The sequence below is a fragment of the Rana temporaria genome, chromosome 10 (assembly GCF_905171775.1).
Source record: "Rana temporaria chromosome 10, aRanTem1.1, whole genome shotgun sequence".
NCBI classification, from domain to species: domain Eukaryota; kingdom Metazoa; phylum Chordata; class Amphibia; order Anura; family Ranidae; genus Rana; species Rana temporaria.
Window position 1 is genome coordinate 109,328,371 of NC_053498.1, and position 144,179 is coordinate 109,472,549.

At 43.6% G+C, this 144,179-nt stretch overlaps 2 protein-coding genes across 4 annotated transcripts; one reads left to right on the forward strand and one right to left on the reverse strand.

Annotated features, from left to right (window-relative positions):
- The first annotated feature begins 8,374 nt into the window (after positions 1–8,374).
- Positions 8,375–82,512, forward strand: PLEKHN1 (pleckstrin homology domain containing N1). Of its 2 annotated transcripts, none has more exons than XM_040325964.1 (16): positions 8,375–8,768; positions 17,904–18,003; positions 43,565–43,708; positions 47,665–47,745; positions 52,073–52,166; positions 52,838–52,962; positions 63,421–63,570; positions 67,886–67,966; positions 69,790–69,865; positions 72,325–72,479; positions 74,093–74,287; positions 75,493–75,753; positions 77,348–77,482; positions 79,716–79,952; positions 80,565–80,613; positions 81,974–82,512. In XM_040325964.1, exons 1-16 carry the CDS (start codon positions 8,686–8,688, stop codon positions 82,201–82,203), a joined length of 2,196 nt encoding a protein of 731 aa, XP_040181898.1. In that variant the 5' UTR covers positions 8,375–8,685; the 3' UTR covers positions 82,204–82,512. The 2 variants fall into 2 exon arrangements, with proteins under 2 accessions (XP_040181898.1, XP_040181899.1); XM_040325965.1 differs by having other exon boundaries at positions 8,377–8,768; positions 63,424–63,570.
- A 13,541-nt stretch (positions 82,513–96,053) lies between these two features.
- PERM1 (PPARGC1 and ESRR induced regulator, muscle 1) lies at positions 96,054–108,984 on the reverse strand. 2 transcript variants are annotated; one of them, XM_040325966.1, is made up of 4 exons: positions 108,812–108,984; positions 99,772–101,515; positions 99,534–99,650; positions 96,054–96,423 (listed from the first exon to the last, which is right to left on the reverse strand). In XM_040325966.1, the coding sequence occupies exon 2, from the start codon at positions 101,511–101,513 to the stop codon at positions 100,059–100,061; it is 1,455 nt and encodes a 484-aa protein (XP_040181900.1). In that variant the 5' UTR covers positions 101,514–101,515; positions 108,812–108,984; the 3' UTR covers positions 96,054–96,423; positions 99,534–99,650; positions 99,772–100,058. The 2 variants fall into 2 exon arrangements, with proteins under 2 accessions (XP_040181900.1, XP_040181901.1); XM_040325967.1 differs by lacking the exon at positions 99,534–99,650.
- Positions 108,985–144,179: the final 35,195 nt, after the last annotated feature.

A 144,179-nucleotide genomic window follows, 5' to 3' on the forward strand; every position in this document is an offset into this window, starting at 1 on the left:
ATTCTAGAAAAAAAATCCATTCTGCTCCTTCAAATTTTCTTATCACTGAGAACTGAAAAAACAACAAAAACCCCCCCCCCCCCAAAAAACATTGGATTACACACCACTGCCGATTAGAAAATTGAATGAATGTTCTTAACCACTTGTCAACCGCCCGCCGTCAAAAAAAATCGCCGCCATTACTAGTAAAAAACAAATAATAATGAAAATGCTATAAATCTATCCCCTATTTTGTAGACCTTATAACTTTTACGCAAACCAATCAATATACGCTTATTGCGTTTTTTTTTTTTTTACCAAAAATATGAAGAAGAATATGTATCGGCCTAAACTGAGGAAAAATTTTCTTTTTAAAAAAAAATTGATATTTATTATAGCAAAAAGTTAAAAATATTGTGTTTTTTTTTCAAACTTGTCTTTTGTTTATAGCGCAAGAAATAAAAACCGCAGAGGTGATCAAATACCACCAAAAGAAGACTCTATTTGTGGGGAAAATTTGGGTACAGTGTTGCATGACTGTGCAATTGCCATTCAAAGTGGGACAGCGCTGAAAGCTGAAAAAATAGTGTGGGCAGGAAGGGGGCGAAAGTGCCCAGTAGGCAAGTGGTTAAAATGAAAAATGTCAAATACAATTCTACTGGTGTATATTCACTCTTGTATGTTTGCCTTCATTATTGTGACTGCATGTAAATGCATTACAAGCCAAATTCCCATTCATTACCACAAATGCCGCGTACAGACGGTCGTTTTTTGTGATGAAAAAAAAAACGACGTTTTGAATCATGAAATAAAACGACGTTTTTGAAACTTCATTTTCAAAAACGACGTTGCCTACACACCATCATTTTTTAAAATGCTCTAGCAAAGCGTGGTTACGTTCAGCACGTACGACGGCACTCTTTTCCATTGAAGCTAGCTTCATAACTTGCTTCTGAGCATGCGCGGGTTTAAAAACGTCGTTTTGAAACGTCGTTTTGCCCACACACTATCATTTTCATTGACACAAAAAACGACGTTTTGAAAAACGACACAAAAAATTCGAGCATGTTCGAATTTTTTTTTTGTCGTTTTTCAGAAGACATAAAACGACGTTTTCCCCACACACGGTCATTTTAAATGACGTTTTCAAAAATGTTGTTTTTTTTCATCACAAAAAACGACCGTCTGTACGTGGCATAAGGCTTCTTCAAAGTTATGAACCACGGGCTTAAGGTTTTTTTTTTTTTTTTAATAGCGTGTGTTTTTTTGCACATTACCTCATACACATAGACATGACAGGGGTCCAACACTGGAAGTCTGAGTAAGCCTCATTTCAAGGAAACCTGTTGTAAGGCAGCCATCCTCAGATCTCTACTGCTGAAAATACCAATTCAATGGCCGTCAACTCACCAGCTTCAGTACTTTCTAAGCCAGGCCAGGAACTAAAGCCTTCTCTCAGTACCAGTTTCCTTTCACTTCTGCTGTATCATCAGGCTTTGAAGTGGGCAAAGCAAATCCTATGGCTACAACAGGAGAGAGGGGTAGACACACACCACAGCATCAAATAGATGATTTTATTTGTATTAAAACAGAAGTTACATGCTCTAAACATTTATTTTATTAAAAGGTGCAAAACTCGTGAAATATTCCACTCAAATGGAAACAGCAAACATAGGCCCGGATTCACAAAGCACTTGCGCCGACGTATCTCCAGATACGCCGCGTAAGGGCAAATATGCGCCTTCGTATCTGTGCGCTGGACCCACGCCTAAAAATAGGCTTCATCCCACCGACGTAACTTGCCTATGCCGGAGTAGAGTGGGCGCATGTTTACGCTGGGCGCATGGTGGGGCTCTCATTGATTAGCTATTCAAATATGCAAATGAGGAAAATACGGCGATTCATTAATGTACGTGCGGCCGACGCAGGCTACGAGTGGTGCGCGTAAGTTGTATGTCCGGCGTAAAGTTAAGCCCCATAAAGGAGGTGTAACCTGGCAGCAGACATGCAAAGGGCTGCACCAAGGAATACAAGCCGGCTTATATTTTACGTTGGACGTGAATATGACTAGGTGTAGGTTACGTTCACGCCGTAGGCAGTGATCCGGCGTATCTTAGGCAGTTGTTCCGACGTGTTTGTGAACATACGCACTGGGATGCATTTACGAGACGACGCATGCGCCGTTCGTTATACGTATCTGTCTGGCGCTCGGCCCATCAATTGCATGGGGTCACGCCTCATTTGCATGGCTCACGCCCACTTCCACCTACGCCGGCTTACGCCTAGGAAACCCAGCACCGTTTTTGGGAGCAAGTGCTCTGTGAATTCAATGCTTGCCTCTCTGCGCTGCATCGGCGTAGCGTATATTATTTACGCTACGGCGGCGTATTGTGCGCTCGCTCTCTGTGAATCCGGGCCATAGTCTTTTCAGAAAGCCAGGTTCAGTGTCGCAATTGTTACCAAACAGATCAATATCAAACACTGTCTTAGGCCTGCCCAGCATGATGATGATGTCAGTGAATCACATCCAACTGACGCATTGGACTTTTTCAAAGACTACATTTGAAAAAAAATCCTTAGGGACGCAACGCGTCAGTGGGCGTGGTTCGCTGACATCTCAGGCCTAAGACGATACTGTGACCAGTCAGTCTGGTAAAAATTGCGCCACTGGGGCTGGCTTTCTGAAATGATACTGATGTGGTTAGTGCTGCCGATTTTTAAGCCTAGTACACACGGGCTGAATGTCCGGCGGCATCGGCCGGTTCAATATAAACTGGCTGACATCACATGCACGCTCGTGTGTACAGCAGCCTGTCCGACAGAAGCTCATGGCTGAAAAAGGTCTCCTGAGCAATGGATGAGAGTACTGACTTGAGTGTTCTGGCGGGGGTCCATTTTGTTGCCCTGTCAGGACACAATAGCTCAGCAGGGGAGGTCGCTGTACTAACATTGGATTGTTAGTAAAGCAGCTCTGACCTGAACTGTCCATTTTTTTTTTCGTTCAACCCGCTGGAAATGAATGAAAAAAATAAAGAATAGTGTGCATGAGTTTTTAGGGACAAGCTCAGGCATGTTCAGACGCAAGTCTATTCTGAACCCACCTGAGCTATCCCACCTGGGAGCTTAAAACGGACATCATAAATAAACAGGGGAGGTACTCTCTGACCTGGCTGTAGCCGCATGTACAGTTAGAGCTTAACCACACGTATGCAAGGGGCACATATACTGTACATAGGCTTGCCACCTCGTCCCTTTAAAACCGAACACATATTAATTACACGGGTTCTGTGTCTGATTACGTTGGTAATTAAACTCACTTGGTGCCTTATCTGCAATAAATTAGCCTCAGAACCTGTGTAATTCATGTGTTTGGGTTTAAAGGGAGGAGGTGGCAACCCTATGTACATTATATGTGCCCCTTGCATACGTGTGGTTACCGGGTGCGGAAACTCTGCCAATTATGATTGGCTGTCCATTTTGCCAGCTTCCCAGCGGGATAGCTCAGGCGGGTTCAGACTTATGTCCGAACATGCCTGAACTCATCTCTGAGTTAGTTCGCCCTAGCAGTGTGCAATACAGCGCAGCCACTGGTGTGCAATATGGAGGGAGCGGTGGCAAGTCTTTGTTATTAGAACTTTACTGGCATCTCTCAAAGTGGTATGGCATTGCATTGTGTTTTCCGTTGTGGCACATTTTTCGAAGCATACCACCACAGTGCTATGGTGTAAACTGCCTTGCCGATGCCTTAAGTAAACCTAAAGGCAAAACTTTTTTGTTTTAGTTTTGGATGGAGTGGAGAGGGATTAGAACCCCTGTCAGTTTTCCTGGCTTTCAGTGCCCTTTAAGGGGATTCACCCTCTCTATTTGTCCTGTTTACCATTATCATTGAAAGTAAAAGTAAAAAAAAAAATATATATATATATATATATATATATATATATATATATATATATCTCAGGCTGCATTCACACTATAGCGTACTGAATCGCAGCGTTTTGTCCCGCAAATTGCGGCGGCAAATAGCGGCGTTTTGTACCGCGATTCGCAGCGACAAAACGCCGCGATTGTGAATGCAGCCTGTGACCCCCTCTATGGAGATGGTTCACATCTCCTAGCCGAACGCCGAAAGACGCCTGAAAAAAAGGTCCGGGACCTTTTTTCAGGCGGCAGGCGTCCGGCGTGGAGATGTGAACCATCTCCATAGAGGGCAATGCTAAAGCATCCCTCTGGCGTGTCGGGGCGGCAGCGGCGTTCACACTACAGGCGTATATACGCCTAGGTGTGAACGGGGCCTCACACAGGGGTTATCCCTCCCTTTATTCTATCCAAAATAAAAACAAACAAAAAGTTTTTCCTATAGTTCTGATTTAAATCGGGATTCCACCCGCGATTTTTTTTTTAAAGTCAGCAGCTACAAATATTGTAGCTGCTGACTTTTAATAAAGACATTTACCTGTCCTAGGCGCCCGCGATGATGGCTCGATCATTGCAGGTCCTCCGCCTCCATCCTCACTAAGGGAAACAGGCAGTGAAGCCTCACTGCCCGTTTCCTACTGCGCATGCGCGAGTCTCGCGCCGATTTGTGAATGGGCGGCTGCTCTCTGGGATTACACACAGTTCCCAGAAGGCAGCGCGCCCCATTCACCAGAAGACAACGCGAGGAGGATCCAGAAAAAGCCCCACTGCGGATAAGGAAGAGGCAGATTAGGGACTTCCGCATAGCAACCGCTATTTCGGGTGAGTAAAAACATTTTTTTTTTTCAATTTTTTCTTTCAATTTTTCTGCAGCATTTTCGTGTAATTTTTTTTTTTTTCAGGGCGGAACTCCGCTTTAAGCAAGGCTGAATATTGTGATAAAATGCATCTACTGTGAAGGGACCCCAAGTAAAACTGTTGCTTTGCCGTTAATGGAAAGCACAGGTTTCCATCAGCATATCTTTAATTTACTTATCCAACATTCTCACCTGTTGATAGATTTCTTTGGCCCAATTACCTTGATGATTAAAGGAGACTTAGAAGATCATTACCTTTTAAAATTAAATTATTAGAACCATTACCAAAAGGGAAGACATGGATTGTTTATACAAGTAGCTAACCAGTTTAAGGCCGGGTTCACACTATCCGCGGAGTGGCTCGCAGCAGGGGGTCCGATGCGTCCCCATTCACCATTTCAGGTCCGAATTAGGTCTGAAGTTTTGCCTGAATTCGGACCGGAAATGGGACACTTCTGCAGTGCGCTCTGCAGCCGCCCCGGAGATGTGGGAACTGGGTCCATTGACTCTCCTGTCATGCGAATTGGATGCAAGGAAACCCGCATTCAAATTGCATAAGTGTGAACCCAGCCGCCTTAGTGTTTGCTTGCTTAGAATAATTGTTAAAGGAGTTGTAAAGCTTTGTGTTTTTTCACCTCAATGCATCAAGGTAAAAAAAACACCTTGCACTCTCCGGCCCCCAGAGCCCCCGTTTTACTTACCTGAGCCCTGAATCTCCGCGGGCGCGATCCTGCATTGCTTTTCCCCTGCTCTTCATTGGATGAGTGATAGCAGAGCAGCCATTGGCTCCCGCTGCTGTCAATCAAATCAATTACGCGCCGCACCGGAGGGCAGGGCCGAGTGATACACTTGGCGGCTATGGTCCCTCACCCAGCTTCTCCTGACCCTCTGGGCTTTCCTGGCTCACTCATCCTGTAGCTCCCTGCTGTATGGGCCCACACCTGGCCTCTCAGTAGGGGTTCTCCTAGCACCCCAGGCTCTTTCGCTCCTCTGAGATGTACAGATTCCCTGGACTCATCTAGTTGTCCCGGCTCTAGCTGCCTTCACTCTCTCAGTCCTATGGACATCAAATCTCTCCTCCAGTATGGAGTGCTGTCTCTTGCATTAAAGCAGAGGTTCACCCAAATAACATGTATATAAGACCAAATTCTTTATACTACCAGCATGTACAGTTGGCACTTTTTTTTTTAGGCTGTACATAATAATCTATATTTGCGATCCCGCTTCCGGGTACTTCTCCCGCGGGAGTAGGCGTTTCCAAGCTGAGCCGCAATGTAATCTGGGAGTTCGCCCAGATGATTGATGTCTATCAGAAAATGTTCCCCCAGGCGGATAAGGCCCCGCCCCCCGTATTGCGTAGGCGCGTCACGGAGTTTCCGAAAGGAGCCGAAAATGTAAAGGGGCGAGTCGGCTCTACACGGCGCCTGCGCAACGACTAGGAGCCGTGTAGAGCTGACTGCGCAGGCGCCGTATATAGAGCCGACTTGCAGCTTTACCTGTTCGGCTCCTTTTGGAAACTCTGTGACGCGCCTACGCAATACGGGGGGTGGGGCCTTATCCGCCGGGGTGAACATTTTCTGATAGACATCAATCATCTGGGCGAACTCCCAGATTACATTGAGGTTCAGCTTGGAAACGCCTACTCCCGCGGGAGAAGTACCCGGAAGCCGGATTGCAAATATAGATTATAAGGTATGTAAAGCCTAAAAAAAATAAAAAAGTGCCGACTGTACATGCTGGTAGTATAAAGAATTTGGTTTTATATAAATGTTATTTGGGTGAACCTCTGCTTTAAGCACCTGTGTCTCCTGACATGAACACACGGGAGCTCTGATCTATGGTCAGGTCCTTCATTATATGGGCTCTGCCCACCTTCAATCACAGCCCTTTGCAAGACCTGGACACTGGGCCGTATCTAAGTACGCGGGGATCCGGGGTAAAGCGATCCACGTAGACCGTCCTCCTCACCGCCGGCTCTCACCACTGTCAGTCTGCAATCGTGACCGGGAAGACTACCCTGCAGTAGAGCGATCTGAAAGCGAGGCTTGAACAATTTTATTATACAGGAATTTGCATTGACAGGTGAATGCAGCCTCAGAGTTACAGAAGGTATGTTATATGAGGACAAGATGGTCAAAAGATGAACTAACCCCTCGATGAATAAATAATTGATGTAACTTTTATTTACAGTATAATTCAGTAAGTAGCATATAGTCAAAGCACGCACACACAATGACGTCACTGCCCTGCCTCTGCTCCGCCCCAGAGCGTTTCACACAATAACGTCCTCAGGGACGCCAGGGCGGAGCCAAGGCAATGACAAGTGCAGGTGTATAATTTTTCAATTATCTTCACTATGGGCCAGATTCTCAAAAGAGATACAACGGCGTATCTCCAGATACGCCGTCGTATCTCTGAGTCTGGCCGGTCGGATCTATGCGCCTGATTCTTAGAATCAGTTACGCATAGATTTCCCTTAGATCCGACTGGCGTAAGTCTCTTACGCCGTCGGATCGTAACTGCATATTTACGCTGGCTGCTAGGGGCGTGTACACTGATTTACGCATCGAAATATGTAAATCAGCTAGATACGCGAATTCACGAACGTACGCCCGGCCGACGCAGTACAGATACGCTGTTTACGTTAGGCTTTTCCCGGCGTAAAGTTACCCCTGCTATATGGTGGCGTAAGTGCGGCATACCAATGTTAAGTATGGCCGTCGTTCCCGCGTCGAATTTTGAATTTTTCACGTCGTTTGCGTAACTCGTCCGTGAATGGGGGTGGACGTAATTTACGTTCACGTCAAAACCAATACGTTCTTGCGGCGTATTAGGAGCAATGCACACTGGGAGATTTCCACGGACGGCGCATGCGCCGTTCGTGAAAAACGTTAATCACGTCGAGTCACAAGTTATTAACATAAAACGCGCCCCCCTGTTCCAAATTTGAATTAGGCGGGCTTACGCCGGCCTTTTTACGCTACGCCGCCGCACCTTGCGGAGCAAGTGCTTTGAGAATACAGCACTTGCCCTTCTAAGTTGCGGAGGCGTAACGTAAATCGGATACGTTACGCCCGCGCAAAGATACGCCGATCTACGAGAATCTGGCCCTAAGGCTTTATTCACACTTATAGGACTCAATTTTGGATGGATGCGACTTGGAGGCAACTTTGGCTTTGACCAATGATAATGCACAACTGTTGCATGTAGAACGTTCAGGTGCGACTTTCATGCAACTTTTGAGGGTTTATTTAGCAGTCTATGGCACTCAAGTCACCCCAAAGTAGCGCAGGAACCTTTTTAAAGTAGCTGCCATGTTAGTCGCACATATTTGAACGATTGTCATTGAAAAACATGGTGTGCCACGTGTCATGCGACTTTAGCGTCCAACGTCGCTTAAGTGTGAATGCAGCTTAAGTGCAGAGGTTTTTGTATATATGGTTGTTTACGCAATCTAGACAATTAGTATTAAATTGGGCGAGAATTATTGAGCAGTCTGTCATTGCTCAATGTTAGTCCAAATTATTCCGATCTGCTTGAAAAATCCGATCATATAAGAGTAGTTTGTTTAATATGATCGTTAAGTGTATGGAGCAAAGAATGATCTTTCCAATCTCAGATCGGACAGCAGATCTATGGAATAATAAGACACCGAAATGAAATCAGTGTCAGTCCTTCTCCTCCTTTACCGATCTATCCCCCGATCCGATCACTGGAGGTGATGGTGGAAATAATCGGACAGGTCAGTGGAAATGTGACCCAGCGGGGCTTCCCTGGAATTTGTCACATCCGTGTCACCCGGCCCGGGGCGGGGGGTGGTGCGGCCCCGGGCCATGCGGTGTGATCTGGGTGACACCCACATGTGTGCCCGGAAGTGAGGATGAGCGGAGAGAGGAGAGTCTGATCAGATCACATCGGGAGAGCCGGGAGCAGGATGGGGAACCTGAGCTGTGTGCCGCAATCCCACCGACACCTCCGATACTCCTTCTCCAGGAAGAACTCCCTGCCGGGGAAAGAGTAAGTCCGACCACCCCATCCACACACACCGATCACCCCATCCACACACACCGATCACCCCATCCACACACACCGATCACCCCATCCACACACACCGATCACCCCATCCACACACACACACCGATCACCCCATCCACACACACCGATCACCCCATCCACACACACCGATCACCCCGGGACCCCCGATCACCGCTCTGATCGCTCTGCCCGGTGCGGTGTCACTGTCCCTGGGGCTGCTAGCACTGCACTTCACCCTCCTATAGTATTCATTCTGATTCTTTCCTGAGGATCCCCTGAGATCGCTGCGCCCGGTGTAGAAGTTTGCAGTGTGATCCATGGAGTACTCCGGGTAGTATATTCATTGTGATCCATGGAGTACTCCGTGTAGTATTATATTCATTGTGATCCATGGAGTACTCCGTGTAGTATTATATTCATTGTGATCCATGGAGTACTCCGTGTAGTATTATATTCATTGTGATCCATGGAGTACTCCGTGTAGTATTATATTCATTGTGATCCATGGAGTACTCCGTGTAGTATTATATTCATTGTGATCCATGGAGTACTCCGTGTAGTATTATATTCATTGTGATCCATGGAGTACTCCGTGTAGTATTATATTCATTGTGATCCATGGAGTACTCCGTGTAGTATTATATTCATTGTGATCCATGGAGTACTCCGTGTAGTATTATATTCATTGTGATCCATGGAGTACTCCGTGTAGTATTATATTCATTGTGATCCATGGAGTACTCCGGGCTCTGGACAAACTGCCAGCCCTGGACCCCGGGTACTATTCTGATCACTCGTTTGCCCTACGTAGAGATTTTAGTGTGATCATTGTGCCCTCCCTATGTACTATTATTCTCATTTGTGCCCCTGTAGTATTATTGATTTCGATCGTTGTGCCCCGCGTAGTATTATTGATTTCGATCGTTGTGCCCCGCGTAGTATTATTGATTTCGATCGTTGTGCCCCGCGTAGTATTATTGATTTCGATCGTTGTGCCCCGCGTAGTATTATTGATTTCGATCGTTGTGCCCCGCGTAGTATTATTGATTGCGATCGTTGTGCCCCGCGTAGTATTATTGATTGCGATCATTGTGCCCCGCGTAGTATTATTGATTGCGATCATTGTGCCCCGCGTAGTATTATTGATTGCGACCATTTGTGCCCCGCGTAGTATTATTGATTGCGACCATTTGTGCCCCGCGTAGTATTATTGATTGCGACCATTTGTGCCCTGCGTAGTATTATTGATTGCGACCATTTGTGCCCCGCGTAGTATTATTGATTGCGACCATTTGTGCCCCGCGTAGTATTACTGATTGCGACCATTTGTGCCCCGCGTAGTATTACTGATTGCGACCATTTGTGCCCCGCGTAGTATTACTGATTGCGACCATTTGTGCCCCGCGTAGTATTATTGATTGCGACCATTTGTGCCCCGTGTAGTACTCTGGATTGCAATCATTGTGTCCCACGTAGTATGATTACGGTCATTGCGCCCTGTGTAGTATTATTGATTGAGATCATTGTGCCCTACGTAGTATTTGATTAGGATGATTTGTGCCCTGCATAGTATTTGTTTGCCATCATTTGTGCCCTGTGTAGTACTCAGGATTGCAATCATTGCGCCCTGTGTAGTATTATTGATTGTGATCATTGTGCCCAGCGTAGTATTTATTGATTGCGATCATTGCGCCTGTGTACTCTGGATTGCGCCCATGTACTCTGGATTGCGATCATTGCGCCCGTGTACTCTGGATTGCGATCATTGCGCCCGTGTACTCTGGATTGCGATCATTGCGCCCGTGTACTCTGGATTGCGATCATTGCGCCCGTGTACTCTGGATTGCGATCATTGCGTCCCGTGAAGTACTCTGGATTGCGATCATGGCGCCCCACGTAGTATGATTGCGATCATTTGTGCCTCATGTAGTATTGGTTGCGATCATTTGTGCCTCACGTAGTATTGGTTGCGATCATTTGTGCCTCACGTAGTATTGGTTGCGATCATTTGTGCCTCACGTAGTATTGGTTGCGATCATTGCGCCCCGTGTACTCTGGATTGCGATCATTGCATCCCGTGTAGTACTCTGGATTGCGATCATTGCGCCCCACATAGTATGATTGCGATCGTTGTGCTCTGTGTAGTATTATTGATTGCAGTCGTTGTGCCCAGTCGTTTGTAGGGTAAGAGGACCTATTTGGATGGCGCTGCCCCAGGGATATTTGGGTGTAGATGCTGCTTTTTGTGCTTTTACGTGTGAATTGTATGATTTGGGAGCGTTGGAACGGACGGCGAGGCTTCAGACGGGAACACTTGTTGGAGGATGAAGCTCAGCTGCTGCGGGATGTCTTAGCAGGCAGAGCTGTCAGTATAGTAATGACTTCTCAATGGAGCATTAATAGGGCACTTGGGACTAAGTCGAGCCTTCAGCACTGCCTGCTCTGTAGTATCGGCCCTTTGTAGGTCTTACTTTCCAAATTGTTTTCTATGTGGATGTATGAGAATCTACATGTGTGTATGGGTATCAAGTATTTTACAACATGTTTTATTTAGATACGGTGTGATTATTTTCTGTACAGTGTATCTCCTATGGAACAAAATGACTGTTTTGGTCTGTAATCCTTTCCTGGGATTTGTATGTTTTTAGCGATGTCCATACGGATCCGTACTGATCGTCTTGTTTTTTTTTGGCGCCCTTTACAAGGAGTAAAGTCGCCCAGGTTTGCCCTCTATGTATGTAGGGAAATATTCTGGTACAAGAAGAATGGCCATACCTGGGACTTCCAGGAGGACGATTCTCGGGGCAAAGTATCCGGGATTGTGAAGGCGCTCAGTCTATTCTGAGGACACCGCAAGCACAACATAAAATGTAACAATTTGCGAGGAGCGCTATAACGTGAAGGCAGGCGTGGAGTAAACTGAAAACCGAACCAAACATTTCTGTTAATGCATTTACCACACCGACAGTTTGTAATTAGGTTTCAAGCAGTTTGAATACAGAGACAATTAAACCCCAGGGGGCAATCCCATCCCCCGCCCAAATGTTACTGTACACAAAAAACTGGTCTGAATAGTTTTCCGGTGGTAAACCACTGCAACGTAACATGCAAATCCCTTAGAGACCCTAAAGGTGGAGTAGTGTGTGCTTCCAGTGATTGCATTGGGTTCATAGAGCCGCGTTCAACGGTAATATTTTTGATGGGACGTCCTTCCATAACTTCTCACATATTGTACTCTTGTCGCTAGAGAGTGTTCTGCGTTTTATTGCAATCACAGCGATCAATTCGGGTTCTCGATCAGCCAACTTTTTTTTTGCTGCAGACTAAAATATTTAAATTTTTTTTATTTTTTTTATGGATTTTAAAAAGTGAACGGTTTTTTTAAACAAAATTGACCTGCTGGTGTACGCTTCCTAGATCTTCATTGAGGAATTCCATTTTTGTTCTGCTTTTTTTTTTACATTTACTGGAAGGATATCAGTTTGAAGGCTCTCTCCACCTGAAGATAACAGGGATGTGGAGGTTCTTTTTTTATTTTCTAAATAGTATCATTTAACCACTTCAATACCCGGCATTTTCACCCCCTTCCTACCCAGACCAATTTTTAGTTTTTAGCACTGTCGCACTTTGAATGACAATTGCGCGGTCTTGCGACGTGGCTCCCAAACAAAATTGATGCCCTTTTTCCCCCCACAAATTGAGCTTTCGTTTGGTGGGATTTGATCACCTCTGTGGTTTTTATTTACGATAGAAGAGCGACAATTTTGAAAAAAACACAATATCTTTTACTTTTTGATTTAATAAAAATCATAATTTAAAAAAAAAATTAAATTCCTCAGTTTAGGCCGATGCGTATTCTTCTACATATTTTTCGGTAAAAAAAAAAATCGCAATAAGCGTATTTGATCGGGTTGCGCAAAAGTTCTAGCATCTACAAAATAGGGAATAGAATTTATGGCATTTTTATTTTTTTACTAGTAATGGCGGCGATCTGCCTTTTTTACTTTCAAAAGTTTTTATTTTCAAAGGAGAAAAAAATAAAAAAACAAGAATCAGGGTGTAAAGAGTACAGAACAATCATTCGTACAATCACAGAGACAAAAAACAAATGAAAAACAGAACACAAATATTGGGGGAGATATGATGTCATGGAAGAGTATAGGGCCTGCCCCATTTAACAACCAAAATGAAGCAATCGCTATAAAAAAGACAGGGATACTTAGACATATAGCATGAAAATTAGGAGAAACCCCAAAATTAACCCTGTAAAAACCCAAATAATGTATACAATCTTCCTCCACTTTGAGACAAAAAAAACCTGTAAGTGGCCCCAACCCAGACCCAAGAGACCCAAATCATAAGGGCATCTGAAAAAACACTCCACCGCGATCTGCCTTTTTTATTGTGACCGTGACATTGCGGCGGGCCTATCGGACACTTTTGACACATTTTTGGGACCATTCACATTTACACAGCGATTAGTGCTATAAAACTGCACTGATTACTGTGTAAATGTGACTGGCAGGGAAGGGGTTAACACTAGGGGGCGCTGAAGGTGTATTCTAACTGTAGGTGGAGGGGACTCACAAGGGGAGGAGATCGATGTGTGTTCCTCTGTACTGGGAACACACATCGGTCTCCTCACCGCTGACAGGACATGGATCTGTGTGTTTGCACACACAGATTCATGGTCCTGTCATAATCGCGGGTGCACGGCGGACATCGCAGCCGCCGGGCACGTGCACCGGGTCCCGAGCAATGTGACGGCTCCCTTGCTGCCCGGGAGGCAAGGACGTCATATGACGTCCACCCGGAGGGAGGGAGGGTTCCCTCCGACGTCATTTTACAATGACTCTGTAGGGAAAGGGTTAAGCTAGTGCCTTGTTGGTTCACTTACCTTTTCCTTCAATTTCCCTTCTAAATGTTTTTTTTCTTTGTCTGAAGTTCTCACTTCCTGTTCCTGCTCAGTAAGCTTGCCCCCATCATCCGAGCCGTTCTGGCTGGGGGTAAGTCATCCAGAACAGCTTACTGAGGAGGAACAGGAAGTGAGAAATTCAGACAAAGAAAAAAAACGTTTAGAAGCCTTAAAGTGAGAGATGCGTTTCAATCAACATTGACTATTTGGAATCCTTATGCTGCTAGCATTAGGAAATAGATAGTAAATATGATATATTTTTTCCTTTTTTTTTATTTATTTTTTATTCAGTTACTTTCTTGTTTCCCAGCCCTAGGCAAATGTCTTGGGGGGGGGGGTTTCTTAGCTAAGCACACCCTCCTGTGTGCATGCCTGAGATAAAGGCAGATGGAGTCTCCAGAAGTAAATGCTACATGAATCATCTGCCCTCACTCAAGATGACCATGGTCAGAAATGCTGGGGGTGCGTTTCAAACAGCCCACGTTTAGGAGATATTTACAGTACCTTTTAGGTAAGCCTTATTTTAGACTTACCTAGAAATAAAACTTCTACACGGGAGTTCACTCCCACTTTAACTTTTGCTGTGCAGGTACCTCTCTGCAACATGGAGTCTCCCAGAGTTGGGCTTTACCTGTGTGTCTAGATTCGTTGGGAAGCATGAATCTCTTGCCTTTCATTTATCAATAAATGCCCATTTTATGCCCGTGCCCTGTGGTGAATTCTTATGGAGCTGCCTTGCTCGGTGCTTAGGAGTCTCAGCGTCAGGCCTGTAGTAGCAGTTGCAGAGCTTCTGAGGTTTCCCACATGAAACCAAACACCTAGAGGTGACATCAAGTATGGGTATGAAATTCTGTTGAACTTGCAGTGCTTGGCCTGCCTTGGCAAGCAGAGCGCCTCTGAGACGTTGGCGTGTCTGCTGTAGATGTCTGGTAGGTAGCTGCCTTCCAAGTGTTAAACGATTTCCCATTCAAGGACTGTCAGATCTTTGTATTGCAGGGTAGGGCTAAAGTTCACAATCTTATCTACACTTACTCAGTCTGACCTGTCTGTTTACTGCTTATTACTAATCGGCCTCTGTGACAGATTGTGCGATTAAATGAATACTGCTTTGGATTGACAATTTAAACTCCGGTATGCATGTGTTAGCATAGACACCTTCTCTGTCTGTGATAGGATAACTGCACTCCTGCAAATGCGAGGTAGTGACATCATCCTGTGTTGGCCAATCAAGGCGGCCAAAGACTGGCGCCTGGAAGAAGATGCTGGCGAGGGCCTTCGTGGACATTGGGACTACTAAGTACAGGCAGTCCTCGGTTTACAAACCAGATTAGGCTTTGCCAGAACTTCCACTTTGAGGCTCCATTCACACCTAGGCGTATTAACGCCTGAAGCCCGACGCTATTGCAGCCTGCAATACGCTGGAGGGGTGATTTAATATTGTCAGCTATGGAGATGGTTCACATCTCCATGCCGAACGCCGAAAAGCCGTACGCCTGAAGCTCAAAACAAGTCCTGGACCCTTTTTTTCAGGCGGCTTTCGGGGGTTCGGCATAGCCGACAATGTTTCAATCACCCCTCCGGCGTATTGTAGGCTAAAAACAACACGTTTTGTAGCGGCAAATCACGGGACAAAACGCCGCGTTCAGGTGTGAATGCAGCCTAAAATAACCGCAAAACCTGCTCTCTGCCACATTCAAAACCAAATCTAACCCTGTAAAGCAAAAAATGCTATACTTGCCTATTCTGCAGCCAATCCGGTCCAGCAGTCCCAGCATCAGCTGACAGCGGAGGCTTCAGCGTGGAGGCGTGTGCAGGAGAGGCAGCTGACAACAGAAGCCCCATAGTAAGTCTATGGGTGACGTCACTTCCCAGGCATTTCACAGCCGTGGTCAGTCCTCTCCTGCACACAGCTTCCGCCACTAGAGACCCGGCTGCAGAATAGTCAGGTACAGCAATTTTTACTTTGCAGGGTTAAATGGATCAGATTTATAATGTGGCAGAGCGCAGGTTTGGTTAGTTTTTGCCTGGATTTACACTTTAAATCCTATGCTTTAAGGTAAAAAACACCTTGCACTCTCCGGCCCCCTCTGAGCCCCAAACTTCCGTGGGCGCGATCCTGTGTCATTTTCCCCACGGCTTCTCGGCTCTTCATTGGATAGATTGATAGCAGCGCAGTCATTGGCTCCCGCTGCTGTCAATCAAATCCAATGACGCGGCTAGTGGCCGAGTCATACAATCGCTGGCTATGGTTGACGATTGTATGCCACAGGAGCACACCCCGCACAGTAACCCCCTCGGGAGAAAGCTTCCCAGAGGCGGTTAGCTATTGCAGGGAGGAGCCGCTGTGGTACCACAGAAGAGGAGAATCGGGGCTACTCTGTGCAAAACGAACTGCACAGTGGAGGTAAGTATGACATGTTTTTTAAATGTGAACCTTTACAATCACTTTAAGTTTCACTTGTATGTAATTTAGAACAGGTACATTTTTTTTTTTTTTTTTAAGTTTTTCGGATAGCATAGGGAAGGGTTAACACCCCCGTAACATTTGTTTTGCGGTCCGTGCCCCTGTTTAAAAGATTTCACCTTGCTGTCCCTATGACAATTGGATTTTGAACAATTTGAGATTTTGTGTAAACAAAAATAGGTGATAAAGCTTGAGGCTGCATTCACACTACAGCGTTTTTTAAATCGTGGGTAGGTCTGCCACGGATCTGCGATTTGACAGCACCGAGGTGTAAATGATAAAACGCGGAACTAGCATTTGAATTGCAGTTCTTTTAAAATGAGCCTTCAAATCGCCGTGCAGGTCTGCCGCAATTGGCGTGCAATTAAAATGTGCTGCAATCGCGGGATGAATGTGGCCCAAAAATAGTTCAGGAGCTACTTTGGGGCGACATGAGGCGGGTTGCCGCACGTTTTATCGCACAGCAGACCCGCACCACGATTTGAGGGGTCATTCAAATGATTAACCTCTCAAATGCGTTTTGTCATTTACACCTCGGCCCTGTCAAATCACAGGCAGATCCGCCCGCGTTTCCAAACGCTGTAGTGTGAACGCAGCCTCAGTGCGGAACATCTTTTCTCCATGATAACTCTTACACAAGTGAATTTCCCTTCCTAGGGGTAGACTTCCTCTCACTTCCTGTTGTCGCCCTCCGAGTCGTATCTAATTTTGGTACCCTTCCACTTGAAACACTTTGTAAAATAAATTTTTCAGCCGAACAGTGCCTGCATCCAATCAGATGTGAGTGCTGTTGGGATGTTTTGATAGCCAGCGGTGCCAGCCGTCAGAATGCAATAGCGGGAGATTCATCCATCGGCATTGATTAGCGTGGATGAAGAAATCGATTTGATTCTTTTCGTTCAGCCACGTGTGTATGGCCAGTGTTGGGCTCAGAAGTTTCCCGTAGCACTGTCATAAACAAATCCTCATCACTGCAGCATTGTGAGAGGTCTGATCACAATGGTGTACCAGTAGGGCCAATTCACATCAGTGCGATGATCTGCATTTCAGCACAGCTGTAAAACGCCGTTCAACAGAAGGACATCCAGTGTCCATTTCACATCTTAAAGTGCATGTAAACCCAAAAAAAATATTTTTTTTTTTATGTCACAATGTACAGTATAAGATTTCCTATCATCTGTGCCCAGTCTTGCCACACAGAGTTAATCCAGCTCTGAGCAATCCTCTTTTATTCAGTGAAAATTAACAGACTTCCAGATAAAAACCTGTCTAAATAAAAAGTCCTTTTCGTCCCCTTGCTTCGAGTGACAGGGTTTTTACATATCTCATGCACTAGCTTGGACACATGCACATTCCTGGATGTTTATCATAATATGGGGGGTGATCCACAGTTCATTGTGACAGGTAATGTATGTCACTCGAAGCAAGGGGACGGAAAGGACTTTTTATTTAGACAGGTTTTTATCTGGAAGTCTGTTAATTTTCACTGAACAATAAAAGAGGATTGCTCAGAGCTGGATTTACTCTGTGTGGCAAGACTGGGCACAGATGATGATAGGAAATCTTATTCTCTACATTGTGACATAAAAAAAAAAATTTTTTTTACATTTTAGCGCTAGTCAGTGTGAATTGGATCTTGGCTTGTAAAGTGTTAATATTTTGGTTGCGTCCGGTGTCGGGCTAACATTTCATAACACAGTTGTAAATGCTCCTGTTTCATCACCCGCTCTCTTCACAGGCAAGACGGCAGAACTAAGTGGACCTATTTGTTTGGGAATGAAAGTGCGGCTGGAAGAGGAACTCACTCGGACAACATTCTCCACTACATCCCCGGGAAGGTAGGCACTTGTGTCTGCTCATCAATCTGCCATGGCAAAACGCAAAGTGATGACTGATGTTCTGGTTCCTAGAAATGTCACACAGCGAAGGGTTAAGCCTGTTACTGGATATCAGGCTTATCAAACGAGTCTGCTGTGTATATACATCTGCATGCCTGGAATTTGGGATAGGCTGCCAGGATATTCCTCTCTCTCTCTTCTGTATTCCCATGGGAGAGGCTGTGCATGTAAGGATTTGCTAAACACACACACGAAACTCCGCCCAAAAGGCTTAATTTCGTTCTTTAGGTGGAGGGTGCGTAAAAACGGACTTGCATCCAGATTCATTAAAGGAACTTTAATTATAGTCTTAAGCCAAGTTTAAAATGTTTTAATTGGGACTGTAGTTTTCCCAAGCTAAAAAAAAAACCCACAGGTCCTAAAAATATTGGTCTTTAAAGTAAAATTGAACCCACCGATGTTTCCCGAAACATTTGCATTCAAGGCATGCCGTTAATGATAACTGTCAGTTGGTACTCTAAATGGAACTGTCAAGCCTTTGAACAGCTGATGTCTTAACTGATTACATATGTAGTCCCATGGCAACTGAACATCAAACAAAGGCCAAGATGGCAGCTTCCTTGGATGTAAAGATTAGGTCGGTTTAGTTCTACTTTAAGTGGGGGTCCCTTAAGGGCCAGTTCACACCAGACGCAGTTCCGTACAGTTTTGTGTGCATTTTTTCTGCTAAAAATGCATTCACAGTGTTTTCCATGTATTTCAATAGCTCTAATTCACACCATGCAGTCAGTTTCCGGTGCAGAAACTGACTGGAAACTGACTGGAAACTGACTGGAAACTGACTGGAAACTGACTGGAAACTGACTGGAAACATGTTCTATTGCAGATTACCAACTCTTAAGGCCCATACCCACGATCGGACTTTTTGACAACGGTCCAACGGACGCGTTTGATCGGAAAATCTGACCTTTGGTTGCCCAAAGGGTGGCGGTAAAGCTGAGAAAACACGTGATTTGGTGAAAGTTGTCTGAAAATGTTCTGCCGTGTGTATGCAGAACAAGTTCACGGCCAATGCCCCTTCGGACCAAAATCCACGGAAAAGTCAGATGGAAGTCCGATCCTGTGTATGAGGCTTAAGCTGTGATGCCTGTATTAGGCTTTCTTTCTTAGATTTTGACCTGGTAATCAAGCCAGTAAGTCTGTTTTTCAACAAAGCAAGCTCTGCTGCATATGTAGCAGTTAGTGTTGAGACCAGGGCAGATCCACCCTATAGGCTCACTATGCAAGCCGCTTAGGGCCCCGCAAAGCTGCAGGGGGCCCCCCAAATTACTAAAGGCCCCGCCTGGTGAGAAGTCATTTTTGGCACCCCGCTTCTCAACTTGCTGGCTGCATGGGAGAAGAGGTAAGAAGTCAGCACCCCCGCCTTCTCACTTTAATGTAAGATGTCAGTTTCGAACACCCCCTCCCCCTGCTTCTCAACTTTAATATTTAATGTGACATGTCGCTTTCGGCAGTGCCCCCCCCCCCCCCCCCCCCACTTCTCAACTTTAATGTGACATGTCATTTTGCTTAGGGCTCCAAGGAGGTCAGGATCGGCACTGGTTGAGACAAACCGTTTACCACAGACAGGGGTGCTTACAAAAATCAGTTTATTCACGTAGAACCTTTATCCCAAAAGAAAGGGAAAAAAATAGCTGTGACTGCAGTATGAGCCAGCGTTTGGCTTCAGTTTGTTAGAGATATGTACATTTAGATACACTATCATCTCTATCTCACTCCCCTTTCCCAGATTAACAATGCTGCTCAAAAATGCAATCAATTTTTAACTTTTTTGAAATGCGTTTTTCTAGATATTTGTGCCGTTCTGTCTCTCACTGTTATAATAAACCTACCATTTAAATTATAGACTGATCATTTGTTTGTCGGTGGGCAAATGTACAAAATTGGCAGGGGATTAAATACTTTTTCTCTTATCGTCCATGGACGGACACAGCTCCTTAAATCTTGACAAGTGGGTTATGTTCCCGGTTTACAGGAGAGGACTCTCCTGTAAACAGGGAACATAACCCACTTGTCAAGATTTAAGGAGCTGTGTCCGTCCATGGACGATAAGAGAAAAGGATTTTACGGTGAGTACAAAAAAATCCTCTTTTTTTTTTTTCCTCATGGGTGTCCATATTGTGCTGTAGCATCCATATTATTGTAGGGAAAACCAACATAAAGCCCGATGTCATCACACCGCCCCGGAAAGCTTTGAGAAATTGCATGCTATTGTGGGTTTCTGCTGAATCGGTTATTTCATAGTCAGTGCGTGTTAAGATTCACGCTTCATTACCTTTGCGTTTCGTAAATATATAAAGAAGTAAACATTGTGAAATGGGGGGGAAAAAAAATCAATAATCATGATGGAGTTTCTACACTTGTGGAAAATAAACTATACAGAGAAAGTTACAGGTCACGGGAGGATACAAGGTGCTTTGAATTCCGAGTGGTGCGACGTAAGCTGTTGCATTGACTGGTGAAGTTTCAGCATACGCAAGTTAAATTTAACAGAATAGAAACATAAAGTTTGTGGTTTCCAAACAAAAATGAATGATGTATTTTACCCTATTGTAATATAAACATACATATGAGATAATGGGAACACTAAATCCATCACGTGTGTGCTAGCCCTCCACTCGAATGAAAGGAAACCTGTCATGACAGGAATAAAAGGGCTGCTATTGGTGACACAATTCTTAAAATTCTTTCTGTCATGACTTCCTTTATGTCATTGTTATCCTTTGATTTTAGTAATATGTGAGATATTGCTTTCTGACAGCCACTAGCTACGGCTGTCCGAATACCTGATCACTGCATGCATCTGATTGGTTTCAGGTGCTGTTTTTGACCTGGCATCTTCAATCAAAGTTGATCTAGTAGTTAACTTTTGTCAACCCAGGAGGGCCACCCACTGTGAAGAAAAATCAACTGGAATTTTAACGGTGTATGGCCAGCTTGAAAGCCTCGTACACACGATCAGTCCATCTGATGAAAACGGTCTGATGAAAAAAACGAAGTTCAATGCTTCCAAGCATGCGTCGACTTGATTCTGAGCATGCGTGGATTTTTAACCGATGGTTGAATAACCTATGGGGCCCACACACGATCCATTTTGACCGATGGAAACGGTCCATCAGACCGTTGTCCTCTGGTTAACCTATCGTGTGTACGAGGCCTTGGGCTACATACCGGTCTTAAAGCGGGGGTTCACCATGCCATCCAGCATACTAGCGTCAGCTACAGTATATAAAACAACATATAGAAACAATATATGTATACAGCAGCGCTCCTTTATGGAATTTGAATGCTATTTTGTGACAGTCCAAAAATTCATTTGAATAGCCTATGGTGAAAAGAATAGTCCCAAACAAGATGTTCCGTGAGAAGACTAAGAAATCCCCACTAGAGACAGTCCAGCGATATCCTTTAAAACCACCACCACTCGTGCAATGAGCAAGTAAAACTCTTACCAGACAACGCTGGGTAATAAGCGTTGTATTATAACTTAAATCACAGCAGGGGTTAAATCCAATCCAATCCTCATTAGATATCCTCTCCCATGTGTGAAAAGAAACAAACAATGGCCCATAGCATAATTCCGTTTGGTTTAATATTAAAAGACAAAAATATATAAAATGTGCACTTACATTTGAATAAAGTAAGTCAGGCAATGTACATAACAGCTTGCGTCATTCGATCTAGGAGACGAGCATCCAGAGCGGCGTCCACCGCTCGGTTCGAAATTGTTTCTCCCGCTGCGCTGTGTAATCACACGCCAGTAACGTCACTATGGACAGCCGTTGGTACGGCTGTCCATCATAGTGACGTCATCACGTCGATCGTTACTGGCGTGTGATTACACAGCGCAGCGGGAGAAACAATTTCGAACCGAGCGGTGGACGCCGCTCTGGATGCTCGTCTCCTAGATCGAATGACGCAAGCTGTGGGCCATTGTTTGTTTCTTTTCACACATGGGAGAGGATATCTAATGAGTATTGGATTGGATTTAACCCCTGCTGTGATTTAAGTTATAATACAACGCTTATTACCCAGCGTTGTCTGGTAAGAGTTTTACTTGCTCATTGCACGAGTGGTGGTGGTTTTAAAGGATATCGCTGGACTGTCTCTAGTGGGGATTTCTTAGTCTTCTCACGGAACATCTTGTTTGGGACTATTCTTTTCACCATAGGCTATTCAAATGAATTTTTGGACTGTCACAAAATAGCATTCAAATTCCATAAAGGAGCGCTGCTGTATACATATATTGTTTCTATATGTTGTTTTCTATTCCATGTTTTTCTGTTTCCATAACAGAGATTAAGTAGCAGCTCTAGCTATCATTAGCCTGAGTGCGAGGGAGGTGCACTATAGATCTGCATATAGTCTCTCGCGCAGTTTTGGTTATATTTGTGTATTTGTTTAAATTGTTTATCTGTCTCTATAAGCGCCGAGAGCTGAGGGAAGGGCTGAGAGCTTTGGTTTGTCAGCTACAGTATGCCTTTATTTTTATTTTTTTGCGCTGTATTTAGAGTTGAATCTTTTAGTTTAGTTTCAGACTCCCGCGGGGAGTAGGCGTTCCTATGAAGAGGGGAACATGATTGACGGCCGGCTATGGCGCGTCACGCGTTCCGAAAATAGCCGAAATAGGACTCGGCTCTATACGGCGCCTGCGCAGTCAGCTCCTAGTCTGTGCGCAGGTGCCGTTTATCGTGCCGTGAAGAGCCCAGTCCTACTCCGGCTATTTTCGGAACACGTGACGCGCCATAGCCGGCCGTCAATCATGTTCCCCTCTTCATAGGAACGCCTTTCCCCGCGGGAGTCTGAAACAAAACTAATGGATTAAACTGTGAGTACAGCGCAAAAAAATAAAATAAAGACATACTGTAGCTGACGCTAGTATGCTGGATGGCATGGTAGAAAGTTGTTTTTTAGGGTGAACCTCTGCTTTAAGACCAGTGGTCGCCTAACTAGGGGCCACATTATTCCACCCACTGTTGCAGACATGGTTTCTCCCATTGCCACTGACGAATGGGGCACTATTGCTCCCCATTGCCACTGACGATGGGGCCCTATTGCTCCCCATTGCCACTGACGATGGGGCCCTATTGCTCCCCATTGCCACTGACGATGGGGCACTATTCCTCCCCATTGCCACTGACGATGGGGCACTATTCCTCCCCATTGCCACTGACGATGGGGCACTATTCCTCCCACTAATAGCAGGACTTTTTCTTCTGTTGCTGGCCACAGTGCGGACCCCTTAAAGTTTGAAGGACCCTAAACTGGCCCTTTGTTTAGAAAATTTGGAGACCCCTGTCTTAAACAAATGATAGAATTTTTTCTTTAGTAAGAAATCCTACGCCCTAGTTGTCTCATGGCAACTTTAAGTAAACCTGGACCCATTACTGCCAGTAATTAGCCTGAGATGAGGCTAATGCAAACATCTGGATGTTCATACTGAGGCATCTGATTGACAGTCAATCAGAGCTGTGGTGGGTGCCTGGAGGTAATTGTTTGAGGATCTCGTACAGAGGAGGGTGCTGAATGTTGGCTCTTGGCATTATTATGCTCTCTGTAGGAATTTTTTTAGGGTGATGATGCTGCTGCTGCATGTATGGTATAGAAAGGAATTGTCACAATTGTGGGCAGGACGTACAAGGGAAACATCAAATCGTCTGGATAAGATTCACTTTAAAGGGGTTGTAAAATGTTTGTTTTTTTATTTTCTAAATGGGTTCCTTAAAGCTAGTGCATTGTTGGTTCACTTACCTTTTCCTTCGATTTCCCTTCTAAGGCTCCATTCACACCTAGGCAGACAAATTTGCGGCGTTTTGGTGCCGCAAATCGCGGTACAAATAGCGGCGTTTTGTACCGCGATTTGCGGCGACAAAACGCCGGTATTGTCCGCCTAGATGTACCCCAGATTGACCCCCTCTATGGAGATGGTTCCCATCTCCTAGCCGAACGCCGAAAGCCGCCTGAAAAAAAGGTCCGGGACCTTTTTTCAGGCGGCAGGCGTCCGGCGTTCGGCGTGGAGATGTGAACCATCTCCATAGAGGGACATGTGTTTTCATCCCTCTGGCGGCAGCGGCATAGCACTACAGGCGTTAAAACGCCTAGATGTGAATGGGGGCTCAATGTTTCTTTTCTTTGTCTGAATTTCTCACTTCCTGTTCCTCCTCAGTAAGCCGTTCTGGCTGACTAACCCCCATGAATGATGGGGGCAAGTTTACTGAGGAGAAACAGGAAGTGAGAAATTCAGACAAAGAAAAAAAAAAAATAGAGGGGCAATCAAAGGAAAGGGTAGGTGAACCAACAATGCCCTAGCTTAAAGGAACCTATATAGAAAATAAAAAACGAACATTTACAACCCCTTTATTAATGGTTTATTTTGCTGACGTGTGTGTGTGTGTGTGTGTGTGTGTTTTGTTTTTTTTTGTTTTTTTTATATTACCAACATTGGCTAGCTATGTGGGATTTGTACTTCTCTGTCTATGATCTATTCGTGACCCAGCTTTACAAAAAGCATAGAACTTTGATTTATGTGGTTCTGTTCTCCCAAAACTGCTGCTTCTGGAACCCAACCGCTGCTTTCTAATCTCCTTTCTATAGTGCGTCTATCTATTCACCTTTTGAGATCCCAAACTCATTTTGAACAGGCTTTTATTTCTATTGCTTATTGTATTTGTGCTATTGTTATTTGCCACTGCTTTGTACTTCTCTTTGTATGATATGAGTGCCATATACTGTATATACCAATAAAATAATCCTACTGCCAGAGCATGCCTGAGCAGCATATGGCCATTTTAATATAGTTGTGAAAAATCCTTTGCCTTTCCTTTTGAAATACATTTGTGTTTTCTGTGGCTTTACATTGTGGGACTGTAGCAATTGTTTGTGTCTGCACAAATCGGCTAGCTGGCTCTAACTGGGTCCATTTAAGCATGACATTAGATCAGCATGTTTTTGCAGAGGTTGAATTGATCCTTTGTTGTTGTGATGGGCGCTTTGTACAAATCGGCATTTGTTTGCAAGGTAAACAGCGGTCAGCCATACAACATCTGTATTACAGCTTGTAGGTCCCCCCCCCCCCCAAAGTTGCCAGTGCAGCTTCCTACACTGCAGTCATTCAGCCCGAGGGCCAGGCTATGGGGTCGTCGCCCAATTTGCCCAGTGCAGCAAAGGTCTCCATATGCAGGCGTCAATTGTTATTTGATCCAAGCCATTCTGATACATAAGGCATAGCAAAGGCTGAACAAATATGGGCCAAAATAATCATTGCAGATCAACACCAATAAGCAGGCCGGGAATTTAGCGATCCGTTATCTGTTTATAGTTGTAACATAAAAAAAAAAATCAGCCATGACAGTTTTTGTAGATGTTGTATTTCTGTTTATCTAATTGTCTGTTTGTGCGCAAGCCTGCACAGCGTGCTTGGCAGCATGCATTTATTCAATCGCCTGTCGACAAGTAGAAAACATAAGTGGCAATTGAAATAATTGGAATCTAGCACCTGGCTGGTTTCATTGTATGACTCACCCTGTCTGTACTGCGGTTTCATTGTAATATATCCCACATAGCTGTGCTGACCTGGCTGTCTGGGAGGCAGACTTCCCTGATGGGCTCAGTGCCGGTAGGCACATCACCTTCTGTCTCAGGAGAGTAAGGAAGTTGGTTGCATTAAAGTGGAACTTCCCTCTCCATCCTGCATGTTTTTTCCTTTTTTAACCGCCACCCCACCTTGCATGTCTTGCCTTGGATTCACATACTCGCTTGCACAGCAGATCCAGCGTTCTGCTGTTCAGATATTACAGCCCAGTTTCCATGCTGCCATTTTGGTCCTCCTAGTGATTGAGAGCATCTGCCCTTCTGGGTAGAGGCAGCAGGAACATGATGCTGACCGGCGATCCTGCTCACAGCCACTGTTTCCTTACTCCCTGCAGCCTCCTGCAATATGTGATGGTGATATCCCAAGAGGCTGCGGGAGATGCGACATGTCATTCTTGCCCTGGTGAGAATAGCAGGGGACTGGATGGGGTTGGAGCAAAAAAAAAATAACTGAGTTATATGGAGGCGAGGGAAGGGGGAATGCAGGTCACTCAGGGGAGTTCTGGTCTGTTTTTAAGCTGACCATACTAGGCTGAAATTTGAGCTGTGGGTGTCCTTGTTGGCACCACCCGGCTTGACAAATTATGACTGAACAACAATTTTCCACTTGAAATTTTTCAAACCGTTAATGCACCCAGTTTTGCCCCAGAATACAACAGCTGGCAGTGTAGGTTCCTCCATCCATGCTTACCACTCTGTTTGGCGTGGATGGAGGGATCAAGTAAAATCGAAATGTGTATGACTAGCCTAAAGCCTAGAACACACAATGAGATTATCGAACGAATGATTGTCTGTTTTTCTTTTAAATGTTCATCGCCATATCGAAAATTAATAGATTACTAAAGTATAAAAATTCTCGTACAGTAGAAAAAAAATCAGAAGTGATGTATATGTATTGTATTTTTGGATGAAAACTGTACTGGTTAAACAAATTGTATGATCTTGTATCGCATGAGAAAAATGTTTGTCCCTTCGAAAAATTTCGGATGACAGCTGTACCAACAATCAAATTATCGTAAGATTGCTTGGAAAGTGTTACTTTTTGCTAGATATTCTGATTCTGTGTACAGGGCTTTAGCCTCTGCACCCAGTGACTTTTTTTCCCTGACCATATTCAGCTGTCATGGCCATGTGTAGATAATGTCAGCCAGCATCCCACCCCTTAAAGCGGAGGTTCACCCTACAAAACATCTATATACCATTACATCCAGCATACTTCCGACATCTACAGTATGCGGTTTGTTGTTTTTTTTTTTTGCCATACATACCGTTTTATTAATTTCCCCCCGGCTTCTGGGGTTTTGGCTCCCGCGGGAGTGGGCATTCCTATTCAGAGGTTAGATGATTGACGTCTGGTGAAAAACTTCCCCTGGCGCATAAGGAGTGTCACAAGTTTTCCGTAAGTAGCCGAACTGCGAGTCGGCTCTATATGGCGCCTGCGCAGTCAGCTCTACATGGCGGGCGCAGGCGCCGTATAGAGCCGACTCGCAGGTCGACTACTCACGGAAAACTGGTGATGCGCCAGGGGAAGTTTTTCACCAGACGTCAATCATCTAACCTCTGAATAGGAACGCCCACGGAAGCCGGGGGGAAAACAACAATAAAACTGTATGTACGGCAAAAAAAAAAAAAAACGGCATACTGTAGATGTCGGAAGTATGCTGGATGTAATGGTATATAATTGTTTTAGGGTGAACCTCCGCTTTAAGCCCGGTACACACGTTCTTTTTTTTTTTTTAATAGTTGCAGCAATAGTGGTAAAATCTATTGGTGGCGGTACCCAAATGTGGTGCACATGATGGTACTGGTACGGAGCTTTTATGAATTAGTCGCAGGCCTTATAAGGGTAGCAGTACCACCACCATTAAAGTGATATTGAATATCTCCCTATATGTTGTTATCCTGGTGTCTGCTTCCAGGATTTTATATGTGATGTTGCAGAGTCTTATGTTATCGGAGCTCTTAAGCCATGTTTGCAATGCCATGCTTCTTGGCAGCAGATGTCATAATTCTGGATGCATTACTGAATGCATTCAGTGATCACTAAAGTAGAACAGAGAGGCCAGTTTTTGGGTCATGTACCAGTCTGGCAAAAGTTTCGCCCAATTTCTTCCCAGGCCCTCTGCCACAGTTTTTGTAATGGGCATCTCTGGGGTCATAGAGGTTTGTGAGGACCCTTACCAGGCAGATGAAAGTCTCCAAATCCAACATGGACACGTAGTTAATTGACACAAAAACATGTGAAAAATACTCTAAAGAGCTTGAAGTGTCTGCGGACAGAAATGTTTGATTCTGCCTGGTAAAAAAGCCATGTACTTTTTTCACACACAAGTGTTGAGCGTTGTTGCGCTTTGAAAAACATGAAACCTATCGCTCGTATGTGATTGAGGGCTTTAAGTCTACATTTTTACATGCCATCATACATTGGCACATTACATAAAGGTGATCGTAGACTGCATGGAGCTTTCAGATTTTACTGATCAGTCTGGCTGCCAACCCATCACCCCCTCCTTACTCCAAAACATAAATATGCATGCTTGTATTGCAAGACTTTACATGTTTATAAGTAGTACAGGCACCCATGTGCTGCTTGTTTTGTATCGGGACAGTAAGTAACCAATGTAGAAATTCCTAGCTGTTTGATAGCCTTTTCTACCCATAGGATCTTTGCTTAGAAATTGTGGGGTTGCCTGAAACGAATTGGGGTGTAGGGTAAAGGTACAGTTTCCTTTTAAGCCCTTTCCCAAAACTCCTAGGTGTGTGAATTTTACCACCGCTCTGAAAACCAGATGGGCGAGTTTACCTTTAATAGAAGGCACTCCTATTCTTGTACGAATTAAAACCAATTAACCAAATGCTTTCATGGGCAGCCAAAGAAGGCAGATTTGACTTATAATGAATGTGTTATGCAATCCACAGCTGGGAGGATGGGGTGTCATATTGCTGGCTGTGACATCATCAAGGATATATATTTTTTTTCAACTGGAGCATTAGATCTGTTTAGTCATCTGCCTGTCATACAAAGGAGTGACATGAGAACTTACCTGTGTGTCTGTAGGGGTCACTAACCTCAGCTGTACGGAACTGATTCATTGCTTTGGAAAGATCCTATTTCCATTATGACTTTAGGTGATCGAGTGTTCCCTGTATTCCATGAAATTTAATCATAGGGGCCTTCGGAATAAAGGGTGTGAAACACAAGCATGTTACAACGCCCTTTTCCAATAACTCTCTGGAAAGGCAAAAAAATTAAGGCACATATCCGAACGTGAAAGCAAGTTGTGGAGTGCACAAGGGATACAAGTGAGAAAAATGATTTCATAAAGGGCTGAACCCTGTTTTGGAAGGATGATTGTTCTTACTGTAGTCAAACCCATCTTTGATTGATGGGGCTAATTCAAAAATCGGTATGATTTTCAAGCATTGTAAAAGGCTTTCTCGGCCTCTAAGCAATTGTTCGGTTTTCATTTCCCTCTTCTGTTTATCGGAGGAGGAGGATTGTGACCTGGTCCCAACAAAAAAAAAGAATCGGCCTTTGCAGATATATCATTGCCCACCTATAGAATGATTATAACCAACGTACCTATAGATAAAGGATAGTCGTTGGGAGCTCTGACCATAACGGGGTCATTTTGTAGAACACATGTTCAATAGACAAGTTTTCCAATCTGACTATTATCGGCTAACAATCCTCTTCTTTCATGTTCTATCTGGAGTTTAGGAGGAAACCCACCCAAGCACAAAGACATGCTTGGAGGTAAGGACCTTAGATTGTATGTGGATGTTCAGTATGTCAAGGTCTATGTATTTGGTCAACGCTATATAAATAAATATACCGTATATACTTGAGTATAAGCCGACCCGAATATAAGCCGAGGCACCTAAAATTTTACCACAAAAAACTGGGAAAACTTTTTGACTTGAGTATAAGCCTAGAGTGTCCATCTGCATGCCTCACTGTGTCCATGCCTCACTTTGGCCATGACTAGACTGACGTTTAACATGAGAGTCTATGGAAGGGGTGCCTGGCTTTGAAAAATCGGTGCTCCCCAGCCGTAGGTCCCCCAGACAAAAAAAGTTGGAGTAATGGGGCTACATGTGTGCCAAGTTCAGGGGACCTAGTACCGGGACCCGGTACCGGGTTCCCAAAGTCACCTGAGAAATGTCTGTTTAACATGGGAGTGGGGCTACATGTTTGGGGCCCAGGGGACCTACGACCAGGTCCCCCAAATCCGGGAGATCAGGTGCAAAAAGGTGACTCAAGTATAAGCTGAGGGGGGCACATACTCGATTCAGCAATGGAAAGTCTACCCATGAATCATTTTAATTCCTGAAATGCTTGGGCCTGCTGATTTGATCTCTAATGTCTAAGGTTTGTCTGGATTACTGAAAGACATTTTTCCTTTTTTTTTCTTCCCCTTTTTGTGTACAAAAAAAATCCAGATCGGTCACAGAGATCTTCAGAAATGTTGGGAAGCTCGTGTGATAGAGAACTTCTGTCACTCCATCATTGCTGAATATGATCAGAGAAATCGCGCTCTCTCTCAAAAATGGAAAATATGAAAAATGCACGCAAAACGTGCATTTAGCGCACCTAGTTTTAAATTTTTTTTTATTTTTTTTTTAAGAAATGGATACAGGTTTTGATGTGAGCTGGAGCTTTGAAAAACATTCCAAAAGCAAAAAAGCCATTGGTGTACTCTCATTGGGAAGGCCAGACTGTTCTGCATATACACTTTTTTTTTTTTTTTTATCAAATCAAAATTTCACATAAATGATTTAGTGAAACACAGACTATATCAAACGTGACTTTACCTGACTCAAACGTCACTATAAAAAAAAAAACAGAACCCCCCCCCCCCCCCCCCCCCCCCCCCCAAATACTGAATTTTCTCTTTTGAGTACAACTTTTATTCATCCGGTCAGCCTGACAAAGATGTATCTTTCAGCATACATGCAGTGAGACTAATATGCCTTGACAGATGCATGCTAATGCCATGTGGCGCCCAGTGATCAAACTTGTGTTGGCAGGTGTTTAGAAGCTTTGTTTTGTGGTAAACATGGGATGTAATGTATATGCAGTGTGGGTCATTCCTGCGCAAAGGCTATACACTCTGCACACACTGAGAGAGGCTGCAACACCAATGTGCCAGAGATGTCAGCCTGGGAGAACAGCTTCTAGGGGGATAAGGAAGAGGCATGCTCTGCGGCCAAGGCTGGGTATGGCTCAATGTAAGGAGCATGGCTTAAAAAGTGGTACTAGTTGCAAAACTCACATTTATTGTATGTTACACATGAGTACAAATCAGGACTGTGTTGCAAAATATGGTTGACCTCGTAACTACCTATAATTTTAACTATAGGAGGGGATAGGTTAAAGCGGAGGTTCACCCAAAAACACAACTATGTACCATCCAAACGAGCATACTAGCGTCAGCTACAGTATGCCTTTTTTTTTGCACTGTATTTTACGGTTTAATCCGTAACTTTCGTTCCAGACTCCCGCAGGGAAAGGCGTTCATATGAAGAGGGGAACATGATTGACGGCCGGCTGTGGCGCGTCACACGTTCCGAAAATAGCCTGAGTAGGACTCTTCACGGCGCCAGCGCACAGACTAGAAGCTGACTGGGCAGGCGCCGTATATGACCGCGTCCTATTTCGGAACGTGTGACACGCCATAGCCGGCCGTCAATCATGTTCCCCTCTTCATAGGAACGCCCATTTCCCCGCCGGAGTCTGAAACAAAAGTTACGGATTAAACCATAAGTACAGCGCAAGAAAAAAAAAGCATACTGTAGCTGACGCTAGTATGCTCGTTTGGATGGTAGATAAAGAATTTTTTTTTTTTAGGGTGAACCCCTGCTTTAAGGTTTCAGGTGAATCAGAGGACATGAGGGAGATTTACACAGCATGCAGGGTGACTGGGGAAATATGGGGATTTTAGGGTGAGTTGACATTCCGGCTTGTCATTACAAGGCCATTGGGTGGTGCATGAGATCTCAGCGTATCGGTGCGGGCTGAAGACACAGGTGCACCGTCCAGCCCCGCGATGCTGGCTGCCTGTAAAACGCTGATTAGCTGAAAGCTATGCGGCTGAACAGTGCACCAAGTTTTACTAAAGTTTTGGGGCAGTATGCACCCAGAGATAAATGTCTGGAAAGCAGGCAGTCTGCCTTTTGCCTTCCTGGTCCTGCATTATACATGATGACATCGGGGACTGATGGACAGAGCTAAGAAGAAAACTGGCTCTTGGCGACCAGTTGCATAGAGATGTGGAAGCCTGTGGGTGCAAGAGAAAGGGTAATGGTGCCCTTGGCATAAAGGAGCATGTAGACACTTCTTCCAGTGCTCACCACTGCAAGGGTAGTTTTTACATTTCCCGTGAGTTCGGCTTTAGCACGCATCTGACCCCCTTGTGTTAAGATTAATAAATTTGCCCTGTATGTCCTAATACTTCTCTGAGATTGGCTTATGCTGTGAGAAGATAATTTCTTGCCATGGAGTCATCTGGTTTTGGTCAAAAGCCCTTCAAAAGTTTCAGCCAGGCCTGTTATTTTATTGGAATCCCAGATGTATAAAACGGGGTTCTTAACAATATAAATGATTTTTCCAAAAGAAAATAACAATTGGAATTGGTTTGAGAAAATATTTTAAATAGTCATCGCTAAGGTCGAAAAGTGAAGTCAACTTTTACCCCTCTAACCGTTGGACAATAGAACAAACTTACCCAAGTTGGAAATTTTCTAATGCAATTCTACTGGCGTAGGGCCAGGTTTACCAGGAACCAGCCGAAGTGCTGACTGCCTCTTAGTCCTGTTACTTTGCCTAGTTTGTACAGCGCTTCCACAAGTCACACGCTTCAGCTGTGTCCGGCCAAACAGCGGTGTCTCCAGCACCTGATCAGGGGAGGTGTTAGACTAATCTGTTTTATTTGAAGTCAGGCTTGAGCAGGGTTTAGAGCGGAGGTAGGGCACCTTTTTGTTTTCCCACCGCCTGTGTAACTTTCCTGCTGGCTCCAATTCGGCTGCTTTATGTGTCGGAAGGCCAGTTTCCTTCCACTTGTCACTTCTTCTTTATCTTTTAGTTTAGGAAAAAAAAAAAAAAGTGTTACACAGGATCTGATGTTTTTCACTGAGCGTTTGCATAATTGGCACTTAGGAAAAAAATAGCACTGTAGTGATTAAGTATCTAAAGATACATGTAAGATCGCTAATTATAAAAAGGGGACTATTTTTCCTTATAACCTTCTTCCTTTCCATCTACAAAAACGGTTATGCATTTTGAAGGCCTACCTGATTGAGTATACAGTATACACATTAGCGGGCTGAATAAAAATCAACAAATGAATTCCTTCATCCACACAATTGAGGTGGATAGAGGAAGCCTCTGTGTCTTTGTATTCTGACAGCGGGGACGCTCTGCTGTCAGACTACACTGGTCATTTGCTGCAGCTGCTGATGGAGAAAGCTTTTGCAGCAAGAGCGTTTAACAGAAGTCGCTCATTAGATTGACTTCTGTCAAGTGGGAGGGGCCACACATGGATCAAAATTTGGCAGCTCCCTGCTGAACCAGCTGAATTTTGATCCATCTTGAATGAATGAATGACTTGTATAGCGCAACGCATGCGAACTGAATCGCCTCTGGGCGCTTTTTCCAGCCAGTGTCTGCATGGCTGGTGCGGTCATTTTTACCCCGTAGGATCTTGACACGCTATGGACACAGTCATACACACATATATACTGGGCCAATTTGGACGAGATCCAATTTACCTACCAGCATGTCTTTGGCGTGTGGGAGGAAACCGGAGTACCCGGAGGAAACCCACGCAAGACACAGGGAGAACATGCAAACTCCAGGCAGATGGTGTTGTGGTCGGGATCCGAACCAGCGACCCTTTTGCTGCTAGGCGAAAGTGCTATTCATTGTGCTGCCCATGTTTTGACCATTCACACAGCTGTTCATCTATCTCTATCCTATCTATTTTTTTTTAAACAATGCTCTCTTTTAGGGGTGGGGGAGGGGGGAGTGAACAGTGTCGGTGGTGTGTTTTTTTTTTTTTTTTTTTTTTTTTTTTTCCAATTTAACCTTTTTTATTCTCGCTTCTTTTTTTTTTTTTTCATAAACCCTGTTGGGGGCTTTGAGATATCGGAGGTCTAAACAGACCCCTGACAGGGAAATGGACGGAGGACACAGATTCCCGTATAGCCTTTCAATAAAGCATCTTACAGCCGTAGGAGGGAGAAGGATCGTGCTTGCAACCCCCCTCCCCCCCACCATCGCACCGATCACCTGTGATGCTGCCCCGCCCCCCTACTAAACTGAGGATGCCTGGTCCGACACAACAGGCCTTTGGAGCATTTGCACGATTACTGATACTCATGCAAATGCTTGGTATCGACACCGATACTAGTATCGATGCACCCCTACTCATCAGTACATTTTATGGTGGTTAAGGCCAGGTGTTTGCAATCGGCTCTGGCTGCTCAGTCTGTACAAATCAATGACAGATCCTGAAGCTGTCTGCCTGTAGTTGCATAAGGAGCGATTACCTGCATTTAGAGATAGATGAGCAGCCATGAACACAAACTACAGTGTTCTGTGGTGCTTACACTGCTCTTTGTGCGGTAACATGTAGACTGTGTTGGCCTGATCATTGATCAGACATCTTGCCATACCCACCGCAGAAATACACTAATCTGGGGGGTGTAATGCCCTGGGCAGCCATGTGAATGAGCCCTAAAGGAGATTGAACAGTCTGTGTGGCCGCCTTTTTTATATATATATATTTTTTTTAATCAAAAAGTAAATAAACAACAATTTCCCGCCTTTTTTTATATTCAGGTACTAGTGCAAATACACAAAAATACATGTATATCCAGAAAAAAAATCCTTAGCTTTGGATATAGTATATACTATATAGTGTACTTGGCAGGGGCTTTACTCTTCCCCCCAATGTATGCAAAACCTAGAAAAAACGTTTTTTGGCTTGACTTCACCTGAATGATTTTAAATACATGGCTGGATTAAATTGTGCTTTTCTTAAGTATCTGACTAGAGATCAGTGCTGCTAGATGTGTACTAATCCATGTAAAATAATTGAATATCTCCATGATTATTTCATGCCGTCAGCTTATTCTCTGTCCTTGGATTGCCCTTTAGGACAAGTCAGCTGTAACACTTCAGTGTTTTAATTGGCTTGGGACAATTGTCTACTTTATTTATCTTGGGCACTCTTCTAACATGTGTAATAAGCGTTAGGAGGAGCCCCCTGCTGTGCACGCTCAATGTTCTGGACATAACTGCCATTTCTGGGCAGGTGGGATCCATTAACTCGGGACACTTTATTCATACATTGTGGATGGTATTTGTAATGTGTCAATTAAATTAACTTTTCAAATAAACTAAAGTTTATTGTGAATTATTAGGTAGAACACCCATGCATATTTATTCACAACAGTAGATATATACTACAGGATAGCAGCAGCCATATAGTCAAGTTTGAGGTAAGCTTTTAGTGTGGCCTAGTAGACCGTAAAGGCCGAGCTGAGATTTCTTGCTGTTGGCAACCACGGGCCTCATGAAAAGCTGGTCTGAAAGAAAAGTGTCTGCTATTTCTATACCAACTAGTTGGATTCTTCCTTTTTCTAATCTAGTCTACACAGTTATGCAAACAAAAGTACTTTATATGGTTATGGACCCAAAGGCTGATACTTCAAACCACAGGAATACAGAACGGAGCACCAGACCAATACATGGATGACAGTCCAAATTATTTTCTTTTTTTTCTTTACAAGGGTAGTTGACCATCCCCTGGGCTACCTGCAGACAGCCTTAGCTGACCCTTCTCTGATGATACAGTTGATCAGATTTGAAAAACTTGTCTGACCACTAGTGTTTACCTGCATGTATGTGAGTACTGGAATGTTTTGCCTATTCCTCCTGTCTTTTTCCCTTTCCAGTAGCATCGCTGTCGTTGGCTATGCAAAACATTCACTTTTATGGAAGTCTTTAGGCTGTTTTGGCTCAAGATTGTCACGTTGTAACTACATTCGTGTCCTTGTATGTGTATGGGTGCCCTTAGGGCTTCACTATGCCAGGTTGTTGATTTGCACTGCTGCAACCCAAAATTGTCCCCCAGATGGCCTTGTGATAAACAGATTACTTGTATGGGTCTCTGGGAGCACACATAAATCTCATTGGTCACGATCACAGAGGTGAACAGTGGAAGCTCTTGGTTGTGCAAAAGCCATATCGGGGTTAGCTTGTGTAGCAAAGGGCTGCCCAGAGACTTGAGAGGATGACTGTTTATACATGCATGATCTGACCACTCTTGGAGCAAGCTGCATGAAGAGGAATCTGTAACTGCTATTGTTTGAGGTTTAGAATTATGATGAGGGGGTGTGTGGGGAGCAGGTCTTCAACACTGGCTTATTGTGGCGCTAACCACGTTGATGGTGTCAGGTTTTCTTACCTGTCTAGTGTGCTCATTCAACCTGACAGTATTTTGTTGGTGAACTGGGTGGCCTCCAATAGCCATGAAATGGTATTCCAATAGGATTGGTTAATTTCATTAAATGCCCAGAGTGTTAATGTCAGCCAGAGTCGGAGATATCCATTTTATTGGGTTAGTTTGATTCCTAGTGTCAGGTACCAGATTTTTCTGATTGTAATGCTGGCCATACACTATGCGAAAATTTGCTGAAATTCGGTCGTTCAGAAAGATCTTTAATTTTTCGAAAATTAATGGGCACAAAATCGTTGTCCTTAGTTTTTTCTGCTCAAAAACGTCCCAAGTTTGGAAATTTTCTGCCGAACGAACGATAAATCGGAAGGTTAATGTGTTTCCCGTCCGAACTTTCTGCACTAGGTATATGTAAAAAAAAAGAACCAATTTTTTTTAATTTATGTTCACTGAACGATTTATCGGTCATTACATGATGGCACTATCGTTTGCGCTCACGACCGAACGTTCGTTTTTCGAAAGTTCGTTCGGACGATTTTTCGTGGAGTGTATGGCCAGCATTAGTTTAGCCTGCGGAATGGCCAGTACGCCATCCTCTTCCTGCCTGTGGATCATACTAAAGGAGCAAAGATTCAGGCCAAAAATTGTACCCCAGGTTTTTATAAAACTGCAGCCCTGAGTAGCTGATAGGTATGCCTTTTTATTTACTTTCTTCCCTGATAGAGTATGGTTGACTGCACTTAGATTTTTTTTTTCCCCCCCTCTTTGTGTGTATCATTCCATTTTATTGTGTGTGTATCCAGGATCATTTGGTTTAGTCATCCTTGTAGTTCCTTATTTGTAATGACATACTGTACAATGGAGAGTCGGGCATTCCTTGGTGGGGTGGGCTGTTCCTTTCTCCAGTTCCACATTCCGCTGTGCAGCTGATCAACTGAGATCTTAGCCAGAGCTTTAGGAACCTGAATGTTGTAGGCGCGGACGTTTCCAGATCTGTGACCTGTGATCTATGTAATTGTGTGGGTGTGAAATAATCACCCAATTATACGTTCCTCCGATTTTCAGCTATTGACCATTTTCTTTATCTGTAAAATATGTCCTCACTCTATCGGGCATGTCAATTCAGCAATTTTTTTTTTCTCAATTTCAAAATCATAGGTATTTTACAGGGTTTTGTAACCCACTTGCTCATCGAGTGTTTATTTATTTTTAGATTGTAGATTGATGAGATAGAGATGATAGATTGTATGTATGTATGTATGTATGTATGTCTGGTCTCAAAGCATCTTTATTTACACACTTAAACAAAGTTACATTGACGATGTCTTCAGGTATAAAGATCTGAAAGACCTACTAATTGATATAGAATGAATTAAATTGGCAAATGGCTTGATTCTGATGTTGCTCGGACAGCGGTCCGCCTTGAGGTGGGTAAAATTAAAGAAGGAAAAGGGAAAGAAAAGCAGTTGTTGCTCCCCTGGGCCCACAACAATCCAGCGAATAATAATAAATCCACATGCTTCTGCGCTTTGTATCTTGCACTGATTGTTGACTAAGGCTCAAGCACAATAGCCTGATTATTTGCATCATTTAAAACCCATCTATCGTTGTCCTACCACTTCCACCTAATTTGATTTGCAGCCTCAGTTGGCTATAGACTGCGGGCAGCTACTGGACTCTGCACTGGTGCCATTGCTTGATAATCTGTTATGATGACCTCTTTTATAGCACCGTACCTGGTGTTGGAGGCTAGTTAATCTTACGCACGTAAAAACTAGGAATAACATTTTTGCCCAGAAGAGCTTGCATTATGACATGGATTATAAAAAACAGTGCTTCGGTGCTGCTCTTTTTGTGTATAAAATGCCAGTGAACTGAGCAGTTCCCTTTCCGAAGAGACGACTAATAATATATCATCGTTCTGTTTGCTTTCAAACACACAAGATTTGTTTTTCTTGGTAATCTGTTAGCATTTTGACAACAATCTGTCTGTCATCTGGCATAGAGAGAGGATTAGCCAGAGTAATACATAGCAGACATGAGGTGTGGCGGGTGGATTTCTAACCTCTTTCTATTGTCTCATGCGTTAAGCGCACCAGTAGGTAAAGTCCTTGTCACATTCGTGTCAAGTTACAGCATCTTTCAACACATCCAGGGTCCAAAACTGCTAATAAAATAAAAAAAATAGATATAGAGGGAGATCTGTTTCTGTTGTGATAGCGGTCAGAGGGGTTCGAGGTGCTCTCTTTCTGCTGGCTAGATAACCGAATGCAATGCCTAGTACATATGAAAAAACAAGAAAAGAACACATTTATGACCCGTACACACGATCCGAAAATCAGACGACAGATCGTCCGACATTTTTCGCTTAATAGTCGCAAGTAGAAATTTGAATAGGTTACTAAAGTCAAGAAAATTCTCGTAAGACAAAAAAAACACAGAAGTGATGTCATGTGTTGTAATGTATTTGTATTGCATTTTCGGACGACCACTATACTGACTAAATGAAAATTGTACGATCTGGTATCGTACGAGGATTTTTTTTTCCGTGTGTATGGGCCATTAGAGTGATCATCCGATAATCTATTCATTAGTACGCAGTTTACAAGAGCCAATCGTGACAATTTATACGAAAAGAAGGGGCAAGCACAAAAAATTCTCATACGATAACAGAACAAATGATTTTTGTGTAATAAGTATAGTATTTTTGTAAGGGAAAAAAATGTGACCAAGACCACACATGCGCAGAAACGAAAGGAATACATGACATTACATCACTTACGAAGTTGTATTATGTCAGAATTTAGCAACCTAGCAGCATTAGGGTTGTCGGCTCAAATCTCAACCACAGCACTACCTGTCTGGAGTTTGCATGATCTCCTTGTGTCTGCGAGAGTTTCCTTTGGGTAGTCTGGTTTCCTCCTACACTCCAATGATAGGTTAATTGGTTCCTCTTTAAATTGACCCTAGTGTATGTATGAATGTGAGGGATCTTGCATTGTAAATTGCTTGAGGGCAGGTACTGATGTGAACTTACAATATATATGTGTAAAGTAAATTGGCGGCGCTATAGAAGAACATGTAATAAATTTAATGAATGAACAAATAAATAAACTATTCAATTTCAATGAGATTAGCATGCAAAAAAAGACGATCGTTCTTCTGATATTCTCATTGTGTGTGTGTGTGTGTGTGTGTGTGTACTAGGCTTTAGGCTTTCCAGTAGGCATTAGATGGAAGCCTGAACGAATGTACATGTTTTACTGAAGGTTTGTTTCTCTAAATAAGACCATTTGTATAAATGGTCTTCTTTGCTTTATAAATGGTGCCAAAAAGTTGTTCTGCAGAGCTGTAATGTTTTACCAATTTTCTTTTGGTTGAGTTTTTTTTTTTTGGTGTTTTTTGCAATGTCCACCTTGTACTTGATGACATCATTTTGATATCTGGCACCATTGTGTGCATATGTTTTCAATAAATGATATTGGAGAGAATTGTCTTTTCTTTAGAGAATATTGATACTGTTTTTTTTTTGAATGGTCTTTTGCCGTAAAGGGTCTTCCCTCGCTTGGAAACAATGGCTCTTGTCCAAGTATCCTAAAACTAGCCAAACACTAGGTCTGTTTTGAGGCCATTGCTTCCTTTTAACATGAATGGTCGCGTTGAGGGACTCTTCCTGTTTTAGTCTTGGTTAGGCTGACCATAGAGCGTTCAAATCTCGGCCGGTTCAGCAGGAAGCGTCCGAGATTCGAACTGTGTGTGTTCAGGCTGAATGTACTAAGTTGATTGATCAACTTGGGTGCAACCAGCCTACCGGATTCAGTTGCGATTATCGCTAGTGGCTGCTGTAGCCCCTAGCAAAAAATAATTGTCTTCTCCTGTCGGGGACATCTTCCCCCGCCCCCCCCCGCTAGGGAGCAGACAATTGCTCTGCAGTAGGGATTCCCCTGTCAGCACGGTCTGCAAATCGTGCAAATCTTTCTTGCAATCCGTGGTTGCAGGCAAGAAATTTGCACTGTCTATGGCCTGTAGTCCTTTAAAAAAACTGACCGCTATACTTCCAGATAAGCTGTAGCCTAGTGGTGTCTGCAGGTGCCCTGTAGCTCTTAACTTGTCCTGTGATCCAGAAATAAAGCTGACCACAACAACAAGATTCAAGCTTCCATTATTTTGGCACAAGACAACAACCGTTTGGTCTTTCCACTATAACATGCTTATTGCTGGACACCTTTTTTATTTTATTTCTTTTTTAAAGTTTTCTTAATATTTTTTTTCCTCTTATGACTGGTTCAATTATTGACCTGCTTGTACAGCTGGATTCGGCATTGACTTGACATCCATATCGCATTTCAGCCTACAGAGCTGCACGGTGTAGTTAAACCATGTTAAACTCATGTGTCCTTCGAAACCGATACACCAGATCACAGTCTTGGGGAAAATGAGTTTAGGAAATAGGAAAGCAGAATTCAATAAAGTGAGCCGGGTCCCAGTTCTCCCAGGACTTTTCTTTTTTCTTTTTACAATTTGACACACAACCAGAAACCTGATAACGCAGGATAGAACTGTGTAGTGTCATCCGCTCACACTACAAGACCACCCTTGAGCCATGGCAAAAAATGCCCTGGGATTAGCGGGTCAGCATAAGGGAAAGGCATGTAGACACGATCAGCACAGGGATCTGAAACTAAACACTGGGTCAGACCAGTTCAGCCTTTTGAACATTATCCTGCTGACCGTAAAAATATTATCAGGATGTGCTGCTAGATATAACCCTTTTATTGCTATGCTAGAAATGCAAACCAGAATGGAAATAGTTCTAGGTATCTTCATTTGTTTAGTTAAGAACTTTCATGAACTGCATAGCGTTAAACAAAACCCATCCTGACCGAAAAATAATGGCAGCCATTGTATTTTGTAAATGCCAGTTGCCTGCCATTCTAGAATGACTTGGGTGTATGCGTTATTGACCATTGGGTTAGAATGACAGTCTGGTAAGTAGCATTTTAGAAGGGTGGTTAATAGTGGCGGCATAAGTTCATTTAAAGAACAGGTATCAAACACAAGACCCTTGGGCTGAATCCAGTCCTCCAGGCCATTAAACGTGGCCCTCGCACCTCTCCTGCAGCTGCAGGAGAGCTCTGGTCCTCCTCCAGACCCTTACTTTCTGCTTTCAAGCAATGCATTCAGCTTCTTCCCAGCAGCCGTATAAGGAAAGGGGGGTGCACTGTGATGTAAGGGAGAGTGTGGGACTCAACTTCTGATGGTGGGGTGGCTGTTGGCATCTTATGTAAGGGGAGGGCATGCGCTGGACATCTAATCTTACAGATACAACCAGCCCCTTTGAGGTCAATCATTATGCTGATGCGGCCCGCGATGAAATTGAGTTTGACACCCCTGATTTAAAGGGTCAGAAAAACGTAAAGCCTAGATTAGTAAACGTAAGCAACCACAGATACATCGGAATGAGAGTGGGCCATCTTGTGCTGGTCCTGCATTAGTTGTGATGACATCAGAGAGCTCTGGCTGGTTGAGCAGCAAAGTGAAGTGGCTTTTGGGGTCCAGTTGCACAACAAAAATGCCTGCAGGGGGAGCTGCGGTGGCTCAACGCGATTGGCACTGCGCTGACAAGCCATTCACCTCTGCAGCTAGGGGTTCGGATCCCGGTCTCAGCTACATGTGAATTGAGTTTGGTGGTCTCAGCCCGGCTCCCGGTGGGTGTGCTATGCGAGGTAAGCCTGTGCTTAGTACGCCCACCCCCCCACAAAAACCACCACACTTACACACACTCAAAATTGGGTTAACATGCACGCACTTTGACCACACGGTTTCTAAAAAGAGAGGCAAAGGACTAACGGGGCTGGTTGAGTGGGCTGGATCCTCTCACTCCCTTTATAGGGAGTCCCTCTGCCCCGTTGGGCTTCAAAGCGGAGCAGGTAGGGTGGGCTGTGTGGGAGGACCCCCTCACACACCCACCATTGCCACCCGGGGCATGGAGAAAGGTGGCAGATTGCCTCTGGGGGAGGCCTGCCTACTCCCAACTCCTGCAGTCCGGCTCCTCTCTCGAGTACACGCACAAAATGCACTTAAAAAAATAAAAATAAAAAAAAGAATGCCTGCAGGGGCATCCTAGCCAGACAATGGGTTAGGTATTGAGAAGTTCTCGTATAAAACTCCATATCACTCAGGTCTTTGAAATGTTGGTAAGGAGCATCAAGTAGAGCCAACAGGGTCTCCTCAGGGCTAACGAGCAAGAGAACGTTAAGGAAATGTATCATAAATATCTCATATAAGTATTATAGTGATGGAACATCCATAAAATGGATATAACAGTCAAGTATATAAAAGCCATAAAATACCCTTTTCAATGAAATGGTGGGGAATTTGACAATCAAGGTAACTCCATAAAGTATATAACATTCATGAAATATCCTAGCCAAACAAGCGCTTAACCTATGCTGTGCAGGGCAGCCCACTGCATAGGTTAACTTTAAAAGCACCCCGGAGTGGGACTTTAGAGTACATGTAAACACAAACATCTCAGATAAGCTTTTATGTTAATCTAATTTAAAGCGGTGGTTCACCCTCCTTCGCATCATTAGACCATTGCTTTCGGCATCGTAGCGCGAGCTACGGTATGCCGGTCTTAAATTTTTAATCCCCGTACTCACTGTGCTATCGATGATTGAAGATTCTGACTCCCGCGGGGAATGGGCGTGCCTATGGAGAGGGAGGATGATTGACGGCCGGCTCTGGCACGTCACGCTCCCCGAAGACAGCCGGAGTAGGTCTCGGCTATTCACGGCGCCTGCGCACAGGCTATGCGCAGGCGCCGTGAATAGCCAAGCCTATTTCGGCTATTTCCGGAGAAGCGTGACGTGCCAGGGCCGGCCGTCAATCACCTTCTCTCACCATAGGAACGCCCATTCCCCGGATTCTTCAATCATCGATAGCACAGTGAGTACGGGGATAAAAAATGTAAGACCGGCATACCGTAGCTCGCGCTACGATGCCGAATGTAATGGTCTTATAAAAAAAAACATTTTTTTTTTTTTTTTAACAGGGTGAACCCCCGCTTTAAAGTTAGTTTTCAGTATATGTAAATCGGCAACTTTCTATAAAATAATACCTGGCGATCCTGCCATGAAGTTCCTTGCTCACTTTTTTGGAGGACGGCACTCTGTTCCTGTCTCCTGGTTGTGCTCCTGCATTGCCAACCTGACACACAGGCTTCTGATGGAGTCTACAAGTAGCTGTTTCAAAGCACAGCATGCTGGCATGGTCCACAGTTGTCACCATCAGGAAACTGGTCCTGAGAAGTACCATGCAGCATTTTTTGGGTGTGCAGTATTGGTAAATTTGGCATATTGCTTTATGGATGTATGAGGTGGGCTTCTTTTTTTAATTACTGTGCATTTGAAATCTTTTGTAATTAACTTTTTCTTTTATCATAGGACCTTAATTATGATGTACAAAAGGATAATGTGGACCAAAGATTCCTTAGCATCTTCCGTAAGGGCAAGAAGAAGACAATCGTTCGGAATATGGGGCAAATGATTCACTATTCCAAGGTCAAGTTCCGCTTCCAGCATATTCAGGTAAATAATATGTCCATTGTTCGCCTATATTAAATTATTAGGAAAGGTTAAAGTGTTTATAAAGGCAGAAGTTTTTTTTTTATCTTAATGCATTCTATGTGTGCAGCAGCCCACCTGAGAGCCCATTCACACAGGGGCGACTTGTCAGAGGCGACAGCCGCCTGACAAGTCGCGTCCCGCTCTGTTCAATAGAATCGTTCTAATAGGAGCGACACAAGTCGCTCCTACTTAGAAAAAGGTTCTTGTACGACTTTGGGCGGCGACTTGCATTGACTTCTGTACAGAAGTCATTTTGCAAGTCTCCTCTGAAGTCGTCTTCAGGTCACCTTGCCGAGTCGCCCCCCCAAAGTCGTGCCGCCCCAGTGTGAATGGGCTCTAAAACTTACCTGAGTTACCTCAGCCATCCAAAATTCTCCTAACTGATTGGCTGAGACACAGCATTGGCTGCCGCTGCTTTCAGTCTTTTAGCCAATCAGGAGCGAGAGGGGGCTGGGTGGGGGCTCCGTGTCTGAATGGACACAGGGAGCTTTGACTCGACTCAGGTGCCTCCATAGCAAGCTGCTTGCTGAGGGGCACTCGATAGGAGGGAGGGGCCAGGATCACAAAAGAGGGACCCCGAGAAGAGGAGTATCTGGGCTACTCTGTGACGATCCACTGCAACAGAACGGGTAAGTATAACATGGTTGTTATTTTTATAGGAAAAAAGACTTTACAATCACTTTATTAGCTCATTCGTGAACGCTGCTCTATAAGTAAAACTATATAAACGATTCACTGAATTGGAGGAGACTTTAACCTATATGAATGTATCTAGCGTTCTCTCAATCTAAAAGCAAGTTTCAAAGACCCCTTACTACTGAATATTCATGCACAAAGCAAGTATAACAATACGCCTACTAATTACCCCAAAAATATACCCCAGTTCAGACTTGTCGCATTTTGGGAATGACATAACGGCTTGGGCTACAGATTAGGAGATCGTCAATTTAAATCTAAACTCTAGGCAAGCATCTGAACTTGCATTTGAAATAAATATGTATGTAACAACTGTTTTACTATATTTCTGTGTAGCCAGTATTCTGACTTGGGCACTACAGCCAGACAGCATATTCAGGTGTGCAATTTTAAGTGCTGCAACAGTGCAGATTTGCTAAGAATTGGTGAATTTAAAATCAATGCGTCCCTATGAGGCTACGATGCCGAGCTCTGAGAGATGGCATGTGATTATGTATATATGACTTTATATTGCAGCCTGAGGTGTGTTATCATTGATCTTTTTAATGACAATCTAACGTAATAAAAGGCAATTGCAGATTTTTTTTTTGTTCTGAGGTCATAAACCTTAGAAATGTGTGGTATTTCCCTCAGGCAGATGTGAGGTGTATTGTTTACATTAATGGAAAAGATAATCCCTCAGGCAGTTGATTTACATATAATCTGCCTATGTGGACTAGTTTGCTGAATTCCCTCAGAAGATGAAGGGTTAATGGGATCAGCTGTTTGCAGAGGCCTTGTGTTATGCATCACTCATATCTTTATACAAGTTCTGCCGTACGTGTGCGTGCGTGTGCGTGCGCACCCTGCATTGTTACCTGTGACTCACTTCCGATCACTGACATCGCTGTCTTGAACCTTGATCTCACGTCTGGGTGATTCGGCTCTGTGCGTGTATGGATTAAATAAAGCCCATCCCTTTCCTGGTTATATTGATAATAGCCTTCCGTTTCATTATCGGGAAGTTTGGTAGACTTGCTGATAATGTATTGTAAGTTATTGGGCTTCTTTAAAGTGAATGTGTATAAATTTAATTTTATTTTTTTTAAGGTATAGATATATGCAGCATTTTCTGAAGCCATTGGGTTGGCATAAAGGCCAAGCAGAAACAAGGCAGCAAGGGCACCTGTCATACCACTCGGAGCAGGTTTTGGCTGGCCATGGATGGATTGAAATTTGGCCCGGATACGCAGAGGCGGGCCAAATTCCCATCCATCTATGGGCAGGCTGGTTGTACAGACGGTGATTACCAACCCGTTGGAAATTTGTGTCTTTTTATTAGTGCCGCTGACTTTGCTGATGAGTGTATTTTTATGACTTTTCCCCACTGTCAGAAAACGGTAGCTTCACAGAAGGGATTCCACCATTCTCCTTGAATGTGTGGATGGGGGAATATATTAAATTTTCTTTTGTTCAACCTGCTGGTTGAATGAAAGGAAAATAAATCGAGTATGGCTTGCTTACTTTTAGAACAGGCTCCTTGTTAACACATCAAAGCCTGTTGTGGTCCACTAAGGGCTTGTTCACACCAGCCCTGCATTGCCCAACACGGTCCTAAGACGTAGACAACACCATTTGCCCTGCGTCCTCTTGTTTCAATTTACACCAATGCATTGCGTTGATGTGCGCTGGGAAAAAAAAGTAGGATGTGCTGCATTTTTGCACAGCACATAGCGACGCCCTACACTGCATTAAACATCCCCTTCAAAATGTAAAAGCTATGTAGAGCAGTGGTCGCCAACCTTTCGGCCCTCACGGACCACAAAACTCACAATTCTGAATCTTGCGGACCACTAACACAAATTTTACATGCCTTGGACTAGAGTTTCTCAATTCCAGTCCTCAAGGCGCCCCAACAGGTCATGTTTTCAGGATATCCCTCAGATGAAACAGCTGTGGTAATTACTAAGGCAGTGAAACTGATCAAATCACCTGTGCAAAATAATGGAAAGCCTGAAAACATGACCTGTTGGGGTGCCTTGAATTCTGGAGTTAAGAAACGCTGCCTTAGACTCACAATGCTCCGGGCTCTCTGCCCCCTGGATCACACTGCTGCCTTACACAGACTCCTCGTTGGGCCCAGCTCCATGCTCCCTCCCAGTCTGATAAGCGCTGCCATTAGAAAGTTCCCTACTTCTTCAGCTCCTGCTCTCTGCACTACTACCGGCGTCTCACTCTGAGCTCACAGGAGCCGGAACTACAGAGGAAGCATTGGGTATCCATGCACGCTGAAAGTGTGGGCTGTCAGCGCTCATTGAGAACAACATTGGAAACAACATTGGGTGGTATACATCCGCCACGTTGTTGATTTGCAGCAGAACACCAGCATTTTTTGGTGGCGCTTGGACCACTGGCTGGCGACCGCTGATGTAGAGCATAATGCACTTCGACTAGTGTGAATGGGCCCTTCTGCAGCAGAGCGGTCCATTTCCAAACCGTGCTTCCATCTGACTTTTTCCCTCGGAAATTCCGATCGTGTGTACGGGCTTTAGAGATGGCTGCGGCAGAGGTAGAGAACACAGGAAGGTGTCAACTTGCAAGATTTCCAGCAGGATCGGCAGCAATTTTTTTTTTTTTTTTTTTTTACATTTATCTAACAGACTGCTTTTAAATGCTATGTTTCAGACCAAAGGGGAAAGAAATAAGATTATTGTTAGTCTGCATACACTTAAATAGCCGATTGCTGATATTTTCACCTCTTTTGATTTTGCCAGTAACACAATTCCTGTCCTGGGTGACAGTTTTTGCACCTTTTTTTGCACTTTCTAATTGAACAAGCCATATAGTGCTATTTTTATTCAGGGTTGTGTTATAAAAATCTAGCTGTGTTTTAAAGTGGTGACTAGTTCAATGCATACAGTACCATAGATTTGGGAAACCTTATAGATTAATTCCTTTCTGCTGTCAGGCTTACCAAGTGGATTATTGGTTATTTTTTAAATATTTATCAATATTAAAACAAGTTTTTAAGGATTTTAAGAAATCCAGTGATGGCCTAGTTATATTTTAACTTGGCGTTTACTTTAGGATAACCAGTGCCTCACTGAAACCACTTACCAGTTCAAATATTGGCCTAGGTGGTCTATTAGTATCGAGGTGTCTCCACATTTAATAACCAGTCTTTCTTGTTCCAGACGTTATTCAATGTGACAATGAACTCTTTTCTTTTCCAATTGTTCCAGGATATCAGTGACTGTTATTTGGAATTGTTTGAGTCCCAACTGTACTTCCAGTCTCGTGGTCCCACCGGTTTGACATATCAGGTATGTTGCTCCCTTCATAGTAATGAATAGCATTGTCTCATCGACAGGTTTTGGGAATATTTGAACACGGCAGAAACAAAAAGGGACTTCTTGTATTTCCAGACAGACAAATCCTGCTCAAATATCTCTTGACCTTTCACCCCCTCAGGGTCACATCCATTACATGAGTTTACACAACACTAATGCTCAGCCTTTATCTAAACCCTGAGAAACAGGCTGACTCTTTCCAGGACTTTGTGAAAACATAAACATATTTGGTGTCGTCTGTTTGTGGTGCCATACGAGTTTTAGATCTTGCATTGTGTGTTGTCAGTCCCGTTGTGAAGAATGTGGCTGTTTTTGTCACTTGTTTATCATCAAACCAGCATTGCACTACTTGGATATCAGTGAGATTTATGGGTCATGTTTTCATGCCACACACACAACAGACAAGATTAAAGCCTTTACCACATGGGAAATTTCTGACTTGTGGTGCTGTGTAACCAGACAGTGCTGCTGCTGTCCAATGACTTTGAATTTCAAGCTAATTTAGGCACTTCCAATATTATAAACCACTACAAAATTATGCAGTTAATGGTGATTACCCTGGGAACATACAAACCAAGTAGCAAATTACACTTTTCTAAAGACCACAATTGGGTGCTAAAGCTGGTCACTTCTGTTTTATTAAGATTTCAAGTAACAAAAAAACATTATAAAGTAGCAAAATAAAGTACAATAAGAAACTGTCATAGTCGGTTAGTATATAGGAAAATGGCGACATCAACCTAAAATGAAGGAAGGGAGGTTTAGCCAGTGTCCCATGGAAAGTCCATTAGTAGGTATGAAAAACTACTTCAACTATGAAGCGTCCCGAAGGCTTCATGTACACGTTACGACGCGTGATTCTTCCACATTCAGGAGAGGGAGGTTGAACCTCCACCTAACCGCAGCAGCTCTTAAACGATCCTAAAAGCCTATGTGTACATGAACACACAGGCTTTTATGGAGTTGAGGTTAGGAGCTTTGACAAAAAAATGGCAAAAGCTCCTAAATTCACATTTAGGAGCTGTAGTGTACAATGAAGCCTTATAGTAGTATATGTTCAGGCATGTTCTGAGATGAGGCCAAACAACAAATAGGCCCTGAATCAGACCAACATCGTAGGCCCAGTGGGGGGGGGGGGGGGGGGGGGGTCGAGCAAGATTGCATCTACCCCAAAGCTGGTAATTTCATCCAAAATTTCTTCCCCAATACTTCCTGCAAGTGGAAGTATCACATCTTTGAAAAATAAATAAATATCTCTAGTTTCATATTTTTCAGTGTGCTGGAAGTTCAGCATGGTCAGAATGCAGTTTGTGTTTGTGTTTGTGGTTTTTTTTTTTTTTTTTTTTTTACATGACTGCACTTTGCATTACTTAAATGGATAATGTATTGACTCCCTAAATGTCTAAAAAGTAGAGCTGGCCATACTCGGATCCAAATTGAGGTCAGTTCAGGAGGGACTAGCCAAACCTCACTCATTATGTGGCTGTCTCCGCTTGACAGAAGTCCATTGTTTGATCGACTTTTGTCGAAGGAAAATGTTGAAACATTTTTCTCTATCAGCCCACTTACTAAATGAAAAAATAAAGTAAGAGTGTATGGCCAGCTTTAGGGAGAATATCGCTAATGCCCACAGCAACCAGTCAACTACGTGTTTTATAACTGGATAAATTGCAGGTGAAATTTGCTATCCAGGTATCTGTGTAGATTGTAATTGGTTTAAGATTTATGGAACTAAACATACTTTACTAGAATACCTGCATGTTCTCTTAGCTTTTTGTCTCTGTACGTAAGACTGATTTGATATTCTCACAGCACCCCTAGTGTTATGGTTGGAGGGATAACCCCGGCCAACACACAATTTGGTGCCTCGAATGTTAAACCTGTTCTCGGATGTATTTAATCCACTGATTCCAAAAATGGCACCAATTTTTCACTATTCTAGTTCGTTTTTGAGAAACCACATAATTGCCATATGCCACTCTTCACTCTGGTCGCCCATCAAAAATCAGGATATTTTAATGTAGGGTTTAATCTCCTTGTAGCACGAAAAAAAACTAAGTAGCCATAACCTCTACAGTGCTCGATCTGAAATTATATACTGTAGGTGGCAATATATACACACCTTCTAAAATATCATAACTAATAATAAAGTTAATAACTTGCACTTTAGAATCAAATGTTTCAGCTGTAAAAGTACATTTGGAAGTCTATAAAAAAAACACTCAGATCTGCTAACTTGTATGCAAAAACACAAACTGGGTAACAGAAGAACAAGCTAATTGTTTCAAAGACTGATTAAACAATTGTATAAATTCAACAAGAAACTAGAGCTGATGCCGTCTGGCCAATGCAATTTTCTGAATCGGATCCTCAAATAACCATACGAACACTCTTCCTGTCCTAATATGATGATACATAATTGCCCTTCTACATTACAACAATAGGACTATAAAACCCTGCCCTGTTCTATTGTCCATAACATAGATGTGTTTGGTTCTGCATCGTAGCAGCAGGACAAGGCGCGGCTCCCTATAGGAGTTTTATTTTTTATTATTTTTATTTTATTTTTTTACCCGGGGGGGACACAAATGGCCACAGGGATGTCTATTTAAACCAGCACAATATTTTAAAGCTGCATACAATGGGGCCCTTGACTGCAATGCTAGATTTTATTAAACACTTAAACTAAACCTAATGGCTAGTTTATTTAAGTCTTATAGTTCAAGGTGAACTTCAGGAAGCTACAAAATTACTAGTTATTACAGATGTGTATTCATTAAAAAAACGCAAAAAAAAAAATTGATTAGTCTTTATCAGCATCCTTTGGAGCCGGTTCACACAGGGGCGACTGGTCAGGCGACTCAGCGGCCTGACAAGTCGCGGTCCGCTCTATTCAATGGAACCGTTCTAATAAAAGCGACGCAAGTCGCTCCGACTTAGAAAAAGGCTCCTGTACGACTTTGGGGGCGACTTGCATTACTTCAATACAGAAGTCATTTTGCAAGTTGCCTCTCAAGTCGTCTTAAGATCGCCTTTCCGAGTCGCCCCCAAAGTCGCGCCGTCTGTGCGTGAACCGGCTCCTAGAATCAAGCTATCCATAAATAGTTACATTCTTGGCCGGTTCAGCAGAGACCAGCGAGATTTGATCCATGTATGAGCAGGCTAATTGTACCCAAGTTGATCCATGTTCTCTTGGCAGGGATGCAATCCCCCTCCCTGTCTCCTGGCCGGGAGGACACCATGGCTACACAGGACTGTGTTGATGGGGGAATCGAGCGCTTTGGGTTGCAGGGAAAAAAATCGCATGGTCTATGGCCAACCTTATTGCTGTACAAAGAACATGCTGCCAAGAGTAGACAGCAGAGGGATGACTTGATGAGTTTCCTGCTTTTTAGGCCTAACTCGAACCTATGCATTTTTTAGTGCATTTTCAGTTTTGCAGAAACATACTACAGTCCATTTTACATGGTGTCCTATGGCTGTAGTTCACATCTGTGCATTTTATTGAAATGGCCAGGGATTTTTTTCAGTTTTTTGGTTCCGTAGACTTCAATGGTTCGAAAAATGTGTTTTGTAAAATGCATCTGCAATATGCAAACTGAACCTGTATAGGTGTGAATCAGGCCTTAATTCATTCTCCAATCAGCAGGTTGGCGGCCGTGTGTTCCTGTTGTGCTCTGGTGGAGGTTGAGGGTTTTTCGGCACTGTCTGTATCATAAACCTGTATGCACTGAACCATAAATCAATTGTTTTCATTGAGCTTATCAAGGACTTTTCCATATTTAAACTGCCCTTGCTTACAAACCTGTTACCATCAGGCCTCATTAATGCTTTGTTTGATAGCTGAATATGTGGAAGTGGTCTAAACCCTTCCACATATCTATGGGGCTTTGCTTGCATGCACATTTGGTGGCACATATCACTTGTCAGCGTCTCTGTTTTCAGCGTTCTGAACACATTCATGATCTCGGCTGTACACAAGTCACTGACTTAAATTCTATGCATTGTTCTTCACTCAGATTCTTGTTCTCCCATTTCACTTCCTCCGTATTGACACTCTTGAGTGCTTTAATAAGCAACCTGCACTTATGTGTGATTATTTGGGGCATCAGATTTCACCGTTCATTGGTTTAGTGTGGTTGGAACAAAGAAAAGTGATTGCTGTTCACTTGTTTTGGGCATTTCATGTGGCTCTTTTGTCTTAGTATATATAATACACCCTCTTGGCAGTTATATATCAAATACATTTTGAATCCTGTCCTGATGTGGTGATTCACTCTTGTCATTGGTTATTTTTCAGGGGCTGGTGCCACTGAAGGAGCTGAGTGTTTATAAATTAGAGCGATCTAAGGTTCCACCCAAGCCGGACGAAGAGCATGCTTTCCGAATCACAGGTAAAAATACAAAAGGCCAAGCCATTGTTTTATTTATTTTTTTCGGTCCATTGCTTTTATACAATATGACGTCCTACAAATGACTGTCTTTGCTGACTTGTACATCTACCTGCCAATACAATTAGTACATTTTCTAGAATTCGTTGTATTGCTTTATTTTTCCACTACATTGCATTTTCATGTTCCCTTTTTGTACTGTGTCCCTTTCACTGTGATAACCGTGGCTTAGTGGTTAGCTGGTTAGCATGCTTGGATTGCAACACTCTGTTTCTATGTTTAGTGCCATCCAGGGACAGCATCGGCATAGAATTAGTACGGTATGTTGGCTTTTATTGACATGAACACCGCTCCAGGGTTTTGCAAAAACAAGTTGGAAAGTAAAATGTGTCCCCACAACGCTTGACCTTCTCATTCAAGCCCTAAAAGTTAACATAATCCCAGAATACACCCTTAAAACTTTTTGTATCTGCAACAATAAACCCCTAAAGAGTGAAATAAAGGTACATACATAGTCCTGGTGGTGGTGGGGAAGGGAGGTTGGAGTATTCAAATGAAACCGTTGCATATGTATTACTTATAACATGCAGATTTGTAATAACATGCAGATTTGTAATATACTGTAGAACCTGCATGTATTTCCGTCCTATTTATTTCTGTTTTTGTTTGTTTAGGTCCCTTGCTCAATCCTCTAATTGTCTATTGTGCAAGCCAACAAGAGCTGCAGAAATGGCTCTACCACTTAGAAAAACAGATCCAACTCAATGGAGGAAACCTTGACTCGTTGCCTGTTACAGAGGTATGTCTGAGAACAAAAAGTAGCTTTTTATGTGCTCATCCATATTCGGGATAATGCAATTCTTGGCTTGAGCGTGGTACACAGGCCGAGGTATCGGATTCATAGCTTGACTACGTTTCTTGGAACTGCTTGATGATTATTTGGACATCTGTAGGCTATACTTACTGGATCGTTTTTGTTTTCATGCACAGATTTCTTTTTTTTCCGTGTTTTCTAATCTGACGCTAAGGGCTGTATAAATAGACTGTGCACTCTGCAAGTGCAGTGGCTCCAGAGCTTAGTAATTGGAGGGGGAAGCTCTATTGCCTTACATCGTCCAATCACGTGCAATCAAAAAAGCTTTTTTTTTTTTCTTCTTGCATTTGATTGGGTATTCTTTGCAAAGTGAAGCTTCCTCCTATTTACTGAGCTCTGGAGAAAATGCACTTGCAAAGTGCACAGTCCTTTAGTAAATCCACCCTTATAACTGTTATTGTATGACGTTTTCAACATGATTGAAGTCTTGATGTATCCTCATGATCTTATTTGTTGCTATGATTATATAGAGTTATGATCAGGTTTAGGGTTGAGTTTAAAGTGTTCAGCCAATGTTTTTGATGGAGGGGGGAAAGATTAGAACCCCTGTTATGGTTTTAAGGTTGGCAGTAGAAGAAAAGTGTGGAACTTTTTAGTTGGTGTTCTTTTTCAGGTCTCAAGTGATGTCCTTCGGCATCTAAGGGCTGATTTTTGAAAGCGCTTCTTTTCCGAAGTAGGAACTGGGTGTTCCAGAATGAAAGCGGCAAAAAGCAGAACATATACGTTCTAGATTCAGTTTTATTCACACTATTAGGTCATAAAGATCCAGCATCTTTCAAGGTTTCAACAGGTCCCCCTTTATCATTCAGCCTAGGCAACATCTTAAATGATCATCAGGATAATTACTCCATTAGTCAAGCCCTGATGAAGGAGACCCTTAGAACACCCGAAACATGCTGTCTTTTTATGACCTAAGAGCCCACAAAAAAATGAATTGGGACTTCATACGTTCTGTTTTTAACATTGTATGAGGTTTCATTGCATTAGATGTCCACTCACTTCTTGTCTCGGTGGAAAGCCCTATACACACGGCCGGGAATCCCGTCAGGAAAAAACGTTGGTTTCCTGACGGGATTCCTGGCAAGTTTGCCGTGCATATAGACGGCCATTCAAAAGAACCGCCGTTCTTTTGAATGGCAAGAACGCGGTGACATCATCATCAGCCGGCGCTCGTCGCATTCGATGCCGTTGCCGCCATTTTTCTACACCCCACACTAAACTTATATGCCAGCGTCCATGCGTCGAACTCTTATCCAGCATGCGTGGGTTTCCAATGGAACAGGTAAGCATACAGACGACCGGTTTTCTCGACGGGAAACATTCTGACGGGAATCCCGACAGGGAAAATCGAGAACAGGTTCTCTATTTTTTCCCGGGCAGTTTTCCCGACAGGAAAATCGAGAACAGGTTCTCTATTTTTCCCGGGCAGTTTTTCTGCCGGGAAAACCGGTCGTGTGTACGAGGCTGAAATGTTGTGAAGGGGACGAGAAGTGAAATAAAACTTCCAATGGGGACACAGAAGGCAATGAAAGCTTATGAATGTTTTAGTTCGACCTAACCTTGAGGCCGCGTACACACGGCCGAGAAACTCGACGGGCAAAACGCATCGTTTTCCCCGTCGAGTTCCTTGTTTGGCTGTCAAAAAACTTGTCGAGCCAAATGTTCCCATTGCCCAACAAGGAAATAGAGAACATGCTCTCTTTTTGGCTCGACGAGTTTCCCGACGGGTTTCTCGGCGAAAAGTGTACACACGACCGGTTTTCTCGGCAAAATACGTCTCCCATCGAGTTTCTTGCTGGATTCTGCCGAGAAAACCGGTCGTGTGTACGCGGCCTAAGAGTTGGGTGTTCTGTTGAACGCGTTGTGTTGAGGATAAGGGTTAGTGGCTATTTTTTTATTTATTTTTTTAGGCCGGATAAATTGATTGATATAATTGATATAATTGATATATATTGATAAATTGATCAACACGTGATGAGTTATTTGTATCAAAACTAGCATAGTGCCACCTAAAGCCTCTTAAAAACAATTACTTTAGCAGTCTTTGCTCTGTATTGCTGCGGTTGTTGTTGACCAAGGAAGACTAATGGCTTACGGCAGGAAAAGGGAGTCTTGTATGGAGGAAAGTCTATCCTGTAGCCAACACATATTTCACAGTTGAAGACAGCCGATTCCACCTGTTCACTGTAGCCGTGCAGCTGTGATCAGTACAGAGGGGGTCACACACTCTCCAGCTGTCACTGTGCACAGGGGCTGTTTAATAGTTATTTAATGAGCACACTTTTCAGTTCCTGTTATGGATTGGCTGCGGTTAGATGTTTACAATCTACTTACTTTTTTTCCTTTTTTTAAATGTCACCCTCTTGCATAGGATGTTGGTAGGCAAAAATATTGTGCAACAGAAAAAATTTGACGCATGTTCTGACACTTTTTTGAACTGGTACATAATGTGCATCCAATGTATCCATATGGAGGGGTGTTTATAACATGGCACATTGTCCTAGGGGCACTTGAATGATGCAACCTGTTATACAGGTTCCACCTTTTTTCTTTTCAAAATCAAAAGTATGCGATTTGCAGAAGTGTTTAAAATATATATTTCATAGTCTCTCCGGTGCTTCACCCTTCTTTACGAGGACAAGGCTGCAGTAAACCATTACTAAAAGAAATATGGGGGCCTCATTGTGCAAATGCTACATTCCTCACTGTCCTGCTAATCTGTCGGCTTCAATTCTGAGTCTCTGACCTGGAGCTAGTTTGCATAGGAAAGTTGACCAAATCTTTGCTTGCATATCGCATCTAGGTTAGCGACTCAATGGGCTCAATTCACAAAGCTAAAACACCAGGATAAGAAGCTTTATTTACAAAATCGTTACTATGTGAGACCTGAAAATAAGGCCGTCCACAGATGGAGCAAATTTCTTTCCTGCAAGACAGTGTTGACAGGGGAATCCCTCCTGTGGAACCATTCTGTTGCCTGGACGGGGGAGGCCGTCCCTGCCAGGAGAACACACGGGATCATTGCTAGAGCCTATGATAGCCGCTAACAATAATTGCATGTAAAATCCAACAGGCTGGTTGTACCCAAGTTGCTCAATCAATCAACTTGGGTACATTTAGAATGCCCATAAATGGTTTTCATCTCGGCTACTTCCTGCTGAACCGTCTGAGATTTGCTTTTGGCAGCCAGTGAGCCACTCAGGAGACAGATGGGGTGGGCCCGGGTAGCGGCTGCATTTGTAAATGGAGACACAGAGCTACGGTGCGTGCCTGTTTGGGTGCCCCCACAGCAAGCTGCATGCTGTGGGGGAACCTGGAAGGATAGAGGGGCATGGAGCACCGGCAGGGGACCTGAGAAGAGGAGGATCTGGGCTGCTCTGTGCAAAACGGCTGCTTGCTGTTTTAGGAAAAAAAACAAAACAAGATTTTCGTAATGCTTTAAGCAGTTGCGGTGTGGAAAACATATTGTAAACGAATAAGTCCTCCAAGTCGTCCCTGTGCCCTACTTCCTCAATTTTGCTGCAGTGCTCAAAAATTAATGCAAATGTATTTTGTTGCTGTCCCTGTGTACAATATTGTGCAGTATGGACAACTAAAAAACTAAGTGTACTTAAAGAGGAAGTAAACCCTCTTGTCAAACAAAAATGAAAACGACAACCTGCAAGACCAAGGCATAATGAGCTAGTATGCATAGCAGCATACTAGCTCATTCTGAATTACCTGAGATCGAAGCCCCCGCAGCGGCCCTCGTTCGCCTCCTCTGATGCCGCCATGATACCCGGAGTGACTTCTGGGTATCGCTGCTTCTGCACTGACTGGCCGGAGCAGCGATGATGTCACTCCCGCGCAATGCTTGCGGGAGCCAACACTAGCGACATGATGCCATTAGTAGCGGCACGCTCAGCGCGCCTGCATCCGATCCGTCTACGGTGCTGCAATTTTTTGCAAATCTCTTCTAGACCGTGCAGGTCTGGGAGATATTTCTTGCACCTACAGGTAAGCCCTAATCTAGGCTTACCTGTAGGTTAAAGTGGTTGTAAAGGGTTTGTGTATAATTTTATTAACTGATAATAAATAAAAATATATACACACTTTAAAAGTCCACCAAGTATTGATTTCAATTGAATCGCATAAAGAAGGATTTTTATTGACCAGAAAAGAACAGAAACAGAAAATCGGTGACCTAGCAAAAAATATTGATTTCAAGGACAAATGTTTTACAACTAGTATTTGTCCCTGGGAATCTGTAATTGGGGTGCTGTGTATGCATTTCTTTGGCTCAGCTCTATTTCATGCAGGTGCCTTGGCTAGCTGTCAGCCATGCTAGTGTTTTGGCTGGATAGGTGTTACTAGCTCAGCTGTTATAGAGGCCTCTGGAGTACATGTTCCCGGATCAGCACTTTTTCTGTGAGTGAGTTTAGCTAAAGTGGAACTAAACTCATCAATTTAACAGTTTCCCAAAACTGTCACAGTTTTTTGTGCTCAGGGGCGGACTGACTATTGAGTCACTCAGGCACTGCCCGAGGGCCCCATGCCACTAGGGGGCCCATCAGGGTTGCCAGGCTCAGTAAAACCAGGGACAGTATGTAAAAATCTATGTTTTTTTTTTTAGATCTGTCCCTGATCTGTCCGAAACCGACATGCTTTTGATGTCAAAATCCCGAGATTTTAGCTGCCCGGCCTCTGCACTGCCTCCTGGCGTGGTGGCCACCTGTAAGCCCAGGGGCCCCATAATCTTCTATTGCCCGGGGGCCCCATGAGTTGTCAGTCCGCCCCTGCTGGTGCTCTCAACTGAACAGTCAAGCCATTAAATGGCTGGTGTCCTAACCAATCACATGTGTAGCACCATGGTAATAGCACATCAAACAGAGGCTAAGATGGCAGCCTCCTTGGCTGTAAAGGATAGATGATGATGATAAAAGGAAGATCTACACACTAATTTTGAATAGATTGATATTATATTGTTATACAGGATTTATACAACATAAGGACAGACTGTACAATTTATTACAGTAGGAATCAGAGGGCCCCGCTGATATGAACTTGATGATCAAATCTTTTTATTTATTTTTTTATTTTTACCTTGCCAATCAGTCGGTTCAGAGTGTCATATTGGACAGATTTGGGCAATTGCTTCAAAACCTGAGCTGCCGGTCTGGTTGGAAATTTTGCTTTAATCAAACATATGGTGTAATTTACATGTGTGTGGCCGGTCAGCCAACAAGTCTTGTGTACTTAGCCTCTTAAATACTTTAGAGATTAGCATACAGGCTTATTAAAGCAAGCCATAAGATTATGCAATTTTGTTTTCTGCAACCACGGATTGCAGGAAAGGAAATCGTTTGATTCTTACTGTGTTGATGGGGAATCCCTCCTGCAGAGATTTCTGTTGGGAGAGCACAGTAATTACTGCATGCAATAATTGCATGCTAAAAATTGATATGGTGGTGCCCAAGTCGATTGATGGATCGATTTGGGTACAATCAGTCTGCCCATACATGGATCGAATCTTGGCTGGTCCCTGCTGAGATTGTATCCATCTATGGCTGGCTTTAATAAAACAAAATGAATGATAATAATTCTATGCAGCAGGTCATCCATAGTTGTTACAATTTCTGGAACTACCATATATACTCGAGTATAAGCCGATCCGAATATAAGCCCAGGCACCTAATTTTACCACAAAAAAATGGGAAAACTTATTGATGCAAGTATAAGCCTAGGGTGCCCATGTGCATGCCTCACTGTGCCCATGTGCATGCCTCACTGTGCCCATGTGCATGCCTCACTGTGCCCATGTGCATGCCTCAGTGTGCCCATGTGCATGCCTCAGTGTGCCCATGTGCATGCCTCAGTGTGCCCATGTGCATGCCTCAGTGTGCCAATGACTAGACTTACGTTTAACATGGGAGTATATAGAAAGGGTGCCCGGCTTTGAAAAATCGGTGCTCCCCCGCCGTAGGTCCCCCAGACAGAAAACGTTGCACTTGTAGGGGAGGACTGGGGCTACATGTGTGCCAAGTTTCGGGTCCAGGGGACCTACGGCCGGCCGGTTCCCGGGTCCCCAAAGTTACCGGAGAAATTACCGTTTAACATGGGAGTCTATGGAAGGGGTGCCCAACTTTGAAAAATCGGTGCTCCCCGGCCGTAGGTCCCCTGGACAACATACTTTTCACACTTGGGTGGGGCTATATGTGCGCCAAGTTTGGGGTCTAGGGGACCTATGGCCGGCCAGTACCAGGTCCCCAAAGTCCGGAAGATCAGGCGCAAAGAGTGACTCGAGTATAAGCACAAAAAAATGTGCTAAAAAACTCGGCTTATACTCGTGTGTATATACGGTATTTGATGTGACACTTCTCTGCTATAGGAAAAATTAAAATGCTACAACTGTGTGTGCATTGCCTCCTGGCTGTGATGTTCCATGGGACAGTTTGGATCCATCAGAACAATTGAACTTGGTTTGTAACTGACCGGTCGCTAGGGGTTAATGGAATTTGCACATTGCTCTTTTTGTTTTATAAAGCACGCTCATACAAGTGATAAGTAGTTCATGATTGATGGACACGAAGACCTTGTGCAGTGCCTTAATAACTACATTTCCAGATCATAAAACCCGGCTCTGATCCTGCGTCCTCTTTCACCTTCCACGCTCTTTTCTCTCTCTGCACCTGTGGCTCCTGAAACTCGAGATTTAGCTGCTATGGGAACAGACAGTCCTGGGCAGAAGCAACAGCTGTTGAGGGTGGTTTGGCTTGCTTGGCCTGCTAAGGGAATACCCTGGGTGTTAACACAGCTGCAAGTAGATTGGGTCACGCAGCGCCCCCCCCTCCCACCCCAGATCATTATTTCTGGCTGAAGTTATCCCTCCACCCAAAAAAACAAAGAAGTCTACTATGGTGCAGGACTTTAAAACACTATAACCGGACAATAGACGCAGACACCAGTGTGTTTATATACAGTATGTGTGTGTGTATGTATATATGTGTGTGTGTGTGTGTGTGTGTGTGTGTGTATATATATATATATATATATATATATATATATATATATATATATATATATATATATATATATATATATATATATATATATATAATTATAAATAAATACACACACTAAAGCATAAATGTGATCAGTGTTTTTACTTTTACACATTTCATTTATAGTACACCCCTTGTTGTCCACTCCTATGCAGAGAAAGAAAACACACAATTAGAAGTCTTAAGGCTTGTACACACTATAAGAAAATCAGGTGAACGTTTTTTCATCCTAAGAATTTTCCTATTGTGTGTACACAACTTTCGACAGCCAGTCCCGAATTTTCGTACAAAAATTCTCGAGAGGACTAACTCCAAAAACGTTCTCGTACAGAACGAACAATTTTTGTTTTTACTGTGTACCTTTTTCAAAGACTGCACATGATCAGAAACAACAAAAAAAACTTTCGTTCATCGGTTCCGATGTTGCTGGGAAACGTCGAGAAAAATCGGATGAACGTTGGCCTGATGATCTTAGGCTGCATTCACACCTAGGCGTACAAAATCGCGGCGTTTTGTCCTATGCCGAAAGCCGCCTGAAAAAAAGGTCCGGGACTTTTTTTCAGGCGGCAGGCATTCGGCGTGGAGATGTGAACCATCTCCATAGAGGGCAATGTGTTTTCATCCCTCCAGCGTCTCGGGGCTGCTGCGGTGTCACACTACAGGCGACAAAACTCCTAGGTGTGAATGGGGGCTTAGTGTGTACCCCACTTAACGCTGGCCAAATACTAGTAGATTTTCGAAATGAACATTTGTATAAAAAAATTCACATTTGTACATTTGATGACGTGACAAATATAGTTCAAAAATACTTAAAATAAAATTAAAAAAAATAAAAATAGAAGTTTTTGCTTTTAATATTCAGTTTTTGGGCAAACTTTTCTGAACCCACTCTGCTCCTTTGAATTGTCTTGTCACTGCGGAGAAAAAAAAAAATGTCACTAAAGATTAGAAAATCAAGTAAATGTTCTTGAAATGACAATTTTCAAACAAAATTCTACTAGTGTAGAAAATGGTTTGTCTTTTGTACACAGTTTGATTTAAAGCGTATGTCGCTCCCATCAATAAATGTTGCTGCTTTCTGGTCTGTTGAATATATAGTATTGAAAGTATTTTTGTTATGTTTGTTCAGCAAGTGAAAAATAAAAATACCTGCTGATCCTGCCAGAAATCTTGTAAACTTGTTATTGGTTAATAAAAGAACAGCCCCCCCATGCTATGGAGATGAGAAGAGAGGAAAGTGTTCTGTAGTCTTTGCAGACTTCCTGTTGTAGGGTGATGACTCTACTCCTTTATAGATTCAGTACTGTGAATGAATATCATCACCATAGGGAGGGAAGGAAGTATGTTGCTGGCAGGATCACAATAAGAAAATAAATGCAGCCACCATATTTAAAGCGGTGGTTCACCATCCTTCACATCAGTCTAGCATTACATTCGGCATCGTAGCGCGAGCTACGGTATGCCGGTCTTACATTTTTTATCCCCGTACTCACTGTGCTATGGATCATTGAAGATTCCGGGGAATGGGCGTGCCTATGGAGAGGGAGGATGATTGACGGCCGGCTCTGGCACGTCACGCTCCCCGAAGACAGCCGGAGTAGGTCTCGGCTCTTCACGGCGCCTGCGCACAGGCTATGCGCAGGCGCCGTGAATAGCCAAGCCTATTTCGGCTATTTCCGGCGAAGCGTGACGTGCCAGGGCCGGCCGTCAATCACCTTCTCTCACCATAGGAACGCCCATTCCCCGGAATCTTCAATGATCCATAGCACAGTGAGTACGGGGATAAAAAATGTAAGACCGGCATACCGTAGCTCGCGCTACGATGCCGAATGTAATGGTCTAATAAAAAAAAACATTTTTTTTTTTTTAACAGGGTGAACCCCCGCTTTAAGGAATGGTAAGCTGCAATATATGAAATTTTTTTTTTTTGGTTTAGATACTCAGTTTTGTGAACTTTCCGAGCAGCCTTGTGTCTAAGTTTTTACCATGGTTTGTTGTTTAGATCATTTTTATTTGTAGTTTGTCATAATGATAATGGGAGAGTCAAATTGTTTCCATTTTAATTATACATAAATGATTGTGATTAAATTATTAATGACCATCTGATACATGCCAGTGGCAGCGCCTCTTCTACTGCTTGTAGAAATTTGAATTCTTTTTTTAGTCTGTCATAAATCTCCATTAAGATGGCCATACGCCAGTAGAATTTTTGTTTTGAACATTCATGTGGAAATTATGAAAAAGTCGGTAAAGTTTTGTCAGGACCTAATACTTGAATGGATTCCCAAATGTATTGAAACAATTTCTTTTGTGCCTAGACCATTCGCATTCTGATATATGTATTTTGTTAATTCGAGGGGAGAAAAAAAAAACTCCATCCAGCTCCTTTTAAATTTACTTGTCATGGTTGAAAATATTTGACAATTTGACCCCACTAACCATTAGAAAATTTAACAAATGTTTCCTTTTTTTTTTTCTTACAAAACCTACAAGTGAATGGCCAGCTTTAGTGTAATGCCTCGTACACACGACCAGTTTTCCCGTCGGGAACACTGCCCTGACAGCTTTTGGCCGGGAAAACTGCCCGTGTGTATGCTCCATGGCAATTTTCCCGACAGGAAAACCGGTGGGAAAAATTAGAGAATTTTTCTCTTTTTTTTTCTGCCGGGATTCCCGACGGTCTTTTTCCCGGCAGTTTTTCTATGGGGAAAGCCAGTGGTGGAGCATGCACACGGCCGGGTTTCACGACCAAAGCTCTCATGGCAGTTTTCTTGCCAGGAAAACCGGCCGTGTGTAGGGGGAAAAAGCTACCGAGCAGGTTCTCGGTTTTCCCCGCGTTTTTCCTGGCTGTCTTTTTACCGCCGGGAAAACTGATCGTGTGTACAAGGCATAAGAGGGCCATTTTCACCCCTTAATCCCATTGAATATAATATGCCTACATTTTAAGGTTTCTTGGCATCTGCTTGCCTAGTACATCCTTTTGGCTACCTGCAAAGGTTTTAAAGTAAACACGTTCATATCAGTAGACCCTTGCGTAATCGGCTTTAGTCAAATGTTGATGACTTCCCTTGTGTCTCCTCCTCCTATTAAGCAATGCAGCTGGGTCACCTCCCACCCCCAAGTCTGTAATTGGACAGAGTAGGAGCAGCAGCAGATTGATGAGCTCACCACTCTTCTCTTTGTGTATTTCATGGCCTCACATTTCTAAAAATATCTGCCTGGTGTTCATCTTCAAGTGGCAATGTTGGGGTGGGATTTAATTCATGTTCTTGTCATCTCTTCTTGTTTATTGCCTTTCAAGTTTAGTCAGATAATGACGACGTGTGTTTTTTTTTTTTTTAACCAGGTAAACAATGGTAATGTGTGGGAGAAGTCTGAGCTCAGGAGGTCTGTACAGAACCAGCCAGTGCTTGACTGGGAAGGAACACGAAGGGAATCACTTGGTCCCATCACCTGTATCTCCAAAGTGAAGCTTCAGACGCTTCCGTTCAAGGTTTGTACTGCTGTGTTTTTAGCAGACCAGTTTTATTTTTTACACTTGTTCTGTAACTGCATAAGTAGTACCAATACAAAATGCACTTCTGCCTTGTGCTCGTTTACCCTAACCCGAAGGAACCCACCCTCCCTCTCCACCAATGCCCTGTATATGGGGGGAAATGTTCAACATGTACAAATATATAAGGGGTCCATATAGTGAACTTGGTGTTGAATTATTCACTTTACAGTCAACACAAAAGACCACGGGGCACTATTTACCTCTAGAGGAAAAAAGATTTTATCTCCAAATACGGAAAGGTTTATTCACAGTAAGAGCTGTGGAAATGTTGAATAGACTCCCTCCAGAGGTGGTTCTGGCCAGCTCAGTAGATTGCTTTAAGAAAGGTCTGGATTCTTTTCTAAATTGGTAAAGTTGATCCGGGGAAAATCCGATTGCTTCTCGGGGGATCAGGAAGGAATTTTTTCCCCTGCTGTAGCTAATTGGATCATGCTCTGCTGTTGTTTTTTTTTTTTTTTTGCCTTCCTCTGGATCAACTGTAGGTATAGAATTGGGTATATTGGATTGTACGATTTTTTTTATTTTTTTTTATTTATTTTTTTTATGGTTGAACCTGACTAACTATGTGACTTGCCTGGAATCAACGACCGCAGCCTCCAGTGTTTTCTTACATCCTGGCTGCGCCTGCACATTACACGCCACGGGCCCTCTCCTACAGTCACTCTCCATCTCTGGCCTCAGGACACAGTACTATAGAAGTCTATAAGGACAGTGAGACTTGTGACGTCGGTTGCAAACAAGCTAGTTAGGCTATATTAATAGTAAACCTTGGCGCCCACCCAAATATCAACAGCCATAAAAAATGAGTATGTGAGTATGCCCCTTGAAGTGAATTAACTACCTCTGAACAGGGGAAAAAAGTGAAAAGAGGGGCGCTAACACACACCTGTAATTTGCATATAAGCAATAAGTGAATAGCAATCCAATAATCGTGAGAATTCAAGAAAAAAAATAACAAAACAAAGTCAAACTACACAGACCATGGGCTCACGGTTTTGTTATTTTTGTATTTTGAATTCTCACGATTATTGGGTTGTTCACTTATTGCTTGTATGCAGATTGCAGATGTGTGTTAGAGCCCTAGTTTTCACTTTTTTTCCAAGCTAGTTGGACTGCATTTGGGGTTCTTAGATTGTCCCAGGCTGCTCCCCAATGTTCTGAAGCACAAGTTTGTTTTTTCTGAAATATAAAGGGATCGGAAGATTTGTCCCCAAATCAAAAGCTCAGAAGAACAGGGGGGAAGTGGGCAATTGGACTATCACGGTACACATTAAGTAAGTAAGGCACATATATAGAAAAATTCAGTTTTATTAATAAAAAAATATCAATAAAAGACAATGACATTCATGCATAATTAAAAACATTTAGTGGCAGACCACATGGATCACCACAAGAAGAGTCCCCACATGGGGGAGATATCCCAATGGGACATGGGTCGCGGAGGGCATCTCTACTAGTTTCGTGGTGTGAACTGATTCGTCAGGAGAACGTCTGCAAATAGTTAATAAATTGATAAGAAAATGAACAATTCAAAAATACAGTCTCATATATACAAACAAGAACCAAAAAATATATTAAAGGGGCAAGGGTTAAATCAAAGCTGCCTACCTAAAACCCTTGCCAGACCCGGGACATCAAAGTGCCACGAGAGGAGGTCCCACCGCAGCGGACTGAAATAAAGGTTCAGTAACATTCCACATGGTGTTGATTGCTGCCTAATGTAGAAATGTTCTTGCAGAGATGACGGTCCGTTTTACATTTCTGGCACTGCAGGGGTTAATTTCCTTAACTTTAACAATTCTGAACAGATAAAACCCTGATGTCCTCCAGCCCCTCTCTGTTCTCTTCACATTCATGAAAGTTCTGGTATTGTTTTCACAGAATGCAACACATTCTGTGAATGGAGGAGGGTATCCTGTCCTCCTTTCACCTTACACCCCTGTTAACAGAAGGCGTTACATTCTATGAAAGAAATACAATGATTTTTCTGACGCATTGTTTTGCAATTTCGCCCCCATCGTGGAAGTTGAGCGTTGTAAAGAGAACCTGTCATCACTGCAGGGAGCATTTCTTCACTACGGTGCAATCAACAGGACAGGGGGTACACTTCATTAAAGACAAGTAATGTTACTGGACCTATAGCCCAGATTTGTTTTGAACTAATATTCAGTTTTAGGATGTCCCTGTCCAAACTATTCATTTAACTGATGAGTCACAAGAGACGTTTAATCTATACTAAGGGAACTACGTAGACTGCCATTGTTGACCACCTTCTGAAAATGCGAATTCCCTTGCTGCCACTGGCCCAGAATAAGCAATCAGCCAGAAAAGCTATAACCCTTAAAGTGGTTCTAAAGGCTGAAGGTTTTTTAAGCTCCTGCAACCTCCCTCTAATACTTACAGCGGTCCTTCAATGTGCACAAGAGCAGCTGCTCTCCTGTGTGTCAGCCTGCCTCCTCATTGGCTGAGACACAGCAACAGGGGCCATTGACTCCCATTGCTGTCGAGCATAGCAGTGAGAAGGGGGCAGAGCGGAGCCCTGTTCTGTATCTTATGGACACAGAGCGTGGCTCGGGAGCAAGCAAGCACCAGTGCCTCCATAGCAAACAGCTTGTTGTGGGGGCATTCGGAGAGGAGGAGATGCCAGGAGTGCGGAGGACGAGGATCAGAGCTGATCTGTACAAAACCATTGCACAAAGCAGTTGGGTATGAAATGTATGTTTTGGTTAAAAAATAAAAGCAAAGATTTACCTATAATATCACTTTAATGCGTATTTGTTTTGGATCAGTGACTCTTTAGATGAATTTTTTAGATCAACTTGACCGCCAGACAAAAATCATTTTCCGAATAATGTCAGAAATTACATCTTACGTATTTCTTTGTGTAGGTTTCCTTTTAAGATTCCAGATAAGTCTTACATAAAAAACTTTTCAGAAAGTTTGTTTCCATAATGTCTGATGATAGCTTAGTCATACATTCTGGTCATATGTTGAAGGAAGTGTCCTTTGGACTGATCATTTTCTTCCATAATACATGGATGAAATGTGATAAAATGTGCTGCTTGCATGACACTCACCATGGACATACTGTAATTAGACAGTAAAACATTTCTTTGAATCGATTTTGTGATTAGAAAGGAATGTAATGACAAGGACGCTGCTCTGTTAATTTGCATATGTCACAATGATATTTAAGCCTCTTCTAATCTTGCTGTGCTCGTATCTTCACATTCATTTCTGTGTCCAACAATTTTAAAACTTGTCAAGAATGGGTATTTTAAATCATACTTGCCTAGGTAGAGGCAGCATCAGTTGCCGCGGCGCCTCTAACACTTAAAACGCTGCCGATCGCTCAGTTTCCACAGCTCTGTGAGCAGAGAGCTGCTGACCGTGCCCCATCAGTGCTCACTGGCGTGCTGGGCTGTAGAGTGGGCGGGAGCGGCCGGTTTAGGCTTTTAGTGGCACGCTGAGAGGCTGAGCCGGGTGCCAGTCCAGGCATGTGGGTGGATCCCGACTCCATTGTCTTGATCTTGCCTGAGCGTGGACCGGCTCTGTGACCTCAGACTCTAGCCCGCTGTCTGCTGAAAATGGGTCACAGGCGTGCAAAACAAACTGCACTCCTGTGATCCATAGAAGAAGTACAACCAAACAAGCTTTGGCTGTACTTCTCCTTTTAAGGCTGCTTTCACATTGGGGATAGAGCCGCGGTGACGGTATAGCCGCGCTATTTGTAGGGCGGCTATACCGTCGTATTTACCGCGATATTCGGGCTCTAGCGGTGAGGTTTTAACCTCCGCTAGCGGCCGAAAAAGGGTTAATACCGCGGTTTCCCATTGATTTCAATGGGAAGGCGCGGTATAGGAGCGGTGAACGCGCACCGCTCCTATACCGCAGTAAAGATGCGGCTAGCAGGACTTTTGGAGCGCTCCTGCTAGCGCACCGCTTCAGTGTGAAAGCCTTCGGGCTTTCACATTGAACACTACAGGGCAGGTTTTTTTTCATGCAGTATAGCAGCGCTATTTTTAGCGCTGTACCGCATGAAAAACGCCTCAATGTGAAAGGGGCCTAAGTTGTCATAAGTGCAACCTTACCTCCCAGGGATAGCTGTCTCCTGCCTTGGCTTGTCTCTTGGACATCTAGAGGAATCTCACTTGAATATATTTCTTACCAGCACCATTAATTCACAAATTTAATATGTGATTATTTTTTCAATTGCAACCTAATGAGTTGTCAACTATGTTTATTCTTGCAGGAGCTGAACGAGAGGCTGCTGGTCCTTTACCCTTCCACTCTTGTGATACTTTCAGAAGAGGGAAAAAACCTTTGCTTTAGGGTAAGCATGTTTGTGTTTATTACATTTTTTTATTTATTTTTTTATTTTCAGTTAAACTGCGGTATGTAGGGGGCCCCACGTTTCCTCGGATCTGCTTTTTTTTTAAATTTATGATCCTAAGAAGAATAAAGTCCTAATGTGTGTAATACCGTGGTTCATATACCCGTATTTATCGGGGTATTGCGCACTCCGGCGTATAGCGCGCACCCCTAAAGTGGACCCGCATTCCTATGGAAAAAAGATTTTTGTACTTACAGTTTTGGGCCCAGATTCACATATAATTGCGTTGCTCCTGGGCAGCGTAAACGTATGTGATTTACGTTACACCGCCGCAGGTTTACAGCGTTAGTGCCTGATTTTCAGAACACTTACCTGTAAACTTGCGGCGGTGTATCGTAAAAGCGCTCGGCGCAAGCCCGCCCAATTCAAATGAGGCGCGTACCCGACGTGCATTGCGCTAAATGACGTCGCACCGACGTCATTTGCTTAGACATTAACGTAAATGGCGTCCAGCGCCATTCACGGACGTCTTACGCAAACAACGTAGATTTTTTACATTTTGACGCGGGAACGACGGCCATACTTAACATTTGGCTGCGCCTCATAGACCCAGGGGCAACTTTACGCATCGCAAAGGCTACGGAAACGTCGTAAATTCTCTGCGTCAAGCGCGCGTACGTTCGGAAATTGTCGTAATTTGCAAATTTACATAAGCGACGGGGAAAACGACGTCGGCGACACCTAGCGGCGGGAAAAAAATTGCATTTAAGATCTGACAGCGTAAGAGCCTTACGCCTGTCAGATCTAATGGGTATCTATGCGTAACTGATTCTAAGAATCAGTCGCATTGATACCCGGGGCCAGATTAGGACTTACGACGGTGCAAATGGTGTTGCGCCGTCGTAACGCCTTTGAGAATCTGGGCCACGGTGTCTTGCGCGGCGGCCTCGTCAGGTCCGGTGTCCGTCTGCGTCTTCGGGTGTCCTCTTTGTCGGGTCCGGCGTCCTCCCTGCTCGATCCCCGCGCCGAGTTTGAATACTGCGCCGGCATATACCGAGCGCAGTACACTCGTGTATAGTCGGGCAGGCTCGGCTACTCTCGCGCTCACGTCCTGTACATCCAGGACGTGAGTGCGAGAGGAGCCGAGCCTGCCCGACTATACACGAGTGCACTGCGCTCGGTATATGCCGGCGCAGTATTCAAACTCGGTGCGGGTATCAGCGTATATCGCCCACGGTTTTGCCCTGATTTTTCAGGGCAAAAAAGTGCGCGGTATACGCCGATAAATACGGTAGATTACGTTGCAATACTATATTTCACCAGCAGATGGTGCTGTGGATGAAACATACAGCTGCAGCTCCTGGTCATGATACAACCCAGGAGGGGAGCTAACAACCCAGAGCACCTACTACTTTCTGGATTTGGTGTTAAAGACAAAAATCTATTGAGGCCCAGTCTCGGCTCTCTTAATGTACAGAACATCAAGCGCACAGTCTCTTAGGGGATGCATACTGTGCGTGTCCTATTTTTCTGTGAGCGCATACATCAGGCATGGAGCTGTGTCTACATGTCTCTGTATCTAGAGGAACAGGTTGTGACTCAGCATAGACTGACACTATAGAGAGAGGTGTGTGTGAGAACAGGATGCCAAGTGTAAATTACTAAATTGTCCTCATCAGGCAGAGATAACACCCTCCTTGTAATTGATGCTAATAATAATCCCTTTACCACCAGAGGAGCAGCTTTGGGTTGTGTCAGCTGCAAGTATGCTTAAAGGTTTCAGCAGAGATATGTGCAATTCATTGATCCTTTTGTTTTAACAGGGAGAACTGCCGCTTAAAGCAATACGGGTAATTGCAGACGAGAATGAAAAACGGAAGTCGTCTTTCTTATTAGAAGGTGAGAAGAAAAAGGTGTCCATACACCAAGTATAGAGAATTGCAGGACTCTGCCCTGGCTTTTGTGTAGGGCAGTGGTTCCAAACCTTGGTCTCTAAGTACTTCCAACTGGTCCGGTATTGCCAATTTCCCTTAAAATAAAATGGCGGTTATAAATACCAAGCAATTGACAAGGAGATCCAGAAAACATGATATGTAGGGGGTAGTTGAGGACTGAGTTTAGAAACCACTGGTTTATTGGTATAGACTGGAACAAATGTTTATAGTGATATTCCAACCTAAACTTTGTAGATTTGGATAGAGTGGTAAAGGTTTCAAATTCTTTGTGTGATTCTTATTACCCTGTGTATGCCCGTTGGAAGGATTTCCTGTGTGGTCTCAGCGGCAGGAAGGGAGGGTAAAAGCTCTGCCCACTCTATCCAGGACACTATAAGTCAGTTTTAGATAAAATTGGCTCTGCGCTTGGCCGGCTGCGATGTCACTCCCGCGCATGCGTGCTGGAGCCGCCGGTAACGGCATACAGACTGAAGCAATGGCACATAAGTTTGCCCCAGTGTGCATTGGCACATGCAGTGAACAGGGGGTATCTCCTAAACTGTGCAGGTTTAGGAGATATCTTGGGTAGCTACAGGTAAGCCTTAGTATAAGCTTACCTGTAGCATAAAGTGGTCTGTAAGGGTTTGCAACCACTTTAAAGGAACTACAAGTGGCAAAATCTGGTACAGCTCTGCAAAGAAACCGATAGTAATACCATTTTTTTTTTGTCAAAGCTTAAGGACCGCCTCCTGCACATATACGTCGGCAGAATGGCACGGCTGGGCACAAGCACGTGCAGGTACGTGCTCTTTAAGTGCCCAGCCGTGGGTCGCGGGCGCGCTCGCGGACCCGATCGCCGCTGGAGTCCCGCGATCGGTCCCCGGAGCTGAAGAACGGGGAGAGCTGTGCTTCCCCGTTCTTCACTGTGGCGCTGTTATTGATCGTGTGTTCCCTGATATAGGGAAGCACGATCAATGACGTCACACGTCCAGCCCCGCCTCCCTACAGTTAGAAACAAATATGAGGTCACACTTAACCCCTTCAGCGCCCCCTAGTGGTTAACTCCCAAACAGCAATTGTCATTTTCACAGTAAACAATGCATTTTTATAGCATTTTTATGCTGTGAAAATGACAATTGTCCCAAAAATGTGTCACAATTGTCCCGATGTGTCCGCCATAATGTCTCGGTCATGAAAAAAATCGCTGATCGCCGCCATTAGTAGTAAAAAAAAAAAATTATTAATAAAAATGCAATAAAACTATCCCCTATTTTGTAAACACTATTCATTTTTTCGCAAAACCAAACAATAAACGCTTATTGCGATTTATTTTTTATTTATTTTTTATTTATTTTTTTACACCAAACATAGGTAGAAGAATACGTATTGGCCTAAACTAAGGGAAAAAAAAATATTATTTTTATATATTTTTGGGGGATATTTATTATAGCAAAAAGGAAAAAAATCGCATTTTTTCAAAATTGTCGCTCTATTTTTGTTTATAGCGCAAAAAATAAAAACCGCAGAGGTGATCAAATACCACCAAAAGAAAGCTCTGTGGGGAAAAAAGGACGCCAATTTTGTTTGGGAGCCACGTTGCACGACCGCGCAATTGTCGGTTAAAGCGACGCAGTGCCGAATCGCAAAAACTGGCCAGGTCCTTTACCTGCATTTTGGTCCGGGTCTTAAGTGGTTAAAGCCGACCTTCGGTCATATTTTTCTTTCCTTCTATTAAAATCTTCTGCCCTTGTTTTTACTTGGATAGTGAAACTTTTACCTTTTATACCTTCCTGTTTCTTGTCTGGTAAAAAAGCCTAGGCTTATGACATCATGCACAGCGCTCTCTCTAACTCTTGTGAGAGTTTGCCAGGAAGGGAGGGGGGATTAGTCATAAGAGGGCCATTGAGAGCTGCAGAGCTGAAGGTGTGCCTCTGTGTGTCCAGGAAGTGCACAGGCAGCAGCTTCAGCTGCCCACAGTTAAAATGTTTGCAGCCAGACTCAGTGGAGGGAGATTTTTGGCAAGTACAGGATCACAGTATATATAAAATAATATGCAAAATGGTTGGCGGGAAGCTTCAGAACGGCAAAGATGTTTTTATTACAAATTATGTGCGCAGACTGCAGTCCCTCTTTAATTGAACAAGCTGAAGTTAGAAGCTGATTGAATTCTATGCAGAGCTGCACCAGATTCTGCACTCTCCAGTTTTAGTAAATCAAGCCCTGTATGTCTGTTCATGATAAGTGGTCCTGCATTAAATGTGCTCCAAAGTGAGATAGCGGGCATTTACTAGTGCCCACCTTAATAGTGCCCACCTCCCTGGCCGAACAGCAATTTAGTGTGTTTGTGTTCTAGAAATAACTGTTTTTTTGTGTCGAGAGACCCATTATCTAACATCAGGTTATGTCTGACCTCTGTCCTGACAGGAAGGTACATCAACACGATCCGGGTGATCTGCTTCAATCCGCAGGATTATGATGAATGGATAGAACATTTGAAACGCGCTCAGCAACAAAACCGAGACTCCTCGTTATCTGGCTCCAGCAGTTTCTGCGGCTCACACTCTGCACATCATGAACAGGTACTACTAGTCGGAGCAGAGACTACCCAGCTCGTTACTGGCGTGGATTGTCTGCAATTCTAAAGATAATTAGTAGGGATTCCTGAGAAAAAGGGGAAATCTCATTTGCATGGGACCCTTCCATGTAATAAAAGGGTGGGGGAGGGGACATTTTTCTCCTTCTATACAGCAGCAGGAGGCCCCTATTCAGTGTTTTGTGGAATGAAGTCTGACCGTAACAATACTGTGCTTCCTAAGGAATCTTTCCCACAAAAAAGAGACCTTTCTAAGGAGGTCACAAATCTACCCTTTAGGATAAATTGTTTTTTTAAGGTTTGTAACCGAAATTGCAAAAAAAAAGACCATCTTCAACATTATCATGCAATTAAGCCATGTTAAGTAGCATTAGGTAACTTGGAAGCTCCAATAACTTTAGGGTGCCCACCAGTATGGGCATTTGGGCATTCACAATCTGGTAAAAAAAAAAAGTTAATATTTTTTTTTTTTTAGGAGTCTGTAAAGCATTGCACCCACAGACAGCAGATTTTGGGTGCAATGCAGGGCTCCTGTCTGTGTAAGCTGTCTGCTCGTACCCGGTATGGGCAGGCACTTACACACTGACAGGAAGAATCAATGACCTACCAGAGCACTCAACGACACCGTGATAATTCAGCGAGAACTACAAGCCAACAGCCACAAAAGCTATGGGTACTTGTAGTTCTCTCATTCGCAGAACTCTGGCGAAGCTCCGCACAGCCTAGTATTTTTTTGTTTTGTTTTTTTCTATTGTGACAGTGAGATCAGGGAGAAGATCCTTGGCTCGCTGTAACTACAGGTAGCAGATCGGAGAAACGCTGTAGCAGTTGGTACATGTTGTACCCTAAAAAATAGGTGGAACATGTAACCTGTTCCCAAAGGTGTACTTGACATGTTCATGTTAATGAATACTAAATAATTTCATACGTCGATGTCAAAAGCATTTACCCAATGACGCAGGTCATGTGACTACTTGGGGAAGAAGCAGCTTTGCTCATGGCATGGTGCAGCTCGGCACCGGAAACCCATTATTTTGGCACTAACCTCGTCTTAGGAAGGCTTTAAAAAGCCATTGCTCTAAAGTTCAGGCTGTATTGCACTACAAACCCATTTGGCTGTCTGAGCCGTCGTAGCTTTGAAATTGTTCATCTGTGCTCTTAAAACGTAATTGGCTCAGATTCCAAGCCTCTGTGTGTGTTTAAAGCATATATCAAGGCAGAATTAAATAAAAAAAAATTAAAAATGTATGGAATATTATGCAGTACATCTATGTATAACATGAGTTTTATTCCGGCAAGAACAGAAAATACCTGTTGATCTGCCAGAAATGCACAGAAAAGTCCTGTTTACTGACAACACACAGCATATGTGTAGACTGAGTGGTGTCAGCCCTGCCCATTTTTTTCTGACCAAACTACTCAGACCCACCTGCTCAACTTAAAGGCTAACCATTCTGTAGTCCCAAGATAAGAACTTTGGGGGGGGGGGGGTGCTTGGGGCTCTTTCACATGGGCTCCATTTTTACAATGTCTTGGTACTTTTGACAATTTAATGAAAAAATAAATGAAAACAATAATGAATCCCTTTCCATATCACAGGTGACTGCAAGCTGCAGGAGCTCATTCACATCAGACGGTCGTACCAAATCCTGGGCGTCTTCAGTGAAGCTGCCCAACTCTAACCACCAATCAAACAACACTATTCAAGTCTCTGACCAGCCGTCATACACAATACTGGGCGAACAAACCTTGCAGGAGGATCCTCTGTCACCTGGATATTCACAACCCGTTCACGTGAGTCCCTTACTATTATGTTTTTTTTTTTTGTTTTTTTTTCTAATTAAATAAACTATAAGCTTAAGGTAAAATTATGATGATGCAATTTATAGATTTTTAAAGGCTCAAGGTTTTTTACCATAATGCATTTTCTGCATTAAGGTAAAAAATATTGTGAATGCAGCTTCCCCCTTAGCCCCCCTTTTACTTGCCTGAACCCCATCTCCTTCTAACGATGTCCTTGAGAGCAGCAGCTCTCTGGGGTCTCTCCCTCCTTATTGGCTCACACAGCAGCGGGGGCCATTAGCTCCTGCTGCTGTCAATCACAGCCAGTGAGGAGAGAGGGGGGGGGGGCAACTAAGACGCACTCTGGGTGAATGGATGCACAGCACGTGGCTCGGAAGCCTGTCCAGTTACCCCTATAGCAAGAGGCATGTTTATTAAAAAAAAAAGTTTCCCTTTTTTAGTATCCATTTCAAGTGTTTTTTTTTTATAAATATGTATGCAATCTTAGGCCCCTTTCACATGTGCGGGACCGTATGTCCGCATTTTCATCCATCCGTTTGCGGATGAAAACGGGACATACATTGGTCCCTATGTGATTGCGGGTGTCAGCGGATGAACATCCGCTGACACTCGTAATCGCCCGCCTCTGCAAAGCTCCGATTTTGCGGACGGAAGAAAATCCTATTTTTTTCTTGTGTCATCGGATCGGATGAACACAGACAGACGGTCCGTGTTCATCCGATCCCCCCATAGGGGAGAGCGGAGAAAAGACAGGGCGGTCCCTGCACAGTGTGCGGCGACCGCCCTGTCAGCCGACGGCTCAGCGGGGATTTTACGGAGCGATCCCCGCTGAGCTTACGGACACACGGACGCGCATCATTACTGATCCGCCCCGTGTGAAAGAGCCCTAAGTTTTAATATTAAACTATTTAATGCATAACAAAAGGTTACTTTCTTAACTATGTTTAGGTAGTTTCTTGCAGGATTTTTTATTTATTTTTTATTTACAAAGGAATTGTGTTCATTGCTGTAGCCTTGTTATGGAAAGAGATGCAATGCTGACACCTGCAGGCTATCAGGCAGTACTGCATTTTATCTAAAGCTGTCTATTAATAAAAATACTTGAACATCAGTAAAAAAAAAAAAAAATAATGTAAAATTAAACCTTTGAATTGGGAAGTGGCAGAGTACTGATATTTTGTTTTCTTTTTTTAAAGTGTTTGGCGAATTCTAATTGGCCATGTGGACAAAATGGATCGAGTGATCTTCAGAGAGGTGGCAGCATCCGCGAGTCTAAAGGAAAAAAGAACCTTTGCATTCAGATTCCGTCCGTAATGCCTCAGACTTATGATGTGGAAAACGCGCCCTTTATGAATATCCCAGAGACACCTAGTGAAGATATCCTGTCCCCCTTATATAAAGAGCCATATTCATATGAAAAATCCAAAGGGCACTCCTCTGTTACACCACAGCAGCTGGTAAGTTATGACTGAAGAGGCATTCATCTTTTTTTTCTTTTTTTTTTTTTTTTTAAAGAATGACTGGTCGTTGCTGCTTCCTCTCATTTTGCAGGGTTTGCTTGTCTGGCTTCCCCTCCTCCTCCTGTAATTTTCTGTGGTTAATGAGGAAAACATTTAATTGGAAGATTTTGGGTCTGGTCAGTAAATTGGAAGGTCCTCTTCCTGGGTCTGAGCCATGCACCCTGCTGCATATAGTTAGTTGAAAAATATACCTTTTAAGTAAAAAAGTTCGATTTTAGACTAGTCTTACGCTTATCTTCCACATGCAGCACTTGGGCAAGAGTAACCTCACACTCCTTCCTGAGAGACCATTTGAAGTAGAGGGATCCCCTGGCTTGTGAAGTGGGGGGGATGCCCTGGCTTGTGAAGTGTGGGGGGGGGGATGCCCTGGCTTGTGAAGTGTGGGGGGGGATGCCCTGGCTTGTGAAGTGGGGGGGGGTGCCCTGGCTTGTGAAGTGGGGGGGGGGGATGCCCTGGCTTGTGAAGGGGGGGGGGATGCCCTGGCTTGTGAAGTGGGGGGGTGCCCTGGCTTGTGAAGTGGGGGGGGCGATGCCCTGGCTTGTGGAGTGTATTTCTATGCGATTTGGGGTACTCGCCATAGTCCAGGAATCTTGAAAGGATAGGGACATCATGCCCTGCATATGCAGAAGTATAGAAAAATGTGTATATCCAGGGCGCTCCTGGCATTTGAATCCTGACAGTCTGTGTTGGAGAGGGTAGCAAATCTTCACACACTTTAGGCAGCACTCAGGGAGACCAGCAATCTCTAATGGAAACAATCTATCTAGAGGCGCCTTGTTTGTTTTTCTATATGCAGAAGCATATAACCTTCTTTCTTTTTTTTCTTATATTATTATCCAAGATGATTTTTTTTATCCACCTATATACAGTAATTTATATAAGTAGAGGTGGCCTGGATCTAATATGGGGGCTATGCATTTTACTGCAAGGTTACTATCAAATTTTCCAGGCTCACAAAATGATGCTCTGCAAATTGTATTTCGGTGGAGTGGGTACAGGGTGTGATCTCACACTGGCAAAGGTTTGAAAAAAAGTTTTTCATAACTAAAAGTCATTGAAACCTAAATACTCAAACCAAGAAAGCAAGCTAGCTAATGATGTTAATGATATACAGTATATGTGATGACGTAAAGATAAGTCTGTAAATGATAACTTAAAAGTGTAGCGCGTGCGGACTTCAATGGCTATAATGGCTTATTCCTGGTAATGTCATATTGCGGTGGCACCTGTACACCCTATCATTATAAGGATGTCCTCATTCTTAATGAGATGTGCACGTGACTTCATTATGTTATTAGTGCCAATGTGCTTCAATACCCAGGCCTGTTCTTTTAATAAGTGCTTAATGTAGAAATAAAGTCAATGATAACCTTTAGTATGCTATGAAGACAAACATGTTTTATACAAGATTACCTGGTGAATTTGCCCATTAGTCATTGATATAAATTCAGAAAAATAAAGCATGCATTACAAAGTGTGTCTGCATTTGATTCAATTATAAACTTGTAACCAATTCATTGTATGTCCACAGTTAAGCAGAATGACCTGTCTGACAGATAACCAGAAGACTACCTCACCACCTGATTCCCAGGATGTGTCAATGTCTCCATTGTATGCTGAACCATATACACCAACTGGAATACCAAGTAACAGGCTGGTGGATGAGGTTAGTGTCAGTTATCTTGGAGAATATCACCAACAGATTCATTGGGGTTGATTTGCTAAAGCCCCATTTTTTTTTTTTTTATATTGTGAAAGATGTTATGCCGAGTAAATTGATACCCAACATGTCAAACTTCAAAATTGCGTCCACTTGTGGAATGGCGTCAAACTTTTACCCTTAAAAATCTCCATAGGCGACGTTTAAAAACGACAGGTTGCATGGTTTTCAGTTACAGAGGAGGTCTAGGAATATAATTATTGCTCTTGTTCTGACGATTGCGGCGATACCTCACATGTGTGGTTTGAACACCATTTTCATATGCGGGCGCTGCTCACGTATGCGTTCACTTCTGCGCGTAAGCTCGTCGGGACGGGACGCTTTAAATATTTTTTTCTTATTTATTTTACTTTATTTTTAGGATTTTAACCCAGTTTTAAAAAATAAATAAAAATAGGGTCACTTTTATTCCTATTACAAGGAATGTAAACATCCCTTGTAATAAAAAACAGCACGACAGGTCCTCTTAAATATGAGATCTGGGGTCAAAAAGACCTCAGATCTCATATTTGGACTTAAACGCAATAATAATAATAAAAAAAAAAAACAATTTGAAAAAAAAAAAAAAAATCCCTTTTTTAAGACGTATGGGCCGAAGTGACGATTTGACGTCGCTTCCGCCCTGCAGTTATATGGAGACTGGTGGGGGCCATCTTCCACCTCACTCATCTCCATGCACAGCAAGGAAAAGGACCGGATTGCCGATGCCGGCAGCGGAGAGCAGCAGGAGGGAGGGGGCCCCTATCCCGCCGCCGATAAAAGTGATCTCGCTGCGTATCTGCCGCAGAGACCACTTTTATCTTGTAGAGGACTGCCCACTGAAGAAGAGTATACCGGGGTTATGGTAGCTAGCTGCTACCATAACAACGGTATTCCTCTTCAAACGCACCACGTATAATGACAGTGGGCGGTCTGGAAGTGGCTAAGGACAACCCCTAATCGGTGCGACACCGCACCAATTTTAAAACTTAGTTTCTGTAGTACTTTTTGATTTTTGGGGTGCGATTTCCATTCACATCTGTGCAGAAACCTGCACAGATGTCTCTGAAATCACAGCTGGAATCGGGACTGATGTGCGGAAGTGAAATTGTGTGAGTTCAGCTTAAGGACCCCTTCACGCCGATATAAGTCTGAATGGCACGGCTGGGCACATCCACGTACCTGTACGTGGCTCTTTAAGCCCAGCCGTGGGGTCAGCTTCCCTGTTCTTCATTGTGGCGCTGTCATTGATCGTGTGTTATAGGGAAACATGATCAATGATGTCACACATCCAGCCCCGCCCACCTACAGTTAGAAACACATGAGGTCACACTTAACCCCTTCAGCGCTCCCTAGTGGTTAACTCCCAAACTGCAATTGTCATTTTCACAATAAACAATGCATTTTTATAGCATTTTTTGCTGTGAAAATGACAATTGTCAAAATTGTCCGATGTGTCCGCCATAATGTTGCGGTCACGAAAAAAATCGCAGCCATTAGTAGTAAAAAATTGTTTTTATAAAAATGCAATAAAACTAGCCCCTATTTTGTAAACACTATAAATGTTGCGCAAACCAATCGATAAACGCTTATTGCAATTTTTTTTTTTTTTTACCAAAAATAGGTAGAAGAATATTTTTTTATATATTTTGTTTTTATATATTTTTGGGGGATATTTATTATAGCAAAAGGAAAAAAATATTGCATTTTTTTTCAAAATTGTCGCTCTATTTTTGTTTATAGCGCAAAAAATAAAAACCGCAGAGGTGATCAAATACCACCAAAAGAAAGCTCTATTTGTGGGGAAAAAAAGGACAATTTTGTTTGGGAGCCACTTCGCACGACCGCGCAATTGTCTGTTAAAGCGACGCAGTGCTGAATCGCAAAAACTGGCCGGGTCCTTTACCTGCCTAAAGGTCCGGGTCTTAAGTGGTTAAAGTAAATGGGTTGGGTACACAGAGAACAGTTAAATCTGACTAACGTTCTAACCTTTGCTCATTCTATCCAAAATATAATCATCATTTAATAAAACATAATTCTCCTAATCGTTTATTCTGTGTCTCGCTAATATAGCTAGGTTTTGCATGTGTATCTACTAATTGTAGACCACAGATGAATCTTTTAAAGCTTCACTAATAAATATAGTAATAATAACGTGTGGATAAAATATTAAGGTTAATATTTTTTATCTCTCAATAAGATTTTACAAAATCTGACTTCAAACCGCACTGAGAGCCAAGTCTCCGACCTGAAGATAAACAGATCATTCCATGGGAAAATCAGCCCACACCCAGCCCTGCAGAAGAAGTATTCCCATCCAGTGACCGGGAGCCAAAAGCTTGTGAGGCCCATGGTGCATCGAAACAGTGAGCCAGACACATCCATCGACTCAAGGCTCATACCCACAAAACAGAGCCAGACCCCCTTCTTCAAAAGTGTAAGTTCTCCCTTGCTGTGAAATGTCACTTTTTAGTATATTGTGTTCCCACGGGTACGTTGATGTCTGAAATAATGTGAATATTCCTGGCTACAGAGAGAGTAGCTTTAATTATCAGCTTCGGCTGAGCACTGAAACTGAGGAAAGCAGTTCAAATGGTTTGTGGGTTACAGGCCAAATAAAAGGTTTTTTGTTAGGGTTGTCCCGATACCGAGTACAAGTACCGATACTTTCAAGTACTCGCCGATACCGATTTCCGATATTTTTTTTTTTTTTATGTCATGTGACAGTATTTTTTTTTTTTTACAATTGTTTTTTTTTTTGTGTTTTTTTTTTTTTTTTAGGGGGGGTGGATTTTTTATATATTTATGTATTTTTATATATATATATATATATATATATAATATATATTGTGTGTGTGTGTGTATTTTTATATATATATATATATATATATATATATATATATATATATATATATATATATATAAAAAAAAAATTGGCAAGGCTTGCCTATTATTATACTAGCAGAAGGTCAAAAGCTAGTCTATGTAATACAGAAGCATGCATGTTCCTACTATATTGTAAACATATTTTTTTATCATTTCATTGTAGATATCCTCAGTCAAAGAAGAAATTTCTTTCTCTCACCACAACAAAGAAGGTAATGTCATAAAGCTGTCATGATGTTTATAGTACCAGACTGCCGCAAGGGTAATTAAGGGGAAAAAGTTCAGACATGCAAGTGATAAGTCCGCTCCAGTTATCAGGTTAACTGGTTTATAAATTTACTATAGCTTTTGTGAAAACTATAGTAAGTTTGTTTTCTAATCATGTCAGCCTTGTTGCAACAAACTTTGAGTTCTCCATGAACACTTACTGATGCACAAAATAATCCATTGTCAGCTTTTTTTTTTTTTTAAGAAATTCCTGTTTGTAGCGTTTCTGTGTAGCAGCATAGAGTGATCCAATTGGCCATTGTTGAGAGAACTGAAGGTCACTGTGCAGTCCCAGTTTTCACCAACAGGTGTCATTGCTGTTCTTTCATTAATTGCAGGGATCTGAGCCAGGAATGTCCAAAACCTGTGGGAAAAAAGGGGGGCCCCTCCGTGTTACCACAGAGACGAAAGGGCTTTCCAGTTTTCATTTTCACCTACTTTTAATCTGTGTGCAGTATGCATTAAATGATTTATGGCTCTCCAGACTGCAAGTTCAGTAGAAAACATTGATTTGGGCTTATCGGTTCATTCCCCCTACTCAATGCCTATGTCATTGTATGCATAATATGAATTCTTATACAGGAAGTATGTGTGCTTCTAAGGCAGTGGTTCTCAACCTCTCTAGTGTCGTGACCCCTTGATAACATTTCACAAATTTTGGGGACCCCTAACAGTAAAATTATTTTCGTAGTGTGGAACCCGTACTACAGTGGTGTCTCGCAGCAGTGACACCTATGCTGAAATCAGGAGATGGGGTCTCCTTCAGCCCCTCCCACTTCATTTTCCTCACCAGTCAGCTGACTTCTAGTCTCTGCCCCCCAGCCATGCCGTGAACTGAATGGGTAGCTGCAAAGAGGCTGAGTGGTCGGCCGCGGGCTCTAGGAACAGCCGAGAAAAGGCTGGGAGAGCGGTGTGGGCTTCTGAAACATGCCAGGATTTGGTGACCCCTGGCAAATCATCATTCGACCCCCAAGGGGGTCCCGACCCCCAGGTTGAGAACCACTGTTCTAAGGTAAACACCCATGTATGCAGTTGCAGTGCACACTTGCTGACAAAGCGCAGTGATGACTTCTCAGTGTGCCGCTGTTCCTTTGTGGTCCGTCAGGCTGGGGATTTATGCCAGGCTGCGTTGACGCTATAGTGCGGGTATCCAGTTTTTGTTGGTGTATAGTGGACAAAACTACGGTGTAAACTTCCTTGGGACAACACAATATACAGTTGTTATAGCCAGTAAATATATGATGCATTGCATTTATAATCAATTCTAAGTACCTACCTTGAAACACGTACTTTCTCTTCTTCCAGTTGAAGATATGTTTGACCTGCCCTCCTCTGAAAGTCTGAAGCCGGACAGTTTGGAGCACGACCACGACTATGCAGAGTTGCAAAGCTTTCAGAGTGACCTCAGCTATGACAACATTTGGGACTATGAAGCCAAGGACAAAGATCTTAATTGGTTTTCTCCACCTCCTTACCCAGGACATGCTTACCTCGGTTTCCAGCATGGAAAGGCTGTAGCTAGCCGTTGGTTGTAAAGAAGATATTTGGAGATACTGCCATGAACAAAGGGTTGATTTGTATCCCATACCATTGTGAAGGACCTGTTGCTGCTTTTTGTTACACTGGGGGGCATGGGTGCCCAGCAGGAATATCGCTGGTAGCTGCCAATTTTGGGTCTTTTATACCCATAAATGATCCTTTTTGTTGTCTCTGCTGATTGCAGAGATATTGTGTTAGATCAGGGACTGCTGGAAAAGCTGTCCCTCACGTTCCACTGTTAATTTTGCCTTTATAACTTGTTCTTGTTTAAACAAACACTATAGGGAGTTTTTGCACATAAAAAATACAAAGCACGTGTTTCTTCTAATTTACCTCCAGCTTGGCACAGCCCAGTCCCCAAACCCAACTTTTGTGACTAGCATCTGACTCACAAAACTCACAATGCCTTCATTCATAAATGGCCTAAACACTCCCTGCTTTGTAGAACCTCCCAAAATACAAACATGTCTTGGAGAAGCATCTAAACGCATGACCACTGCTGGGACCCAGATGATGTGATTACTGTGGGGATGCAGATGTTCACTATTCTTTACTAAAGCAAGCCATATGTGGATCGAAATTTGGCCAGTTCAGCAGGGACCGGACGAATTTTGATCCCTGTATGGGCTGGCTGGTTGTACACAAGTCCATCGATTGGGTTTTTCGTGAAGCTAAAGCTGGCAAAATTGATCACTGTATTCTGCTGGCAAAGGAGCCTTCCTTGCTGGTAGAACATAATAGCGCTGTGGGAGTGATTCCCCCACCAGCGCCGCGTCTGATGGGGAAATCTTGCACTTTTTTTTTCTATTCCAACCGCTAGTATGGCCTGCTTAAGGCTGAGCTTATGTATTCCGCCAGTGGGGAGCCAGCAGAATACAATGGTCAGTGTTGCCGACGGTACCCCAGGGCACTGATTGTTCAGGAAAAACCTGACAGGCCATCCTAAACACCCAATAGAAATAGAGAACATCCTAACATTTTTGCTGTGATTCCTGTACACCAAGGGAATTCCTTGGATTCAGGAGATATTCTCTTTGTAATGCTTCTTGCTCCTATCAATAGATAGAATGGTTTTGTAGTTTATATTGAAACTGTTATTATGTAAAAAATATTTAATTAATAATTGGTTTATTATTTCAGCCATAAGGACCTTTTTTTTGTTTTGTTTTTTTTATACTGGTTTTAAGGGTCATGTTCTTGTTCTTATTTAACGTAAAGCAATATTTATTAAGGACGGTTGTTGCACTGTTTCTAGACTGTACATAATTTGTAAGGAATGTATGTTTTTGAAGGGTGGGTTTTTTTTTTTTTTTTAGTTCTTTCGGAAATGTTATACTGTTAACTTTCAAAATAAAATCTCACCTCTTCCCTTTCTGTGTGTTCTTTGTTTCACCGTCAATAAATCCACGAGGTTTATAATTGGATATACATTTGTTTGCCAATAAAATCACTCGCGTATGATATTCTACCTACCAGGTCATGTTCAAGGTAGATATAATTGGGGAAATCAAATTAGTTGGTAAGGAAAAACAAGACCATGTTTATGCCTGAAATGTATATTTGCTACTCGGTAATATTTAATTTAATTAATCAGGCTGCAGTTTGGGTAACCATTTTTTTCTTACCAGAGATGAACAGAACAATAGACCAAACTTTCCAGCTTAAACAATGACTTGACCATAGTCTGCACAGTCTACTGTATGTATTGCAATTTATTACAGCTATGTATGCAGTGCTTTACATATTGCACATTCACATCAGTCCCTGCTCTTGAGAGCTTACAATCTTAAACCGCATGCACACGATCGGACTTCCATCTGACTGTTCCATGGATTTTGGTCCGAAGTGGCGTTGGCCGTGAACTTGGTATGCATACACACGGCAGAAATTATTTAGCCAACATTCACCAAATCACATTGTTTTTCAGGTCTACCGCCACTCTTTAGGCAACTTCTGCTATTCTTGTCTGATCTTTAGCATTGGTTCTGAGCATGCGTGTTTGGACTTGTGTACACACAATCGGACATTTGTTGCCGAAAAGTTTTTAAAAGCATTCGCAGCGAACATTTGTCCGATTTAAAAAGCAAAAACAATTGTCTGATGGGGCATACACATGGTCGGATTGTCCGATAAAGCACGTCCGTCGGACCGTTATTGTCAAAAAGTCTGATCCTGTGTATGGGCCTTTAAGGTTTCTACCTCACATTTATACTTAAACAATCACATACTAGGGACAATTTTAGATGGAAGCCAATTAACCTACCAGTATGTCTTTGGAGTGTGGGCAAAAACCATAGCAAGCACAGGGAGAACATGATCACTCCAGTATAGTTCCTGGTTGTTTGATCCCTGATATAACCAGGAAAACTAACCACAGTTATTTTTGATAAATAAAATGTATTTCAGCTGTCAGTATTTCCTACTATTACTAAAATTAGCCAAATTAAATAGACATTGTCCCTATACAACAAATATAACTGGTTGAATCTCTTTTGTAAAGCGGCAGGATCACTATCAACCATGCATTTTTTTGTGCCAATGTTGACATCAATACTCCTTTAACATGTGCCAAGGCTTTAACACAGATGTGAGCTAGCACCATTTAAAACAGTTTGCCAACCTTACACCCTGGAAAATAATTGGGTGATAAAGGGGGGCTTTTCAAGTTAACAGATACAGGAGTATGGTCTGGGCTTTAGAATCCTGTTATGCAGTACCCCTACTGAACTGTGCAGCAACTGCATACACGTGCCAAGACCCGGACTGGGTATTTGCTCGATTGGTCTGGGGCCACCCAGTCTGTGGCTTGATGACTGGGCCGCACAGCGAGAGGTTAACGGCGACTCTGGTCCAAACTGCGTTAGCCACTTACCTTCCTCTATGCGGCCATGCCTGTGTCTCCTCTCATGCCCTGCCAATGTCATCTCATGCCCTGCCAATGTCATCCTATCAGCAGAGAGGAACTGGACAGGGACACACCAGTGGCGGAACTACCAGCAGGGTTGCTGGCTGCAGGCTCTGAGCTGAGTCTCTCTCACACACAGCTCAGAGCCAGCACTGGCAGTTTCCTCCCCCTGCATGGACGAGAGAGGGCTCATTTGCTCTTCCTCCATCCACACCACCTCTCTCCTGCCTCACAGTCAGGGCTGTCTTAATGAGAGGGCACACCTGGGCACTGCCCAGGGGCCCCAGCTGCATGGGGGGGCCCCTGCACTTTCCCCAAAGCAGATGGTCCTTGAGCCCACAATGCCCCGAAATTTGGGGCACCATGATGGCACTGAGAGGGATAGATACACATGGGAGGCAGTCTGCCTCCTACCTACTTGATGTCTGTTTACCTGCACTGTCATCATTGTAGGGGCCCCAAAGCATTACTTTGCCCAGGGGCCCATGATGCTATTAAGACGGCCCTGCTCACAGTGTATACATTAATATAAGGGGTGCTCTGTAGACGCTGATGTAACTTGGGGCTTTGGTGAGCAAAGACCCCCTTACATCAGTTTTTCTTCTGATGGGCACATTTTGTTGTGCCCCTTAACATAAAATAAGGTTCACGTTGATGGGCACCTTTTTAAGGGTCACGTTTTGTTGTGCCCATCAGAGTGCCCCTTAACATAAAATGTGTCCATCAGTGTGACCCTTATTTTAATGTGCACGCTGATGGGCACATTTTATGTTAAGAAGGACTCTGATGGGGAAATCTGATGTACGGAGGCACTCTGACAGGAATGCCTGATGTAAAGAACAATGTGATGGGGACACCTGATGTAAAGGGGCGCTGTGATGGGGACATCTGATGTAAGGAGGCACTCTGACGGGAATGTCTGATGTAAAGGGGCGCTGTGATGGGGACATCTGATGTAAAGGGGCGCTGTAATGGGGACACCTGATGTAAAGGGGCGCTGTGATGGGGACACCGAGATTCGGACCTCGGTCCAAAGAAAATTTTGGACCTCCTTGAATTTTATTTCGGTACTCCTGCTCTTCAATAATGGCACCAGAGCTGCCTGACTTCTCCCAGTCATATAGGCCACAGAACGTAAAGTTCCCTCACTATTCTTCTATAAAAAATTCTGCAGCTTTAGTCAGATAGTAGTTGTCAGCAATGCTGGCTCTATGCAGGAAATCCATCTCAGCGTGACATGAGGAGGAGGAGGAGATGGCAAGGATAATGACATTGGCAATTGGCGAGGATAATGCCAGGGGAGTGGGAGGAATAATGACAAAACAAAACTCACATACTGACAGCGAGCTGAGCACTAACTCTCCCGAGACACCTGTCTGACTTTTTCACAGAGCTGCAAAATGTCAGCCTAGCTCTGGAAGAGGAAAATCTCCAAGGCTTCGGAGAGCGGGTATAGAGTGTCACCCACATGTTATTCCCAGGAAGCCATGCTGTCCTACACAGGGCCATGTGGGATATGACAGTTCTATCAAGGTCACTATCTTCAAAAAGGCAGAGGGTGATATCACACAGGCTTCCTGGGAGTTTAACCTTTACATAGCCAGACTAACACATACACGCACTTGCAAATACAAATGTCTTTTGATTTTAAATACAGTACATTGGGATGCAGACAGTACTTTTATTCCAGGTTCAACAAAACAAAGCTTTATTTTGTAAATGGTTTATTTTTCAATGATTTTTATTGTTTTTTTTTTTTTGGTTCTATATACATTATTTCTTATGCCTTGTACACACGATTGGAATTTCCGATGAAAAAAGTCAGACGGATTTTTTTCATCGGATATTACGACCGTGTGTGGGCCCCATCTGACTTTTAGTTTAGAAATTTCCGATGGAAAAAAATTCTATCGGAAATTCTGATTGTCTGTGTGGAACTCCGACGGAGAAAAAAAAAAAACATGCATGCTCAGAATCAAGCCGATGCATGCTCGGAAGCATTGAACTTAATTTTTCTCGGCTCATCGTAGTGTTTTACGTCACCGCATTTTGGACGGTCGGAATTTGGTCTGACTGTATGTAGGACAGCTTGAATGGAATTCCGGCGTAAAATTCCGTCGGATTTTTATCCCATCCAAAATTCTGATCGTGTGTACAGGGCATTAGTCTTATGCTGGTCATGAATATTGCAACTACATTGAATCAACGATGACAAACTTGTATTGTCAAACCTGGTATCTTGAACTACAAGAGTGATCCACACTGACGAGCAGTTTGCTATACCATCAATTGTTCCCTCTACATTCATGTTGCCCTGCCATCCTTTTTTCTTACCCATTTCCTCCCTACTCAAACCACATTTCGTTATAGAATATTTTAAATTTGTTCCCGAAAATTAAGGTCTACTTACCCCAGGACTGGGTTTTTTATTGTTACAATTAACAACAAAACCAGTCCATGATCTTATAACCTTTTTTTTTTTATTGTTGTGCCCCATTTTCAACAACTTTTATTCCTACAATGAGTCCCAGGGCTGGGACATGGGGTAGGTGGGAAGGGCAGTTGCTCTGGGCGCAATGGTTTACTGTATGGATGGGGGCACCTTCCTTCTGTTCCAAGGCTGACAGGAGTAGTGAGAGTGGCAGTGATTTTAACAAGTGAGTGACTGCTGGGTGTGGGATCCCCTAAACGTGCACATCATGAAAGGAGGAGGGGGGCACAGTTTGTTATCTTTGCCCTGGGTGTTGGATGACCTTGTCTTGGCACTGATGAGTCCAGTTTCTTAAGTATTGTTTTATAATTATTATTCCTGTGCATCCATTGGGCTCTTTAAAGGGTTTGTAAAGGATTTTTTTTTTATCTTAATAGCTTCCTTTACCTTAATGCAGTGCTGTTTTTATGTCCTCATTGTTCGTTTTTGCTCTCAAGTTGCTGTAATTCTTCTCTGATCGCCACACTTCCTGGTTGTCTGTTTCCTGATAACCACAGTACTGGGAGCTTTCTCTCTGTGGTCACTAATCAAGGAGATGTGATTACTGTGTGTCTGAAACCCCTCAGCACCAATCAGTTTCGTTTTACAAACCATCACTGCCCTGTATTGGCTCTGTAAATCACAGAAGCAGGAAACAACATGCAAAAACGAAACTAGAAACTGTAGGTACATTATATGATTGATTTTTATCTATTTGTAATCATTTTTAAAAGGAATCAGTTAACTATTATGTCTCTATACCCTGTAAACAGTCATTTCAGCAAAAAAAAAAAAAATCCTTTACAACTCCTTTAACTATACAGTACATTTTACCAGTTTGCATACTTTGAAATATTGTAAATGAATTCATGGCAGAAAGCTGATTCCTCAGTTGGTTATGATGATCATTTGAGAGCAAGACAAGTTGACTGGGTCAGGATGGAAAATGTATGTCCATTGTTAACTTTTTCTGTGTGTGCAATAAATACCTAATTCGGGCTGAATTTAAGCTTTTGTAATATTGGTGTGTTGTAAGGTATGTACAAAGATACTCAATGCCAAAGTATCTGTATACACAGGGCTTTTATTTATGTCCGAGAAGCTTTTCTCTCTGTATAAGTTAATGGGAATACAAATGCCGCTAGAAGCAGCTTGATGCAAATCGGGTTAGAAGCACCTGTAAAGAACTAAGACATGTTTCAAACAAACTGATTTCAAATAAAAGCTAAATGCACCAGAAGAAAATGCACTGTTTATTTTACAGACAACAACGATGGGGCATTAATCCTTTCACTGATACCAACAATGGGGCACTATTCCTCCCACTCTCCAATGCAATACTCCCAACGCACACGTTCCTACAGAAACGGCTGTACCTTAGATTGGGTGCTGAAATGACCAACAGCTGGAACCGACTGAAATCATGAGAAGGAAGTGTCACCAGCACCTCCAAAATCGGGTCCAAAACTTTACTCACATAGTATCAACAAAATAAAAGCGACGTTTCAGAGCCATGCAGGACCCCTTCATCAGGCATGTGACCTGATGAAGGGGTCCTGTGTGGCTCCGAAACGTAGCTTTTATCTTTTAATTAGGGCTGTTACTGATCAATTTTTTTGTGTTCGATTAATCGTTTTTTTTTTATCGATTAATCGACTAATTTCGATTAATTATAACGCACATACAGATCCAACCACTGGAAAAATGGATAGCAGGATACATAAAACACACAAAGGCAGCGCTGGATGGGAATAGCATTAAAACTTTTATAGTTTTCAAGTAGGTAACAAAATAAATATTGCACTGGAGATAAAATCGATGTAGCTACATAAACTGTAAAAATGGTGCGGGTAATACCAAATGGTCATAAAAACATGTAGCTAAGTATGATACTGGTATAAAAATGTGTACAACAATGCTACTGCTGAATCCAGATGAGGAGAGGTTAACATCATTCCGTTGTTGGCATGTAGATGTTTCCCGTGAAGGGAACTATCACAACTCCCAGTGGATGGTTATAGAATTCCAGGTTGATAGAGGGAAGTGTAACAGCCTGCGTGTGGCAGATAGTAAGGTCCCGCCGGCATGCAGATATGAAGGCACAGCAAAGGAGCGCTTCAGATGGACACGGCAAGCCCCGCCGGTGTCCGTGACGTCACCAGACCTCCGACGGAACTCCCTGAAGGCCCGGCAGAGAGGTGAGCACCAATCAAAATAATTTTGATCGATTAAAAAAATTAAAGATTAATCGATGAATTAATAGTTAATTTCAATACTATGTGGTTAAAGTTTTGGGCCCAATTTTGGAAATCTGGTGTGCTGGTGACACTTCCTTCTCTATTCCTCCCACTGACACCAACAATGGGCCACTTTTTCTCTTACTGACACCAATGATGGGACACTATTCCTCACACTGACACCAACAATGGGGCACTTTTTCTCTCACTGATACCAATGATGGGACACTATTCCTGTCACTGACACTAACAATTGGCACTATTCCTCCAATGGCTGCTATAGCCACTAGTGGTAATCAATGTCTTCTATTGTCTGCTCCCTGCCGGGAGAAGACAATTGCTGATTCCCCAGTCGGCACTGTCTGTGTTGATGGGGGAATCATACGAATTTCGTTCCTGCAATCCGTGGTTGCAGGAAAGAAATTCCCACCGTATAGCTGGCCTTAGGCATTGCTTAATTTTCTACTCCCTCTGGCCACAGTTCAGCCCTCCTAAGTCTAAGGCCTCGTACACACGACCGAACATGTTTGCTGAAACTGGTCCGCGGACCAGTTTCCGCGGACATGTTCGGTCGTCTGTACGGCCGACCGGACCGGATTCCCGGCCGAGCGGACAGGTTTCCAGCAGACAAATGTTTCTTAGCATGCTAAGAAACATGTCCGCTGGAAGCCTGTCCGCCGGACATGTTCGGTCGTCTGTATGACTCACCGGACATGTCCGCTCGGCCGAAAGCCCTCGCATGCGTCAAAGTGATTCGACGCATGCGTGGAAGCATTGACCTAGGGTCGCGCACGTCGCCGCGTCATCGTCGCGGCCACGTCACCGCGTATCCTGTCCACGGGAAATTTGGTCTGATGGTGTGTACAGCCATCAGACCAAATGATCCCATCGGACAGGTCCCGTTGTGTGTACGAGGCCTAAAGGACAGTAATCTTGCCTTTTATTTAGAAAATTTGGAGATGCCTGACTTGAGAAGTTGTTATTGCCACTGATGGTTGGTTTATGGGTAGAGTTAATTTGACTTTTGGGCACCATATGACCTGTCTAAATGCAAGTGAGACTTGTGTATAAGATAGGCACCAATCCCAGCAGCTGACACTTCACTTTCAGTTACAACCATTGTCTATAGTTCTGGAAGGGTAGAATGATAAGGAAACAAGATAATATGTCAATCCTGGTATGTCTGTCATTCCTGGATGTTATATTTGAGCCATTGCTGCCTGTTTTGTCTTACATATTTCACTAATGCAGGGGTAGGCAACCTGGGGCCCTCCAGCTGTTGCAGTACTCCAAGTCCAATCGTGCCTCTGGGAGTAATTGTAACTGCCAGCCTCGCAATGCCTCATGGGAAATGTAGTTCCACAACAGCTTGAGGACCCCAGGTTGCCTACCCCAGCACTAATGCGTATATACAAGAAATTACATAAATTTAAATTTATATACTAAACATGACAGCATACAGTAAACAGTTCAGAAACAGATGGAAATTCAAGCTGTGTGCACTCCTAACCCCTAAATAAATGAATATTCTTTGGTAGTCAGCTAGTATTTTATTACCCTCCCTGTCTCAGGAGTTCTCTAAGCCACAACCCATCAGGAAATAACCATGATATAAATGTCACAGTTCTGGTGATGCAAGGACACAATTTTGCTTTGTTCTGGATTCCTTACATCTGTTTCCCCACCACAAGGCAGAGATCTTGTCTGATTTATGACTCCAGGTACAAACACATTGTTATTCCGTAAGAATAAAGAATTATAGCATGGGAGCAGACACAACAACATAATGGCTAGTCACAAACTTAGGGAAGTAAACTAGACACAATTTATTGTGTATCATAGCAACACTGGTGGCATCACAATCAAAACACAAAACTTTCTTCTGTTCCCACCCGACTCTTACTAGGACTTCCAGGTGTCTCTTCATGAAAAATACATACTCATTCCATCCATAAGGGCTGCGAATACGTAATATTGTCCTGTAATAGTGCTAAACACTTATGAGGATATAGTAACACTGTCAGACTAGAGCTGAACACAATTGTGAACTAAAGTAGCCATACATACGACACAGAATGGTTAGCATGGCTATGAAGAGAGAAGTACACTTAAAGCGGAGTTCCGGCCACAATTTCACTTTTTAAATATAAATACCCCTGTAATACACAAGCTTAATGTATTCTAGTAAAGTTAGTCTGTAAACTAAGGTCCGTTTTGTTAGGTTGTTACAGCATTTAGACACTTTATAAAATATAAATTGACTGGGGCCATCTTAAGTGTGGGCATCATGAAGCCAGACAGTATGACTTCCTGGATTTCAGCCTTTTTTTTTTAACTACTGATGTAATGTTATATTTATGGATGGAACTCCACTTTAAATAGCCATCTAAAGTTCTCCAAACTGCTGCATGTACAGAAGCATATGGGCTGCTTTTATACATATTTTATTTTTTTATGTTAAACTTTGCTAATATTTCAATTTAGACAAGCCTAGGTTTACTATTGCTTGCTGATGTTTGATAATGAAGCTTAAAGTAAACTTTATACAATTAAAAATCTCTGAAAGTAAATATCCTGCTTTGAAGCAGTGATCACAATATGTACATTATTACCTTTTCTATGTGTGCACAGCCTTTTGCATTAGGGTGTGCACCCCAAAGCTCCAACACATATACGTTTGACATGTTTATCGGCCTCTTCCCCACTCTCCATCCTGAAACAATGGGCGGGAGCCAGGGAGCACACAGGGGGACCCGGGCAACAGAAAGAAGAGTAACAGGGAAAGAAGGGGTGGTGGGGGTGGCCTATATTGGTACTGATCCCCTGTATTTTCCTCCTGTGGCAGCTGAATGTCGACAAGAGGGAGAGGAGGAAAAGCCTACTTTCAGCTGCTACAGGAGGAAAATACAGATCGGTTCCATTAAATTCCACTCCCGCCGCTTTTCTTGTCCATGTTATGAGGGTTGGCAAGGAAGGATTGCGGTTTAGCTTTCACCTGCTCGACCATTGATGGGTTGCCAACCCAAGGATTAGGGAGTGCCCAGGAACACCCCTTTAGGGTTGCCACCTCATCCCTTTAAATCCGAACACATAGTAATTACACAGGTTCTGGGGCTAATTTAATGTCGATAAGGCACCAAGTGAGTTTAATTAGCAGCACCTTAATCAGCCAGAGAACCTGTGCAATTAATATGTTTTCGCTTTTAAAAGGGTGAGGTGGCAACCCTACACCCCTTGCGCATGCCTATGCTTTCTAGTTATAAAAGGCTTTCTGCGTCCTTCTTTGGCTTAGTTTTATTTTGTTATTGCGGCCTGACTTTCTCTGAATTGAGGGAGCTAAACTCCGCCTACCACCATCCCTCTGCGCATGGAAAGTGCCTAGATTGGTCACTTAGGCAGTTTCATTAGACACTGGTATAGGAGTTGATACAGCTTAGCCATGGTGTCAGAGGAAGTCATGCTTCAGTAACAATGCAAACTTGAATCTGTATGTCACAACAATAACCAGAGAGTTTCTATATCAACTTTTCTCAACTAGGATTCCTCCAGAGATTGCTAGGGGTTCCATGGTGGATTGACTTCCCAACTTGTAATGCCTGCATAGTTATAAACCAAACGTCACTAGGCAGAGCCAGTGGATCTTCTACTCTGCTAATAGACAAGTAACAAGTGAAACAAATTATCTTTTTTTAGCTGACCATAGATCTTCCAAAATTGAGCTGGTTCAGCAGGACCTGGCTGAATTTTGATCCATTAATGGGCATTTCAGCTTGAGAGAAGTTGATCTAATGATCAGCTTTTCTCAAACAGGAATGTTGGAAAGTTTTCATTCGATCAATACCTGTAGTCAATTGGCTGCAGGGCTGGCTGTTGGAAAAGAAAAGATCCATCTATGGCCAGCTTACGGGTTGGCATTTTCACAATGACCATCAATGTCAATCCTTCTGGCCACCAATGCAAGCATGCCCACAATGATCCAACTTGAAAGTCAAATACTCTAAGGCCTCGTACACACGATAGGTTAACCAGAGGACAACGGTCTGAAGGACCGTTGTCATAGGTTAACCTATGAAGCTGACTGATGGTCCATCGTGCCTACACACCATCAGTTAAAAAAACGATCGTGTCAGAACGTGGTGACGTAAAACACAACAACGTGCTGAAAAAAACGAAGTTCAATGCTTCCCAGCATGCGTCGACTTGATTCTGAGCATGCGTGGATTTTTAACCGATGGACGCGCCTACTAACGATAGTTTTTTTCCCATCGGTTAGGAATCCATAGGTTAATTTTAAAGCAAGTTGGCTTTTTTTATGATATAATTTGTAGCAGGGGTTTTCTGAGGTGCCAAAATTATTTCAAGGGTTCCTCAGGATAAAAACAGTTGAGAAAGTCTGGCTTATATGTTTAAACAAACTCTATGTTGATAACTAGTATTAGAGAAGGTAACCCCTTTACAGTATCTGCTTCACGTGAATTGAATGCAAACCTTTATGAGTTGGTATTGGATATTTTAGGGAAGGGTTTAAACCTCTGTTAGGTATATGTGCTGTCTACATACCAGTAAAAAATCCCCACAAAGCTGGCAAAGACATACATTTTAAAGGGGAAATAAAAAAAGCTAAAAAATGAATCCTTACGATTGCATTTAAATTGTAGGTTTTCCATTTACAGTTCTTTTGAAACTGTAATCTAGCAGGCAATCTACGTAGATTGGCTGCTACCGTACTATATAACATTATGCTACACTGTACCCAATCAAACTATATTTTACTAAATGATTGGTAGTTAATGTTAATAAAATCACTCAAACAAGTCCTCTTAATAGCGCCCAATATGCTGCTATCTAAACGTTACTTTATTTGTGCGCCTTTTCCTGCAATATGGGATATGATGTATGTATGTTCTGTTACCCATTAACAACATTTTTTGAAGAACACCAAATCCGATAGGGGCACAAACAAAGCTTTAGGGTAATATAGGCAATGGGACAGAAAATGGGGGTAAATCTCACCATTTACAGTTGTTACCAGAACAGTAGGTCTGGAGATAATAAAAGCTACCCCCGACTTGGTGAGATTTCAACTGTCTACAGGGAGAATGTCTGGTATCTAGTACAGGAAGAAGGGCAGACGGATCCAACCTTTTTGAGTTTCTATCCATTTATTACTCTAAAACAATAAGCAAGTCTAAAGCCCCATACACACTATGGGCCAGATTCTCAAAAGAGATACGACTGTGTATCTCAAGATACACCGTCGTATCTCTGTTTCTGAGCCCGGGTATCTATTTGAGTGATTCTTAGAATCATTTACGCATAGATACGGCGTAGATCCGACTGGCGTAAGTCACTTACACCGTCGGATCTTAGATGTAATTCCACGCTGGCCGCTAGATGGCGTTTACGACGATTTCTCATTTGTCTATGCAAATGAGCCTGATACGCCGATTCCCGAACGATTTTGCGCCGCCTCGTCGTCGTTTACGTTGTTTCCGTAAGCGTAAGGTTACCCCTGCTATATGAGGGGTAACCTTACGTCAGTCCGCCGTATGCCATGTTAAGTATGGCGTCGGGTCAGCGTCGTCTTTTTCCGTCGTTTTACTAAGTTGTTCGCGAATAGGACTTTACGTCAATGACGCTCACGTCGGCTTCATTGACGTTTTCCGTCGTAAGCTGGAGAATGCGCACTGGGCTATTTATTATGGGCAGCGCATGCGCAGTTTGATCGGCGCGGGGGAACGCTTAATTTAAATACAAGCCGCCCCCTTTGAATTAGGCGGCCATACGCCGGGCCATTTACACTACGCCGCCGCAAATTATGGAGCAAGTGCTTGGAGAACACGGCACTTGCTCCAGTAAGTTGTGGCGGCGTAGTGTAAATGGCTTACACTACGCTACGCCGGAATCTACGAGAATCTGGCCCTATCAGTTTTCCTGCAGGTTTTTCTCTTCAGGTTTACCAAAACCATGTAGTGCAAGGGCCTGCCTGATTCCATACGAATTGAAACTCTTAAGGTTCGACCTCATATTAGATGGTTTTGGTAAACCTGAAGAGAAAAACCTGCAGGAAAACTGATAGTGTGTATGGGGCTTTAGATGGAGGACCTGTGGATTTTCAGCCTCTGCTGTGAACTAGACCTAACATATCAGTACCCTACAATACAACATACCATTACTTGCCAATACACTTCACATGGTTTGAAGACCCCAGGAATGTGTTCATAACTAATAAGCTCATGCCAAGTTTCTCTGATATACTTGTTCAATCAGCATTGTCCACCAGGTGCTGTGAAATAAAATTGTCCAATTTGTGGAAACATTCAATACTGAAGCAGCGAGTTTACCTTATTGACCTAATATTGTTTTCAGTAATAAAAAGGAAAAATCTATGAGCTACAGAGAAATCTGCATGCAGATTAGAGGCCTTTGTATCCAAATTGCTGTAATTCCAGTGCAACCCTGTCAATTCCTTTTATCTACAGTCCACCTTGTTGGTTGGACATTTAAATCTCTTCCAAAGGCTCCAATGTCGGCCCCTGCCAGGTTCTCCTGCGCCTTCGTAAGTAGCGAATGGCAGAGACAGCGCCAATGTTTGCAACTAGAGCTAGAAAACAGAAACATTAAAGGAGGGATGTAAAACTATTACATGTTGAGTCATATAACACATTGTAAAAAGAAAGTATATGTTTTCAGTTGTTACATGTTAGATTGAGTGATCTAAACTACATATATATTTTTCATTTATTTGAGGTTTAGAAGTACAGTAGATATCAAATCTTTTACTCAACCAACAAACCTGATTTAAAACCTTTATTTAAAGCATGAGCTGTTAAATGTCTTCCAGTGGATCCTTAACATCAACCTGCAATGACCTTCAAACGTCATCCTTTGCAAACAACACCTCAGAACTAATTAAATTGGTAAATTTATTTGTGTCATGTTTATGTTGTATGTTGAAATTTGTGATAATAAAGAAAAAAAGTAATTACAAAAAAAATAAAAAATGGTAAATGTAATGCTTAATTGAACTTAGGTTAACTTTTTACATTACTTAGAAAAATCCCACTCAACCCTATTCAGTCTATGTGGTTTAAACCTCTGTTAGGTATATGTGCTGTCTGCATACCATTGGGGGAATTGCCTGGGACTTTGTGTCCTTCAGGGCGCAACAAGGGGTGAGAAGAAATCTTTCAAAGTAAGGGAAATTCCTCGCTTAGACAGTTGTCACATTAACAGGTATCCCCGTTGGAAGATTTCACATCACCTATTGTTCTGGTGACAACAAAATTTGGATTTCCCATCATTTTCTGCCTCGGTGACACCCAGTACAAATAGAGTAGTGAATCCCCAGAAAGCTGGCAAAGACATACATTTTAAAGGGGAAATAAAAAAAAATCAAAAATGAACCCTTACGGTTACAATCAAATTGTAGGTTTTACATTTACAGTTCTCTTGGGACTCGTGTTTGGAGGAAGAAAAATTCTGACTATGACCCTTAGGCCCTGTACACACGACCGAACATGTCTGCTGAAAATGGTCAGCAGACATGTTCGGTCGTGTGTATGGCCGACCGGACAGGTTTCCAGCGGACATTTGTCCAGCCGACCGTTTTGCAGCGGACAAATGTTTCTTAGCATGCTAAGAAACATGTCCGCTGGAAACCTGTCCTTCGGACATGTTCGGTCGTCTGTACAGACTCACCGGACATGTCCGATCGGCCGCCATCCCTCGCATGCGTTGAATCACCGCAGATGGTGTACGTGTGGATTTCTGTCTGATGGTGTGTACAACCATCAGACAGAAATCCGGGCAGATGACTGTCCGCTGAAAACGGTCCGGCGGACCGTTTTCAGCGGACTGTTCGGTCGTCTGTACGAGGCCTAAGAACACCACCCCTACAGTCAAGCATGGAGGTGAAAACATTATGCATTTGGGCTGTTTCTCTGCTAAAGGTACAGACAAACTCTGCCGCATTAAGGGGCCAATGGATGGGGCCATGTATTGTCCCCAGGGCCCCGGATGGCATCCCCCGTTTTTTTTTACATATTTGTTTTTTTTTGCCAGCACCCACTTGCGGCGGCAGCACCCCCCCCCCCCCCCGGCTCTCTGCTCCAGGGGGCCGATGCCTGAAGCTGTGTAAGGGGCCCCAAAAGTCCTGATGGTGGCCCTGCCCCTTGGCACCATGTTATATGTCAGAACCTCTCCAAAAATACAGAATGCTCCACATAGTGTAAAATCCTTTTAAAGATGTATTAAAATATAAAATATTGCACTTACTGCATCCGCTGGTTAAATGCGCCTTAAGTTTGGTGTGTTGGCTGGTCCACAAACAAACAAACAAACCTGTCCTTTTAGGACATGTGTGGGATTGGTGACGGCAGAGAGAAGAATTTGTCTGGGTTTAAGCCAGGAGTGCAAACAACACCTTGTGAAGAGGGGTCCACAGGAGCTGGTAAGCGAGTTTTTCAGCTGTTGCTGGAGGCACTGATGTATAAGATCACTAAAAGTTTGTGGATCGTGAAGATTGGTGCCAGGAGTTTTTAAGATATATCATCACAACGCCTGTGGACTGTTTTGTTACTTTTATTCTGAATTGATTTATTATAATTTGTTTGATTAGCGCAATTCTATATATTTTTATGAATTATTTATAACATCATGAATTGTGTTTGAAATGCAGATAATATAAGTACCTGAAATCTGTCTTTGTCTTAATATCTTATCATCCCTTACACACTATGACTCAGAATAAGAAAATACAGGACAGCGGTGTGAATTGGGCTCTACTGTACTGCACAGTGCTGAAAATAAAGCAGTAGAATCTTGATAACAGGAAGGAAAAGCGCAGAGATGATGTCATCAGTGTGCTGCTGCTCCTTTATTGTCGAATTAGCAAGCTTGGAGCAGGGAAGTAACTGAGAAAGTAGAAATTGTGTTAGGCCCCGTACACACGACCGAGTTTCTCGGCAGAATTCAGCCAGAAACTCGATCGGAGCTGTATTCTGCTGAGAAACCCGGCCGTGTGTACACTTTCGGCCGAGGAAACCGACGAGGATCTCATCGGGCCAAATAGAGAACATGTTCTCTATTTCCTCGTTAGTCAATGGGGAAACTTGGCTCGCCGAGATCCTCGGCGGCTTCACAAGGAACTCGACGAGCAAAACGATGTGTTTTGCTCGTCGAGTTTCTCGGCCGTGTACGGGGCCTTACACATGTTTCCTACAGTCACATCAGTACTGTTACAATATTTTATTTCTTTTTTTTTATAGGAGGAATATTGAACCATGTATATGATAGACTCCATAGACCATAATTTTTACCTGAAATTCTATTTTAAAAATAAAGTTGCAATAGTTGTATAAAGTATAGAAAAGCAACCTTCATAAATTAGTGTTTGCGTCCACTGTGATAAAGCAGTGGGTTGTGAACCATATGTTGGCTACTTGGGTTATTGCTGACAGCAGCCTTTCAGCGGCATTAGTACCTGTTTATCCAGCCACCTACTGCTTTATTGCCTTCTCACAAGAATGAAGCCAGGCAATTTGCCCTAATATATATCACTTCACAATAATTAACTTAATGTTACCAAGTTACTTTTTCATCGTTTGTGTGGCTTATTATTCGCCACCATTATATATGTATATGCAGCTGGTAAAGGTTCCTCTTGATGAGGAATCAATATAAATGAAATTAACAAATGTACTCTGAACACACCTGTTTTCCATCCATCTGAAGACTGCAAGTCTGAAGATTTTACAGCCCAAGATGCAAGAGCTAGAAGCATCAAGCATGCGTCCCTCCGGCTGGGGGATAAATATGGAACAAGAGAGCCTGCAAACAGACATGTGTGTAAGTAAAGCCTGACAGCATTAACAAAGCTGATTTTACTATAGAAGTGTTAATGTGTTAATATGATCATAGGATTAATTAGCAGTTACATCATTGCTCGTACCCGTTGTTGGTTCATTTGTCTCTTCAGACGTCCCATGGTTCAAATGAGGAATGAACGTCCCCCCTCTGCCATGATAAGCATGTCTTGCTGCATATTCTTGTAGTCTTTCAGGAACAATAGACTGGAAAAGGCTGGTGGCCCTTGGGGCAGGCGGTATACTGATTAAGATGCCTTCCCTGTCCTGATGCTGAGGTCCATCAGCAAAAAAAAACTCACAGGCTTCAGGCCAAGTGGCAACAACTGTAGGTGATGAAGGTTCATCTACATTAACATTTGATTCTTTTGGTTTATGGTCTTTCGTTTTTTTTTGTATGTTCATCCTCTTCCACAAAGAAATATTCATACATATCTGGTGTGTACACGACTGCTTCTTGTATTGCTTCTTGACTTGCCATATTTGTTCCAGTCTCAACAATTCCAGATTCTGAAACATCATCAAAGAAAAAGTCATACATTTCAGGAAGGGTAAGGGCTGTATTTCTATATGATGGTGACTGGCGTTGTGTTGTTGATAGGCTCCTACTTAACACAGTATGCCCACTTATTGTAGCAGGTACCAGGCTGCACACAGGATTGGTACCCTCAGCTCTGGGAAGTCTATACTGGTCAAAACCCAACTCATGTGAACTCATAATGACTTTGGTGTCTGGCTCTTGTATCTTTGACTGAGTTCTGGATAAATCCAAATTTTCAATCAGGGGAACTGGAATATTTTGCTGCACGGCTGAGGAATCTCCATGGGCTTTGGTTGTAAAGAGTGGGATGCAGTCCTGGGTATCATATTGTGTCACATTGGCTTTGATAAGGTTTTTAGTAGAAACATGGTTGTCCATACTATAAAGAGTTGAATTTGTGTTTTTAAAGCCATAACTTTCATTTTTAGAAGTCGGTTGGTCATAATTTTCATTGCTTGGTTGTAAAGTGGTAAGACTTGGCAAATAACACCTTTGAGGATCCTCTGTTGTATATGTTATACCCGGGATGTGTCCATTCGGTAGAAACTCTGATAAGGAAGGGTTGTTTACCATGATACAACTTTGATTATCTTTTGAAATATCAAGCAAATCTTTTGAAAAAAGTAACTGAGCACTGGTTCTAGATGGATTATTAGTAGCTACAGAAAGTCTTTCGTTGGGGTGCCCCCTTTCTGACTCTCCATTAGAAATTACAGAGGGAATTATTCTTTCTGTGCTTTGAGCTTGGATATCCTCCCTGTCCCTTTCATTATGGTGTTTCAACCTTGTGCTGTGAGACCTCATACATTCTACAAGACTTTCATTAACTGCCCTGTCTTGTGATTTTTCTATGGTTAAATAATTGTCCTTGGGTTTTGGACATGGAATGTCTGTTCTATGTTCTGTTTCCACCTTCTTGGACAACAGAGTCTCTTTCTGACACAGAAATCTAGCGACTGATCCAAACTCCTCCTCATCCTCACTACCAGACAACACATCATCACTTGAACCTATCCATTTGTAGAGTGAATGTCTTGGTGGAGACAAGGCTACTGGCATGGTCTGGGGTTCCCTGTGGTCTCCCACTGGTGGACATAAGCTGACACGGATAAACTTTGGCTTGCTAGTTGCTGTTGAGCATATTGTTTCTTCGTGTTCTGTTTCACTCAGTAAAAGTTCCTCCTCTGTGGCCAAAGACACTTGCATTAAGCCACATTCCTCAGCCGTGGAGTAAAATTCCTCCCAGTCACGGTCACTGATTTGAATACTATATTCAAAGTTATCCATAGCTGCAAATAGAAAAAACATATATTATGAGTGCTAAGTGATAATAGTAGGTCAAACTGTATATACATTCAGTTCTTGGTAGATACTGAAGTTATAATGTGGCCATATGTGTAGCGATCTATCAATTAGAAACAATTTTTATAAAATATAATCATTTAATCATTCTGAATTACTATTCGCTTTCTGACACATGCAGATATTTGATTAGAAGTGATTGACAAAATTCCACCATTGGCTTGGCAGAGTTAAATTGATTGGACCAGATTCACAAAGAGATACGACGGTGTATCTCCTGATACGCCGTCGTATCTCTGACTTACACTGGTCGTATCTATGCGCCTGATTCATAGAATCAGTTACGCATAGATATGGCTAAGATCCAACAGGTGTAACTGTGTTACACCGTCGGATCTTATTTGTAATTTAAAAATGGCGCGGGGGGCGTTCCCGCTGATTTACGCTGAATAATATGTAAATCAGCGAGATACGCCAATTCACGAACGTACGCGGACCCGAAGCAGTGTTGTTACGACGTTTCCGTAGTGGCTTTCCCGGCGTATACTTACCCCTGCTTCTATGAGGCGCAGCCAATGTTAAGTATAGCCGTCGTTACCGCGTCGATTTTGAATTTTTTGACGTCGTTTGTGTAAGCGTCGAAACCACTGACATCCTAGTGACGTCAGTGGGAGCAATGCACGTCGGGAAAATTCACGGACTGCGCATGCTCATTTAAATCGGCGCGGGGACGCGCCTGATTTAAATAGTACACTCCCCCTAGCCGCGGAATTTGAATTCCGCCAGGGGATTTGCGATACGCCGCTGCAAGTTTGGAGGTAAGTGGTTTGTGAATTACCCACTTGCCTCTCAAACTTGCGGCAGCGTATCTTAAATCAGATAGATCACATGGATCTAAAGATCTATACTGATCTGATCTGGATTTTTTTTTTATTTGATCAGTTTAATTGTGAATGGACACCTGACCAGCAGCGAAATCAATGGCGGGGTTGCAAAAAGTGGTAACATGCAAAAAGAGCCTCCGACCGACCCTGGATGCAGCCAGAGTCCATTCAGGGTCGGTGTTTCTGTGGAGTTCTGGCTGCAGCTAATTGGCCAGTTTTTATACAGCATTGCAGAGTGTTCCTGCGTCCAGAGGCTGCTACTAAACGCAGCAGATTATCCGTACCCATACACCTGTCTGAATGTAGCCTCGAGGACAATCTGATTTGCAATAGATGTGCATCTAATTTTGATGAATGGCCCTCAATGTATCTACCCACACCCATTTCTAGAAATATGTTCTGGTTTTGTGCTTTTGGAATGTAAGATGTCAACAAGGTCTTCACAAACACCCTGCTCTGCACAGACACCTGCATGAAGAAACGTTTTTTCCATGTGTGGTTTACACATAAATTAGGTCATGTCTCAGAGATTATCTTATCAGGTCCAGGCCAGGGTTTGGGTCACCTAGAGGTCTTTACCAAAATCCCAAGTGAACGCAACATGACTGCCTGTCAAATACATTTCTGAAGAAAAATAAATGTATAGTACGAAAAATGTGGCAGGGCACATATGCAAATTACCAGGACCTAATGTACTAATATGCTTATACACAGCAAGGGTTAATATGAGCCTGTCTATCTCTCAGGTCCTTCATGACCTTGGAGAAGTCAGTGTACTTTCAGTCACAGCAGGCACAGTCAGTTCCAGACACTTGAGGTTTGCTGAGGGGGAACAAATCCTTCATGGCCAGTATCTGGTTGTTCCGTCGCAGGGGATTATTTTCCCTTTGACGTGTTTTTATTCTTAAACTCTGTTTTACAAGTTTATCCTCATATATTATTAAAGTCTGAGGTAATGTGTCTCACATCCTGCATGAATGCACCGTTATATGCTCAGCTATAATCTGTGTTGTAAGTGTTCTTTTACACCAGAATAAATACACAAACACACACAGACAGCGTTATAGACAAATATTCTTCAGCGTACAATTTAGAAAGTATACTTAATAGCTATCAGAAGCAGCTGAGTGATAACAGAACTCCAAAAATAGTCCCTACACTAAAAACTGGTTAAAAAATACTACTCAAGTATGAATTCTTAGGCCCCGTACACACGTCCGAGAAACTCGACGAGCAAAACACATCGTTTTGCTTGTCGAGTTCCTTGTGAAGCCGCCGAGGATCTCGGCGAACCAAGTTTCCCCATTGACTAACGAGTAAATAGAGAACATGTTCTCTATTTGGCTCGGCGAGTTCCTCGTCGGTTTCCTCGGCCAAAAGTGTACACACGACCGGTTTCCTCGGCAGAATACGGCTCCCATCGAGTTTCTGGCTGAATTCTGCCGAGAAACTCGGTCGTGTGTACAGGGCCTCAAAGTGGAATTAAAGGCATTTTTTCTTTCATTTTGGATGGAGTAAGAAAAAGCTATAATCCCTGTCAGTTTTTTTGGTCAGCTGTGTCCCATTGAGGAGATTTCTCTTCACTTCCTGCCCCATAGCTAAAACAGGAAGTGAAAGGAGTTCCCTTCAAAGAGAGATAATCCCCAGTTGTCACCAGAATTAGTGTCCCCATTGCAGGTTGTCCCCTCTATTCCTATTCTGGGAATTTCTTTTCACCTTCGATCCCAGTCCCAATCCCAGGACAAATACAGAGGGTGGACCTAGCCAATGAGGACACAGACTGCAATTAAGAACCTGACAGGTGTTCTAATCCCTCTCCACTCAATGCAAAGGTAAAATTTAAATTGGATGTAAACCCCTTCCTATATCCAGTGAAGACACAGCAGCAAGACTGATAACAGGAAAAAAAAACATGGGAATCAATCAATCACCCCGGACTTGAGGACTCTCCATCGGCTATCCGAAAAGGATCGGGTTACATTCAAGACCCTCTACCTCAACCACAAATGCACACAAAGAAAGGCGCCTCAATATTTATGCGAGAAAATAAAACACTACACCCCTAATCGGGCCCTCCGATCAACTCATCAAAATCTCCTCCACATCACCATCCCAAGTCCCGCTACAAATCTAAAGGAGAACGAAGATTCGCAGTCCAAGGACCACGGCTATGGAACGCTCTACCAACGAACATCCGCATGGAAGAAAACCAATTTCCAGCTTTCAGCGCTGACGCATTTTGAATGACAATTGCGCGGTCATGCAACACTGTACCCAAATTATATTTTAATAATTTTTTCCCCACAAATAGAGCTTTCTTTTGGTGGTATTTGATCATCTCTGCGATTTTTATTTTTTGCGCTATAAACAAGAAAAGACAGACAATTTTGAAAAAAAACACAATATTTTTTACTTTTTGGTATAATAATATCCCATTTAAAAAAAAAAAAAAATAATTTCCCTCGGTTTAGGCCGATACGTATTCTTCTACATATTTTTGTTTAAAAAAAATCGCAATAAGCGTATATTGATTGGTTTGCCCAAAAGTTATAGTGCCTACAAAATAGGGGATAGATTTATGATTTTTTTTTTTTTTTTTTTTACTAGTAATGGCGGCGATCTGCTTTTTTTTTTTTGTCAGGCCTGCGATATTGCGGCAGACATATCGGACACTTTTGACACAATTTTGGGACCATTCACATTTTTACAGCGATTAGTGCTATAAAAACGCACTAATTACTGTGTAAATGTGACTGGCAGGGAAGGGGTTAACACTAGGGGGTGAGGAAGGGGTTAAATGTATTCCCTGGGTGTGTTCTAACTGTGTGTGGAGGGGGACTGACTGGGGGAGGTGACCGATGCTGTGTCCCTATGTACAAAAGACACAGCATCGGTCTCCTCTCTCTCTGTGTTTACACAGTGCTTCCCCGCTGTGCGCCCCTATCGGCGCGCACGGGGAATGTAAACAACAGGATGTCCAGGGACGTCCACCCGGCACTTGAGAGCCGCGCTGTGGACGTCTTTCGTCTACAGCGCGGATCTCAAGTGGTTAAATGGTGGGGTTTATTTACTAGAGATGGAGGGCCATATTCTGAGTATAGTTACGATGAAGTATCTCAGGATACTCCGTTGTATCTCTCTTTTTTGGCCAGTGTATCTATGCGAGTGATTCTTAGAATCATTTTTGCATAGATACGCTTAAGATCCGACATGTGTAAGTCACTTACACTGTCGGATCTTAAATGTAATTACCCAGCCGGCCGCTAGGTGGCGTTTACGTTCAGGTCTCATTTGTTTATGCAAATGAGCCTGATACGCCGATTCCCGAACGAATTCGCGTCGCGTAACCGTCGCTAACGGAAGCGTAAGGTTACCCCTGCTATATGAGGGGTAACCTTACGCCAGTCCCACGTACGCCATGTTAAGTATGGCGTCGGGTCCGCGTCGTCTTTTCCCGTCGGGTACGTCGTTTCCCTAAGTCGTTCTTGAATACGACTTTACGTCAATGACGCACACGTCGGCGTCATTGGCGTTTTCCGCCGAGAACTGGAGCATGCGCACTGGGCTATTTTAAGCCCGGCGCATGCGCAGTTCGTTCGAATCGTGGGCGCGCTTAATTTAAATACAAGCCGCCCCCTTGGAGTTACGCGGGGATACGCCGGGCCAATTACACTACGCCGCCCCAAACTACGGAGCAAGTGTTTGGGGAATACAGCACTTGCTCCTGTAGGTTGGGGCGGCGGAGTGTAAATGGCTTACGCGACGCCCGCCCGAAATCTACGGGAATATGGCCCGGAGAGTGTAAAATCAGGCTCACTTCTGCATAGAAATCAATCAGCTTCTGACCTCAGCTTGTTCAATTAAGCTTTGGCAATAAAATCTGGAAGCTGATTGGTTTCTATGCAGAAGTGAGCCTGATTTTACACGCTCCAAATCTAGTCAATAAACTTGCGGCGGCGTAACGTAAATGAGATACGTTACGCCCACGGAGTTTTACGCCCATCTACGAGAATCTGGGCCTGTGTGTTCAGTATCACTTTAACATTAATAAGTCTCTTCTTATTGCTCCTCCAAATCTCTACATTTCTTTCTTTTTTTCTTTTTTTCTGTTGCTGCTGTGCTCTGGCTTCCTGTTAGAGGGTGGCTATGTTTATTCTCCACGGTCCCAATGTATGTAGGAATGTAGCCACCCTCTCTTGCTCACTCCCGAGATCTGAGATGGACTAGGACTATGGGGTATGTAGTGTGCATAGAACAGTGCACATCACCAAAACAAATGTATACTGCCCATTTCAAACAAACAGAAGTGAGGGGGGAAAAGAGAGGTTCTGGAGCTCATTGGGAGACATTACCAAGTAGGTAGAAAAACACAGTAAGAAATAATTTCATGAAAAATTGATTACAGGGCCATTAAACAGTGGATGTGGAAGGATTATTTTTGGAGAAAAAGGATATGGTGTAGTGTCACTTTAACCACTTGCCGACCAGCCGTCGCGACGGCGGCAGGTCAGCTTTTCTGCGCAAATCGCCCGTAGCTGTATGGCGGCTCGCGCAGGTGCAGTTGTGGCACGGCCACCCGCATTACAGAGGCAGAATGGGGGAACTGCCTTTGTAAACAAGTCAATTTCCTATTCTGACAGATGACACGACTGTTTTCAGTGATCGGAAACAGTGATTTCTGTCTTGTCCCTGGCAGCCCATCCCCCCTACAGTTAGAACACACCTAGGGAACACATTTAACCCCTTGATCACCTCCTAGAGTTAACTCCTTCCCTGCCACTGACATCTATACAGTAATCAGTGGCTATTTTTAGCTCTGATTGCTGTATAAATGTCAATGGTCCCAAAAAAGTGTCAAAAGTCTCCAATCTGTCTGCCGCAATGTCGCAGTCTTGCTAAGAATTGCAGATCACCGCCATTACTAGTGAGGTAAGTGAAGGAGGACTGCACTAAGGTAAAGGAAGCTATTTAGGAAAAAAAATTGTACCTTTACAACCCCTTTAAGGGCATGGTTCACCTTTACCAAAAAACTGCCCATGCAGATAAGGGGCATCTGCAGAAAAACCAAACTGTGCATCTTTCACCAGTGTTAAATAATGCCCTTGCTATAGGCCATTTACGTACTTCATAAGGCTTGATCAAAAAAATCTCAGGATGTTGCTCAGGACGTTGCTAAGAGAGGCCTAGCTGTTACTATTCACTTCCACCATCAGCTCGGTCTCTGTACAGTGATCTCGGTTTTAGCATAGAAACATCAGCGACCCAGTGATCAATATATGCGGCATGTGGGTGGTAAAACCTACCCTTTTGCCGATGAACATATTTCAACTGTGGGTATAGGATTGTGTACAGTATTTGTAAATGTTTTTTGCCTAGTGTCTTTTTTCAACCTGACTATGTAAACAGGGCCGCCATCAGGAATTTTGGGGCCCCTTACACAGCTTCAGGCATGTGGGGGGGGGGGGGGGGTGCTGCCGCCTGAAATTGAGAAGCGTGGGGGGCTGACGTAAATTGCCATCCGGGGGCCCTGGGGACCTCTGGGCTCTTTAATAAAAATAAAATTAAATATAAAAAAATAAATCAACATTTATAAAAAATACATACAAAAAGGGAGGTTGCCATCCGGGGCCCTGGGGACCTCTAGGCCTTTTAATAATAATAAAAAAAAATATAAACAAAAATTAAAATAAACATTTATTAAAAAAAAAAAAAGGGGGGGGGGGGTTGCCACATGGGGCCCTGGGGACCTCTGAGCCCTTTAATAAAAGTATATATATATATATGTATATAAAAAAAATTATATATATATATATATATATATAAAAAATAATAAAAAAAAGGGGGGGGGATTGCCGTGTGGGGCCCTGGGGGCCTCCGGGCCCCTTACAGGTGTACTGCCTGTACCCCCCTGATGGCGGCCCTGTATGTAAATAACTATATGTAACAGGTTAACGACATAATGCAAGTTGATATTCACAGCAGCCAATTGGAAGATAGCAGAAGAGTGTGACACCTAATTGGAAATTCTTGATTGCTCAATGCACATTGAGAAAGATCAGGGCAATGCTGAGCAGAAGCGACACAGATTATGAGACAGATTTACCACAGGATTGCAGCTTAGTTAATAAAATATGCCATACCTCGCTACTCCAAAGTAGCACTACAGCAATATAAAACCTGCCCCAAGCCCGAGTGAAAATCCATCTCATCTCCAGGGGTAAATCCATCCCAGACCTTTGCAAAACCATCTCAGATTGCAATTGCAGATGCAGGGGTCAATGTGATGCCCAGGCATTGATTTTGGAGCTTCTCTCGATGGACTCCTGACTTAGATAGGTCCCATTAAAACATGTAGAAGGACATAAGTCCCTTCTGAAGGAACTTTCTGCGGCACCTTACCTCACAATCGTCTCCTCATAGTACGTTGGCCTCCTCGAGTGTCTCTAGTTTCCCCCGGGGTGCTACGTGCTGTGGGACACACAGGTACCTGTCATGCCCGTTGTGTCCATTAAGGTGCTGAAAATAGGGCCTAGCGTGTGCAAGTAAAGCACGGGACCAAAACACTCTGTGAATGCAAGCCTATAAATAGCGACCACAGATAGCAACCCCTGAAGTCACTAATAGGCTGTGGTGACGCTACTGACAAGGGCTAGCCAGTCGCTTAAAGGTCCAGTCAATATTTTTGTAACCCCCTCTCCCTATTAGATCGTAAGCTCTTATGAGCAGGGCCCTCCTAACCCTCTTGTACTGTAACTATACTGTCTCCCTTTATATTGTAAAGCTCTTCTGCGCTATATAACTTCTGTTATAGTAAAAATGACTTTTACTCTTTCTGTGTACTAAATATTTTGTATATACTTACCTCCACTGTGCAGCTCATTTTGCACAGAATGGCCCCGAACCTGGTCTTCTGGGGTCCCTCGTCGGCTGCCTCAGCCGCAAGGACTCAACACCTTCATGTGAGCGAGCTGGTGTTAAGTTCTTGCGGGCGCACTCCCGTGATACAGCCAGCGGCCATAGCTGCCGACTGTATCACTCGGCCTGCCCCCGGCGCGCCGTGTCTGTAGAATGCATAAGGTGAAAAAACTTTTACCTTTACAACCCCTTCACCACTTGAGATCCGCGCTATAGACGAAAGACGTCCACAGCGCAGCTCTCAAGTGCCGGGTGGACGTCTTTGGACGTCCTGTTGTTTACATTCCTGTGCGCGTCACTGGGGGCGCTCAGCGGGGAAACACTGTGCCCGGCGCATCGCTGGGAAGCCGATGCGTGTGCCTGGCGGCCGCTATTTCCGCCAGGTACCCGCGATCGGCGGTGACAGCAGGGACGTGGAGCTCTGTGTGTAAACACAGAGCTCCACGTCCTGTCAGGGAGAGACATAGAAACACAGCATCGGTCACCTCCCCCAGTCAGTCCCCCCCCACAGTTAGAACACACCCAGGATACACATTTAACCCCTTCCTCACCCCCTAGTGTTAACCCCTTCACTGGCAGTCACATTTATACAGTAATTTGTGCATTTTTATAGCACTGATCGCTGTATAAATGTGAATGGTCCCAAAATTGTGTCAAAAGTGTCCAATACGTCCGCCGCAATATCGCAGGCCTGACAAAAAAAATCGCAGATCGCCCCCATTACTAGTAAAAAAATAAAAAATAAAAAAAATCATAAATCTATCCCCTATTTTGTAGGCGCTATAACTTTTGCGCAAACCAATCAATATACGCTTATTGCGATTTTTTTTTAACAAAAATATGTAGAAGAATACGAATAGGCCTAAACCGAGGGAATTTTTTTTATTTTTAATTGGGATATTATTATAACAAAAAGTAAAAAATATTGTGTTTTTTTTCAAAATTTTCTGTCTTTTTTTGTTTAATGGCAAAAAAAAAAAAAATCGCAGAGATGATCAAATACCACCAAAAGAAAGCTCTATTTGTTGGAAAAAAATGATAAAAATATAATTTGGGTACAGTGTTGTATGACCGCGCAATTTTCATTCAAAATGCGTCAGCGCTGAAAGCTGAAAATTGGTCTGGGCACGAAGGGGGTTTAAGTGCCCAGTAATGAAGTGGTTAAATCCTCCACATTGTGTAAAAAAGGCTGTGTAAGTCAGTCTTCTCTGTTCCTCCCCTTCTTCCACAGTCCCAATCCATCTCCTGATAAGACGGAGCCTTTGGAGTCACTCTGCACATTGCTCAGTTCTGGTGTGTATTGCTAGAAGTTTTTTTTCTTGGGAGGGTGCATGTGATCAGCACAGGGCCAATCAGCACTGTCCCGACTCCTCTTTCAAGCTTTAACCAGTGCTCAGGTTGACACTGATAGATGGCACAAGACTGCTATATAGTGCTGATGAGAAAAGGTATTTACCATTAACTAAAATAATAGCATTTTCATGCAGGGCCGCCATCAGGGGGGTACAGGCATTACACCTGTAAGGGGCCCGATGGTCCCCAGGGGCCCGGACGCCCCCCTTATTTTATTTTTTTTAAATAAAGAAAAAATAGGAGAGAGAAGAGAAGACTTGACTTGCCTTTGTTTTGTTCTTCGGGCAACAACCCCCCCCCCCCCCCCACTTATCACCTTTCACAAATTCCCTGTTCTCTTGGACTTTGCAGTTACATTTTTAACAAAATGATGTTACATTGTAACATTGTTATTGGTATTTTCTCTGCCATAGCAAATTCTACAAATAAAACGTATGGAGCACTGCTGCCATCTGCTGGTGCAAATAATGAATAGCAATATTTTAAGCTCATGATTTCTGAAGGCTGCCATTGACATCTTTTGTTATGAAAATTATGGGCTGCTCTCAATGGTCTTAATCTATTCAGTCATTCTGTTCTTATTTTGGATATGTGATAGACTTGTTTGTATGCAAAGAGATGGGGTAAAGGAGGGATCGGGGGTCTTTTAGACCCCCGATCCCTCCATAAAGAGTACCTGTCACCACCTATTACTGTCACAAGGGATGTTTACATTCCTTGTGACAGCAATAAAAGTGATCAATTTTTTTTTTTTAAACACAATTTAATATTATAAGAATAAATAAAAGAACTAATAAAAAAATACCAATTTAAATTGCCCTCGTCCTCGCGAGCTCACGCAACAAATAAAACACATACGGAAGTCACGCCCGCATATGTAAACGGTGTTCAAATCACACATATGAGGTATTGCCACGATCGTCAGAGCGAGAGCAATAATTTTAGCACTAGACCTCCTCTGTAACTCTAACCTGGTAACCGTAAAAAAAGTTTAAAGCGTCGCCTATGGAGATTTTTAGGTACCGTAGTTTGTCGGCATTCCACGAGGATGTGCAATTATAAAGCATAACATGTTTGGTATCTATTTACTCGGCGTAACATCATCTTTCACATTATTCAATGAAAATTGGGCTAACTTTTCTTTTTAATTTTTTTAAAATTCATGAAATTAAATTTTTCCCAAAAAGTTGCATTTAAAACACTGCTGCACAAATACTGTGTGACATAAAATATTGCAACAATTGCCATTTTATTCTCTATATTCTCTGCTAAAAAATATATATAATGTTTGGGGGTTCTAAGTAATTTTCTAGGAAATAATACGGATTTTAACTTATAAACAACAAATGTCAGAAATAGGCTTAGTCATGAAAGGGATATATATTAAGATTAGAAAGTTTTGTTCAATACATGTAGCGCCCTGCTCCCAATGACTGGGGCGCTATTCTAAATTTAGAGGGTGTCTAAGCCAATAGTGGGCTCAGACTTTGTTGAATTCTATTGAAATTAGCCTCTGTTCTGGCTATGGTTGTGCTTGATAGGATTTCCCCCTGTTGCCTGTAGGTGGCGTTATCACCTCAGGCCCATGTTGGAACACAAGCGAGCCATGGTGTGTTAAGTGACCCTTCTCGGCAGCAGCCAGGGGGGGGGGGGAGTAGTGCCCCGCTGTGCATGCCGGGATGGGAAACTTAAGGGGCAGGTGCTGTTTTTCTGGGTCCTTTGCCTCGTGGCCCTCCTGACACGAGGAACGTGTGTGTTCTTGACCTAGGGACCACGTTGGCCCGTGATCGCATTTCCATGAAGTAGGCCCAGTTATGCTGGCTGGGGCCTACGATGCAAAGGGGATCCCAACCTGTCCATCCAAGTGGGGGAAGCTGCTTAACCACTTAAAGCGGGGGTTCACCCTTAGAGGGCACTTTTCCCCTTAGATTCCTGCTCGTTTTGTCTAGGGGAATCGGCTATTTATTTTAAAATATGTGCAGTACTTACCCGTTTACGAGATGCATCCTCTCCGTCGCTTCCGGGTATGGGCTTCGGGAATGGGCGTTCCTTCTTGATTGACAGGCTTCCGAGAGGCTTCCGACGGTCGCATCCATCGCGTCACGATTTTCCGAAAGAAGCCGAACGTCGGTGCGCAGGCGCAGTATAGAGCCGCACCGACGTTCGGCTTCTTTCGGCTACGAGTGACGCGATGGATGCGACCGTCGGAAGCCTCTCGGAAGCCTGTCAATCAAGAAGGAACGCCCGCTCCCGAAGACCCATACCCGGAAGCGGCGGAGAAGATGCATCTCGAAAACGGGTAAGTACTGCTCATATTTTAATACAAATAGCCGATTCCCCTAGACCGAACGAGCAGGAAGCTAAGGGGAGAATTTTTTTTTTTTCACAAATGGGTGAACTCCCGCTTTAACCCCCGGACCATATTGCTGGTCAAAGACCAGAGCACTTTTTGCGATTCGGCACTGCGTCGCTTTAACTGACAATTGCGCGGTGAAGCGATGTGGCTCAAACAAAATTGACGTCCTTTTTTCCCCACAAATAGAGCGAAAATTTAGAATTTATTTTTTATTTTTTACTTTTTGCTATAATAAATATCCCCCAAAAATATATAAAAAAACTTTTTTTTCCTCAGTTTAGACCGCAATGTATTCTTCTACCTATTTTTCGTAAAAAAAACGCAATAAGCGTTTATTGATTGGTTTGCGCAAAAGTTATAGCGTTTACAAAATAGGGGGTATTTTTATGGCATTTTTATTAATATTTTTTTTTTACTAGTAATGGCGGCGATCAGCGATTTTTTTTCGGTACTGCGACATTATGGCGGACACTTTTGACACATTTTTGGGACCATTGGCATTTTTATAGCGATCAGTGCTATAAAAATGCATTGGATTACTATACAAATGCCACTGGCAGTGAAGGGGTTAACACTAGGGAAGGGGTTAAATATGTTCCCTGGGTGTGTTCTAACTGTAGGGGGGGTGGCCTCACTAGGGGAAATGACTGATCATCTGTTCATACATTGTATGAACAGAAGATCAGCGTTTCTCTCCCTGACAGGATCGGGAGATGTGGCCTGCGCGAGAGCTGAGTATAGATACGGGCTCTCGCGCAGGGGAGCCGACCTGCCGCCGTATAACTGCGGCGGCTGGTCGGCAAGCAGTTAACGAAAGAAACCGGGGGAGGACCTGCCCTGGAGGAGACCAAGCAAAGCAAGCTAATGTCTCGGGATAGGCCTGGTGACTTTGTTATAATGCTTCCGAATGTACGAATTTTCGGAATATCGTAGGAATTTTCAATCCGTACGAAACTAAGCGCACATGTCTAACACTGACATGTCCTCCAGCTTTCAAACGGAAAGCCTGTACAGAGGTACGGGCTGAATGCCAGAGGACATGTCTGCAGAAGCCCACATTGCACCCGTCATCTACTAAGATCATGGGTGTGATGCTTAATAGGCTCCTGCAGTATAAAATGAATGCACATTTTTTTTCCTGCAAAAATATGTGCATTTACATTTTCTAAAATGGTGAACTTATCCTTTAAGTTTATATATTCTTATGTTTGTAGTAAAAGTCAGATAAGCAGTTTAAATACTTTATGACTAATATATCATCACTATCCGAGGCTCCAAAAAGTCTGGTTTATGAATCTTTGACCTGTAGAATAAAAGGTAAAACCTCAGAGAACGTTCTGTCCAATTATGTCTCAAGAGGGGGAAAAATTCCTTCCTGACTTCAAATACAGCAATCAGTTCCCACTCTGGATTGTATTTACAGTTAAAAATTGCACATTAATGTATACAGGACCCAGCCAAACCAGACTTCAGCTCCTTGTGGGTTGGACTGCTTTACCCATCTGTTCTTCTCTCTACTGATCTTGTTACACAGAGAACTCAGTGCCAGTCAGTCAGTCAAGAGTTTTATAGTGAAACATTCTGCCGATCATGATGGGAAGCCATTACTACCTGACTAGTAATAGTTTCTGTGACCCAAACTAACCATGTGCTCAGAGCCACACATTGTTGGGAATCTAATTCTCCATACAGAACAGAACTTCTGTTTTGTAAAGTTTTTATGAGGTCTTAGGAAAGCAGATGAATATACACATTTCTTTGCAGGCTTTGCAGGTCATGCAGTCATTGTGTCTTATTAAAGTGGGGGTTTCCGGGCATAATTCTGTTTTGCAAGCTAAAATTAACCACTTAAGCCCCGGACCAAAATGCAGCTAAAGGCCCAGGCCAGGTTTTGCGATTCGGCACTGCGTCGCTTTAACAGACAATTGCGCGGTCGTGCGACGTGGCTCCCAAACAAAATTGAGGTCCTTTTTTTCCCACAAATAGAGATTTCTTTTGGTGGTATTTGATCACCTCTGCGGTTTTTATTTTTTGTGCTATAAACAAAAATAGAGCGACAATTTTGAAAAAAATTCAATATTTTTAACTTTTTTCTATAATAAATATCCCCCAAAAATATATAAAACATTTTTTTCCCTCAGTTCAGGCCGATACGTATTCTTCTACATATTTTTGGTAAAAAAAATCGCAGTAAGCGTTTATCGGTTGGTTTGCGCAAAATTTATAGCGTTTACAAAATAGCGGATAGTTTTATTGCATTTTTATTAATTTTTTTTTTTTTACTACTAATGGCGGCGATCAGTGATTTTTTTTGTGACTGCCACATTATGGCGGACACTTCGGCAAATTTTGACACATTTTTGGGACCATTGTCATTTTCACAGCAAAAAACATTGTTTATTGTGAAAATGACAGTTGCAGTTTGGGAGTTAACCACGGGGGGCGCTGAAGGAGTTATGTTTCACCTAGTGTGTGTTTACAACTGTAGGGGGGTGTGGCTGTAGGTCTGACATCATCGATTGTGTCTCCCTATAAAAGGGATGACATGATCGATGACGGAGCCACAGTGAAGAACGGGGAAGCTGTGTTTACATACGGCTCTCCCCGTTCTTCAGCTCCGGGGAGCGATCGCGAGGGGGTGGCTGGAAATGAATAGCCGCCCCCTCATCCCAGGTCGCTCCCACACGATTAACAACCGCCGTATGTACGGGGGGGGTCCTGATCGGACCCCCGACCCACGTCTAGGCAGGGACGTACGTGCACGTCCTTCTGCCTGTCCGTGCCATTCTGCCGACGTATATTTATATGCGGTGGTCGTTAAGTGGTTAAATAGTCCCTAAAATATATTAATAGCTCCCCAATCGTTCCAGAAATCATTGCAAACACTTGTCTTATATCCTCCAGCTCATGTTGTGGCCGTATCCATCATATGTGTGGGCATGTGAAGCCCAGTTCCTCTTTCTTCCTGGTTTTCAGGGAGAGGTGCATGCTGGGCGATTTTTAGGCACAGTAATGCCCAGAGACTCCTGGGAAATGAGTGTCATAATTTCCCAGGAGGCAATTGGGTCTTAGGACAGGAAGTTGACACACCTAGAACCACGAACTAGGCAGATTATGAAATCTGCCTAGTAACAGCCAGATAGAAGTGAGTAAAAAATATTTTTTAATTATAGAACGTTCATGTTTAGGGTGGGACTCCGCTTTAAATCACTACCAGGTGTGTTATCATCTCATCAACTCTTCTGTGCAACCACACCAAGGCCGGAGAATGAAGATCAATACCATTCACAAAGTCTAACCACAGTTCTACCTAGACTCACAGATTAAAGATACCACTTGATTGGTAAAAACAACTTCTACATAAAAGGGTAACAAAATTAAGTTTTAAGCAATGTCAGTAAAGATGTACAGTAGAGCCCTATCACAGCTCCATTCTGGAGTAAGGGGTGTAATCTACTTAGCTCCCTCTAGGGGTCCCCACCTCTCTTGTCAGTTAGGTATATAAATAGCCCTGAGCCTTCATGGGAGGACTAGAGCCTCAGCAGAGATAATGTGAACTTCTGTGAAAAAGACTTTCCCTTTGGGAGAATGCCATCTGCGCCTTCCCTAGTGGGTACCACCAGGAAAGCTTGAGAATTCCTTTGAGAGAGTGCCTTTTAAAAGTTTATTCAGATGGGCCCCGAGACCTGTCCTCCATTCTGAGTCTTTGTCTACTGTGTGTGAAGAATCCACCTTGCAGCTGCGTGCAGGCGGCCCATAGAAGTGAATGCAAAGGCAGCGACTGCACGGAAACAGTCCTATGTTAGAATCTGACATGTGTGTACATATCCAAGCACAAACACTGCATTCAGATCCAAGCACCCGATTCAGCATTCAATGTGACATTGCAACTCTTCCATAGACCTAATCTCAGATACTTTGTAAAACCACTGAGCCAGGGGCGGACTGACCATTCGGGCACTGCCAGCGGGCCCCATGCCACTAGGGGGCCCCATCAGGGTTGCCAGCCTCTGTAAAACCAGGGACGGTATGTAAAAATTTGTGTTTTTTTACATCTGTCCCTGAAATGTCCGATACCGACATCCTTTTGGTCTAAAAATCCCAAGATTATAGCTGCCCCACCTCTCCAGTACCTTCTTAGTGTGTTTGTGTATTCTGTGTGCATGTATACTGTGTGTGTATACTGTGTATGTATACTGTGTGTGTGTGTATACTATGTGGCCCCATAATCTCCTATTGCAGAGGGCCCCATAATCTCCTATTGCCTGGGTGCCCCATAATCTCCTTTTGCCACGGGGGCCCCATAATCTCCTATTGCCTGGGGGCCCCATAATCTCCTATTGCCGAGGGCCCCATAATCTCCTATTGCCCGGTGCCCCATATTCTCCTATTGCCCGGGGGCCCCATGAGTTGTCAGTCCGCCCCTGCACTGAGCTAATGTGTGTGTGTGTGCATAGGTGTGCGCAGCCTAATGCATTAGGGTGTGCACCCCAAAACATATGCGTTTGACATATTTAACGGCCTTTTCCCTGCTCCCATCCTGAAACAATGGGAGAAAGGGGGGACCCTGTGGCAGCTGAATGTTGACAAAGGGGAGAGGAGGAGAAGCCTACTTTCAGCTGCTGCAGGAGGAAAATACTGATCAGTTCCACTAAATTCCACCCCCACCAACCCTCCTGTCCAAGTTCTGAGGGTCAGCAAGGAAGGATTGTGGTTTACCTGTCACCTGTCCACCATTGACAGGTTGCCAATCCCAGGATTAGGGTGTGCCCAGGCACACCTGGCACACCCCTTGCGCACGCCTATGTGTGTGTGAGGGAGGGGGTGTTGCTTGCTTCTGTAGGTCTAGAATACGAGATCTTGCAGCATTCACCCAATGGACAGCTAGAGAGGGTCTTGTAGTGTTTCTTTTGTACCATGTTGATGTGTAATAGATAATCAGTAGGGTCTGTACCAAGATCTACCAATGTCAGTTGGAGATTTTTTTTGCAATCCTCTGACCAGAAAGTCTGTAGGAGCTGGAACTAATGAAAAACATGCAAAAGGTCTCCTGGTTCTTTCTGACACTGTCAACAATTCCTCGGGACCAAGGGCCTGGCAACAGGTATTAACAAGTGTTAATCCTATCCACTCCAAATTCTAAATGCAAAAATGCAATGAACACACAGGTCAACGCATGTGAAAATGCATGCCAATGCACAAAGGTGATGCACAACATCTGCCTAATGCTACAAAAAAAACCACTATGCCAATTCATAGACCTTAGAGCCGGGGGGCCATATGCGCCACAAGAGAGTTCAGCATTCGGCCCAAGCATTGTCTGGAGAGCAGCAATACAAACATAGAAGCCACAGTGCCCAGCAGGGACAAGTTAGGCACAGGCACGTATGGAGTGACACCAGGGATGCTGTGCAAGCATAGCAGCTGCGGCGCCTGGCACTGAGAATCCAGGCACCGGCACGGCTGGAGGGATGCCGTGGCTTCTGCTTTCGTAATAGCACCACCAGGAGTGAAAACAGGGACTCCCGATAGCACCATGTAAGTAAATGCCGAGTGGCTGTATCTAGGAGGCTGCTTGGGCCATCTTAATGCAAGGGCACTGTCCAGGGGCCCCAGATACATGGGGGGCCCCCACAATAATCTTGCATTACATCATACTTGCCAACTGTCCTGGATTTGCTGGAGCAGTCATGCTTTTACTAAACTGTCCCGATATGGTTATGTTCCGGGAAGCGTCCCAGAACCTATACTGTGCCCTCCAGATCCCAGTGTTGTACCCTGGGCCTAACTTACCGGCGCCACCCTTTGGGCTGATTATGCTAATTTCCCGTCTCATAACTTGCTTCTGAGCATGCACGTTTTTTTCCCTGTCGTTAAAGCGTATACACGACTGTTTTTCATGATGAGAAAAATGCAATTTTTTAAATTGGTCGTTAAAAACGGTCAAGTATAGGCTCCAAAGCAATTTTCTCGTCAAGAAAAATGGGCAATAAAAATTTAGAACATGCTCTATTTTTTCTCATCGTTTTTCACGTCGTTGTTTTTCTCGACGTGAAAAACGGTCGTGCTTACGCTTTAACTAAATGCTCAGAAGCAAGTTATGAGATGGGAAATTAGCATAATCAGCCCAAAGGGTGGCGCCATTCGAATGGAACTTCCCCGTTGTACGTGTTGTACGTCACCGCGCTTTGCTCAAGCATTTTTTATCACAATCGTGTGTATGCAAGGCAGGCTTGACAAGAATCACATCGAGAAAAACATCATTTTTTTTCCATGACATCAAAAACGGTCCTGTGTACCCGGCATTAGTGTTTACATTTACCGTATTTATCGGCGTATACCACGCACTTTTTTGCCCTGAATATCAGGGCAAAATCGTGGGTGCGCGATATACGCCGATACCCGCTTCCCGCACCGAGTTTGAACCACTGCGCCGGCATATACCAAGCGCAGTACACTCGGGTATAGTCGGGCAGGCTCGGCTCCTCTCGCGGTCACGTCCTGTGCGTCCTGTACGTCCAGGACGTGACCGCGAGAGGAGCCGAGCCTGCCCGACCATACCCGAGTGTACTGCGCTCGATATATGCCGGCACAGTGGTTCAAACTCAGCGCGTGAAGTGGTGATTGAGCGGGAAGGACACCGCAGAAGGACGCCAGACCCGATGAGGAGGACACCACCGAAGCCGCAGACGGACGCCGGACCCGACGAGGCCGCCGATGGACGCCGCGCAAGACACCAAAACTGTAAGTACTAAAACATTTTTTTTTACAGGAATGCGGGTCCACTTTAGGGGTGCGCGCTATACGCCGGAGCGCGCAATACCCCGATAAATACGGTACTTTTAAAATTACATAATATTTTTATACTCTTTTTCAGTCCAGCAATCCTGTTTTTTACTTCATGTATGCAATTACATTAACGAGAATGTTTTATAGTTTTTCATTTCCAATAAACCTGGTTTTAAAAGGAAAATTAGGCTGGACAGACGTATACTTTACTCTCTTCAGTGAGTCACCAGTGTCATCTCAAGCGCTTCAAGGGAAATATTTATCTCTTGTCCCTGGTAATGCTCTACCTGTAATTGTCCCTGTTTTCTGTACAGAACAGTTTTACTTAAAATAAACGTTAGTTTTCTACATTATGTGTTGGAGTTTTATTATTTATTAAAATGCAATTGTTTTTGTTATACTCTGTCCTTAATGGCGCGGTGTCACAAGCCTAATACAGCCGATGGTGCCTTAAAAAGATCCTTTCACCAGGTGATACTTTTTTCACTTGAAATTTTTATTTTTTAATTAAATCATTGATTCATGTCCCCATTTTTATATTCATTACTCCTTATTTTATTTATGATCCCTACAAAATTAATAAGAGTCTGACACTTCTAGGAGTGTCAGATTTTACGATCTGACGGTCTCCCTCTTTCGGTCATTCCTGTCATTGCTACTGCAAGCACTGAGGCGGATAGTGGGATCATGGGCCTATAATGGATCAGAGTAGAGGAACCTGAAACTTGGGGCAACCTGTGGGTTGACGAAGTGCAGAATTATTCCAGTGTGACATTTTCCTGGAAACTGCAGTAAGCTGCCCACTTTTAAGTATTCTCAGGTTGCTGGAGAGGTAAGTCACATTTTTAATCTCTCTTTTCAAGGTCAGGGGGACGCAGTGTGTGGGCCCTGAGCAAAGAATGCTGGGTTGTGTAGATCTCAGCCTCTGTGCTTGCAGAAGCCCTCTGTACTACATAAGGAGACACCAGGTATGGGGTGGAGGGGCTTAAGGTTGATCGGAAGACACTGTGGAAGGGGGCCTTGTCCGGTAGGCTGCATGGGGCCCCATAATTTCTAATAAAGGTCCTGAGTTAAATAAAGCCTCAAGTGTGATCTCAATATGCAGAGACAGAAGTATTGGGGTCGGGAGCCAGTTTAAGTCTTATTAAGTGGAGGAAACGAGCATCAATCTCTATTATAGCCCCCCCCCCCCCCCCAGTTTAAGTGATTGTTCATTGAATACACATTTTGTGGCAATAAAAAGCCAACAGTGTGCAGTCACTTTACATTTAGTAGATTGTTAAGCTCCTAGGAGCAGGGCCCTCCTAACCCTTTTGTATTGAATTTAGGGCTGTTACTGATCAAATTTTTTGTGTTCGATTAATCTTTTTTTTAATTTATCGATTAATGGACTAATTTTGATTAATTATATCGCACATACAGATCCAACTACTTTTAGCTGATCTCCTTGCAGTCTGATTCCCAGTGCAGTTACCAACCACTGGAAAAATGGATAGCAGGATACAAAAAACACACAAAGGCAGCGCTCGATGGGAATAGCATTAAAACTGTTATAGTCTTCAAGTAGGTAACAAAATAAATATTGCACTGGAGATAAAATCGATGTAGCTACATAAACTGTAAAAATGGTGCGAGTAATACCAAACAGTAACAAAAGCAGTCATAAAAACATGTAGCTAAGTATGATACTGGTATAAAAATGTGTACAACGATACCACTGCTGAATCCAGATGAGGAGAGGTTAACATCAGTCCGTCGGAATGTAGATGTCCCGTGAAGGGAACTATCACAATTCCCAGTGGATGGTTTTAGAATTCCAGGTTGATAGAGGGAAGTGTAACAGCCCTTGCGTGTGGCAGATAGTAAGGTCCCGCCGACATGCAGATATGAAGACACAGCAAAGGAGCCCTTCAGATGGACACGGCAAGCCCCGCCGGTGGCCGTGACATCACCGGATCTCTGACGGAACTCCCTGAAGCCGACGGAGAAATGAGTACAAATCAAAAAAAATTTGATCGATCAAAAAAATTAAAGATTAATCGATGAATTAATAGTTAATTTCCACAGCCCTAATTGAATTGTATTGTTGCTGTATTGTCTCCCTTTATATTGTAAAATGCTGCACACTATAAAAATCCTGTATTATATCAATACTAATCTTACAAATGACAAGCAAATTCCATTAGTGTAATGTTGGGTGAGCGAGAAGAGGGACAGCGGACCCAGCAAAGGATGCCTCAATTAGAAACACCATTTATTGCTCCCACCAGAAGGCTTTCTCGTGATCATATAAGTCACACATAGTGAAGGCGAAGATAACCTGACCATGATTGCGCTGATCACTTAGAGATCAATGCAAGTTGTTTCTCTTTAGATTCTTCTTGCAAAAGACTGTAATTTTACGGATACATTTACTGATAATTTACTAGATAAACACTAGGGGGAGCCATATGCCATATAATGGTATAAAATAACAATTAGCTGTCATTGCTAAACTACTTGTCAATTTAGCATGACGGTACAAATTAACTGTGCAATTACCAATATCAATAAGGGTCCATTCACACATATGTGTTATGACAATGAGTGTCAAAACATACGTTACCGCAATACACGATAAGGGCCCATTTACACCTATGTGTTTTAACGCATATGTTTTTACGCACATCAACGCATGTACACAGGTTAGTTATTGTTTTAAATAGTTCTAGTTCACATCTTGCGATACATTGACGTGTGTTGCCTTTTTTAATGCATCAGTGTGAGTTATTAATGAGTTAAACACATGTACTTTACTCAGTGCTTGGACAAGGCTATTTAGAGCCCAGGGCGAACATGCCAAACTGTGCCCCCCAACCCCAAGATGAATGAGCAACCCCCCCAAAAGAAAAATTTAACACTAATCTGCATGCTTGCCCCTAAGCTTAAATCCCCTCTTCTCCCAGTACAATTCTACCCCCCTGCTGAAATTCCCCTTACCAGAACAAATATTTCCTCCCCATCCCCCAAACCCCCCCAGCACAAATACACCCCACCTGAAAAAAAATCACCCCTCCTAGCATGAATCCTCTACCCCTCAAATGTCCCCTCCAATTACACACCCTCTCCCCATTCCTCCTCCTAGCATGAACCTCCCTCAATAATCCCTACTACCATAAATCCCTCCCCAAAAAAATGTCCCCTCCTAGCACAATTCCCCTACCCCCTCTACCATATCACCTCTTCTAGCAGAACCCCCCCCCCCCCCCAAATCCCCCCTCCTAGCACAAATCCTCTTCCCCCTCCCAACACAAATCCCCCTAGATCACCACTCCTAGCACCCCCCAAAAAATGTCCCCTCCTATAACAATTCTTATCCCCTGTTGCACCCCCAAAATCCCCCTCGAAACACAAATCCCCTCCCCTCCAATCTCCCCATGGTGCCCCCTACCTCACATGATACCACAGTGCCCAGGGCAGCTATCCCTCCTGCCCACCCCTTGTCCCGGCCCTGACTTTACCTCTTGCCACCAACATAATGCACATGTGCAGCGACAAGGAGGGTGGGCTTTAACACTCACATGCCGCAGATATGCGTCCATGGGTGGCAGAGGTTTCAGTGCCGAGAGTTTGCTCACTACGAGAGATGAAGTTGCCAAGACAGCTCCTGTTTTTTTTATAAAGATCAGGAGCCAGTGGGGCCGACTCCCCGTCATGTAACTTCTGTAACAGTCAATCATAGTGGTGGTTATGTGATCAGGCAGACCTTCCTGCCCTGGGCAAAATTGCCCAGTTAAAGGGATGCAGGGCCAGTGAGGCAAGGGGTTACTGGTAAACTGCAAACAGCTATATACACAGTTGTATGGTTTTACCTGTGAAAGGAGTTTATGGAAAGACAATAAAGCCAGCATAGGTGTAAGCAGGGGGTGTGCCAGGTGTGCCTGGGCCCACCCTAATTACTCTGTGTGGTACCGATTTGCCCTACTGCCTGGGCTTCCCAGGTGTTGCCCCCCCACTACCGCAGTGCTGCTGGCCTCCCTCATCTCCCCCCAGCTGCTGTGGGGGATGTTTCAGGATGGAGAGTGGAGGAATGAGCTTATCAATATATAATTTCCTCGCCCCTCTCTTTACTAAATGAACACACACACTCAGGCCCCGTACACACGACCGAGTTTCTCGGCAGAATTCAGCCAGAAACTCGATGGGAGACTTATTCTGCCGAGAAAACCGGTCGTGTGTACACTTTTCGCCGAGGAAACCGACGAGGATCTCGTCGGGCCAAAAAGAGAACATGTTCTCTATTTCCTCGTTAGTCAATGGGAAAAGTTGGCTCGCCGAGACCCTCGGCGGCTTCACAAGGAACTCGACGAGCAAAATGATGTGTTTTGCCCGTCGAGTTTCTCACTGTGTTCAATCATAGCTGAAGCATAGTAAACAGGATACGATAGCTGACTCCCACTTCCAGACTGGGCACTGATGTGCAGGAGAGTACAGGGGACTGATTTCACAGCAGATTTAACTATTCATTACAGTTCTGGGTAAAAGTATTTTTTACTATTTAGATTTAATAGATAACTGAGTTCCGGGCCATGCTGTAACGCCACTACCTCAGGTGGCAGTCATGGAGGCACAGTAGAGGGCAGCACTGAGGCTGTCTTGTCTGAATTAGACACTCCATCCTCAGTGCATCTACACTAACGCTATGTCTGTTATCTGCCATGTATTATCTTCTGTATACCATATGTTTTTGCTGATACAGTGGAACCTTGGATTGCGAGCATAATCCGTCCCAGGAGAAAGCTCATAATCCAACGTACTCGCATATCAAAGCGAGTTCCCCATTGAAGTCAATGGAAACAAAAATAATTTGTTACGCATTGACTTCAATGGCGTGCAATACAGCCAGAGGTGGGGGGGAGAGCCTCGGAAAGGCCCGAAAACACCTCAGCTGACCTCGGCAAACCTCTCCGTTCGGCTCTGCTCGACTCCGGCGCCCCCCACCTCAGGCCAAATGCGGTATTGCACACCGCTATGGCTTGAAACCGAGTTAGGATTCTTTAAAATACAGTGCTCGTATTGCGAAGCGCTTGTTAACCACGTTACTTGCAATCCGAGGTTCCACTGTACCTTGTTATTACATTACCAGATAATACAGCCTGTTCTGACCAATCCCTGAAGAAGGAATTAAGTGTATGTTCCGCAAACATGTTGGGATTCTCTATGTAATCAATATCACTAAAGGTCTATTCATTTGCGGCTCTGGCCTCTTATCGTGAGATCAACCGTATGCTATAGAACCTAGCTGTGTATATTTGTATATGATGACCATTCTTGTCTAGTATATGTGATACTCATATCTATTTTTAGACTATTTTATATCGAATACATTTTGTACTTTTTATTATACTTTTCTACGTTATTATCTGTTTCCAACCTTTACCCGTAAAGTCCCAGGGGGTATTCCTTTTGGTTTGTCTTGTCCATATTAGACACTCCATCCTCAGTGCATCTACACTAATGCTGAGGATGATAAACCCACAGGCCCAGCATTACTGAGCTCCCTAATTGGCCCACTGCCCCTGTCACACAGGCAGGTGCAGCGGCTGATCCATAACTGGATTCAGAACTGTGCCATCAATAAGGCCATTTGAGGTGGCTACCTCAGACAGCACTCATGTTGGCAGGCACGCTAAGGCCACAGTGTCCAGTGGCAGGGGCAGAAGCGTTATACCTTTTAAATAGGCTCCCTGTCACAGAGTAGGGTGACCACGTGTCCCGGATTGCCCGGGACAGTCCCGCATTCTGCAGGTCTGTCCCGGGGCACCTTCACTCTGGGACAATACAGTGTCCCGGAATGAAACTGACACAGGTCCCAGCATGAACCCCTCAGAGCTTAAAATGTGACCCCCCCCCCCCAAACTAGTGAAGTACTACAGGTCCCAGCATAGATCTGTGAAATCTATGGGATCACACCCTTAGATCTCACAGGTTCATGCTGGGAGTTTCAAATTTGGGGGGGGGGGGGTGTCACATCTTTAGATATCAGGGGTTCATGCTGGGACTGGCAGTCCTCTACTTTTTATGGGGGGTGTGACCTCCCCGAAGTTAATGACTACAGGTCCCAGCATGACCCCTCCCCCCCAGAGCTGAAGATGCAAGACCCCCACCCATAGTGAAGAACTACAGGTCCCAGTATAAACCTGTGAAATCTATGGGATCACACCCTTAGATCTCAGGGGGTTCATGCTGGGTGTTGTAGTCCTTCAATTTTTTGGGGGGGGTCACATCTTTAGATATTAGGAGTTCATGCTGGGACTTGTATTCCTTCACTTTTGGGGGGGATGTGACCCCCAAAAGTGAAGGATTACAGGTCCCACCATGAAACCCTCAGAGCTGAAGATGTGACTCTCCCCCCCCCCCCCCCAACAAGTGAAGAACTACAGGTCCCAGAATGAACCAATGAAATCTATGGGGGTCACAATTTTTTTTAGGAAGGGGGGAGGGTGTCCCTGAATGGCAGTTTGGAAATGTGGTCACCCTATCACAGAGCTGACTGCCGTGCCATCTTTGTCATGGACAGGAAGTGTCAAAAATGTCTGCCTCAGACCGCACCCATCCTGGCACGGCTCTAACTGGGTTAAGTGGATTTTTAGTCAGAGCAGTTAAAATGAATATGCCCGTTAAATGGATTTCAGCAAGATTCCTAGATTGTGATGGCGGATATCTATGAACAAATCATTTGTCACATAGTACCACAGCTGCTGAGATAAGTCAGCCTGACCAGACTCCAAACCCTTCTCTTTATATCAGCCTGTTCCAGTTTCCTCCCTTCATCTTGGCCTACAAACAGCAGACACATTTCACACGGGCCAGGCCGGTGACAGCTCCCCTGCACATGTTCCACTGGTGCCCCAATCCTGCACTCTGACCACCCAGCCTAGCTCACTCCCTCCCAGCTTCCCAGGAGACTGATGTTATGGAGGGATGCCGAGCTGGGTCAGGTTCCAGGGATTACACAGGCAGCAGCCTGGAACCCTCCATTTCCTCACAGGCCCCCACCTGAATCAGTGGGAAAAACTGAAAGCCAGACGCTTCTGGGAAGTCAGAGAAATATAAGCCAGTCAGGGTCAGTTGCAGTCAATAGAGACGGATTACCTTAATCTCAGGGTTCAAAGACCCCCAAAATCCCTCAGTAAAACCATCAGGGGCTGCCTGTCAGCCAGGTGGGTGAGAAGGGGCAGAGGGGGCTGCCAGACATCTTAGCTATATTTAGGAAAACAGAGAGTTTAGGTTTTCTTTTAAGACCACTTACATTCCACATCTGTTCCACGTCAACTTGGGAAAACCTAATTATCTATCTTGTTTATTTTACGTAACTGGTAGTAATGGGTAAAAGTAGGCTGATCAGCAATAGAGCTTGCCGTCTTAGGCTGGGTTCACACTACGGTTTTCCCGTCCGTCAGCCGCATACGATTTATATGAAAAAACGTATGCGGCTGAAACGGACGGGAACGTATGGCACCGCACATATGTGCGTTTTCCATTAACATTAATGTTAAAGGAAAACGTATGCGGTTGCCATACTGTTTTAAAAACGACCGCAAAACCGTGGTTGAACACGGTTTTGCGTACGTTTAAAAAACGTTTTGCCAGCAAATCGTACGCACCCGGATGCATCCGAGTGCATACGATTTGCAATGCATTGTCTATCTCTACGTTTTCCCGTCCGGGCCCGTACGTTTTCAATACTGAAATCGTATGCGGCTGACGGACGGGAAAACCGTAGTGTGAACCCAGCCTTATTAGAAAATCGCAAAGTCCTGATCATCAAAGGCGAATTTGACAGAAAATATACCTGAAATTCACTATTGAAACCACCCCATTATGCTTACGTTACAAGCAATTCCTGTCAATGAAGATAATAATGGTTTATGTTGGAGATGTAGATTTTTTTCAGTTTGAATATGTTTATTTTGATTTTTTTTTTTAACTGTTTGTTTAAAGCTGAATTTGTGGCGGATGAACAGCTTCTTCTGAACCACCTGTTAATAAATAAGAACTCCAAGCAGATAAAAGGAAAACACCCATTACTGCAGTTATACGTTCCTAAAAAATTATTACATGAATTATTAACACTACAACTTGATATCCCTTTGTATTCCCCTGTACAGCAACACCTAAACTGGGGGACGGAGGACCAGCATTAGGAGCAAATCAGGCTTGGCTGCAGCGCACAAACACTGACAGGAGGAGAGAGCAAAGGGCGCAGACTGATAGTAAGTTATCAGAATACTACTCTATTGTTAAATTAGCATGCTATGTGAGAGGGGGGAGTTGTTCTTGACCAAGCAATGTTGCTATGCCTGTAATGGAGGTCAAGAATCTGGCTGTACTCTTTAGCAGTAGTGACTACTTACTAAAATGACTGAATTACAAATGGTTTGACAGTCAAAAGTTTCCAATGTATGGAAGTTTCCATGTATTTTACCCATATTCAACGGTTTGACTGGTAAGGCTGCATTCACACCTAGGCGTAGGCGATTTGCGGCGTTTTTTACCGCAATTTGCCGTGGCAAATTGCGGCATTTCTTACCGCGATTTGCCGCGACAAAACGCGGCGTTTTTAACCGTATAGGTCATTGTCGGGTATGGAGAACGCCAAAGCCGCCCGATATGCCGCGACAAAAAAGGGTCCGGGACTTGTTTGAGCTTCCGGCGTTCGGCGTTTTGGCTTTCGGCGTGGAGATGTGAACCATCTCCATAGAGAATCATGTTATTTCTCCCCTCCAGCGTATTGTAGCATCGCGCTTCAGGCGTTTTGTCGCCTAGGTGTGAATGCAGCCTAAAGTGCAACTCTAGCCAAAGCTTTTTTTTTACTTTTTGGATGGTGTGAGGAAATACTCAAGTATAAGCTGAGTTTTTCAGCACATTTTTTTGTGCTGAAAATGCCCCCCTCGGCTTATACTCGAGTCAACTTTTTGCGCCTGATCTCCCGGATTTTGGTGACCCAGTACCGGCCCAAACTTGGCACGCATGTAGCCCTATTCTTCCTCTACAAGTGTGCAAAGTTTGTTGTCCGGGGGACCTTCAAAGCTGGGCAAGCCTTCCATAGACTCCCATGTTAAACGGTAATTTCTCTGGTGACTTTGGGGACCCGGTACCGGCCGGTCCTCTGGACCCAAAACTTGGCACACATGTAGCCACAGTCTTCCTCTACAAGTGTGCAAAGTTCGTTGTCTGGGGGACCTACGGCCGGGGGGCACCGATTTTTCAAAGCTGGGCACCCCTTCCATAGACTCCCATGTTAAACGTCAGTCTAGTCATGGACACAGTGAGGCATGGGCACAGTGAGGCATGGGCACAGTGAGGCATGGACACAGTGAGGCAAAGTGAGGCACAGTGAGGAATGCAGATAGACACCCTAGGCTTATACTCGAGTCAATACGTTTTCCCATTTTTTTGTGGTAAAATTAGGTGCCTCGGCTTATATCCGGGTCGGCTTATACTCGAGTATATACGGTAGATCCTCTGTTTTGGTTTGCCTGATTGGGGAGATGTAGGAGGTCCGATTGGTTCCAGCTTAAAAAGAAACAGAGTGGAAACATGCATACAATGGTCATAACCCTGTGCAGAGATTGACAACCAGACATGCATTAGCACACTTGTGAGCTTAAAGCATGCACATAAGCATGTGTGTACGTTCAGCACTGGTGTTTGTCTTTGTAAACTGGAGATTTATTTGGGGGGATTGGCGAGTGGTTTTCAGCTAGTTCCTGATTAGCTGCAACCTAACCTGCTAATTTCGTCCTGCCATGTATGACCCAGCTTGCCTTTCCACCTACCTCTGAATCTTGTGACCTCGACCTGCCTGTTTGACTCTACTTACTGCCTAAAGCTGGGCCGTACACTAGAAGTACACCCTGTCGGGTCGGGTCGCAGGCTCAGGGTCCGGATAGCAGGTTTAGGATCAAGATAGTAGAAAGATACCATGGCGAGGTATGCTTGCACACGCCAGGTATATAAAGGTGTGGTAAGTCAGGAGACACCTGCTGGTGAGACGCAGCACTGCGAGCCAGGTAATAAATAGCACCAGCGGATTGAACCTTTCCTGACACCAGCTCTCCCAGGATTGGCTGCTCCACACCTCAGCATGATTGGGCACCCTGAAGTCATGTGGTGACCTTTCTGGATTTTGACTGGATGTTAGTGATCTTAGCAGAAGTTCAGTGTAAGAAATACACAGGAGAAAATGCATGTTGACAAGGGGAGCGTAGAGGTGGGTGGGGAGCCTACTGACATCACAACTCCACACACGAGCTTCGAACAACAGAATCTGCAGTTTTTCAGGTCTCATAACAGACAGAGGGGAGACATTTGACAGGTAAGAATACATGCAGGAAGCATGTATATTCTTATAGATAACCACTAGTAGTAGAAAGGATGAGAGTGGGTTTACATCCACTTTAAGTCCCAAAAAACGAATAAAAAATGTTTATCATTTATATGTCATAAGCATATTTGGGAGTTTTTGAGAACTTAGAAAGATATGAGCCTGTCATCTGACCGTATGCTGCATGAGTATTGGCACACTCCGTGTTCATTATCCATCGGTCAGTAGTATACTTTCAGAAGCTTAATCCCCTCCCGTGTTTCATGAAAGAAGAAAGCTCTTTCCCACTTACAAGGTTGGTAACTCTCTCAGTGCAACATCCAACCACCAAGGGTTCTCATTATCACCACTTAGCTAGCCAAAAACACAATGTTCCCTGCATGATATTGACAGGTAGAGATACGGGGATGCAATATTTGTTTCTACACACAAAGGGTTGTAGTTATTATTACCAATGCATTTTGACTAAATTATCTGATCATTTTAGAGCCTTATGCAGCGTACAAACGATCAGTCCATCCGATGAGAATGGACCGATGGACCGCTTTCATCAGTTAACCGATGAAGCTGACTGATGGTCCGTCGCGCCTACACACCATCAGTTAAAAAAACGATCGTGTCAGAACGTGGTGACGTAAAACACAACGACGTGCTGAAAAAAACGAAGTTCAATGCTTCCAAGCATGCGTCGACTTGATTCTGATCATGCATGGATTTTTAAGCGATGGTTGTGCCTACTAACGATCGTTTTTTTTCCCAACGGTTAGGAATTCATCAGTTAAATTTAAAACAAGTTGGCTTTTTTAAACCGATGGTTAACCACTTGACAACTGGGCACTTAAACACCCTTAATAACCAGACCAATTTTCAGCTTTTGGTGCTCTCACGTTTTGAATGACAATAACTCAGTCATACAACATTGTAACCAAATGAAATTTTTGTCCTTTTTTTCCCACAAATAGAGCTTTCTTTTGGTGGTATTTGATCACCTCTGCGGTTTTTATTTTTTTCGCTATTAATGAAAAAAGAACGAAAATTTTGTAAAAAAATGAATTTTTCTTCATTTCTATCATATCATTTTGTAAAAAAGTAATTTTTCCTTATACATTTGGCCTAAAATGCATACTGCTACATATTTTTGGTAAAAAAAAAAAAAAAATTTGGATATTATTTATTCTGGGTGAAAGTTATAGGGTCTACAAGCTATGGTACCAATTTCTGAAAATTGAACAATTTGATCACACCTGAATTACTGACAGCTTCTCTCATTTCTTGAGACCCTAACAAGCCAATAAAGTACAAATACCCCCCAAATGACCCCTTTTTGGAAAGTAGACATTCCAAGGTAGTTAGTAAGAGTCATAGTTAGTTTTTTGAAGTTGTCATTTGTTCCCACAATTCTTTGCAAAATTAAGATTTTTTTTTTTTTTTTTTTCATACCAATATTGTCATTATAACAGGTTATTTCTCTCACATGGCATGTTTATTCCACAAATGACACCCCAAAATATATTCTGCTGCTTCTCCTGAGTATGGCGATACCACATGCGTGAGACTTTTACACAGCGTGGCCACATACAGAGGCCCAACACCGAAGTAGCAACTTCAAGCATTCTAGGAGCATAAATTACATATCTAATCTCTCAACCACCTATTACACTTTTGAAGGCCCTGGAGCACCAGGACAATAGAAACGCCCACAAAGTGACCCCATTTTGGAAAGCTAACACCCCAACGTATAATCTATGAAGCATAATGAGTCTTTTGAACAGTTCATTTTTTTCCAGATGTTCTTGGAAAATGTGGAAAAAAATAAAAACGCATTTTTTTTTACAGAAAGTTGTCCATTTATAGGATATTTCCAACACATAGCATGTACATAGAAAAAATTACACCCCAAAATATATTCTGCTGCTCCTCCTGAGTATGGCGATACCACATGTGTGAGACTTTTACACAGCGTGGCCACATACAGAGGCCCAACACCGAAGTAGCAACTTCAAGCATTCTAGGAGCATAAATTACACATCTAATCTCTCAACCACCTATTACACTTTTGAAGGCCCTGGAGCACCAGGACAATGGAAACGCCCACAAAGTGACCCCATTTTGGAAAGCTAACACCCCAACGTATAATCTATGAGGCATAATGAGTCTTTTGAACAGTTCATTTTTTTCCAGATGTTCTTGGAAAATGTGGAAAAAAATAAAAACGCATTTTTTTTACAGAAAGTTGTCCATTTATAGGATATTTCCAACACATAGCATGTACATAGAAAAAATTACACCCCAAAATATATTCTGCTGCTCCTCCTGAGTATGGCGATACCACATGTGTGAGACTTTTACACAGCGTGGCCACATACAGAGGCCCAACACCGAAGTAGCAACTTCAAGCATTCTAGGAGCATAAATTACACATCTAATCTCTCAACCACCTATTACACTTTTGAAGGCCCTGGAGCACCAGGACAATAGAAACGCCCACAAAGTGACCCCATTTTGGAAAGCTAACACCCCAACGTATAATCTATGAGGCATAATGAGTCTTTTGAACAGTTCATTTTTTTCCAGATGTTCTTGGAAAATGTGGAAAAAAATAAAAACGCATTTTTTTTTACAGAAAGTTGTCCATTTATAGGATATTTCCAACACATAGCATGTACATAGAAAAAATTACACCCCAAAATATATTCTGCTGCTCCTCCTGAGTATGGCGATACCACATGTGTGAGACTTTTACACAGCGTGGCCACATACAGAGGCCCAACACCGAAGTAGCAACTTCTAGCATTCTAGGAGCATAAATTACACATCTAATCTCTCAACCACCTATTACACTTTTGAAGGCCCTGGAGCACCAGGACAATGGAAACGCCCACAAAGTGACCCCATTTTGGAAAGCTAACACCCCAACGTATAATCTATGAGGCATAATGAGTCTTTTGAACAGTTCATTTTTTTCCAGATGTTCTTGGAAAATGTGGAAAAAAATAAAAACGCATTTTTTTTTACAGAAAGTTGTCCATTTATAGGATATTTCCAACACATAGCATGTACATAGAAAAAATTACACCCCAAAATATATTCTGCTGCTCCTCCTGAGTATGGCGATACCACATGTGTGAGACTTTTACACAGCGTGGCCACATACAGAGGCCCAACACCGAAGTAGCAACTTCAAGCATTCTAGGAGCATAAATTACACATCTAATCTCTCAACCACCTATTACACTTTTGAAGGCCCTGGAGCACCAGGACAATAGAAACGCCCACAAAGTGACCCCATTTTGGAAAGCTAACACCCCAACGTATAATCTATGAGGCATAATGAGTCTTTTGAACAGTTCATTTTTTTCCAGATGTTCTTGGAAAATGTGGAAAAAAATAAAAACGCATTTTTTTTACAGAAAGTTGTCCATTTATAGGATATTTCCAACACATAGCATGTACATAGAAAAAATTACACCCCAAAATATATTCTGCTGCTCCTCCTGAGTATGGCGATACCACATGTGTGAGACTTTTACACAGCGTGGCCACATACAGAGGCCCAACATCCAAGAAGCACCATCAGGTGTTCTAGGGACATAAATTACACATCCAATTTCCTTACAATCTATCACATTTTTGAAGGGCCTTCATATTTCTAACACAGCATGTACATACCAAGAATTACACCCTAAAATACATTCTGCTGAGTAATGGGTAAAAAAAAAAGAAGATTACCTGTGGTTTTAGTAGTGCAATTGTCCACAGAAGGAGAGCCCCGATCCAGGCAGCAGGCAGGGACGTGGTCACTGGTCAGCGACAGTGAATGGAATTGTCCAGGCAGCAGGCAGGAATATTGTCCATAGTCAGTACAGTGCCAGCAGTGGCAAAATATTTGTCCTGGTAGGAACATGGTCCAAGTAGCGGGCCATGGGTAGGGGAATGGGGACAGGGGTAGAGGCTTCTCCCACCCAAATCTCTTTGAAGCCTCCGGGCAACCAGACCCTAATCCGGGAATGAGAAAACTAAAAAATTAGTTTTTTCATCCAGAAAAACAATTCTGGAGCCCCTCACATATGTGAGACCCCTGTGTTCCCACTAGTATAGCAGGGTAAAAGATCAATCCAAGGGGCAGGCAAAAAACGTGGTCAAACAGTCCAGGGTCAGTTCCAGAGCAGGCAGAGGTAGGTACAGTTTAGGGTTAGGCAAAAGAGTGGTCGTATAACAAGCCAGGGTCAGTTCCAGAGAAGGCAGAGGTATGTTTAGGGTTAGGCAAAAGTGTGGTCGTATAACAGGCCATGGTCGGTTCCGGAGAAGGCAGAAGTATGTTTAGGGTTAGGCAAAAGAGTGGTTGTATAACAGGCCATGGTCGGTTCCGGAGAAGGCAGAGGTATGAGTGCAGTGGCATAAGGGGTGTGGGGGGGGGGAAAGTACAGGAAATTAGAATTGCGTTTACCATACGTCCCTAATAATGAAGAAACGTATGGTAACGGCGGAAACATGTTCCAATACAGAGGCCTGGTTGGGAAGGACAATCGGGACAGTAATATGTGGTGTCTTTTCGAATTCCTCTTCTGGAGCACACCCGGCACCTCTTCTGATGTCTGTTGCCTGTTTCACGGGAGGGGGTTTGCTCAGGAAAGTGACGCTCGTGCAGTCTGCTCACAGAATCAGAGCGAATATTTTCCGGTGGGTTTTCAGGGTACAAAAGGGCGGTGATGACTTCTTCTTGATAGTCCAGATATGATACGGGGTTCTCGGATGATTTTTTGTAAATTACATAGGAATTGTAGAAGGCCAAACTAAAAAAATAAATGGACACTTTCTTGTACCAGTGGCGGGATTTTCTTGTGGGCAGGTAGGGTTCTAACATCTGGTCGTTGAAGTCCACTCCCCCCATGAACAAATTATAGTCATATATGCATTTTGGTTTTTGGATTGGGCCGGTTCTTTGGGGGACTTCCACGTGGGTGTCATTGTGGATTGATGAAAGCATGTGGACGTTCCGTTTGTCCCTCCACCTGACAGCCAATATCTCCTGGTTCCTCAATGCTGCAGACTCCCCTCGTCTGAGCTTTTGATCCACCAGTTTTTGCGGGAAGCCTTTCCTGTTGGGTCTTATTGTGCCACATGCTGGGGTATTCTGAAGGTAAAGACAGCGAAACAGGGGCAAGCTGGTGTAGAAATTATCCACATAAAGGTGGTATCCCTTTCCAAAGAGTGGATACATCAGATCCCAGACCACTTTTCCGCTGACTCCCATATACTCTGGACATTCAGGGGGATGCAGTTGGGAGTCCTTTCCTTCATACACCATGAATGAGTAGAGGTACCCTGTGGCTCTGTCGCAAAGCTTGTACATTTTGACCCCATATCGGGCCCTTTTGCTGGGGATGAACTGCTTGATGCCCAGCCTGCCTGAGAATTTGACAAGGGACTCGTCCAAAGATATGTTCTGGTCAGGGGTATATAATTGGGGAAATTGTTGAGCGAAAAAATTTAGAAGTGGCCGAATTTTATATAGCTTGTCAAAAGCAGGGTCATTTCGGGGGGGGCACTGGGCGTTGTCGTTAAAGTGGAGGAACCGCATAATTATTAAATATCGGGATCTTGGCATAAGGGAGGAGAAGAGTGGCATGTGGTGAATGGGTTTGGTGGACCAGTAGGAGTACAATTGTTTTTTTTTTGAAAGTGCCATAGTAAAGGTTAGGCCTAAGAACATTTTAAATTCGTCCACGGTTAGTTCTCTCCACTCAAAGGGGCGGGCATATCTGGAACCAGGGTTACTTCTTACGTACTGTTGTGCGTAGAGATTGCACTGGGCCACAATGGAGGAAAGGAAATCTTCGGTGAAAACTAAATTAAAAAAATTTATCATAGAAAAGTTTTCTGTGTTCACCTGGACACCTGGCTGGGCAGTGAAGGGGGGGATATTTGCTGCTCCGGAATTGGGGGGAAGCCACAGGGGGTTTTGAAGGCCATAGGGAAGGCTGGCATGGCCCCTATCCCTTTGGGGCTGAGATGACACCCTACTGGTGGACGGCACAGCTCTTGAGGTGGACGGCACAGCTCTTGAGGTGGACGGCACAGCTCTTGGGGTGGACGGCACAGCGCTTGGAGTGGACGGCACAGCGCTTGGAGTGGACGGCACAGCGCTTGGGGTGGACGGCACATCGCTTGGGGTTGTAGGCACAGCGCTTGAGGTGGACGGCCCTGCGCGTCTGGGAGTAGGCCGCTTCTCCACGCCAGCACCCCTTTTTTTCCTGGGCACATGTTCTTCTTCAGACTCTGAATCGGACCCACTGTCTATAACGGGTTCATAGGCCGAATCAGAATCGGACAGAGACTCCTCGCTGCTCTCATCGCTCATGGCAAGTAGAAGATGTACGGCCTGCTCGCCGGTAAAGAATTTTTTTGCCATACTGGTGGCTGGTGAGGCTGTACTGCAGAGTACTGTGGTGGCACTGGTGGACACAGGTGGGCACAGGCGGCACTTATGTGCACTGTAGTGGCACGGGTGTGGCTCTGGTGGGCACAGGCGGCACTGGTGGGCACAGGCGGCACTGGTGGGCACAGGCGGCACAGGTGGCTCTGGTGGGCACAGGTGGCTCTGGTGTGCACCGATTAGCAGCACTGGTGGACACAGGCAGCACTGGTGGGCACAGGCAGCACTGGTGGGCACAGGCGGCACTGGAGGGCACAGGCGGCACAGGCGGCACTGGTGGGCACAGGCGGCACTGGTGGGCGCAGACGGCACTGGTGGGCGCAGACGGCACTGGTGGGCGCAGACGGCACTGGCGGGCGCAGACAGCACTGGCGGGCGCAGGCGGCACTGGTGGGCACAGGCGGCACTGGTACGGCACTGTTGTGGCAATATTATAGGACTCTGGTGACTGGTGCGGCTCTGGTGACACTGGTGCGGCTCTGGTGACACTGATGCGGCACAGATGTGGCACTACTGGGCACAGATGTGGCACTGTTGGGCACAGATGTGGCACTGTTGGGCACAGATGGGCACAGATTGGGCACTTTAGGCACAGATTGGGCAATTTAGGCACAGATTGGGCACTTTAGGGCACAGATTGGGCACTTTAGGGCACAGATTGGGCACTTTAGGGCACTTTAGGGCACAGATTGGGCACTGATGTGACACTATGGGCAATGGAACACTCACAGTTTATCTCCTCTTCTCTCCCGCTGATACTGTGTGAGGAGAGGAGAGGAGGTAAACTTTCCCTGACCTCCTGTGTTTACATTGTGATCGCGCCGTCATTGGACGGCGCGATCACAAGGTAAATGACCGTTGTTGCTGGTCATTTACCTAGATCTGTGTAGCGCCGGGTCTCATAGACCCGGCGCGCACAGAAATTTCTGTGTGCGCGCCCGAGGCGGCGCGCATTGCTGCTTCTGCGGGGCGCCGTTTCAGAACGGCGACCCCCAGTTAAGCATCCACCTTGCCGCCGTTTCCAGACGGCGGCTGGTGGCGAAGTGGTTAAATAACCGATGGCGCCCACACACGAATGATTTGGACCGATGAAAACAGTCCATCAGACCATTCTCATCGGTTTAACTGATCGCGTGTATGTGGCATTAGAGGTGAAAGAATACAGTAACCATTCTGATGTACCTTCGTGTAAGTCCATATAATAGGCAAACAAAATCATTACACTTTTGAAAAATATTTGACAACTAAAACAGTTATGCCCATCGGAATTTCCGATGGGGTAAAATCCGATGGAATTTTACGTCGGAATTCCGTTAACGCTGCCTTGCATACACACTGTCAGACCAAATTCCGTCCGTCCAAAACGCGGTGACGTAAAACACTACGACAAGCCAAGAAAAATTAAGTTCAATGCTTCCGAGCATGCGTCGACTTGATTCTGAGCATGCATGGTTTTTTTTCCGTCGGAGTTTCACACAGACGATCGGAATTTTCGATCGGAAAAAATAAAACATGTTCTTTTTCTAAACTCCGACAGAAAAAAGTTGGATGGGGCCCACACACGATGAAAAAATTCCGTCCGACTTTTTTCATCGGAAATTTCGATCATGTGTACAAGGCATAAGACTACTGATTATTTAGTTTGAAAATCCCAATAAATTTTTATTAACATTTATTTTCCAAAGAATGTAATTCGCTTTGTAGCATGGCCGTTCAATATTTGATAGATATTATAAATGATTGTTGGATTAACATATGTTACATCTGATGTAACTCTCTGAAGTCGAATATCATGAATCACACTATTACCCTCATATGGCATGATGGCATGGTAGCTCTCAGGCCCCGTACACACGACCGAGGAACACGTCGGAAAAGAAACATCGTTTTCCTCGACGAGTTCCTTGTTAGGCTTGTCGAGGAACTCGACAAACTTGCTTTGCGTACACACTGTCAAGACAAAATCTCCTCGTTCTCAAACGCAGTGACGTACAAAACACGTACGACGGCAGGGGAAGTCTGATTCCACTGGCACAACCCTTGGGGCTGCTTTTGCTAATCTCATGTTACTGCGTGTTAAGTAAAAGTTTGGTAAGAGACGATTTGCACTTTTCAGACTGTTACAGCGTGAAAAATGTGCTATCTCCATTACAAATGCTATTTTTACCAAAGGTGCGCTCCCGTCTCATACTTTATTCTGAGCATGTGCGGGTTTCTTCGCATACACACGCTCGCGTTTCTCGTCGAAAACGAGTCCTAGGGGGAACACGACGAGGAAATTGAGATTCCAGTCGAGGAAAAAGAGAATTTGGTCTCTTTTTTCCTCGTCGAGTTCCTCGACAGTTTCCTCGATCAAAAACGTACACACGACCGGTTTCCTCGGCAAAAAAGCTCTGCCACCAAGTTTCGTGATGGATTCTGTTGAGGAAAACGGTTGTGTGTACGAGGCTTCATGGTTCAGGTCAAGGCTAGCAAAACAGTGGATAGGGCAACACAGGACAAACTCATCACCTAAAATGTCAGCAACCACTGGACAAGCACAAAACTGAAACTGATTCCAGAGGGACTATTCTCAGGACCGGACAGGAAGGTCAGGGCAGGAAGCAAGTAAACAAGGTCAGTCTAGTAATTGTAAAATGGCTGTTTCCATGTGTGGGCAACAGGTGGTCATTAAAGAAGCATGACTCTTGCAAAAGGCATATTGTTTGGAAGGACACGCAGAAAAGATAGGCTAATTAGGATTCTAGCAGCCTCTGTGGCATACTAATTGCTATGATAACAGCCACAATAATTTTAACCACTGTTCGTAAACAGGAAACACCCTTAAGAAATGGATGGAGATGGAAAAGCAGTCCTGGCCATTATGACAGAGGGCACAGCATGACAGAGCAGAATGCGATCATTGGATAGAGAAGATAATTTGTTAAAGCGGTAGTATATAGCAAACAAAAGAAAAATGGGCCCAGGAAGGATAATGTCATAATGTGCTAGTATGCATTGCATATTAGCACAATATGAAAAACTTACCTTTAAAAGAAGCCTCCGGTGGCACACAGTCACTGCTGACAGGGCTTCCATGTTCAACCGGACTTCCTTCTGGTTTGTGGGTTCTGGCTATTTGAATGGCCAAGCCGCAATAAAGTCACTCCAACGCATGCGTGCGGGAGTCACAGCCGCAGCACAACTCTCTCAGTGGACAGCATTCTGTCCATTGCAAACGTAGTGCGCAGGTGCTGGTGACGTCACCTGCTGCTTCTTAAGTAAATATTTCCTAAACGGTGCACATTTAGGTGATGTTTACTATACCCAGAGCTTTTTTTCTCAGAAAATAGGTGCAGGAACTCAACCACGACCCCGTTCAGTTTTCACAAACAGTAGAAGGGTCTTAAAGGGGCATTAAATACCAGGATTGTGTTACATACAGAGTGCAGAGTTCAGGGGGTTACACACAGAGTGCAGAGCTGTCACTTGTAAACACAAAAAACGGACTTCTGTGTTTACAAGTGATTGTGGTGAGCAGGCACCAAAGGGTCTGAGCCAGAGGTGGTGGAACTCAGTTCCACCAAGTTCCCCCTGAAAAAAAGCCCTGACTATACCTACAGGTAAGCCTTATTATAGACTTACCTGTAGGTATAAATAAAAAAGTGGACTTTATTCTTGCTCATAAAAAAAGAGCATCCTGTTTTATTAGAAGGCTGAAGGACTGGATCAGCCTACAGATAATTGCATAGTAGCCTTTTTGGCAAAAGTTGCCCACTAGGGATCAAAATCCCCTCTTTAACCACCTCAGGGCTGTCTTAATGAGAGGGCACACCTGGGCCCCTGCACTTTGCCCAAAGCAGCTGGTCCTTGAGCCCACCCTGCCCCGAAAATTGGGGGCCCCATGATAGCACTGAGAGTGATAGATACATAGGGGAGGCAGTCTGCCTCCTACCTACTTGATGTCTGTTTACCTGCACTGTCATCATTGTAGGGGCCCCAGAGCATTAATTTGCCCAGGGGCCCAAGATGCTATTAAGACGGCCCTGAGCCACCTCAATACTGGGCACTTTCACCCCCTTCCTGCCCAAGCCATTTTTCAGCTTTCAGCGCTGTCACAATTTGAATGACAATTGCACGGTCCTGCAACACTTTACCTAAAATAAATTTTAATAATTTTTCCCCCACAAATAGAGCTTTCTTTTGGTGGTATTTGATCACCTCTGCAGTTTTTATTTTTTTCGCTATAAACAAAAGAAGAGGGACAATTTTGAAAAAAAAAAAACAATATTTTTTACTTTTTGCTATAATAAATATCCCCAAAAATATATAAAAAATATATTTTTTTCCTCAGTTTTAGCTGATACATATTCTTCTACATATTTTTGGTAAAAAAAAAAGCAATAAGCGTATATTGATTGGTTTGCGCAAAAGTTATAGTGGCTACAAAATAGGGGATAGATTTATAGCAATTTTTATTTTTTTTATTTTTTTTACTAGTAATGGCGGCGATCAGTGATTTTTATCGTGACTGCGATATTGCGGCGGACACACCGGACACTTTTGACACTATTTTGGGTCCATTCACATTTATACAGCGATCAGTGCTATAAAAATGCACTGATTACTGTGTAAATGTGACTGGCAGGGAAGGAGTTAACCACTAGGGGGTGATCAAGGGGTTACTATGTACCCTAGTGAGTGATTCTAACTGTAGGGGGAGGGGACTGACTGGGGGAGGTGACCGATTGGTGTCCCTATGTACAAGGGACACAGCATCGGTCTCCACTCCCTGACAGGACGTGGATCTCTGTGTTTACACACAGAGATCCACGGTCCTGGTCAGTTACTGCGCAATCGCGGGTGCCTGGCGGACATCGCAGCCGCCGGGGCACGCGCAATCGGTTCCCAGTAACTCGGCGGATGCGCACGTGCGCCGCCTAGTGGCTCTGCAAGGCGAGGACGTCATATAAGGTCCTCCCAGACCAAGAGGATTATCGTGCTGCCGTCAATTGACGGCAGCCGGTAGTAAAGTGGTTAAAGGGGGCTTTTTGCGAATGGATGTTGAAAGACTGAAACAAGAAACATTTTAAAAGAAACTTCTGCTTAGCTTAGCCATTGTCTATATGGCTACCATTTTTTTAGGAGATTTCTCAATACACAATGACAGCCAATTCTAGAAGTAGTGTACACTTGAAACAAAATATTCAGACTGTACAGAGAATACATTATTCCTAATCATTAACAATTATTAAATGATCGGTGCATGAGCAAGCATAACTAAAATGTATTGCCTTAGCATGCATGTACTTGCAACGGACAAAATGTTTGCACACACCTACACAGGAGGTCCACCGGATTATTGGTGCAGAGAGCAATGTAAAGTGCCAAGGGTACAGTTTCCACTCTGAAGGAAATTATAACACTGAAGATCTGTCCTGCATTCGGCATTAAAAGCGGGGGGATCCACATTTATAGGACAACTATAGTATTGCTTATATAGGCAGCCATTGCTCAACTCTTGCTATAAAAATATAATTTCACTGGTTGTCATGCTTATATCTAAGCCACTGATTAGGAAAAAGTATGCAGATTAGTTCTGACTTTCTTAACCACTTAAGACTTAAGACCCGGACCATGCAGCTAAAGGACCAGGCGCCTTTTTGCGATTCGGCACTGCGTCTTTTTAACTGACAATTGCGCGGTTGTGCGACATGGCTCCCAAACAAAATTGATGTCCTTTTTTTCCCACAAATAGAGCTTTCTTTTGGTGGTATTTGATCACCTCTGCGTTTTTTATTTTGTTGCGCTATAAACAGTAATAGAGCGACAATTTTTAAAAAAATTCTATATTTTGTATTTTTTGCTATAATAAATATCCCCCAAAAATATATATAAAAAAAATATTTTTTGTTCCTCCGTTTAGGCCGATACGTATTCTTCTACATATTTTTGGTAAAAAAAAAAAGCGTTTATTGATTGGTTTGCGCAAAAGTTATAGCGTCTACAAAATAGGGGATAGTTTTATGGCATTAATATTTTTTTTTTACTACTAATGGCGGCGATCAGCAATTTTTATCATGACTGCGACATTATGGCAGACTCATCGGACACTTTTGACACATTTTTGGGACCATTATCATTGATACAGCGATCAGTGCTATAAAAATGCACTGATTACTGTGAAAAGGACACTGGCAGTGAAGGGGTTAACCACTAGGTGGCGCTGAAGGGGTTAAGAGTGCCCCAGTGTGTGATTCTTACTGTAGGGGGGCGTGGCTGGGCATGTGACATCACTGATCGTCATTCCCTATGACAGGGAACAAACAATCACTGACAAGCCACTAGGAGGAACAAGGAAAGGTTTGTTTACACTTCCCTCTCCCCGTTCTTCAGCTCTGTGACCCGATCGCGGGACACCAGCGGCAATCGGATCTGCGGGTCCCGCGGGCGCGGTCACGAAGCTTCAGACTGGGTCGTGAGGGCGCCGGCGGCGGCACGCCTGCGACCCACGGCTGGGTTCTTAAAGGGGATGTACCTGTACGCCCTTGTGCCCAGCCGTGCCATTCTGCCGACGTATATCGGCGTGCGGTGGTCCTGAAGTGGTTAATCTACATGCTTGTTGAAATGCATAGTGCAAAGGAGCTAGAGAAAACCAAGCCATTAGCATTTTCAGAAGGAGGTGTTTAATGATAGCCTTGTACTGTTCTCTGTATTGGTTTCCTTTAACCACAAGTAATGCTTTGCTCTGCTACTTTACCCAACCTACATTGTACATTATAGAGAGATAGGAGGTTATTTACGAAAGGCAAACCCAAAGTGCCCATTGAAATCAATGTCGCTGTAGCGGCGCATTGCCAGCGGTATTAATCCTTTCTCGGCCGCTAGCGGGGTTAAAAGCGCCTCGCTAGCGGCAGAAATGCGTCGCAAATCCGACGGTAAAATAGCGGTGTTTTACCGCTATTTCACCGCTGACGCTATGGGTGACACCAGTGTGAAAGGGGTCTTACAGCCATTGCACTTCCAAGTGCACTTTCAGTGCAATTTCAAATGCACTTGTAGAGCAAAGTGGATTTGCCTTTTCGTAAATAACCCCCATAGCGTTTTGCTTAACTTGCCTTCTGAACAACTTGGCTGTAATTAGCTGCAGAAACCTATCTTAGGCAAAGCATTTGCAAATGCCAGAAAAATCTAATCAAGATAATCAATATCTGCCAGTAATTTATTGGCTGGGCTATGACTCTTACCAGTCAGATGGTGCTGGACAAGTGGCTGGGCCATTTTTGTTTTCATGGAAAACAGGAACAGAGAGGCAGGACATTACAACAAAACCATGTAGTTTCACTAGAAATAACAATATATAAGGCATAATGCTACCACCTAGTGGCAGAACATCTATTCAGAGTAAAATATATGAGAATGGTTGTTGCGTCTATGTCTGTATAAATAACATGCTAACATTAACCCCATAACAATCGATTGTTTGACAACAGACAACTGAAATCTAATTGATTATTATAGAATACTGCATATCTTTATTTCTCTTTGCTCTGCTATATATACCTGCCCA

Excerpts from the sequence above, each read along its gene's own strand:
- PLEKHN1 (XM_040325964.1), top strand. The coding sequence starts at position 8,686 with ATGGGGAACCTGAGCTGTGTGCCGCAATCCCACCGACACCTCCGATAC. Across the intron at positions 18,004-43,564 it reads TCCACTACATCCCCGGGAAG|GACCTTAATTATGATGTACA; the intron begins GTAGGCACTTGT and ends CTTTTATCATAG. Across the intron at positions 47,746-52,072 it reads CCACCGGTTTGACATATCAG|GGGCTGGTGCCACTGAAGGA; the intron begins GTATGTTGCTCC and ends GTTATTTTTCAG.
- PERM1 (XM_040325967.1), bottom strand. The coding sequence starts at position 101,513 with ATGGATAACTTTGAATATAGTATTCAAATCAGTGACCGTGACTGGGAG.